The sequence below is a fragment of the Camelus dromedarius genome, chromosome 4, assembly GCF_036321535.1.
Source record: "Camelus dromedarius isolate mCamDro1 chromosome 4, mCamDro1.pat, whole genome shotgun sequence".
Lineage (NCBI taxonomy): Eukaryota > Metazoa > Chordata > Mammalia > Artiodactyla > Camelidae > Camelus > Camelus dromedarius.
Window position 1 is genome coordinate 49346651 of NC_087439.1, and position 144179 is coordinate 49490829.

The 144179-nt window shown below is 35.1% G+C and overlaps 1 protein-coding gene, 1 non-coding gene and 1 pseudogene across 7 annotated transcripts; 1 reads left to right on the top strand and 2 right to left on the bottom strand.

The window, feature by feature from the left end:
* Window positions 1–18764: 18764 nt before the first annotated feature.
* On the bottom strand, window positions 18765–97663 carry LNPK (lunapark, ER junction formation factor). Of its 6 annotated transcripts, none has more exons than XR_004136731.2 (15): window positions 86891–87010; window positions 81440–81528; window positions 79839–79880; window positions 78653–78840; window positions 67007–67065; window positions 62353–62393; window positions 56193–56276; window positions 56058–56109; window positions 39644–39856; window positions 31819–31924; window positions 30502–30572; window positions 29545–29715; window positions 27925–28007; window positions 27583–27750; window positions 22475–22615 (listed from the first exon to the last, which is right to left on the bottom strand). XR_004136731.2 is itself a non-coding variant. In XM_064484923.1 (14 exons), the coding sequence occupies exons 3-14, from the start codon at window positions 81464–81466 to the stop codon at window positions 22380–22382; spliced, it is 1302 nt and encodes a 433-aa protein (XP_064340993.1). In that variant the 5' UTR covers window positions 81467–81528; window positions 97155–97232; window positions 97469–97663; the 3' UTR covers window positions 18765–22379. The 6 variants fall into 6 exon arrangements, 4 of the variants coding, with proteins under 4 accessions (XP_064340993.1, XP_031307555.1, XP_031307554.1 ...); XR_004136730.2 differs by having other exon boundaries at window positions 56193–56288; XM_064484923.1 differs by lacking the exons at window positions 27583–27750; window positions 27925–28007; window positions 86891–87010 and adding exons at window positions 97155–97232; window positions 97469–97663 and having other exon boundaries at window positions 18765–22615; window positions 56193–56288.
* Window positions 57686–57764, bottom strand: TRNAG-UCC (transfer RNA glycine (anticodon UCC)). The gene has a single exon. It is a non-coding gene; the product is annotated as a tRNA-Gly (tRNA).
* A 31258-nt stretch (window positions 97664–128921) lies between the features above and the next one.
* Window positions 128922–129704, top strand: LOC105097575 (small ribosomal subunit protein eS4, X isoform-like; annotated as a pseudogene).
* Window positions 129705–144179: the final 14475 nt, after the last annotated feature.

Consider the following 144179-nt stretch of genomic DNA (forward strand, 5'->3'; position numbering starts at 1 on the left):
CATATTTCTCCTTTCTGCTTACAAATTTTCTTTTGGCTTCTTCAGATTATTTGGTTTCTCTGTGCTTAACAATTTAAGTTAAATTAAAATCTAATAGAGTCAGAACTCAGAATTCCCAATTTATCTTATAGTAGGATAAATGCTTTAATAAGCTCAATTTTTTATCCAGAGTGTGATAACAAGTTTTGAAATTAAGTATAAGAATTTAGGAAATAAAAAAGGACTCATTCCTGGCTGTAAGGCACTGAGCTATATTTAAAAATACATTAGCTGATATTTTTAAAGCCAGGGTTAGTTACATATAGTCTAACTATAAACAAAGAGGGACATTTGACTACATAGTTACTTTATGCAACTATAAGAACAAAACTTCTATGTCCCATTTAGTTTTAGGTAAACCAGTACGTACATACATGACAGTGCTATGTGACTAAGGAGGAAAGTGTGTTGAGATTGCAGAGACCTGGCTGGCTGGTCAGGGAACCCTTGATCGAAAATATAGCATTTGAACTGGGCTTTGAAGGGTTGGTAGGATTGTAATAAGACAAGGACTGAAGGAAGAAATGCCAGGTAGAATGGCAACACCAGCAAGAGAAAATTGAAATGTACAGGTTTTTAGTCATCCCACCAAAAACTGACCTTGTCTCGTCTGCTAAATTCTAGAATATGGGATTGAAACAAACACAGTCCATACTCTCAAAGTTCTCACAGGACACGAGGAAAGCAGCAGCAGCAACCCGACAATACATGTCTGTGTTTTCTGCCTTTAGGATGCTTTGAGCAACCAGAGAAGAGAAGCTGGAGCTTTGGCTCAGCTGGAGATCAGCACATTGGTAGAGTAGAAGAAGGGCCATCCCAGCAGAAGGAGCAGCATGTGCAAAGACACATAGACCTTTTCCCTCTAGTTTCTAATTATGTAACTATGAAAATAATAATAACATTCATTAAATTCTTAACCAGGTACAGGTTTTGAAATGTCAAAGGGTCCTCAGACATCCCTCTGAAGTAGGTACTATCTTCATTTAACAGGTGAGGCTACATAACTTGCCCAACATCACACAGCCAAAGGGAGGATTTCAACTCAGCGTGTCTGGCTTCAGAGCCCACATCCTTAACTACAGTTAGCCTATGTGGTGAGGTCAAGGAAATGTGGGAGATGTGCTCTTACCAGTTCTATAGTTTGGAGAACAGCTATATTTTTCAAGCCCTAAAAGTTGTCTGGAAGGCAGTCTATTCTCAAAAATACATTGAGCACTCGGAATACTATAATCAAGACACTAGCACCTCTGTCTCTGGTGCTTTTATATTTCTGGTCAGATGCTGAGTGGACTGCTATCATGCTGTCTGGCCCAAACCTCCCTTGTCTTGAGAACCCCTCTTTCTTTTCAACTATGTGATCCCAGTGGGGACTGCCATGTTCTTGCATGGCCTCCTCAGCCACAGTTGATGGATCTAGAAGTGTGTCTGTCTGGGCTTGATTGAACTACAACTGAGAAGGCACAACTGGTGAATCTAATGGCAGGAGCTGTGAGATACAAGACTTAGCAGCATCATCTATGTGTTCTCTACCACATGAGGACATTAATCCACATTGGTTGAGGGCAAAACCAACAGGCAGAAAACAAGCACATGAAAAAATGCTAATTATCAGAGAAATGCAAATCAAAACTACAATGAGGTATCACTTCACACCAGTCAGAATGACCATCATTAAAAAATCCACAAAAAAATGATAGAGAGGGTGTGAAGAAAGGGAAACCCTTATACACCATTGGTGGGAATGTAGTTTGGTGCAGCCATTGTGGAAAACAGCATGGAGATTCCTCAAAAAACTAAAAATAGACTTATCATATAATCCAGCAATCCCACTCCTGGGCATATATCTGGAGGGAACTCTAATTCAAAAAGATACACGCACCCCATTGTTCATAGCAGCACCATCTACTATAGCCAAGACATAGAAACAACTAAAATGTCCACCAACAGATGACTGGATAAAGAAGTTGTGATATATTTATACAATGGAATACTATTCAGCCATTAAAAAGAATAAAATAATGCCATTTGCAGCAACATGGATGGATCTGTAAATCATCATTCTAAGTGAAGCCAGAAAGAGAAAGAAAAATATCACATGATATCACTTGTATGTGAAAACTGGAAAAAAAAAAACCACAAATGAACTTATTTACAAAACAGAAACAGACTCACAGACATAAACACAAACTTATGGTTACCAGGGGGAAAGGTGGGTATTAAGGGATAAATTGGGAGTTTGAGATTTGCAGATACTAACTACTATATATAAAATAGATAAACAACAAGGTCCTACTGTATAGCACAGGGAACTATATTCAGTATCTTGTAGTAACCTATAATGAAAAAGAATATAAAAACACTTATATATACATGCACATGTATGACTGAAACATTATCCTGTACAACAGAAATTAACACAACATTGTAAACTGACCATACTTAAAAAACAAAAGTCAGGCAGAAAGAAACACAGCTGGGAGTTGGAGAGAGCAGGAGTTCTGAGGGCACTTGAATGTCTAGATCCTGTTGTCCCCAAGGATTAGTCACATACCTCCCCTACCTGAATTTAGGCCACATACAATAAACCTATAGGCTTCCAAAACATTCCCCTCTTTCTTAATCTAGCTGAAGTTCTGCCACTTGCAGTCAAAAAGGTCCTGACTAACACAAGCATAAAGAATTAATGTACATAACAATACTCAAGAAAAAAAAACACCTTTACAAACAACCTGCAAGCAGGGGCTGCTGTACACATCTTAAAATACCATGTACATATACATGTGGAAAGAGTTTGATCAGGGGACCCTTTCCTGAAAGTAGTAATTCGCAACAGATAACTCAGTTCATGTTGCCAATTGATTCAGCTTCATCCATCCCTCTTCTCAAACCCCAGAAATTTTAGGGCTAGGCAATCCTATATGCTTTAAACCATGGCAGTTCCCAATAGTTTCCCGAGTTCTTAAAAAATCTGGAAGAGGTCCATTTCTAAGTCAAATTGAACACAAGTTGTGACTCCACAGTGAAGCAACTTATTTTTAAATAAATATGCCAGAGGCTAAAGTCCAAATGTGTGCTTTTTCATTCAAAGCCATCCCCTGAGGTCTGTACTTGGTCTGTGAGGCTGCCGTGTCTCAAAGCAGCATAGGAACTCCATTTGGGGCATGGCCTTCACAACTTACCACCTATGCTCTGAATATTCTTAATGGTACCAAACCTTTATCACTGGAGACAAGTCTGCACTTTTGGAATGAGCCAAAATATTTGGAGCCAAGGCTGTTGATTAAGGTGAGTAACACAGCTTAGAAAACCACTTGGCATCAGAAATAAAATTTGAATATAAATATGGAGATAGACTTTTCTTTCGTTACTGACAAATTGCCTCTGACAAGTGATTTTGCTCAGTTATAAACTGTTATAATTTTATTATATAGTTTAACTGCGAAGTAAAATTTAAAGATCTTATTTGTATGATTTATCTAATCAAATTCATAAATGAGGAGAAGGAAAACCTCTTCTCCTGTCCAAGATCTGACAACAAGAGAAATGCCACTAAAAGTGTGTGGAAGAACCATGTCAACTTGTTTAAAAAAAAATTACTTTGGATTTTACAGAAATGTCCATTCAAACTTCAACAATACTGAATCATCTGGACTACCATCTAGCCCAAGGGAGACATTATTACCTTGAGGGATGAGAAGGGACAATCCTTCACTCTAAATTCTTCCCTCTAAACGTGATCATTTTCTCTTTGAAAAACATAAAAGTTAAAAAATAATATATTTTTTGCCTTTTAGAAAGTTTTCTTCCTCTGTAAGTTATTCTTTTGCCTACCCCATGAGGCCAGTGAGTCTACTGAGGACTCTCTAAGGGTCCAGGAGACAGAGATGTTCGAGGATTCTCGTCATATTTTCAGAATGATACACTATACAGAACTTTCCAAATCCTCTTTTTCACATATTCTCTGTGAAGTTGCAACCCTCTGTGAAGAGCGTTTCAAAGCAATCTCTCATGTTTCCCAGAAAATAAATACATCTGATTTGGAAATTCTTACATCAGCAAGATTGTGCGAATATTATTTGTACCAGTTATTTCTTAAATAAATAAATAAAACCCAAGAAAATCTTTTTAAAACATCATTTCAAACAATACAAATAGAAATGTGACATGCATGGCATGGCTGTCTGCTTTACTTGCACTGTTTTACTGTTTCATATTCTGAGCAAACAGAGAGGCTATTTTCCCCCAAGGGTTCAAGAGGGCATACGATTTCATTTCTTCAGAAAATTGTTTCTCAAGATTTCAATCTTCTTCGCTGGAGATGACAAAACATAATATCAGAAACACTTATGCTTTTTATGTACTATATTTTCAAAGCATAAATAAAAGCTCAGTATATATTTAAGACAGGTAGATTCAAACTTACGTATAAATCACAAACATATTGCAAAATAGTTTTATAATGTAAGAATATTTTTATTTTAAAATGTTTAAGAGAAGGTCAATAGAAAAACTAAGCCCTTTAAAAATATTTTGCATTGTCACTCTTATTTTACTCAGGTAGCATTCAATTTTCTAAATCTTGGGGTTAATGAGACAAGTAATACAAAATTAAATTGGATTTTTAGAAAGAGGGATTCAAATGAAGAGCATTCAGCTAAAGCTTCTTTTTCTTTTTCTTTGTACAGTGGTGAGCACTATTTTGGTTTTCAACCCCATTACACTTCTATTCGTAAAGCATCGTATAAAAACTTTAAACCTCAAATGTTTTAAGAATAAAACAAATCATGCATCTATGAAAAGATGAGCATAACGGCTTTTTTTGTAGCATGCCTAGTGCACTTCTTAACTGGTCTTGCACAGCATTAGCTGAAGAATTTCCATTAGCGTTAATATCCTCTTAAGTTTCTACTGTCCTATCATTTAAAGCAATAATTTGAGGATCAGTTCGATTTCATGGGAATTTCACGATTCCAGGTCAGCTTTGTGGCTCCGTGACACAGAGAAATTCAGTTGTTGAGACACTGAAGTTTTCACGGTCTTTTGTACAGTAATTGACACCTACACACCCACCATACACATTATTTAACTAACGCCATGGATGAAACCAGTTACAAAACAACGCCCATCAGCCTCCCACTTTTCTTTTCTTGGCTCCTAGCTTGTTTGCAGACACCACAGCGAATAGGTTATCCAGGAAAACATCAGGGTTGGTCCCTTAAGAGATTTAAGAGACACTTGAATACTTGTGTCCCTGTTCCATGAGGTTGCTGTCTTGGGTTAAGGCCTTGCCTCTAAAAGGTCTCTGATAAGATATCAATTTCTGATCTGGGAAAACTTAGCAGGAACTCGTTAGCAGAGTTCCCTACATGTAGCTGATGTTCAATATATGCTTATTGAATTGAAACAGCACCCATGAGATCATGTCTGTGGGATTTGTCCAATTAGTAATGAGCTGAAGCATCAGAGGACAGAGTGAGAGTTCTGAGTGCAGGGTTGGGGGGCAGAGGAGAGAGCAGAAAATACAAATCTCACCTGAAGATACAAAATTCTTATGTAACTGGAAAAGGTTTACGAAGGGGCTTCATTGTGTGCTGAGTAAACTATATTCTTTTTTTTAAAACATCATTTTATTGAGTAATAGTCATTTTACAATGTTGTGTCAAATTCCAGTGTAGAGTACAATTTTTCAGTTATACATGAACATACATATATACACTGTCACATTTTTTTTCACTGTGAGCCACCACAAGATCTTGTATATATTTCCCTGTGCTATACAGTATAGTCTTTTTTATCTATTCTATATATGCCTGTCAGTATCTACAAATTTTGAAATCCCAGTCTGTCCCTTCCCACCCCCTGCCCTACTGGCAACCACAAGTTTGTATTCTATGTCTATGAGTCTGTTTCTGTTTAGTATTTATGTTCTTTTTTTTCTTTAATTCCACATATGAGTGATCTCATATGGTATTTTTCTTTCTCTATTTCACTTAGAATGACATTCTCCAGGGATATCCATGTTGCTGCATAAGGCGTTATGTTGTTGGTTTTTATGGCTAAATAGTATTTCATTGTATAAATATACCACATCTTGTGCAGCCACTGTGGAAAACTGTATGGAGATTCCTCAAAAGACTAGGAATAGACTTACCATATGACCCAGGAATCCTGCTCCTGGGCATATATCCAGAAGGAACCCTACTTCAGAAAGACACGTGCACCCCAATGTTCATAGCAGCACATTTACAATAGCCAAGACATGGAAACAGCCTAAATGTCTATCAACAGATGACTGAGCAAACTATATTCTTGACACCAAAAATTATTTTTACTGGTTGCAAGAAAGTTCAGAGAAGTCACCGCTATAAGCTTAGGCAGCATTTTATATTTTCTCATTCATTCAAAATAGAAGAGGCCCGAGGAATAGGAACATTGCACCATGACTGAGAGGTTGTGAGACCTGAATTTGACCTGACTAATGAACCTACAAAAACTTCAGCAAGTCTCCTGGCTGACCTTGGAACTTTATCCTGTTACACTCTTGATAGAAAATCCTGCTCCAACCTTAGTGTAGCATCCTAGGACAAACCCTAAAAATGAGCAGTTACAACAGCCATATAACATGCATTAAGAAGTTGAAATACAGGCTTTTCACACACACAAAATAGAAGACAGCTGATGGAAGGGATAAAATGGAAGAAAGAGGCTGCTAATATTTGACAAAAGCAAAATACCCAAAGATCAGAGAGAACCACATATTAAGAACTTCTAAGACAAACCATGTGGCTAAACTGTTCACAGGTTGGTCTTCTTCTCAACTTAGTGTGGCTGAAGATTCTATATTCCATGTTCTTCCTGCATTCAGCTGCTATTGTTGGGTGATGTAAAGCATTAATGATCTCAAGGAAGATCATGTATGGCCGACATGACTTCTGAGTCATATTGCCCTCATTCTCCTATTTTCCAGTTGCATAAGAGTTAATTCCTGGAAAACACGCTACAGACTCTCCTGGAAAAGCTGTCGCCCAAGTGTTGACATGGTACTTTTTGAGAAAATAGAAAATGTCTAAGTTTCCTATATGCATTAGTCCTTTAGTAATCTGAAGGCAGAAGCCTGAACCAAATAACCTCCAAGCCTCATCTAGCTCTTCCATTTTAGGAATATTCAATGCTGGAGTAACAAGAGCAATTTTATTTTTTAAACAATAGGTAAATTACAATAACTGTAGATGATATAGATGTAGATGACAATAAATATAGATACTAACTGGCGGGAGAACATTGCCTAGTACCTCACGTAGAAGAGGAACTTTTCATTGAGAGGTAATGATTTTGAAATTCCAACGTAACAAGGGCGCTTAGGCAAACAGAGATTAAGCAAGTCATCTATCAGGGGATACCCCAGCTTTTGGGAAACAAGTGCCCAAGGTCTACCAGGGTTTTAGATCCAGGAAGGATCTCTCAAGGTCATCAATATTTCCAGCCTTCGGGATTGTTCAACTAATGCATGGCCAACAGGCTATGTTCTATTCTGTTGCGTTTCACCAAAAGAATTTATCCAGGCCCCTTTCTTTTAGGCTCTTCTTGATGCTAAACAGCTCACGCTTTTAATCTGCTTTATTCAGCACAAAATATGAAATACAAAATAAAAGCAGTGGTTGACTTCCATAACCACCTTTTGTTTTACCTTGTTGGCTCCCTTGTGCCCTATTTGAATAGTACTGTATCTCCTTCACATTCCATTCTTAATGAGGTTATTTACCTTGCATACCCAATGAGATTGTGCCTTATATAATAAATTCTCTTCTCTGAGATATGTCTAAGAGGGCAGCCTATTTAACTATTAAAAGGATTAACCTTTTAACTGAGAGTGTTCTTAAGGCTGGACACAACTTTCATGCTGAGCTTTCAATTACTTAAAGATGTCACCATAGCATACAGAGGTATTTACATTTACATATACTAGTAGATCAACCTTAGAAATAGGCACTCACTAACTCTGCAAAATAGTTGGTAAAGAAAGCTCATTTGTTGCTACACGCATATTGCTCTTGCCTTTGTGTGTTAGTGAAATACATGTGTGCTAATAATGCAAACTGGAAAGTAAAGAATATCATTTTTAATGCATTAGTATTGCCATCAATTATGTGTGCTAATGAAATACATGGAGGGACAATCCACACAGACCCTTAAAATTTCCTTTTAGCCAATAATTTTTCTTTTCTTCCCCACTCAACTTTTTACCATAAGTGGTAACATGGACTACCTTAATTCTTCTCATATTGTCATTCCAGGTAGGAATGAAAACAAACAGAGAAATGGCCAAAATTCTAGAAACAGAGAGGCACAAGTAAAAGCAAATGGCTTGAATAATCTACCATTTGGACAATAAGATCGCTTGACTTCATCGATGGGGTGGTGGAGGTGAGGGGGGAGGTGGTTGGAGGTTAGGGAAAATAGAGAAAAGTCTTACAATTATGTATTTAGGCTTATATAGATTCTTGCGTTTGAGGAAATATTAAAAATAATTTTCATAAATCATTTTTCCTCCAAAATCCAGTTGACTTTTGCATTATGGCACATCTCACTCTCAGATTCTCATGAAGATTATCACTTAGTCTGCTTGATTAAATGTTGTTACTGACCTAAAAAACATCTGTTTATAGTGGCATTCAAGGAACTGGGAGAGCAGCTGTCTGAGGTTAAAACATTTTGATCTCTTTTCTCAGGAAAGGACTAATTGAAAGGAGAATCTCTCCTTGGACAAAACCCATTTTGTCCTGCAGTAGTCCCTGGAAAATCTAGTCTGTTTACTAATGTTTTAGGGCTTATGTGTTATTTCTAGAGAATTCAACTATTTATTGATAACCTATCAGGTACTGAGAATACAACAGGGAATAAAACATTTAGAAATTTCTGGCAATTTTCTACCGGGGGGAGGGGTACAATAAAGATGCAAAATATACAGTACTTTAGATGGTGATAACATTGCTATTGGATGTTAGTGATGATAGAGAAGTTTTAAACAATTTTAATGTAGGAAAAAAGCAGGAAATGAAAATGAAAGGATATTTTAAGGAGATTGCTGTCAGGTTAGGGAAGGCAAGTTGATATCCGAGTAGAAACCTGGGGATGGGAGGGTCCAGTTAAGCAAATACGTTTAAGGCAGAGAAACCATTAAGAGAAAAGGCTCTGAGGCAAAAGTATGGCTGGCGGGTTGGAGGAATGCCAAGGAGGCCAGTGAGGCCAAAGAGAGACGGGACAATAAGAGCAGGAGCATGAAGCAGGGGGTGAGAGTGGATAGTATAGGACTTTATGAGCCATTGCAATGTCTTGGGCTTTTACTCAAAATAATAGGGGGAACTATGGGCCTAAATGTCCATCAACAGATGAATGAATAAAGAGGATGTGGTATGTACACAATGGAATATTATTCAGCCATAGAAAAGAAAGAGATCCTGCCCTTTGTAACAACATGAATGGACCCTGAGGGCATTGTGTTAAGTGAAATAAGTCAGAGAAAGACGAATGCTGTATATCACTTATATGTGGAATCTCAAAAAGACAAACTCAGATAAACAGAGAATAGAATGTTAGTTACCAGGGTTTGGGGGATGGTGGGAGAAATGGAGAGCTATTGGTCAAAAGGTACAAACTTCCAGTTATAAGATGAACAATTTGGGGATCTAATATACAGTGTGATGATTCTAGCTAATAATACTGTGTCATACACCAGAATATTGCTGAGAGTAGATCTTAACTTACTACAAAAAGAAATGGTAACTATGTGACAGGACAGAGGAGCAGCTAATACTACAGTGGTAATCAGTTTATAATTTATAGATGTATCAAATCAACATGTTGTACTTCTTAAATTTACACAATGTTATGTGTCAATTATATCTCAATTAATCTAGAAAAAATGAAAAAAAAAAAAAAAAACGAGAACAAAAAAAGATGGGGAACTGTGGAATGGTTTTTGAGTAGAGGAGTGATCAGACCCTATGAGCAGGCTCACTTTGGCTGCTGCTGAGAATGGATTGTGAGGAAAGTGGATGAGTGCCTGTTACAGTAACCCAGAGGAGAGATGAGAGGGGCTGGGATCTGAAAGAATCGAACCTTTGTTAAGACAGCATGGAGTGAAAATAGAATTTGTCTATACAGACAGCCAAATATCTAGGTTACAAATGATTTTATTTTACAAATTCTAATTCATATCATTTATGTATTGTGAAATCAATCCATCGGTAAGAGCACAATTAGTGGCCTCCCATGTTAAAATACATTATAAAGCACATTGCATTCTTTAAAGTTACTGCACATTCACATTAAAACTTGAGTCAAATGTTTGAGGAATGACAGAAGGACCCTGTGGAGTCCAGGGGTTCTGTGGAGCAGAACATGAAAACTAGAGCTCCCTAGGCTGCTGGGAAAGATGCCATATCCTGTGAAAACAGATGAAGGTGGCCTCAGACCACTCTTGGGAGGCATCAGGAGAGGTGGGGACTGTTGAAGTGAGTGGAAGCAACAGGACAGCCCACTTCCTCATTACTCTCCTGGGAGGGACTGAGTCTCACAGCCCTGAACTACTTCTTTGCCTTCCTTACCAAACATCTGCCAATAATGTCTGATAGCAAAATATGTTAGCAGAAGTTTGTAGAATGCATGCTCTTCATGACCAGAACCATCACAATGCATGAATTACATATAGTTAACAGGAGTCATGAGAATTACATGGAGAAGCCACAAAAGACTAGGGGAAATGTTGATATCCATCCTGAATTCAATAGAAGGACATGCCAAACACTGGGGACACAGGTGCTGGGTGAGAACAGGATGATTGCAGAAGAGGATACAAGAGAAAGGAAGGGGAAAGGGGCCAGACAAGGCAGCTAACTAGTATGGGGTCCTCCATGGGGCCAGTGCCTCTAACCAAAGGTTAAGTGGAGAGAGGCAGCTGATCATTGAAGGTAGACCTCTAGGTAAACCCAAGGGAATGGGACAGCAGCATTCCATACCCCTCCCTCCCTGGCTTCAGTAGAAGACTTAGAGGCACAAGGAAATCCAAAACTGAGTTTTCTTCATTTCATTCAAAAATCTTAAGTTTCAGAGAAGGTAAGCATCTATATCAGGGGCATAGCATCCTACTAAGAAATGATTCCAATTCAACAACATGCATGGAGAACATACTGTTTGCAAGCATTGTTCTAAGTGGAGAGGTGAAGGTAACCATGAGACAATTAGTCCCTCAGTGAATGTGCAGTCCAGAAGGAAATATGCATCCTTTGTACAAGCCAAACCAGTATTTGACGTGTTCTCAGAAAAATGTATTTTTTTAACTGAAGTATAGTCAGTTTACAATTTTGATAGACAAGAAATAGGAGATATTTTTCAGGACTTTCAGTGAAAATCTCATTGGAAAGACTGTTTTTTAAATGTCACAGACTCAGAGAATTTAGATGTTGGTTTTAGAAATTTACTTAGTACAAAGAATAGAAAGGTAATTTTATACAGAACAACTTATGATCATCTTTTCTGCTGGTTTTCACAAATCAACTCAATCTGCACGGTAGCACAGAAGTTTATAAAGCCAGCGGTGAAACGGAAAAGAACGCACACTGTTCCTTATTAAGTGGAGGAGAAGCCAGCAAGCAGTACCATATTCTTTTTCAGCTTCTAAATTAACAGCAACATCTCCATTAGTGTTTCACAAAATCAGGGCAATCCAAGGCGTGACTATCTTGCTAAAGGGATTCTTCAAGATATCCTTCAGAATATTGACCAAAAATATTACTATGGAACATTTTTACATGATATTTTAATCACTTTAAAGCATATAAGGTAGAGAGTATTGCTGGCAAAAAGCCATCTTGAACAAATGAACAAGACCAAAGCTGGTATGATATAGTAAAATATTTATGAATCAACCTAGGTTCAAATCCTGCCTTTGCCACTTACTAGCTGTGTGACCTTAGATGCATTACTGAATTTCCTTGAACTTCAGTTTCCTTATCTAGAGAATGGAGATAAATAATTTTCTGTTTCAAAGAATCCTTCTAATGATCAAGACATTATGTACACAAGATGTCTTACAGCAGGTTGGATCTATATTAAACATTCAATCAAGTGTGGTTCCCAGGTAGGAAAATGGCACATCAGAAAGCGGCCTCTGTGTACACTGCTGTACATACGTAGACATTTAACATAACTGCCCATAAAATGAATATTTCTACAAAATCTTACATGTGTTATAAATTTACCTATCTAGTCTAAATCATGAAATTTATTCTCATCTCTATCACAAATTATCACAAATTCTCAATTTGGGACACTTGAGTCAGATTTTGCTGTAATTGCTATCACAATTCCAGAGTAATCTGCACCAAGATGCATTACTGCGTACTGTGTTGTGATTATTTCCAAATGTTTATCAGAACCCAGATTTAGGAAATTATTTGTCCATCCATAAGAAGCAGTCTTGACAACTTGTGAGATTTCCAAAGAAATATATTAAGGGAAGATCAAGGATTATGGTGCCATATTATGTATAAGAAGCAACTGCTTATTAAGACAAAACCTTTGATTCATTCCTCTTAATTAAAGGAATTAATGAGCTGTGCATGCCTATATATGTGCGTATAAGGGAAGGAGGAGAAACTATGTAAATGTATGCGAGCTTTCCTACCATTCTACTGGCTGAAAGAACTTTATTTAAGCTGCTGGAAGAAAAAAATTATCTGAGCTTCTCAGATTCCTTCCTAACTTTTAAGTCCACATTTTTCATAAAGCATTCATTTCTTGTCTTTATTACAAAGTAACAGAGGTCTTTATGCTTTTACTGCCCTGATAAACTTCTTTTCCCTCTGCCTTTTGAAGTTGAACTCTTTCCTAAGACTTTGCACATATGAAAATGTTCTGACTTTGGGAATAACTGAACTATTTACTTGAATTTAGAAATCTTTCTGTAACACAGTGATTTGTTGTAGATCACCATTCTAAAGTTTTAATTTTTCACTTTAAAAAACACTTGCTAAAAGTAATACACATTCTTGATATTCAGTTTGCAAAGTACGGGGGTGGGGGGAAGTGAAAAAAAAAAAAAGTAACATATACTACAACCCAAAAATGATTTGTTAAAATTTGTTATTTTATAACATGTCATGTTGTTACATTTTTATAAATCCCCCTTAGATCCTTGTACATGAGACCAGACTATGTATAATGTGTAACCTCATATTCACTTTTCTCTTAATATTAAATATTGAGCATTTTCTCACATTAAAAATACTTCAAAAATATTTAAATGCATTATTTAAACCCTCACCCAACCTACAAAGCAAATGTACAAACTCAAAGTATATCCTGAAGGAGAAATGGAAGAAGTGGAAGGAATGAGACCAGGCATTGAAGCCCTCAGCCAGCATTTGCCAGAGTATGAGGACAAAAACTCTTTATCACTTGATAGCTGTTTTGTAGTCCGTAAAAAGTTAAGAGTTTGAAACTCTTCCCAGTAACCAGGTGCCCATGACTTCAGGTGCTATGGAATGGTCAGTTACTGGCTTGTGCTTTTGGCAACAGCAGTTCACGTGAGAGAAGCTACAGGAGGCAAGTGGGACCCCACAGAGCACAGACACAGTTTGGTTGTGTACATATCAATTTATAAAGCACATAAGCTGAAAGGACTAAAGACTGAAAAAGAACCTAAGGAAGAGAAAGCAGGTAGTGTGTTGCCATGACAGAAAGCAGTGAAATAACTGTAAAACTTTTTCTTAGCATTATGCTTTAGATTTCTTATATTAAAAACCAAGAGAGAGAGAAATAGGCAAGTGTAGGTGATAAAAACTAATTTTATGGTTGCCTGAGCAGAAAGTTCCAGGATGGGGGTGGAGGGAGGAAACAAAAGGGGGGTTGGTGGAACTTTAATCATCAAATCCAGTAAGATACCTTGTGATTCCTTACAATACCCCTATCTTATTTTCAAAATGCAATCTCACTAAGCTGACAAGTTTTAAGCAATTTTCACATCTAAGTGATCACAGATAAAGCTATCAGCAATCTAAAAAACACACAAGACCAACACAAGTAACTATAGTTTCATTTTTATACTAATTTTGCCACTGCTGTAGTATTGCTGCTTTGTACCTGCCATATAGCTTCTGGCCATGGGGATGATTTGATGTATTCTTTAATGCCCAAAGACAAGGTGCTTGAGATTCAATTGATTTTTTACATCATTAAATATTTCAGTAATGTTAAGTAATATCCTTGATAGTTCTTCTCCTAGAAGAGAGCTACAGCATTCCTGCTCTAGTGATTCATGGTTTCCTTTGAAAATTAGATGAGAGCTATGTATTCTCTTCCTAGAAAAATGTGCATGCACACTTAAAAAAGTCGGCAGAAAAGTTCCAGAGGCCCTGGGACTCCCTGAATCCCTGCTGACAACCTCTGTACCAGAAAAGGAGGAATTCATAAGGAAATAGTAAACTGGCTGAGCACTGTAAAGGGAGATCAAGGAAGGACAGGACGTAGAAAAGGAAGTTTCCCATTCTAGTCCAGAACTGGCCTGGACTTGCCCTATTTGCTTCTTACAGCAGCTCTGTGTATTCCTCATCATTTTTCTATAGTCAAGGAAATCAAGGTTCAGAGAGATTACATAACTTCCCCACAAGGTCATACTACGAAAGTGGCAGAGTCAAAATGCAGGCTCGGTCTCCTGACTTTCTAAGTCCAATGTACATTTCACTTAGCACTTTCTAAGTCAACTTACTGGGTTTTCATCTTGGGACTTCTTAAAACAGAACTGACCTATTAGACTAAACTTCTACTAGCCTGTGAACTCCCTGAGGGTAAGGTCCATGTCTCATTCATTTCATATCTCCAGTGCCTGGCACATAGAAGGCACTCATAGAAGGAGAAATGAATGTATAAAGTAACACACTGGGGCAACAATCCCATACACAGTGGTAGAAGCTACATGCAGCTGTGTGTGGGCATAACATAAAAATCCCTGTCACCATTAAATATTCCTTTAGATAACCACTGGGCAGAGACTTCAACATATTTTAAACTGCAAATGGTAAAACTCTTGTACAGAAACAAGATTCAATCCTTTTGGGAAAAAACACATTTATAAGACACAAAGTAGCTTTACAACAACCTGCCTAACATTATCATGTCAACAATTAACATCTTTTGATAGTGAACTACTGCATCTTATTAAAAAAAAACCAAACCCATATTGAAAACAAGGGCATAAATTAGGACTGTTTCTAAAGATATCTAATTTTACAAATTTTATAAGAACACAAATGCATTTTTTGTTTTTGCAGTAATTGCTCTGAAGATTAAAACTAAAGCACCATTTCAATGTAGTAAAGGTAATTGCTGCATTTACTGCTCATGTCATGTTGATGTATGACCATGTATCAAAGGTCATCCTTCTGTACTCATACATTATCAAATTTGAAAGCACAATATTTGATTCTGACCAACCTTTAAACTGCCCACAATGTGTGTGAAAAATAGATGAAGTTCTACTTTGGGTTTAAAAAAAAAAAATGAACCCATGTTTCGGAAGCAGAAGGGTCAAGAAGCCAGTGGCGAGGTTAGATGTCAGCACCATGAATCTCGCACTGTCTTAGCTTATCAATGAGGACTCGTACAATGATCACAAGCTAAAATTGCTGTACTAATGAAGACAAAGGTCTAAAAAATTAGATAGCACAGGCTCTCTGACAGAGGGCAGTACCTTGCAGACAATAATGAAGAAATAAGGGCATAAATCACTCTTTAGAGACAATAAAACCTATAATGCACAAATGGAACTGTTTACATGTCTATTGGAGGCACTGTTAAAAACAAGTGTCAGCCACCATACCTCTTGTTATGAACACAGCAACCCCAAATTCAGCTTCTTCATTAGAAGGCAAGTCATCTGCTGCCCACCTCCTCTTCCTACTCCAAATACACAGCACTACCATCCTAACTCACAATTTAGTAGTCTTGTACCATCCTGACCTAAAAGAAATACTGAACATTCTCGCTTGCTTCAAACTACTGCTGACAATTGTTTGCTGGGGGGATAAATTGGTCTTATCAGAATCTACTAAAACCTGAACAGCTGCTGCTCTCTCCTTTGCTGGTTGAGGGGAGGGGAGGGGAGGTGGTGTGGCAGGGTGGGCCGGGGGGAGGGCAGCAGGAAAGAAAAAACATCCCCACTCTTAAGTAATGATTGTGACTGTCTTCAAATAAATAAAATACTATTTAATTTCACCAAGCCCAATTACAGGAGATTGCCTTATTAAAAAGATCATACAAACATGCAAAACGAATCCAGGTCTTCAAAAATACGAGAAACCCAAGAGCCTGAGTCTATTTTTTTCAGGTGCCAAAAAAGGAAAGGGCTTATAGGCAGTAGAGAAAAGGACAGGACTTCAAGATCCCAGATTCCAATTCCATTTACAATATCCATAAACTAAGTGATCTTGGGGAATTAATTTAATCCCTACTTGACAGGATTCCATCCCCTCACATGTCTGTGTGAGACTGTTAAGAGAATGGATATGAAAGTAACCAGAGCACAGTGCCTGACCAGAAGTACATATTCAAAAAAAATGTGCATGTAATGCCCCACTTTCTTCATTCCTTCAAAATCAGACTAAGATAGAAATATTTATTTTCACAAAAATAAATGATTTTCCCCAGTTTTCCTAAATCGAGTGCCAGGGATCTGGTAAAAGTCTTTGGCAGTTGAAAATTTGGCCTATTCTCATATAATCCTGGAATAAGAACTTAAACTAATTTATGAGGGAGATTTTTGAGAACTCTTTTTAATCTTCTCAGAGTGCTTCCAAATTCTATCAATTTTGCTGCCAAAGGAAAAAGGAAGGTACAAATATTAAAAAGAAAAATGCATAAAGCAGAAAATCTAGGTTTAAAAAAAATCAAATAATATAGAAGTAAGTAGACAGTGTTCTCCTAAAACCCATGAGTAGTATAAATGAAACTACATATAACAGGGCCTGTAGAAGAGAAAGGATAGGAAATTAAATGGAACCTAAGTTTCATACAAAGGCAAGCTGATAAAGGTAACCAGGGGACATCCACTATCCAATAAATTCAACATTTTTAAAAGGCATTTTAAAATAGTATTAAAATAGTGTAGATTTGTTTCTGAGAAAAGAAATTAGGCTGAGACAAATAGTTTATGGATTGATACACTTTAATAAGGTTTTAATTCTGTACTCATTTTAATTTTTAATGTTGATTATATTCTAATAAATGTACTTTTCTATATTTTCTATTTATCTGTCTAAACTCAGATCCTCAATCTGTGGACATAAATCAAACACTTACTCATCCTTTAAAGGAGTTCACCAGCATACTTGTTAACCAGTCTCATTTGCTTCTGTCTTTTTTTGTGCATAGTAAAGTCAACTGACCGAGTGACCATGAAAAGGGACTGACTGGGGTTCCTGTTTTTTAGCAGCTGTTCCTCTTCAGCAATGACCATGTTATTGTGTGATTATCTCAACTGGTTTTAATTGAGGCAGAAACTAAAGCTCTACCAATGAACTGTTCAAAAACAAGACACTAGTTTCTTACATTAAAATTGTTTACAGTAACAACAGAAATTTTATATATTCACATTTTACTTATTAACTTGGTAGATTTAATACATTTAGGTCTCTAATAATTTTGAAACAAGTCAAATTACAAACTAAGATTTAGCAGATCATCAATTCACAACTGTATCTTAGTCCATCTTTATGTAAGTACTTTTATTATTTTTAATAGCTCTTTGGGAGTTCATAAATTATATTTAAATTTCTTCTATAATTTTTACAATGAACTGAAGTTATACTAGATAATAACTTACTAATTATTTTCTTTCAATTTTCTAAAGCAGCTCTGTTCTCCATAATTGTTTCAAAATAACTACCATAATGCCATAAATTATCTTCATTCTTTGACCCTTCCACTAACTTACTTGCACACAATCCAACAGGTAATATTGTAGAGTAATACTGTAAAGTATTATTATAAGGAAAAGAATTAGAAAAAAGTTTTAAGATAGTTAAGTAGTTACTGTCAGCTGGAAATAGAAGTAAACATGTTACGTATTTTAAATAAACTCTAACACCAATACTGATTGACAGTGTAAAATTGGTGGTTTAATATAAAGCATCCTACATTAAGAGCTGAGATCTGAGTGATGGCTTGGCTCAGGTGCTAGATATCCCTATGACTTCATATAAGTCATTTATATTTTCCAACACTCACCATACAATATTTAATGAAAATCATTATACAGTTAGTATCTCTTCCCCAACCTCACGAAGCTATAGCTCTCCTGATTCACTTATGTTCACCAAATAATAGTGACTGTATCTAATGCATACAATGAGAAAGACCAATTTCAGGAATAAAAGGTATAACTTAATAACAATATTAGCAAAATTTCTAAACTTGGGTTCTAAATGGAACTATTTTAATTAAATTCAACAACTATTACTGAGTGTCCCTATGTCTATGTGAGGAAGAGCACTAGGAGGCTGGGGGATTAGTAAAAACTTTGTACATGCAAACCACAGAAAACAGTAGCACAGCTGTATTAAAAGTGGGGGGTGGGGGGGACAAGGCAAGAGGAACGGTGGCAGCAGCTGTGGTGAGAAATGCCAGAGATAACTAGGAGTAAAATGACTTAGGCTTTGCAGGCCGTAAGGGTAAGTTTGGATTTTATTCCAAGAACAGTGAGTAATGATCAAAGGGTTTAAGTAACAGCATGACATGATTTGTTTTCCAATTGTGAAAACTCTTTCAGGCTACAGTGCACAGAATAAACAGCCATGGGCAAGACTGGAGACAAAGAAATCAGTTAAGAGACAAATTTGAGATGATACAGGCCTGAATTAGAAGGCAGTACAAAAGTAATTAAGAGCAAGATTTCTGAAGACATTTGCCTGCATTCAAATCCCAGCTTTTTCATTTACCAAGTTGCTTACTCACTACACCTGTTTTCTCATCTATACTTCAGAGAAAAAAAATTCCTCACAGGGCTGTTGCCAAAGAACAAATAAAATAATACTCATACAACAGTTAGCATATTGCCTGGCACAGAGAAAGAATGCAAATGTTTATTACCATTAACATTAGTGGGATGGAGAAATGAGAGTATAACTGGAAGATGTTTAGGAGATGGAAACTGCCAGTTAAGACAGAAAAAGGGGAAAGGGATGAGTGGATAGACTCTACTCTAGTTTCTGGCTTGAATAGTACCACTATTTGATGAGATTAGAAACACAGAAAGTTTGAAAGTTCTGAAGGTTTGAAGCAGAAAATAGTGTTCATTTTAAAATAAACTGATTGGGACAGACATTCCAGCAGGCAGGTGAAATACCACTCTGAAGTGAAGGAAAGAGATCAGTAGCGATCCGACAATCAGAGAGATAGATGGTAATTAAATCCAGGAGGGTTGATGAGAGCCCTAGAGAGAATACATGGAGGGAAGAAATGCTGACATAGTAGAAGCTATGGAACACCAACATTTAAAGGATGGGCAGGGGAAAAGAAGTCTGAAAATGACAGAGACTAGCCAGAGGAGCAAGAGAACAGTAGTGTGAGAACTCAAAAGCTAAAAGAAAAAAAACTGTTTCAAACTAAAGGGAGTACTCAATACTGTCGGACAGTGGAATAAGTTAAGACTGACAGTTTTCACTGCATTTAGCAACAAAGTTATTCATTCACATAATAAATATGTGTGGAGCACTGTGCTAGGCCCTGGAGATACAGGGGTAAATAAGACAGGAGTCTTGCACACATAGACTCTATGTCATGAAGGGATACAGTAAACTAGTAAGCAGATAAAATACTTACACATTGTGATAATAAAGTGACATGACCCAGTAAAAGGCAGAGGTCAGCTTTAGATAAGGAGCTTGGGTGGGCATCTTTCTGAGAAAAAATTTAAGCTGAGACCTAAGGTGGGAAAGGGGTTAGCATGATCAGAGAATTCAGAGGCCCTAAGGCTATGTGGAAGAGGGATGGAGAGAGAAGCCAGACCTTGTCTGTAGATTATGCTAAGGGTATAGTGAGAAAATTTAGATAATGACCTGTTGAACATTAGTAAGTAGGGAAATTAAGATCTCTCTAGCTAATAGCCCTTAGCATTAAGTTTGCTTTTTCTCACTTATACTAGTCTTAATCAGAAATAGGACATTTTACCATTCTTTCAACCATCAGCTGTTTATTACACTATCAGAATAAAGCTTTCTATTTTAAAGGGTACTTTATGATTACAGCATGTTACCCGTTGTATTAATTTTACTAATCCTCCTTTTAACCATCTTCTGTATTTCTTTCAAAGATATTTCTCATAATATATGCTTGATTTTATCAACAAATTATATTTCTCTGAGGTATTCCTAATTTTCCACTGATGTACATCTGACTTTGAATGTTTTTTAATAAGAAAACTCAGTAAGGTGTTCCTAAAATAGTATGGTCCAATAATGCACAAAAAACCTGATTATCAGGCTTCACTAAAAAATACTATATTCAGTAGGACTATATTCCATAGTTTCAGCTTCCTATTTCCTTAATTTATGCATTTATATACATGTATATGATAAAGAAAAGTTGATGAAGAAAACTTTGGCTTGATTCTGAACAGCTGAATTATATGTTCATATTGTTTTTTCATTTCCTTACCTGCAAGAGGAAGGATATACAGCCCTTTCATATTCATAGTATAAAATGCTACCATTTACCATTTATCTATTAATTATCAGGCAATGAGCTAATCACACTACATAAATTATTTCTAATTGTACCCATACCCCCCAAAGTAGGTGTGATTCTTCCAATTTTACAGATGAAGAAAACAGTCTCAGAGAGGTCAGGTGACTTGCTCAAGACTGCAGAGCTGGAATTAGCCCAGTTCGGTAATCTTGAAAACTCTGGTCACTATACCATTACACCTAAGACCATTAACAGACTGGGCTCCTTAAAAATACCTATCAGATATAAGATATTAAAGCATAAAGATGAATTTTTAAATGATAACAAATGGTATTGTCCCTCTGGCATAATAACTTGATTACAATTTTCTTTTTAATAATAGAGAAGAGAGATAAAAGGAAGATAGAAAAGATAACAGTGTACTTAAAAAAAACGTCCAAGAATTACCATTCTGGGTCAAAAAAATTTCCCAGTTAATCCTTAATACAAATTAAATTCAATGAACAACCAGTAACTAACTGCTTATTCTCACAAAACTATGTCTCTCGAAATAAAAAACTACAAATGGCCTAAGTTTTTCCTGAATCAGAAAAATCTAATCTCTAATTAGATTTTAATTGTCACTATTTCTAAATGTCACTATTTCTCTGAATTGGAAAGGCAACAAGTCTAAATAAAAAGATCATAATTTGATCTCAGTTGAGTGTATAGGCTTATTGAATGGTGAGCTCTTCCTACTAAGACTTTTCAGGTAGCCAAGCATCCACCCAAGATGTTGTCTGAAGGAGGCTTGATATTTAACAAAAAGAAACTGCTGCCAGATATCTTTATTTTCCTTAACAAAATACACACAAGAGCACAAATTCACTTATAATATCATCATTATTTTACAAATATAAATAAGGTTCAAAATGCAAGTACAGTCAAGTGCAGAGATATTTCCTATATGTTAATATGTAAACATAAGCTAATTATATACATCAGGTACCTCTGGCCCAGCTGCAAAATAAGAGACATCCAAAAGTAACTCTGCACTTGACTGTTCAACTTTATTCTTAATGAGGATTCATGTCCATGCCTATATTGTTACTGCAGTAACTTTCATACCTCTTAATGTAAATGCCTAAATAGACATTTCACCCCCTGGCAAATATCTCAAGAGTTAAAATTCTATCCATTTTAATTATGAAGTATTAAAAAATCTTAATTGAGTTTCATTCCTTAAAACAAACACTTTTAGAACTTATTCCTAACTAAAGTTCTTCCTATGTCAAAATGGATAGTATTTACAGGTCACAACTAGAAAATAAAACTCCTATCATATTTGTTTAATTTTAGAATGAAAAAAAAAATACCTAAAAGCTGTCTAAACAGTGTCAGTTTTTGTACATTCAGAAGGATCTTACTTTACTGACACCACTTGCTTTTAATTTTAGTACCCAGTAGACATAACTTCAACATACTGAAATAACTAGGCAATCTAAATTCAAATGATATCAAGCATGTCTTTTGAGTGGGAAAAAAAAAGCACCACCTAAAAAAGCAATAACTGGCATCAACAAGACTACAGATACCCAGTTGAAGGCACGTGGAAGCGTTTACTACACTGTCAAAGGTTCTCCACATAGTTCAGGATTAGGAATAGCATCAGCTCTGGGAACTGCTGATTTGGCTTCACTCATTGAGGTTTCCTCGTTCTCAGTCTCTTCTTGCTTCTCCTCTGGTTCCTCTGTGCCAGGTGCTTGTTCAATCACTTCTTTGGTCTGCTCTGTATCTGGTGTTTTATCATCTGTCTGCTCTGTACTGTTATCAAGAACATCGTGTTCTTCTAAAGATTCTGAAAAGATAAAAGGGTCAAGATTTTAGGAATATCCAAATGTTGAAACTACTGAGTAAGATAAGCACACGCATATGTGGACTAAGAAACAGTCTAAGAACAGTCTAACATTATCCTTAAAGTCTTTGAAAATATGTCCTTAACCCCCTATAGCATACCATATATGAACTGGTGTGAATGAAGGGGGAAAAAATTAGGAGGGAAACAAAGCCATAAACATACTTTTACCTAAAACCCCATATATCATGAAATATAAGAACTTTCATAATATTTAGCAACTTTCCTAAAGATGGATTTGAAAGTTCAATGTTCAACTATATCAAAGTCCCAAGAGAATCATGTGCTGTAAGACAACAGCCTAGCAAACAAAGCAAGTATACTGATCCCAGATTAGGTTTCCTGAAGGAACTGGTCTCCCTTGTGCCCAGGCAACCCTATGACCAATGTGTAAATGTAAACTTTCGTGTTTGTGTACGTGTAGGTGGTGTGATTTCCCACACTGATGTACTTCTCTATTATCCAAGGACTGGGGAGGTCTGGATCCACCTTTTCCCCTCATCCCTCTGCAAGACAAGTCCTCAGGATCTAAACCGCTGGGTCAGAAGGGACTGCCAGGGAGAGAAAGGGATGAGTCTTTTGCTCCTGTCTCCATAGCAAAAGCCAAGGAAGGGTCTTAGTCCCTACCTGGAAATTTACTCCCTTTAAACTCTTTTGAGTTTCATTAAATTCAAATCTCTTAATAATAATTTAATAATAACAACAACAATAATAACAAGTTTAATTCTTTAAAGTTTAAAGAATGGGATAGGGAAGGGAATGACAGAAACAGAAAGCTTTGGGCCACCCAATTTCCAAATCAAAGTAAAAACCTAACGCTGAGGTGTTTCTTTGTTTTGTCTTTGTAATAAATAGCAACTAATATTCTTGTTAGGAGAAATATGTTTAAACCACATCAGCTACACAAATAGGATTTTTGTACCCTCACAGATGATCCCTTAGAATATATTACAAATGTTACTGATTCAAAAAATCTGGAGGGAAGGCCAGTCTACATTAGTAAAAAGTTCCAGTTTAGTTCCTTGTATAGTACAGGCCAGAATTTTCTAGATAAATAAAATAAATAGTTTTGCAAAGAAATTATGTACTATATATACACATGTTGACATGGAGGTCTTACAAATTTATGGTTTCATCATATCAGTTTTAATAAATTCAAATTATCTGTATCTTACACACTCTATGCCAAGACTCAAAAAATATTTTAACTATTTCTTCAAACAGATACCTTAGACGCTAGTTTACAGAATTAATTACAATCTCTTTCTCTCTTTTTATATATAGAATGAAAGGCCAAAACTGCACAGTTAGGGACATCCAAGTTAATGAGGTTTTACTGTATGAAAATTTCACATGATCACAAAAAGCAGTGAGGAATGTTCACGTCACAAAAATGCTATTTTTATCTTAAAAGGAACTTAAAATGGCACCACTGTACCACTTGGAATCTTACAAAAATCCAAAGTGGAAAAGCAGTAGGTCATTTGAGTTTTGTTATTTGAATGCCTCAGTGCTCAAAGGAAAAGCAGAAAGTGAAATCAAACTCTACAGACATGTACATGTCATTTCTGCTACAAGGGCAAACAAGTCCTTCAGCGAAAAACTTCAGGAGTCACTAACCATTTGCATTTCTACCTTCACAGAATTTATCCAGGGCAGAGTTTTAAGAGCCATGATTTTCCACAACTCTCTGGCCATAGAGCAATACTTACTTGCCAAGAACTTTACAATTGATTATAATTTAGTAAGCTTTCCAATAAAGTCACACAAAATGAAAAAACATAAAGCTCAGAATCCAAGACTCTGTTCATCAATAAACGTATTTAAGTGAACACAGGCCCACATAATTTTTCATATTCTGTCTGACAGACTGCCTCAGTACTGAACTTAAACAGGGGAGGTATCAAAGTTCATGATTTATCATATTACCAAAGCTTTGTGATACAACTATTTTCAGAAACAGACACATCCCTAGTCAAATCCAATTTAATTAAAAAATTCTGGGGTCTTAAAGAAGTAGTTAATACAAAGAGAAGAACTATAGTACTTAATTTCGTAACACTACAGAGGTGAATTTTAAGAAATACCATGTGCTGTCACAATCAGAAAACAGCATTATACACATATACAAGTACACCAAAACTTGCTCATCAATACTGTATTGTATTTCAGAGACTATATAGAAGACTAAAAACTAGTGAAATGATGAGTGGGGTTTGAAAACAAACAAAAAGCCTATTAATGACTACTTTTCTCTCCCCAGGTTAATTTGCAGAAGAGAAATTTTAATAGCAGTAACATTACAAAAAACCTGTATGTGCACATGTGTCATGATGCCTATAATGCAGACATCAGCTAGTAAAAACAATGTAGATATTCAATGTTTGGAAGCCAACGCCATTTTGTGAGACGTCATCCCAACAAGATTTAACTGAACCAGGTGTGCAAGATCAACAGAGAATTGTATTATCAGTTTAATAACTAAACCACAGAGCTTTATAATAAGATTAGTAAATGTATTCCAAAAGTACACTTTATTTCTATGGGAGAGTATCATTTGCCTATTCTAAAAACAGTTTTTCTATGAAGCTGTGGTTTAAAATAGCTTGGTGGTTTAAAATGCATTACAGTAGATGTCAATATTTAGGCATAAAATGCTGAAAGAGAAACCAGCCTTTGTGTTCACACAAATTAAATACTTCTCCCTTATGTACCACCAGTTTAAGACTAAACCTGACACAAAGTTACCTGAATGACCTAATTTCATCTGTAAGAAAATTTTAAAAATCACCTTTGACATTTGTTATGCCCAGAAAACAAAATATCACAATGCAATGAAACAAAAATGACCCAAGGAATTTGTTCTTTTCCCCACTCCTGCCCCTACCCCACTCCCACCCCAATATTCTTGAAAGAGAAGCTTTTTCCACCAAATTTTAACAGCTGTTGTTTGGGCAAAGCTTCCAGATGTTTGGGCAAAGCTTCAATTCAGCTACACAACTCACTCATAACACTGAGCGTAACTGTGTAACAAATACTGCTATCTCACTCATACACCACACACATGCAAAAACAGGTAAAAAGATCACCTTACCTTTAGGTTTTTATTCTAGCTCTTGAAAGAATAATTTTCTAAGAAAATTAAAGAATAGTCTAGCAAAACAATTTCATATATCTCCAAAAGAAATACATAATTTCCACAGCAAAACACATGATTCTACTTAGATTATGCCTTCAAAAACCCCTCATATTGTAGTGAATCCATTTAGATTCTTTTTATTCCTTTTTGCAATAACTTAAAAAAAAATTTTTGCCTTGCTAACATATCAGTATCCACTCTATGTGTAGACTATAAAACTTACCCAAAGGAAATCTGTTAAATTAATGGACAATTTGTCTTTGAACTCAGATTTTAAACAAAACAAGTTTTTGCAAGATCACTCTGCCTTAAGGGAAATGGCTAACTTATATTTAAGGAATAGACATGAATTTCACTCCGAAAACTCAACTCAATGACTCAATGAATAAAATTCAAATAAATGAAAACCACCTATGAAAAAACAGTTCATATTAAACACACAGACTATTGTTTAATTATTTACCATTGGTGAACAAACCCATTAGGTGAGTATAAATGTTAAAACTAGTAGGTGAAGATGTTTTAGAAAAGGGAATCAAAAGGCCAAAAGATCTCTATGCCTAAAACAAATATGCAAAAACATACTACAGGTAAGTTTACATCTTCAGTAAGCTATATATAATTAAATATAAATAAAGGTATAAGCTTTTTGGACCTGATAAATACACAGAATTCAACAAAATTTACATTATCAAATAGTTCAGTTTCTTACAGCATCATAATAAATAATACTAAAAATAGAATTTTCCCTAGTTCAACATAACCTAATTGTAACAGTACATTGCTTAAAAGAAAGGAAGAGCAGAAATCAAATTATCAAGATAAATTACACTTTAAATAAATTTTACTTGCTATTTTTGATAGTACTGATTAGATGCCATGGGTTTTATAATTAGCAAGTTACTTCCACTCCCATAAGTGCTATATTCTACTAAAAGAATTAAATAAGATCCACTCAAATATAACTGAACAATGAAAACAATATTAGTATTTTTCAAACATGCTAACTACAAATCATTATACTGGAATACTAACTGCAGAAACCTCATATGCTGATTAAGAATGCTATGTATCAGTTATTTTGGAAAGCACATTAAAAAAAACACCTGATAAACCCACTTTAACATGGCTTAGCAGAGACTCAAATATTACTATATTATTCATTTCACAATAAAAGAAACCGAGGAACCAAAAAGCAGTTCATCACTTTGGCATACCATATCTAGTATGTTCTTAAATAAAATGACAATCCTAATTTCTTGCTTTCTCTAACGCTCTATTACCAAAGCATCTGGACACACAGTTCTAGAAAAAATTCTAGGAATTCAAATGAGCAATTAATGGGAGGAATTTCTTCTAGGTCTCATTCTTTGACGAAAACTTTCCAAGATTTCATATGTTGTTCTAAAGAGTGATTCGAAAATTTCAAAAGCCTTGTGCTTCATCCTAAATGCAAAATCTTCCAGTAGCACAATCAAGACAAAATTTAATTTCAAAGTCTTGCATCATAAATTGAAAAACAAGGTTTCTTCTATTAATCCTACATTTAAATGGTTATGGAATATTTGTTGAAAAAAATTCAGATGGAAGAAAGTTACCTTTTAGTTCCAATCAAAGAGCTATTTCAGTATTTTTTAAAATTTAAAAAATTAAAGCAAGAGAGTTTTTCTTTCAGACCTCAAGTTTCCACATTAAAAATGCAGAAATCAGCAAATATAAGCCCTTAATAACACTGGCTGTCAGCAGAGAGACTGAGATGATATGCTCTTACTTCATAGTTCAATCTAATCATCAGGGTAAGCCACCAGCATTCAAATAAATGCAGCTTCATCTGTTCATCAGAAATGCTTCCAGTTGTTTACTAGTGGAATCCAGCTTGGAAATGACAACTGTGTATCACAGTCTTGAGGCAGGAGTCTTGGAAAAAATTTTCAGTCTTCTGGAAAACCAAAAAAGTAAAAGGTGCTCATAATAGCCATTTTGATAAATCCAAAGAGATGAAGAAGTTACTATTCTAGAGACTACCTTAACCAAATGGAATTGGTGCTTCAGTTTCTAGCACTGTGGAGTTATCAGACCCTGCTTCAAGCTTGTCTTCACCTATTAACATTACCTTATTAGGGTTGAGTTTGAGCCAGTTAGACTTCATTCCAGAGATTTCTGACAGAAAATGAGACATCTGGGATATTGCTCCTCCTAGATTAGATGAGAAGGAAAGGTACAGAGCTGGGTGTTGTTTGCTAACTACGCATCTTGACCTTAGTAGAAGATAGAAAGCATGGGGCTCATTATCAAGATTTCTATTTTGTTGGTTGTTTTCTCTTTTTTTTTTTTTTTTGTCCCAACTACTGGTTTTCAAATATTCACTTTAGCTTTCATAAGCAAGGTTACTCATGGAAAGGACTTCAATTTTTCCTCTAGGCATCTTCAGTATGAAATTCTTTAATTTTCAGTTCCAAGAGGCTGCAATGGCAAGGCAGATGATTTGCATGTGACAGCATGCAGCTCAGAGCATGACTTAAGCAAAGAAAAAATCTGATATTCTGTTTGGAGTGGACGTTTCAGACTTGGAGAAGACGAATGCATTGATTCAGTGTTGGAAGTACACAGGCCTCTTGTAATGGCTATTTGTATTCAAATTCATTTTGATATTTGTTAGTAAGCCAAAAGCCAAGCCCAAGTCAATGCATGATATTTTAAGTTCATTTTCAAAGTTTAAACAAACAAACAAAGACACTCAAATTTTCATACTAACCTTCCAATATGTGAAAATTCACTACCTCATATATTATTCTCAGTAAAAGCAATCTTTCCACTATTCAGTGATTTTGTAAAGAAATCAAATACATGTAATTGATAATTTCTAGAAGTTAAAAGGATGAATACTGACTGTTAAACTATGTGAACAAAACTTCCTATATGGATTTTTTTTTCTATACCAGGCGAAGCACCAAAATATCAGGGCCTGTGTCATAATTTTAGCAATCTTCATAATTCAGAGCTGCTTAACAAACAGCTCCTCATCCAATATTAATAGCAAGAAATAGTTGGCAATTAATAGTCAGATCTTCCACCTTATCTTTTTCATTTTTCATGAAACTTCCTCAAGAATTCCTAAAACAGAATTGAAAGACAAGTTCTAAAACCCAATGAATCCTAATAAAAATCTGTTTCTCTAAAATAAGGTTGTTTTACAACAAAGACATTCATCAGCAGCGTTAATCTCCTGGACCTCGATAGATTGTTTCAAAGTCCTATCAACACAGTCATCTGAAGAACATAAGGATGACTTTCCAATTCCAAAGTTTCCTGCTTTTGAGTAACTCCTATTCATTCAAATCATAAGCACAAATCTATTTTTATCAATGTTAATTATAAATCTTATAAGAAATTTACCCGTAGGAGTAGTAGTTTCATGATGCTAATAATCTGCTTCATTTAAATAAATTGAAAAATTCCATGAAAACATTACTAGTTAAATCTCCCAAGAGCTATTATAAGAGATAATGCCATAAACAGTATTTACCTAGTTGTTTCTAGATGTTGATTAACACAGCTTTAAAACTGAAACACATCATACAAATCACACAGGAGGCCATAGTATCAGAGCAATAGCTGATATATACATGCTGCAAAATCTGATCCATTGCAAGAAGCCTAAAAGCATTGTGCTGTTACTGTTAAACAGCAAACATTATTAAGAGATAAAACTTTTTAATTAACATGTTCATACCTTCACTGATCTGGTTCTCTGATGAAATCACACTTTCTGAGGGCAAGGAACCAACTGAACTTGAACCTTCCACTGCCTGCCTCTTCTCAAAACTAAACTCTGGAAGTCTTGGAGCCTGGGGCCTGGTCTTTCTTGCAGGATTCAAGAAAAAACAGTAGGCACAACGAAAAGCTGCAGAGAATTAAAAAATAAATAAATAAAACCATGAACCAAATAAATTTTAAGGACTAATCAGGTAACACTCAAGATTACTTTTACAAATAGTCAAAGAACCCTTCAAAAGTTATTTATCCCTTGTGAAATTCCATGTGGTTTTAATAATATTATGGCAGGTGTTCTAACAAAGTTTATTTTAAAGCGTACTTTCTAATTATTATTAGAATTATAATATCAACTTTAAAGCAGAAAAGATAGTAAGTTACATAGCAGGTTAACTAATAGTAAAGCAATATTAATAATTACCTAAATGCATTACAGAAATTACATTTCTAGTCACCAGGATCATTAGGTATCTTCAAATCCAAAACCTTGTTCATTTGCCCCCCAAAATGTAGTATGTCATATTTGAGAAGCATAATTAATTTAGTACAATATTTTTAAATAGTAGCTGCACATGAAAATACTCTGAGAATCTTTAAAAAAGATATACCTGATACCTGGACCCCACCCTAGATCAATTAAAGCAGATTATCTGTAGGTGGGACCTTGGCATCATAATTTTAAAAGCTCTCCAAATGATTCTGAGGCACAGTGAAGTTTGAGGACAACTGGCCGAGAGACTGTACATTGTATGAAGATAAAAGCAGAGTTGTCTTTCCTGCTTTGCTGTGTGTTCTACAATATACCTGAACAACATGACAGAGACAGTACCTAAAATATAATGACATTACATGGGAATTGGTATAGAATGAAATATTTGAGTAAAATATTTCAATCTAACTGCCCAATAATTCTTACCAATGTATTCAAATTCTTCTTTCAAAGCCATGCCATTGTGAGAAAAACATTGCTGACATATAAGGGCATACCTACACCAAAAGGAAAAGTGAACAGACCAATTACAAATCAGACAAAAAGCCCATGAGAGAGGCTACTTCAGCCATCACAGTGAATTTATATTTTAACATAGCTAAATGTGTCACAACAGATTAGATGTTACTTAGTAAACAATAAACAGTACACTTTAAGCATGACAACAGCCAAAATATCAACTACTTTAAAACATAATTTATACATCTACTTAAAAATAAACTAAGCAACAGTCAAAAGAAAATAGTCTTACTAAGTAAGCAGAACTATATTTGATAACAGAACACTTCAGTTTCAATGTTTCCTAACATATATTCCTGGAGATGACAGACCCCAAGTCTGTGGTCAGATAAGACTGGAAAAGATGAAACCTCTCAAAGATTCACAATGATTATTATTAAAACCTCTGAGAAGACTTGCAGTAAAGAAATGAATTTAATTTTGTTTAGCTGAGTACAAAGGCTAATTCCTATACATCGTGATTACTGTATCTATCCCAGTTACACTTAAACATCTTCCTCATTTTCTATTTATATACCCTCTGTGTTCTCTGTGTATGTACATAACAAATACTTGGCCCTGTCAAACAATATTCTACCTGTTTTGAATAGCATACAATTTATTTCATTAACATTAAATTCTAGTCCCTTTATTAAAACAACAATATTAACTGATAACACTGTCAAATATTTACTCTAGTATCCTAAGAATTATTTAAAATCTATACTGTAACAATTACTCTCCTCATATCATACCTATCTTCCTAGAGTTACTATAAGGATTAAATAAGATAATAAATGGAAAAGCACTTTAGAACTATAAGTGCCAAATATATGAAATTGTCCTCACTGTTAGTGAAATTATCACCATCATTAAGTCTAGTACTCATATCTATAAAACTCCAACTCTGCACTATTTATGTGCTCTTCAAGTTTAAAGGATTCAATGAAATGATTCAATTTTACCAAAAATAATCTTATAGTACAATTATAACAAGGCAGAGTTACAATATTTTTTCCATTATATATAATACATTTTAAAATATTTTATCTAAATACTTTATCCAAACTGCTACTGAAAAATAATTGAATAAACTCTTTTGCAGGGCTATAAAATACCCCACTACGTTCTAAAATCAGGAAACAAGAGCCACAAAATGGTAGAAAATCTAATACATGTGCACACACACCCTAACCAATAAGATTTTCTTTATTTTCATTTATCTACCACCCTAGTAAACATTACCTGTTTTGTGGACCATCACCAACTAAATATTCAACAATTCTATCCAGAGCACCTCGTTCTCGGGGCAGAATGGGTCTTGCTAAAGGTGGGCCAGGAGGATGAAGACCTAGTAAATAAATAAATAAGTATATATAAAATTTATATATATATTTAAAATTTAATTCAGTTGCCAAGAACTACCTATGCTTGTTAGAACTTTTAAATAACTTTTTAAAAATAAAAATAGCTATTAATCTGTTTTCAAATTTGCATTAAAAATACTGCATTATAAAAAATTTATTTACATATGTGTTATATTATAGAACCAGCAACAAAATCTATTAAGGAATAAAACTATGTTGAGTTCTGTACAAATTAATTTTTGTAAGTGCCCAGACTCTTAAAAGCTTATGTAATAATAAACTAGAGGACTTCCACTTTGGACCGTAATAGAGTAATCAGTGTTGGATTTAACCTTTCCACCCAAAACAACCAAAATACTGTGCAAAATATATGATGCAATGGTTTTAAAGACATTGGGTATCAGGCAATGTAGGATAAAGATCTCTGACAGACAAAAAGCAAATTAAGATGAGCCCTACAATTGCCCCAGCTCATTGCCTGGAGAGTGTTTCCAGGTAGCAGCTCAGGCAGGCTAAATCCAGGTGAACTGCATCAGTCTCCCTGAGTTGAGGAGATAAAGCTGGAACTCAAGGGAGGCCAAGGGAGGTTGAGTTCACTGGAAAGAGTACCAGGGAGGAGAGAATGCATAGAGCAAGAACATCAAAGATCTCCAAAGGAGTCATGTGAGAAAACTACCTGAGGACAGAGAAAGAAATTCCCTAAAATATTAAAGGTACCAGTGTTCACATGGGGCAAAAAAAGATCACATGTTCCCAGCAGCCAGAGTAGAAAACTTCGTAACTCATAGGTCATTGGGTAAGTATTCAGAGGAGCTTTGTATAGGAATGTAAAAATACCCAACATCCTATAAGGTAAAATTTACATGTCTGGCATCAGATCAAAAAATTATTAGATACGCAGATTAGCAAGAAAATACAAACCATAATGAGAAAAATCAATCAAAAAAGTAACCCAGAAATGACAGAGATGATAGCATTAATGGACAAACATATTAAAACTCTTATTATGATTATATTCTATATGCTTGAGAATCCAGAGGAAAGACTCAATATATTAAGCACAGACATAGAAAAAATTTAAAAGATTCAAACTGAACCCGTACAGATGAAAGCTACAATGTCTTAGATTAAAAAAATCCATAGATGTAATGAAAAGCAGTTTGGACATTACAGAAAAAAAAAATTAGTAAACTTGAAGACAGAGCAATAGAAACTATACAAAATGAAACACAAAAGACTGAAAAGATTTTTAAATGAACAATCATCAGTGAGCTGTGGAACAACTTCAAGTAGCCTAGTATACATATAACTGGAGTTCAGAAGAGGAGACAGAGGGAAAGAAAAATAATTTGAAGAAATAATGCACAAAAAATTTCCGTATTTGATGAAAACTGTAAACCCACAGGCCCAAGGATATCAACAAACACTAAGCACAAGAAACATAATTTTGCATGAAGGCAAGCATAATCAAATTGCTTAAAAACAGTGATAACAAGAAAGCCTTAAAAGCAGTCAGAAAAAGACACATTATGTACAGAGAAACAGAGGCAAGAATGACAGATTTCTCATCAGAAAATAGGCAAGACAGAAGACAGTGAAACACTATCTTTAAAGTTCTGAGAGGAAAACTATCAAATTAGAATTCTGCATTAGTGAAAATATCTTTTAAAAATGAAGACTTTCTGAATACAAAACTGAAAGAATTTATCACTAGCAGAATTGTGCTATAAGAAATGGTAAAGAAAGTCCTTCAGACAGGAGAAAAATGACACCAGACAGAAAGTTGGATCTACACAAAAGAAAGAGGAGTACCTGAAATGGTTACCAACTGGGTAAATATATAAAACTTATTTAAATCTCTTTAAAAAACAATTGATGGCTTACAGAAAAACTAATGCAGGCTTCCCTTGCTATCCAAAAGTTCCTATGAAAGCTTTCGTAAGCCAAATGGCATAAAGTGAAGAAGTAATTACCTTAGGACACATCTTGCTAATGGATGCACAAAATAAATTGAGATAAAGCACAGAGGCTCACAGACATAGTTCAAAGCTATGGTGGCTTGATGCTGAGATGCTGAGTGTAGTTCCCAGGGAAGGAGCTTGGCGGTGCCACTCTTGCTGCTTGGGATGTGCGCTGCCTCTATAATGGCTCGCTGCAAAACAAATGCTAAACGCTATTTTCGCTTATCACCTTTTTTTGTAAAAGCGAAAACCCTCTTCCAATTTCTTTCAGGTAGTGAAAACAGGTACTAACGTAGGTCTTTCACAAAAGCAAGGTGGTGTAAAGTGAACTTTCAAAAAGCAAGGGATATCTGTAATTCCTTGAGGGGTTTACAACACATGAAAAAGTAAAATGTATGACAACAGCAGCACAAAGGCCAGGAGGAGAGAAATGTAAGTATACTGTAGTTTGATTCTTAAACTACATGTGAACTAGTATCATACCACTTGAGATGAACTCTGATAAATTAAAGATATATACTGCAAACCCCAAAGTATAGCTAAATAAGCAATGAAAAAAAAGATAAAATGGAATCATAAAAGATACTCAACCCACAAGAAGGCAGAAAACAAGGAGAAAGGTAACAGAACAGATGGGACAAATAGAAAAAAACCAGCACGATAAAGAGATTTAAACTCAAACATAAACAAATCAATCATTACATTAAATGTATGTGGCCTGAACATCCTCACTATCAGGCAGGTTGTCATAATGGGGAAAAAAAACACCTAACAGATGCTGCTTACAAAAAAACTCATTTTAAATATAAAGACAAAAATAGATTAAAAGTAAATGATAGGAACCTAATTACCTCCCTCTTCCCTAAAAAAAGAAAACCTTAAAAAAAAAGTAAAATAAATCTGTTCAAAAAAAAAGTAAATGATAGAAAAATATATATAAATACACTAACACTAAAATATAAATACACCACCACTAATCAAAAGAAATCTGGAGCAGCTGTATTAACTGCAATCAGAGTAGATTCTGGAGGAAATATAATCAGGGATAAGAAGGGTAATTTCATAATGACAAGGAGTCAATTCATCAAGAGGACATAACAATCCTAAACAAATATGAACATCATAACAGAGCTTCAAAACACATGAAGCAAAAACTAATAGAAATATGAAAAGAAATAGACAAATACGCAATTATACATGGAGATTTCAACAGCAGCCTTTCAGTAATTGACAGAACAAACAGAAAATCTTTAATAATATACAACACTATCTACTACCAACTTGACCTAATTGACATTTATAGCCATTCTATCCAACAGGAACAGAATAGATATTCTTTCCAAGTGAACATAAAACATATACTAAGACAAATGATAGTTTGAGACATAGAACGAGTCTAAATACATTTAAGAAGATTAATATAATACAAAGTATGTTTTCTGGCCACAACAGAATTAAATTAGAAATCAACAACAAAAAGACATGGAGAAAATATCTGAATATTTGGGGACTAAATAACATACATCTAAATAATCCACGTTTAAAGAAAAATCAAAAAAGAAATTACTAAGTATTTTTAACTGAGTGAAAATGAAAAAACAACATATCAAATTTACGACATGCAGCTAAAGCAACACTTAGACGAAAATTTATACCACTGAACACCTATAACACTAAACACCTACAAAAGAAGATGGGTCTAAAAATCCATTAATTCAGCTTCCACCTTAAGACAAAAGGTAAGAGCAAATAAAATCCAAGGAGAACAGAATAAAAGAAATAATAAAAATCAGAGAGGGAATTAATAAAAGAGAAAATGCAAAAATAGAGAAAAGCTGCTTCTTCGAGATCAATAAAACTGATAAATCTCTAGCCAGACTAATCAGGGGAAAAAAAGGAAAGATACAAAATAAAATATTAAGAATGAGAGAACTGTCATAAATCTAGATAGTAAAGATATTAAAAGAATAATTAGAGTATGTTATGAATAACTTTATGCCAATAAATTCTGTAAGTTAGATTAAACAGACAAATTCCCTGAAAGACTAACAAACTACCAAAACTCACAAGAGACCAGGCCCAGATACTTCAACCTGTAAATTCAATCTGAAACATTTGAGGAAGAAATAATATCAATTCTACCAAAACTTGTCCATAAAACTGAAGACAAGAAAATACTTTCTCATATTGAGGTGAGTATTACTCTGATACCAAAACCAGACAAAAATATTACAAGAAAAAAAACAAAAACAAAAACAAAACTATTGGCCAATATCCCTAAAGAAAACTGATATAAACATTCTTAGCAAAATTTTAGCAAACTGAACCCAACAACACATATACAAAATAAAACATCATGACCAAGTAAAATTTACCTCAGGAAAGCAAGGTGGTTTAACATCTAAAAATCAATGTTAAAAAATCAATCCATGTATTTCATTATACGAATAGAAGTCCAAACAAACAAACAAACAAAACCTAAAACCCTATAAGAGCATCTCAATAGATGCAGAAAAAGCATTTGACAAAATCCATCATCTATTACTGATAAAAACTTGCAGCAAACTAGGAATAAAAGGGTACTTCTTCAGTCTGAAAAAGGCTATTTAAAAACAAAAAACAAAAAACAAAAAACAAAAAACAAAAAACAAACCCTTACATCAGGCTGAATGGTGAAAAACTAACTGCTTCCCTCCTAAGATCAGCAATAAGGCAAGGATGTCTGTGCTCACCACTTCTATTTAACACTGCATTAAAGGTTCTAGCTAGTGTAATAAGGCAAGAAATAGAAATGAAAGGCATCCAGATTTAAAAGGAAGAAGTAGAATTGTCTTTATTCACAGACAATGTGATAGCTTGTGCAGAAAATACTATGGAATCCACAAAAAAGCTATCAGAACTAATAAATGAGTTAAGCAATATTACAGGATACAAGATCAATATACAAAAATCAACTCTATTTCTCTATATATTAGCAATGAATTGTAAATAGTTAATAATATCATTTACACTAGGATCAAAAATGAATTAGATGTACATTTAACCCAAAAAAGATGCACAATCTACAAACTGAACACTCAACTGAACACTCCAAAACAATCCTGAGAGAAACTAGAGGAGAAAACTAAATAAATGCATAGGTATATTGTGTTCAAATAATAAATTAAGCAATATCAGAGGAGATGAATGGAGAGCAGAGAGAGGAGGAAAAACCTAAGATTTAGTTAATGATTACATCATATCATATAAAAGCAGTAACAACAAAAATAGTTACACTTTCAAACTCTATGAATTGTAACTCCAGTCTCTGAAAACTGAAAGAGAACTGTTTGCAGGAAATACTCTGAACTGAGAGACTACAAAGAAGAAGGCACTTAGAAGAAAATGAGAGAATAAAATAAGTAAGATGGGATGTTTGCCTTTGTAAAGCAAGGCTAGGTAAGAGTAAGATAGGCAGCAATGGAGGTTTACATGGAGACCTTGTAGAAGACTTTGAAACAAAATGAGGTCTTGTTGGAACAAGCCCTGCAATACAAATGGTTTTCAAAATGACTGTGACAAAAACTTAAAAGCATCCAAAAACAGGTTTAGGGCAGCAATACGATATTAATATATTAAAGAGATTTTTCAGAAAGAGATTTGCTTTCACAAATCTAAAGGCTGCTACCATCTTAAAAAGGGCAAACGATGTAAAATTATACCTAGTAAGTGAGATTAAGGTTTTAGAATAAGTTCTTAGTATTACAAATCAAGTACATTTTTCAGATTTCATCAGTTATTGGCATACTTGTACCAAAACATTCAATCATTACCATCAAAAAATAAACTTGTACGCAGACACTGTCATCCTTCGTTATCAAATTTTCAACTTGAATAAACATGCCAAATTAGATTTTGAAAGCATCTAAGCCAACTTAACTTTTGCTGGAATATTTTACTTCTATACATTTAAAATGAAAATGTCCATAAAGGAATCTGGATACATGAAACAACAGATTTCATAAAAATATATTAAATCCTTTGCATACTAATACCTTTTAAAGTAACACATTTTCGTATTCATGCTGTTATAGATAACGGCAATTAATACAAACATCAAGAGCAATCATTGTAGAAATACTGGTCATTTTTACACAGTTGGCAAATTATCAAGTACCTGCTGCTTATTAATTTTCAAACATATGGGAGCCCTGTGGTAATACACATTAAATTGATTCTCTTCCACAAATATGGCATAATGAAAAAATGAATTATTAATCTTCCCTATAAGAAATCACTTAACTCATTCATATTTCTGGCAATGTACAACTTAGATACATTCTTTTACATAGAAACTAATTAAAAACTTCAGTAAAATATGTTATATTTACATGATCACAAAATGGTAGGCCATCATTCCTGCTATAATCCTATTATTACATGTACTATAATACAGTTTTTATTACTTTATATGTTGCTAAACTTAAATTTCTTTAAAACTAGTCACACAAATGTATATAATTCACGCATTCTCACAAAAATTCTTTCATTAAACAACTAAGAACTTTACAAACCACGGCTGTCTTAAATCAACCAGATAACTGAAAAATGAATAATTTTCAAAAAATTTAATTTACTCAGTTTCACAAAATATATGGCTTCCTTGAGTGATATCATTATATGTCAAGTTTCGAAGCATTTTTTCAATTAACTAATAACTAAAAGTTATGATTTGTATTTATTTCATTTGTAGCTAGCTTTCTTAATTTATTTATAAATTAATAGTTTTCTAGTTTTCTAAAATCTTACATGAAGAAAATGCAGGAAAAAATCTACTGTATTAATAACATTAGATTGCTTATTGACTTTATTACATAAGTGCCCTGAGTACCTGATACCAACTACTGACTGGCCTCAAAATCATTATAAAGTACATGTTAGCAATTAGTCATGAAATATCAGAGTAATCTAAATTAAAATTAAATATCCCAAAATAAGATAAATAATTTACTATCATATTCAAGAACATGACATGGAAATCTACATAAAATAATGTGATCTGCTGAAGTAGTGAGCTTCTATACCCCAATCACACTCCAAAAGAAAGTTGCAGGGTAATGTAAACTATTACACTACAAGAGTCTTCCCCTAGAGGTCTACCACATTGAAAAAAGAGAATCCAAAGAAATAAAATAGTTGTAAAGGCAGTATGTTACTTCAGTAGAACTTTATGTTAAAGTATCTGTCAGAAAATACTAAGGTTCTACGGCTTAAAAAAAAAAAGAAATCTACCAAGCGCATATTAACATTAGTAGTATTATACACTACAGTGCATGAATATTCTTCCTGAAATACGTTAAGTAACTGTCATATTAAAAAAATAAATGAAGGGTTTAGCAAAAAGCATGAATATATTCCAAAAGTGTTCTCTTCTATTCTCATTTTATATAAATCTGGAGCCATTCTAAAGCTGAATATAAAAAGATACGCTATACTGTTGACTACAGAATACTACAAAGTTTTATTGCCATTTAAACAAAGAAGCCGTAACAGTTAAATGAGCTCAAGAAATAGGTTTCAGTATCACAAGGTGCCAGCTGTAAAGAGTTATGGCTAATTGAATATGGAACTCCTGCTTAATCAGATAACTGCTCTGCTATTTCCAAATGAAATGCCATTTCCATACTGTCTGAAAATGGCCCGTTTTATTGGTAACCAGAGAAAACAATATAAACTGTAAATAACATTAAGTGCTCTGTTTACCCATTCCAGGCACTGAAGTAGCAGGAGATCCAAGACGTCTTGGTAACACATTTGACGATAGGGCTGGAGTAACAGTTCTTTCTGGGGGTCCACCAGGGGCTGAAGTGTCCTTTGGTGGTCCAGGAGATACTGGAACTTGTGGAGGAGGGCCCTGGCTAGAGCTTGCTGGTGCTGGAGAAAGGTTTCTTTGAGCTGCAGTTCGCTGACGAATCTCTGAGAGTAAGAATAAAAAGTACGGATTAGTTCAATACCCAATATACCACCATTAGCCAATGTGACAAATGACCTACATTTAATAGTTCTGTGGCACTAGAAAGCATCTGTAGGTCAAACTGCTTGGAATAAGCAATCTATAAAATGTAACACTGAAAATTGACTATAAACAGAGTACTCTATTTCTGAACCTACAATTCAACCGCATATATAAATTTACACAACAAGCCTTGATCTAAGTCTATCTGCTGATATTATTTTCAAAATGAATTCAAATAAAATAAAATCATCACCCAATTATGCATTGTATCCTTTTACAATAATCCTTCCCAAGTTATGATAAAAGAAAGAAAACTTATCAGAATTACTGAAAATTACATAACTGTTTTTTCAAGTTCAAAAAATGATAATGCTAAGAAATGAGTGAACAAGTATATTCTGGAATTATCAAATAATTTATTAAGTAATTAATCTAAGTAGTCATAGAAATGCTGAAAAAGTATTCTTTACTATTAGGTACTATTCCCATCTCCTTTATACTACTGCTATCTTTTTGGGTAATTTTTTTTCCCAATACATTTAACAAAGGAAAATTTCCACTCTGCATTCACAATGTACTATCATAAATAAATCTTATCTTTTAGTTGCAGAAATTACAAGATTTTCCTTAACAGGGGTTGGTAAACATGCCAAATTCAGGCTGCCACCTCTTTTTGTAGTTTTATTGGAACACAATAATGCCTTTGTTTACATATTGTCTATGGCTGCTTTAGAAGAGTTGAGTAGTTACAACAGAGACCATATGGCTCTCAAAGCCATTTACTATATTTACTATCTGGTTCTTTACAGGAAGATTCATGATCCCCTCCCTACTTGATAATGTATAATTCAATTCTATCATTCCCTCTTCCCACCAATACTTATTTGAATGTTGATGGTAAGATCTCAAATTTTAAAGAAGCACTTAACAGCTTTTTAATTCTATATTATCACCTTAAATTATTATAAATCCTGAAACTACAGGCTAAAACAAAAGAAGTTAAATTTTAACTTTAATTGGCATGATTGGTTTTAAAAAATGCATAGTTTCAGAAGCAAAATACTTTAGGGTTCTATTTGACAGTTAAAGATTTTTATGAAAAGTTCATTGCAATTAAAACCACAGCTTAATCTGTACTGCCCCTGGGGCCCCTAAATTAGGCAATCAGAGATTTTTACTACCTTAGGCAGGGTCAATGCCCCTACCCAGTCCTGAAGCAGCTACAGAAGATGGACCACTGTCCCTCTGCACCCCCATAAGATTATGGGAGTAAAATCTCTGAGGGAGGAATGAGACAGAAGGGAAGAGGGCAGGACACAGCCATTAAAGGAATGCCACAGCAATTAGTACCAAGATGGCAGGAAAGTCAACTCCCAACAGATCTGGAGGCCCAAGATGGTGGGAGATTCAACCTCCAGTGGACCTTGAGCTATAAACATTGTAATGTATGCATTATACACATTGTAATGTACTAGCATGGTGAATGGTACACCCACAAGTGCCATGACAGTTCCAAAGCTAACCATGAAGGGTCAAAGAGAGGGTGGTGGCCCAATTCCTGGGAATCCATGCCTCTTCCCCAAAGTAGCTGGAATAATCCTCTCACTTATTGGCATATAAAAACTAGCAACACCACACATCTCTTGCCTTCCAAGCCTGCACTCTGTCTATGGAGTGTGCATCTACCTTTACTTTAACCAAACAACCCTCCCTTCCCTGTATACATCTCTCTAAATAAATATACTTTTACTAAAAAAAAAAAAAAAAAAAAAAAAAGTACAGCTTAATCATTAGATTTTAGTTTGCTATAATTTAATCTAATACTTAAAAACCTGGGCCCTGTGGTCAAAAAGGTTTGATTAGACTCCTACATAACCTCAGATGGGTTAACTTCACTAAGCCTCTCATTATCTGTAAAATAAGGATAGTAATATCCTAACTCAAAATTGTTATGACAATTAAATAAGATAATGCCTATAAATTGATAGCTCACATTTATTGAATACATATTATTTCAGATGGCAGTGTTTTCACACAACAATATATTTTCAAATAAGCATTTAGCTATAATTACTGGGACCAATCAGTTTTCCATTAGGTCGCAACTTAATCTCTAATCCAGCCATGGCAATGGTAAATTACAAGCATGTCCTCATTATATAAATGGAATTGCCTTTATATTTGGCAATTTTCCTTACAGTTCATAGAAAATTTCAGATTTTACGTAGACTAACTGTATCCTAATATCTTCTGCAAATTAGCTGGTTACTTAATTATCTTTTACTCACAAGGAACACCTTAAAAGATGGTTACACATTATAAAGGCCATTAAATGCTGCAAAAGGTACTGAGATCAATGAAATTATATAAAGGTTCAGTCATTTAAATTAATTTTTTAAAAATTAAACATCAAATTTTGTAAATCACTCTTAAGCAGATTTCCAGATAAAATATGACTGAAAAAATGACATTTTTCTTCCAGATAAATAAATGCTTAACATCTATTAGACTATATTAAAAGTCACTATTATCCTTTCACTTCTAGAACAAACACTTGAGACTGCTTCTTCTGAGTGTATTTACCCTGTGAAAATTAACTAAAGCCTTCTTTTTTTTTTTTTTAACATCACTCATATGCTACTATAAGGTAAGGTCTATAACTAGTTAACAAAGGACACCATGTCTAGCATTCCATAAAAGAGATTTGACTTAATAATTTCTAAATCTAAAATTAGGCAGACAAAAGCGAAAAATGGTATGTAAGAGTCAGGAAAGGGAGAAAACAGAGTTTCAATGTTCCTAAAGGAAAAAGCAGGTAACAACAAGTTATAATGACAAAGGTTGAAAACAGTTAGCAATATAATACCAAATCTATATTTGGTAAAGTGTTATGAAAATTCTGGTAGTCTCAATTTAAAATATCTAAGATTCATCTACTTTTAGCCACATGCTGTTTACAAATCCATTGTATTATAATTCTCTTAAAGAGTTTCTAGTACTCAATGAAGTAGTCACATTGGTTATATTTCCTGCATTTAAATGCAAAATACCATCCCTCAACAACATTTACCAAGCATTCCACATCCATCTGTAAAGCATAATGACAGTTGTATAAAGTCAATTCTTGACCAGAGGATGTTTCAATATCCTTATCAATGATCAATCAACAATTCAATAAAAATCACACCAAATATGAGGACATTTCTATAATTTTAAATTCAAAATAAGGCAAATAGAAGCAAAATGAGATTAAAAACTACTATATTATGGTAAACAAAAGGAAGAAAATAAAGTGTAAAATACTGATAAAACAGATACTTGTTAACAACATAGACTCTAGAAACAAACTATCTTGACTTAAATTTTAGCTCCACCCCATTTATTAGATAGATGTGCATTCAGCCTTTTCCAGGTTGACGACATTTCTCAGTTCAGCTTTCTAATAATGAGAAGACTTAACCCTTATGGTTGTTGTAAAGAATAAAAGAGATAATCAACACAAAGAGCTTAGCCAGAGAACAAGGACTTAATAAGCAATAATATTAGAAGTAGTATACATCTAAAGGTTCCAGAGATTACAATGAATCTAAAGCTGAGCAATCTAGAATTTCTAAAGCAATTATTAAAATAAAATATAGACATTAATTTACAAGTTAAATGCTCTCCTAAAGTTACTTGTGAACTTGTTTAAATATATAAATTCACGATTTATGTAAAAACTTAAATTACTCTAGCTTGCTATTAAATAACTCTTGAGATGAATGTTCATAATAATAACCTCTTAATTTATCAGATTTTAAAATACTGATTATTCACATACTGGTAGAAGGTTTTGTCTTTGTTTTGGTATTAAGCTGTCATAGGAAGAATGCAACACTTAGGAGGCCTGGATTTTCATCCTAGCTGACATCACCAGTTCCTCATATGAACTAAAAGGTCTTCTACCCACTCAGGTTTCAAATTTCTTTAGAGTTGGCAGAACTAAAAAGAGAGTCTTTGTATTTTCCCTGGCACTGGTTAAAGACCTTCTGAACTACTGTGTTCAGTTCTAAGCCTCATAAGAAAAAATTTCAATAACTAGGACTTTAGTAATGAGCAGCATAAAAATCTTTAAACCTGTGAATGATTCACAAATGCAGGTGAGGACACTCCTAAACTTAGGGTGATTTGGTTCTTTATGCGATTATGAGATACAGTTAGATCAGAGTGGAAATATATTTTCATGAGAGTTTCTATTTTTGAATTTATTTATATATATATTTATTTATATATTTGAATTATATTTGAATTCAGATCTCTATTGGTTAAATTTAAATGATTCCTTTAAGTAATAAAAACAATAAAGATCATGCATCTGATATCTCTTCCTTTTACTTTCAAAATTTTCTAATGTTTACATTCACTGTACCATCTTCTTCACATCCTACTCAAACTATGCTCCTTCAATTCAGCTTCTGCCCTACTTCTCTACCAAAATTGTTTTCTCAATAGGTCAATAGCTTTTAATTAATAAAAATGACTCCATAATCTCTTTCTTTCCATAGAGGCAAAGCTTTCGGGGGGCGGGAGGAGAAAAACTTCCCTAACATTTCACTCCTCAACCCAACACAATCTGGTTTTTGTCCTCCTTCTTAACTATCAAAGTATCAACCTAGCACTGAAAGTACCATTGTTTTGGTTACCAACTTAAAACATTACCATTACTGTTGTTGTTGTTACAGCAACTTTTTATTAAATTCCTATTATTTTCTAGGAACTATACTAGGCACTTTACATGAGTTTACTAACTTCATCTAATATTTAGACTAACTTTTTGAGATAACTCCTATCCTCAGTTTTCAAAAGAAGAAACCAAAGCTGGGAAGACAAGTAACTTGCTCTCACAGAAACCAGGATACAAATCCAAGTTTTTATAACAATGATGCCCTCACTCTGTTATACAACTTGTCAGATTCAGTGGCCTCATTTGTCTTCTACTTACTTGATCCTTTGCAGAGTTTGACAGAGGATATCATCCCCACTGACACTTCAACTTTCTACATGCCAGTTCAAGTCTGCTTTTAACTCTGCTCATTTCTTCTTTTTCCTGGGATCCTTTATTTTCTATCTACTCTTAAATGTTAATATTCCCTGGGGTTCTGCCATAGGTCCTCTTACACTATTTTCTCTCTCTGGACAATTTCACTCAATCTCATGGTTTCAATAAATATCACCTATACTTCCCAATGACTCCTGATCTGTATTTATAACCTCATTCTTTTTTCTAAGTGCCACATGAAATAATTACCTATAAACTGTACCACTTGGATTTAATTCCCATGTAACAGATTCAAAAGCAAATTCATTATCTTCTACACAAACCTACTATTCCAATTCTCATGTCCTTTATCTTGTTCAAAACATTAATCTGGGGGGAGAATATAGCTCAGTGGTAGAATGCATGCCTAGCATGCACAAGGTCCTGGGTTCAATCCCCAGTTCCTCCATCAAAAATAAACAGATAAATTAAAAACCTAATTATCTCCCCCCCTAAAAAACATCTAACATCTACCAGTTCCCAAGACAAAAACCTTCACTCCTCCTCCCACTCCCCACCTTCCAAATCCAATCACCACCAAGTCCTGTCAATCAACTCTGTTCTTAAAGGGTGCATGCAAAAACTCACTTAATCCAAATTCAAGTACAGAGGCCAGGGTCAGACCTATTTGCCAATCTCAGAAAGCTTCCTGGAAAGAGAGGAAGAAGGCAGCTGGAACTGTCCTGGGGAATGAGAGGTTGGAGGCACACACTTTTGGGATTTCACTTTACCCTGATGACACCAGAATTAGCAGGCACCATTGCGGAATCCTCTAGCCTATTAGGACAGGGAACTGCCTCACCCACCGGGTTGCTCACAGCAGTCTCATGTCACCAGGTCTCATAGCCAGAAGTGCTGGGGGGTCTGCACTGCCCAGCAATGTACCCCCAGTAACAGCACAAGGCAAGTCCTCTCAGCCAGCTGGGCCTGGGGCCAGCCCCAGCAAACACGCAGTAACTGGCCCCACAACAACAGAAAGGGGCACACAGCCCACAAAGGGTACACTCCTGAAGCATCTGAATCTGGTAGACAGAAGGGAGCATGAGCGTTGGCCCCACAAGACATCTCTTACATAAAGCCACTTCTCCAAGATCAGGAAATGTAATGGATCTATCAAATACAAATAAATAAACACAGAGAATTAGGCAAAATGAGAAGACAGAAGACTGTTTCAAATGAAGGAACAAGACAAACCTGAGAAAAATAACTAAATGAAACGGAGATAAGCAATCTATCTGATAGGAAGAGTTCAAGGTAATTATCATAAAGATGCTCCCCAAACTCAGAAGAATGGATGACCATAGTGAGAACTTCAACAGAGTTAGAATATACTAAATTAAAAAAAAATAGAGCTTAAGAATATAATAACCAGAACAAAAAACACACCAGAGGGAATCACTGGAAGATTAATTTAAACTATATAGAAAAACAGACCAGCAATCTGAAAGACACAGTAGTGGGAACTGACTAAGCTGAACAGAAAAAAGAAAAAGAATTCAGAAAAATAAGAACAGTTTAAAGATCCTCTGGGACAACATCAACATTATAAGAATTAACATTCACATGATAAGAATTCCAGAAGGAAAAGAGAGAAATAAGGGGGCAGCTAATGTATGAAGAAATAATAGCTAAAAACTTCCCTAACCTGAGGAAGGAAAACAGACATCCAGGTCCAGGAAGCACAGACAGTCCCAAACAAGATGAACACAAAGAAGCCCACACCAAGACACATTATACTTAAAATATCAAAAGATAAAGAGAGAATCTTAAAAGCAGCAAGAGAAAAAACAATTAGTTACACATAAGGGAACTCCCATAAGACTATCAGCTAACTTTTCAGCAGAAAATTTGTAGGTCAGAAGGGAGTGGCATGATATATTCAAAGTAACAAGGGTGGGGGGGGTGGGGGAGTGGGGAGGGAGACTACAACCAAGAATACTCTACCAGCAAGGTTATTATTCAGAACTGAAGGAGACACAAAGAGTTTTACAGACAGCAAAAACTAAAGGTGTTCATCACCACCAAACCAGCCTTACAGGAAACATTAAAGGGACTTCTCTATGTGGAAAAGAAAAATCCACAACTAGAAATAAGAAAATTATAAAGGAAAAATCTCATTGGTAAAGACAAACATATAGTGAAGGTAGTGGATCAATCACTTGTAAGGCTAGTAAAAAGTTAAAAGGCAAAAGTAGTAAAATCATCTATATCTATGGTAAGTAGTTAAGAAATACACAAAACAAAAAGATGTAAAGTATGACATCAAAAACAAAACGTGGTGGGAGCTAAAAATACAGAGCTTTCAGAATGTGTCTGAATTTAAACAAGATCATCAACTTAAAATAGATGATTATATACATAGGCCATTATATATGAACTTCATGGTAACCACAAACCAAAAACCTATAACAGATACACACAAAAAAGGGAAGGAATACAAACATAATGTTAAAGATAATCATCAAATCACAAGGGAAGAAAGCAACAGAAGAAAACAGAAACAGAGAAGAATGACAAAACAACCAGAAAACAATAAAATGGCAGTAAGTACATACTTATCAATAATTACTTTAAATGCAAATGAACAAAATGCTCCAATCAAAAGACAATGGATGGCTGAATGAACAAAAAACCAAAACCCATTTATATGCTGTCTACAAGAAATTCACTTCAGATCTAAAGACACTTATAGACTGAAAGTGAAAGGATGGAAAAATATATTCTAAGCAAATGGAAATAAAAAGAAAGCTGGGGTAGCAATACTTATATCAGAACAAAATTGACTTTAAAACAGGCTGTAACAAGAAACAAAGAAGAGTATTACATAATGATAAATAGATCAATCCAACAAGAGTTATAACATTTGTAAATATCTATGTGCCAAATATAACAGAAGCTAAAAATATAAAGCAAATATTAACAAACATAAACAGAGAAAGAGACAGTAACACAGTAATAGCAGGGAACTTTAATGCCTCACTTACATCAATAGATAGATCAACCAGACAGAAAATCAATAAAAAACTGTCCTCAAATGACATATTAGACCAGACAGACAATATATACCAAACATTCCATCCAAAAACAGCAGAATACACATTCTTTACAATTGTATGTAGAACATTTTCCAAGATAGATCACATGCTAGGTCACAAACCACTCAGTAAATTTAAGACAAATCATATCAAACATCTTTTCTGACTACAATAGCATGAAACTAGAAATCAATCACAAGAAGAAAATGGAAAAAACACAAACACATGGAATCTAAACAACATGCTACTAAACAACAAAAGATTCAACAACAACAACAACAAAAAAAATCAAAGAGGAAATTTAAAAATACCTTGAGACAAATAAAAACAGAGATGCAACATACCAAAACCTATGGGACATAGCAAAAGCAGTTCTAAGAGGTAAGTTTATAGTGATATAGTCTAACTCAAGAAAGCAGAAAAGTCTCAAATAAACAATCTAACATTATATCTAAAGAAACTAGAAAAAAAAGAAGAATAAACAAAAACCAAAGTTAGTAGAAGGAAATAATAAAGATCAGACTGGAAATTAATGAAACAGACTAAAAAAAGAAGAAAAAGAAAAAATCAGTAAAACTAAAAGCTGATTCTTTGAAAAGATGAACTTGACAAATCTTTAGTCAGACTCATAAAGAAAAAAAGAGAGGGCCCAAATAAATAAAACCAGAAATGAAGGAAGTTACAACTGACACAACAGAAATACAAAGGATAATAAAAAATTACTACAAACAATTATAAGCCAATAAAATGTACAACCTAGATGAAATGGATAAGTTCCTAGAAAAATACAATCTCCCAAAACTGAATCATAAAGAAATAGCAAGTATGAACAAACCAATTACCAATAGTAAAATTGAATCAGTAATCAAAAAACCCATGACATTTTTCACAGAACTGGAACAAATAATCCTAAAATTTACACGGAATCACAAATGACCGAGAACTGCCAAAGCAATACGGAGGGAAAAGAACAATGCTGGAGGCATAACCCTCCCAGACTTCAGACAATACTACAAAGCTACAGTACTTAAAACAGTGTGGTACTGGCCCAAAAACAGATACAGGGATCAATGAACAGAATAGAGAGCTCAGAAATAAACTCACACACCTACAGTCAATTAATCTTTGACAATGGAGGCAACAATATACAATGGAGAAAAGATAGTCTCTTCAACAAATGGTGATGGAAAAGCTGGAAAACTACATGTAAATCAACTAAATTAGAATACACCCTCACATCATACAAAAAATAAATTCAAAATGGCTTAAAGGCTTAAATGTAACACAGGACACCATAAATCTCCTAGAAGAGAACACAGGCAAAAACATTCTCCGACATAAATCGTAGCAATGTTTTCCTAGGTCAGTCTCCCAAGGCAAAAGAAATAAAAGCAAAAATAAACAAATGGGACCTAATCAAACTTATATACTTTTACACAGCAAAGGAAACCATAAACAAAATAAAAAGACAACCTATGGACTGGGAGAAAATATCTGCCAATGATGCAACTGATGGGCTTAATTTCCAGAAAATACAAACAGCTCATACAACTCAATAACAACAACAAAAAACCCCCCAAACTCAATCAAAAAATGGGCAGAAGACCTAAAAAGACATTTCTTCAAAGAAGACATAAAGATGAAGATCAACAGGCACATGAAAAGCTGCTCAACATCACTAGTTATTAGAGAAATGCAAACCAAAACTACAAAAGTATCACCTCACATCTGTCAGAATGGCTATCATTAAAAAGTCCACCAATGATAAATGCTGGAGAGGACATGGATAAAAGGGAGCCCTCCTACACTGCTGGAATGGAATTTGGTGCAGTCACTATAGAAAACAGTACAGAGATTCCTTAAAAAACTAAAATAGAGTTGCCAGATGATCCAGTATTCCCACTCCTGGCCATGTATCTGAAGAAAACTCGACTATGAAAAGATATATGCACCTTCAGTGTTCACAGTAGCACTATTTACAATAGCCAAGATATGGAAGCAACCTAAATGTCCATTGACAGATGACTAGATAAAGAAGTTGTGGTATATATACTACTCTGTCATAAAAAAAGAATGAAATAATGCCATTTCTAGCAACCTGGATAGACCTAGAGATTATCATGCTAAGTGAAATAAGTCAGAAAAAGACAAATATCATATGCTATCACTTATATGTGGAATCTAAAACATGAGACAAATGAACAAAACAGGAAGAGACTCTCAGACACAGAAAATAAACTTACGGTTTATTTACAAAACAGAAACTCACAGACATAGAAAACAAACTTATGGTTACCAAAGGGGAAAGTGTGTGTGTGGGGCGGGGGGTATAAACTAGGTATTCTGGATTAGCAGGTATAAACTACTATATATGAAATAAATATTAAGGCCCTACTGTATAGCACAGGGAACTTATTCAATACCTTATAATAACCTATAATGAAAAATAATATGAAAATGAATATATATAAAAAACTAAATCACTATGCTGTATACCAGAGACTAATGCAACATTGTAAATCAACTATACTTCAATTAAAAAAAAAATTAAAGAAATAAAACAACAAAAGTTCAGGACCAGATGGCTTCACAGATGAATTCTATCAAACATTTAAAAGAGAGTTAATACCTATCCTTCTCAAACTATTCCAAAAATTGAAGAGGAAGGGTCACTACCAAATTCATTTCACAAGGTCACCATTACTCTGATACCAAAATCAGACAAAGACACCACAAAAAAGAAAATGACAAGCCAATATCCCTGATAAACAAAAGATGCAAAAATCCTCAACAGAATACTAGCAAACCAAACTTAATGATACATTAAAAGGATCAAACACAATGATCAAGTGGCATTCATCCCAGGAATTCAAGGATAGTTCGATATTCACACTCAATCACTACAATACACCACATTAACAAGACAAAGATAAAAATTATGATCATCTCAATAGATGCAGAAAAAGCATGACAAATTTAACATCCATTTATGATAAAAACTCTCAACAAACTGGGTGTAGTGGGAACATATGTCAACACAATAAAGTCCATATATGACAAACCCACAACTAACAGCAGATTCAATGGAGAAAAGCTCAAAGTTTCTCCTCTAAGAATCAGGAATAAGACAAAAGTGCCCACTCTCACCATGTTTATTCAACACAGTACTGGAAGTCCTAGCCACAGAGAGACTAAATAAATAAATAAATAAATGAATAAATAAATGAATAAATAAATAAATAAATAAACAAATTTTAAAAAGGCATCCAAATTGGAAAGAACATAAAACTGTAACTATTTACAGATAACATCATATTATATACAGAAAACCCTAAAGACATTACCAAAAAAAAAAAAAACTTGTAGAACCAACTAATGAATTCAGAAAAGTTGAAGGATACAAAATTAATATACAGAAATCTGTTTTGTCTCTATATAATTAACTATCAGAAAGAGAGATTAAGAAAACAATTCATTTATAATTGCATCAAAAAGAATAAAATAGCTAGGAACAAATTTAACAAAGAAGGTGAAAGACCTGTACTCTGAAAACTGTAAGACACTGATGAAAGAAACTGATAATGACACAAATAAATGGAAAAATATGCCATGCTCATGGATTGGAAGAATTAATGCTGTTAAAATACCCATACTACCCAAAGCAATCTACAAATTCAATGTAATCTCTATCAAAATACCAATGGCATTTTTTCACAGAACTGGAACAAATAATCCTAAAATTTGTATGGGACCACAAAAAACTCCAAATAGCCAAAGCAATCCTGAGAAAGAGGAACAAAGCCAGCGACATCATGCCCCCTGATTTCAAACTATACTACAAACCTATAGTAATCAAAAAAGTATGGTACTAGCACAAAAACAGTCACATAGATCAATGGAACAGAACAGACAGCCCAGAAGTAAGCTCATGCTTATAGTGAATTAATCTATGGCAAAGGATACAAGAATATAAAGCGAGGAAATGGCAGTCTTTTCAATAAATAGTGTTGGGAAAATTGGACAGCTGTGCACAAAAGGATCCTACTACTTTCTTACACCATATACAAAAATAAAGTCAAAATGGATTAAAGACTTATATGTAAAACCTAAAAATTTAAAATCCCTAGAAGAAAACATAGACAATAAACTCTTTACATCAGTCTTAGCAAAATCTTTTTGGATCTGTCTTCTCAGGCAAGGGAAACAAAAGCAAGAATAAACAAATGGAACTAATCAAAGAAAAAAGTTTTTGCACAGTGAAGGAAACCAACAACAAAACAAAAAGGCAACCTACTGAATGGGGAAAGATGGCAAATGACATATCCAATAAGGGGTTAATATTAAAACTATACAAATAACTTAAACAACTCAATACCAAAAAACAACAACAACAACAACAACAACAACAACAAAAACAAGCAATCTGATTAAAAAATGAGCAGAGGACTTGAGACAACATTCATCCAAGGAAGACATATGGATTACCAACAGATACATGAAAAAATGCTCAATATCCCTAATTATCAGGGAAATGCAAATCAAAACCACAATGAGATATCAACTCACACCTGTCAGAAAGGCTATAACCAAAAAGACAACAAATAACAAGTGCTGGCAAGGAGAAAAGGGAACCCTCGTACATTGTTAGTGGGAAATGTAAACCAGTGAAGCCACTGTAGAAACAGTATGGAGGTTCCTCAAAAAATAAAAACAGAACTACCAGAAAATCCAGCAATTCCACCTCCTGGGTTTCTGTCTGAAGGAAACAAAAACACTAATTCAAAAAGATACATGCACCCCTATGTTCATTATTTATTTATAATAACCAAAGTATGAAAGCAAGCTAAGTGTCCATCCATAAATAAATGAATAAAGAAGATAAGGTATATATATATACACATATACACGCATACAATGGAGTATTAGTCAGCCAAAAAACAGAATGAAATCTTGCCATTTGCAACATGGATGGGCCTAAAGGGTAAGTGAAATAAGTCAGACAAAGAAAGACAAAACCATATTATTTCATTTATTGGGAAATTTAAAAACCAAAACAAAGGAACAAACAAAACAAAATAGAAAGAGACACACAGATACAAACTGGTAGTTGCCAGAGGGGAGGGAGTTGAGGGATAGACAAAATAGAAGGGGATTAAAAGGTACAAACTTCTACTCATACAATAAATATATTATGGAGATATAATGTACAGCATAGGGAATATAGTCAATAATATAATAATTTGTTATGGTGACACATGGGTATTATATTTATTGTGGACATCACTTTGTAATGTATATAAATGTCAAATCACTATGTTGCACGCCTGAAATTAATATTGTATGTCAATTATACATCAATACCTTTTCTTAATAAATAAAAAGAAACATAAGGGATAAAAAAGGGGAGAGAGGCAGCCAGCAGCCAGATTAGCATTATGTTCAGTAAATATTATACTGCTTTTAGTGCTAAACCTAAGCAAATCAAAGAATACTATTCTTAAATTTTATAATCAGTTTCAGTATAATATGTATCATTAACACCTAAATAATAAAAACAAAAGAAAGCAATCTACTACACATGAATCAAAGTTCTGGTTCAGCAATCATGTAAGAGAGCTAGTAAAATAAGGACACCTTAATTAGATTCAATTTGGAGAGCAGATCTATTCAAGTGCCACACATGTACATACATACACCTTTAGTACTTTTTCCCCTTGTCTATTACTTAAGTTCAGAAATAAGTGAAAGAAAAAAAAGGAAAAGAAACAGGGAGGGAGAGAAGAAGGTGATGGGGAGAAAGAGTGAGAGAGGAAGGAAGGGAAGAAGGAACGAGCAAACAAGCAAACTAACAATGGTTTAAAGCAAAGAAAGACTTGACTTTTAACTCACAGAAACACAAAACTTAAACATAAATAAAATATGACTAAGTCACCTATAAAAATGACAGTAACAAGATCAAATTAAACAAGAAAACTGAATTATAGTTCTCAAAAAGTAGACTAAATTTGAGATACAGTTTAGAATTTTTTTTAAATAGGGAAAAAATTCCAAACAGAATTACTATGGACCTAGAAAAGCTCCGAATACTAGAATAGTATACTCCAGAAGAAAGTCTTTTAAAAAATAGGTTATAAGCTTCTTAAGGTCAAAAACCATATTATATTCATCTGTTTATTCCCCATGGTGTTTACACATAAGAGTTATTTAATACATTCTTTTAAGTGAACAATTCACTTATATTACAGCTAAATGTTAACTCTCCCTAAAAGAATATCCAAAAGCAGTGCTGCAAGAATCCAAAGTAGGGAGACCACCAATGGTTTTTCTATCATTACAGTACGACATTAGAAGGAAAAATTTGGGTTTCAGAAGTTTCTAAGCAAAGATAAGTTTAGATTCTTAAACGAACTTAATTGCCTAAATATTAATAAACGCTTAATAGCAATATAGGGGATCATACATCTGTTCTTTCTTTAATAAGAGAGAACAGTGTTTTTCTTTAAGTAACAGCAAGAGCTTTCTGCAAAATATTGCATTTTAAAAATATATTCACCAAGGTTATTTAAAAAGCAGTTTTGAAAAGTTAGTACCAATTATACAAAATACTGTAAAAAGTATAGAAACTTGCCCTGCAGGCTAATAAAATTTTTATAATTACTAGAAAGAAGTGTAAATTATAGAAAATTTTAAACTGATTATGAAAGTAGGTGTTTCATTGCAAGTATCTATGTCTGATTTATTTTAATCATATTTAAACTTTTGATAAACTTTCACATTTATCAAAAGAGCAAGCTAATATCTCTATAAACCAAAATCTTACTGATAAAGAGTGGAAGAGGGTAGAATTCTTCCCACATAGCTCCACCAATTAGAAAACCTAAAACTGTTATGACTTATTTAGTACTCAAGGTCTTTGCGGATATTTATAAAAGAATTGGCTTCTCAAAGTTCTGAACGTAACCCTAACTTTATAAACCAGGCTCTAATTCTGATGATTTATAAAAACAGAAGTTAAATTTTTAATGGTATATTCTATTACAAAAGCCTTACGAACTATAGACATACCTCGTTGTATTATGCTTCACTTTATTATGCTTTGGAAATACTGAGCTTTTTTTTTTTTACAAATCGAAGGTTTATGGCAACCCTGCATTGTCAGATGATGGTTAGCATTTTTCAGCAATAAAGTATTTTTTTAATTAAGGTATGTACATTGCTTTTTTTTAAGACATAATGCTTTTGCACTTAACAGACAACAGTGTAAACATAACTTTTATACACACTGGGAAACCAAAAATTCATGTGACTCATTCTATTATAATATTGAGTTTACTGGGGTGGTCTGGAACCAAACCTGCATTATCTCCAAGGTATGCCTGTATATTATTATATTCTAGAGAAGAGAACAAAGAGGGAAGCCAATGCAAACTCGAAAATATCTTTTCATATGCCAGTCTTTGGAATACTTCACGTAACCACTTAAAATAACATTTTAAAAATTACATAATATTTAATGATATAATAGTAATTGTTTCACTAGTAATTTGGAAATATAATCTCAGAAAGAGTTAATGTTATCATGTAGAAGTAATTCAATTTTTTCCTCACTTCTAAACTATTTTATTTTCTTCCTAACTAAAAGTGTTATTTCAGAAACTCAAGTTTGACAAAAATTTTCATTAAATGCCTCTAAAATAAGTCATAAAAATGTAAAAATTTTCATAATAGCAGCTATCCCAGGAGATTCTTATTTAAAGAGGGTAAAAATCTTATAAAATATTGGTGAAATAACTTAAATTTCAAAAGACTAAAACCAGTTATATATTTAGTCTCAACAGGTAACATCTTTACTTACCAACATATTCTTTTAAAATCAAAATGAAATAAAATCATTGCCATCTGCTTTAAGTCATATCCTAAATTACCAAATACAAATTAACATAAAAGCACTCTACATAAGTTTTTATACACCTCTACCACACTTTTGAACTCACTTGGGTAAATATGGATCTTTCCAACAGCAGCAGCAGTTTCTACAAAGTTATTTACCTTGTCCAGGTCTTGCAGTTACAGCTGCTCCAGCAGACGGCGGCTCAAACTCCTATCAAATATAATACTGTTATTACAGTGACCTACTACTTTTATGCAATTTATAATAAAACAGTAGCGATATCACAGCCTCACCTTTGCTTTCTTTGAGTCTGGATCAAACCTTTCAAGAATTAATTTAGCCGTTTTGTAAGTTTCTTTTTCCATGACCTCTTCAAGCTGCAAACAAAACTTTCCATAAATTGTCACATATTAAAACACACATACACTACTTATTTTTATAAGTCTTATTCAAAAAGTATTTAAATACAAAGCTTAAAATAAACAGCACATAACATACCCAGATAGCATGAAAGACTTCCTACATTCAAATAATTAAAATCCGGATTTTTTAAATGGCTTCTAACCTCTAATATGTTACTTTTATTTAACAGCTTTACTGCAAGGAAATACCAAATATTGCTAATTGTTTACGTATAATGAGGAGAATAATTACATGCACCAACTTCAATAATGGAATGTGCAAAAATCTATCAGCTATCATTATTGGAAGTTATTAGACATGACAAGCAAATGACAGGCAATTCCTCAGATTTATTTCCTCATAGCACTTAATGCTATTAATTTAAAGAAGGTCGTTAGCCAAGAGCTTTACAAAATAAAATCTCTGTGCCAATTAACTGCTGTCAGCATCGATTTTAGATTATTTATTAGCAGAAGCAATTAGCTTGCTGCAAATGCAGTGAAAACTCACTAACTGGGAGAACAGCCATGCTCTCTCATGGAATTTGCTCAAATGACTTTAAAAGCTGAAGCTCCCTCTTTTTTATTTAGATTCATACAACTTTAGAAGGGAAAAACTGAACACAATAAGAATTTAAGTAAAAATTTTACTGAGCTCTATGCTCACACTAGGGATTGTAATTAAAGCATTCCATTATTATAGCATTTTATTTACAATGTACTTCAGTCACTTTATGGTTGAATATATGGGTTTAATTTAAAAAGTAATCACTAGTAAAATATCATTTTAGCAGTTACAGCCCAATATCAGAAAAAGCTTAACTTTAGAACAAGACAATCATAGTTGTGGCAAATAGCTAATGTATAGAATAAAAGACTTATGTAAAACTTGGAACAGGACCTTTTCCTTCTCATTGACCACTGATAGCCACTTAGATTCATTAAATATGCTTATTTCAAAGGACATTTATTTTAAAATGCAAAGAAGAGCACATTTACCAAGTTAAAATACAGCTTAAAATATACTGCCACAATAGTAGTTAATAGATTCCTCATTAAAACTCAATTTCACATTTAAGAAGTGCTTAGATGATTTATTAACCTTGGTTTAGTGAAATTAAAACATTTTTCTAATTATTTCAAAATTATGATAAATTCTCAAAACAAGCAAGTTTAATTTTCTTATGTAAAGAAACTGTAACATCACCTTAGAATTGGGGGGAAATTGGGGGTGGGGATAGAGATAAGGCATGATAGAATATATCCCCAAATCAACATAATCTACATGAAATATCAAAGAACTGAATCAATCCCTGATCTCTACAAATTAACTTAAAAAAATTTTTTTGGTGGGGGGAAGTAATTAGGTTTATTCATTTATTTTCAGAGGAGGTACTGGGGATTGAACCCAGGACCTCATGCATGGAAAGCATGCGCTCTACCACTTGAACTAAAACCCTCCCCCTTACAAATTAACTTTTGATGGTTTAGACCAGTTTTGTAACAAGACAACTTTATGTAATGATGGAAGTGGTTTATATCTGCACGATACAGCAGCTACTACTATATATGTGATAAGTGATCACTTAAAACATTGCTCGTGAAACTAAGGAACTGAACTGCAGCTACTTTTATTCCATTTTAAATAATGTAAATTTAAAAAGCTACATGAGGTTAGTGGCTACAGATTTGGACAGCATAATTCTACAGTAAGGCTATTGCTAGGTTTAAAAGGAAGATTAGATACAACTGTGATCTTTAAAACAACACACAAAACTCAAAACCAAAATGCCACTTTTACCAAACAACTGCAATTCCTAGTACATCATTCAGCAAGTATTCATGCTTATGTATATGTACATGTAAAGTAACTTAAAATCATTTTAAAAAGCAAAAGATAAATATCCATTCTCTCTTTCTTTTGCATTTACTTCTAAAATTTTTTCCCATAATAGCTTAACACATTTCTCCTACAACATTTTAAGTAAATAATATGTTTTATAGACATCTGATCAGTGGGAAGAACATGAACATGAAACTCTGAAGTCAGAAAAGATCTGGGTTCAAAGGACATCTCCATTCTTAATTAGCTGTAGAAAGACTTTGAGCAAGTCTGTTAGCCTTAGTTTCTCCTTTTGTAGAGCAGAAACATTAACACTGTCTCATAACACTGTTGTGCAATTTAAATAATGCAGGAGAGTCTACAATAGTACCTAACACAAAGACACAAAATCGTCAATGATACTTAAATTATTCAGAATGAGTCTGAAACAGTCTTTTCAAATATCCAACATATTAATCCATCCCAGGATTCAGGAATGAAAAAGTGAATTCTCAGAATTCCCTAAATTGTAAGTTATTCTGTATACTTCATAATATTTTATATATTTTAAACAAGAAGGAATGATATAACAAAGAGTGAGTTGTTTTCTTGTGATATTGTTATACTAAAAGTTTCAGAGATTTTTATTTAAAAAAGAGAATCATAAACACATGGTTGCTTATTTATTATGAATCAACATTATTTTGACAAGATTATATATTTTGAGAACATACAAAAATTACTTCTACCTGATACAGAATTTCATTATAGAGAAATGAAAAGGACACTAACATAAATGTCAATTTTTTTTAATTTTGAAAGATAATTCTATAATATTTAAATTATAATTCTTGAAATAAAATTTTAAAACACACAAAGCATTAATTGCCCTATCCAATATTCATGATCCTTGTTTCATAACAAGTATTCCAGATATAGAAAAACTTCTTTCATTTTGCATTGACTTGGATCAAATTATTAAGGGTGTGCCCCAAAACATCCTCAACTCAGAGTTAGGTACATGCTGTGCCATTTAAATTCATATTTTTATAATGATAAATACATAAAAATATTGTCTCATTTCCCTGATTTTGGTTTTGCTTATGAAAGCAATATTGTTTTGACTAATTCAGATTTTAAATCATTTTCTGATTTCATATGAGTATTCCACAGTAATAGTAATCTCTCTCTCTGCATTTCTTCTGTTAAAGTGGTTACAAAGATCTGTAGCCTACAGTGAATATTCAAACACTGGAAAATGCCCGCAAACATTATTGGGTAATATAAAAATGTAACATTTGAAACTTCTAGTGAGGCTAACAGCCCTACATAGAATCACTTGATGCAACTGCCAATTGTAGGACTTCTTTTGCTTCCAAAATTTATTTCATGGACTATCACTCACAGGATTTTGTATACAGAATACTCTGTATATAAACTCATTAATATTTATCTGTAAGAATAACTCACCATCATTAAGAGAAAGGGCCTATAAAACATATTTATAACATGGCCACAAAAGGAAGACTGCCTGATTAGATTGTACCACTTCTCTTCTCTATGTCCTATCCTGTTCCCTGAAATGTCCACATTAACCTACAGCTCAGCATGTCAAGATATCTTGCTCTTGCTTTCAATGACATTAGTGGATTCTTTTGAACCAGTAACATTTGTAGTGATTGTTAAGCTTAAATTCTCAGAGAATTATAATACTTCCTTCCATGTTCCCAATTTCTCAACTGATCGAGAGAATTTCCTGAGAAATGCCAGAAAAGAATCACCATATAGAAATACCTGTATTATTCTGGAAAAAGCACAGCACTTTCATGAAGCCACTTCGAGAGGTCATTTTGACTCATGTTTTGATGGATTTTGACTTAAGATCACAAAATATGTGACTGGCAGAAAGTACACATCCAAACTTGGGAAGGTTTTTTAGGTAACTAAAGATTAATTCCTGGCTTTATTTTAATAAGTAAATTACATTACTTACACTAAGTTCTTAGATTTAAAACGTCGTTACTCATTTTCCCTTTCTAAGTAATTTAACTTTTTAATCAGTTGATGATTCATATTTATTGTTACAAATTACTTCCACACGTTACAAATTACATTACAAATCTATCCAGATTAAAGAGATGCAACCTTGAGGAAACCACCTTTAATAAAACGTCAAGTAGTAAATACAATTTATATTAATTTTTTTAGTGAAAGAGAAGGGTTAGGAGTTGGCTAATTTTAAACCAATAGTTATTTTTTTTTCTGCCAGCATTTTTAATATAAATGTGGAGTTAAACACCAATGAACATCAGTTTTGATTACATTTTGCTTTTGCTCCAAAGTAATGTCCCTTCTTTTTCCTCTCATTACCAGAACAATCATTAGCAAGCATTGCTCCTTATAAATTCACTCTTAATACTTATTGTTCTAAACAAAGTGTAAAACTACTCAAACAAAGCAGGTCTGTTAAGGACTTGAGCAATAAAGGCCAGGGAACAGCTCCCAACAGCAACAGTTCTTTAACTAACAATCAAGTCAAAGCAAACTGTGTTCCCTAATTAATGAAATGAGTTAGGGCTGCCAACTTATTTTTCTTTAATCATAGTGCAAGAGAAATGTCATGCTGAACTAGTCTGTAATATTTTTGCCTCACGAACCATTTAGATACACAAAACTATTGAACCCTGAACTGAATTTTCCAACTGTCAGACCTAGACGGAGCATCTTTTATGCTGTGATTCCATCAAGGGCTATTAAAGAATAGCGTGGTTTGCCCTTTCACAGAATTTTCCAAGTCTGCTCTGTTACTCTACTGAGAGTTTTTCCCCAATCATGTGTTCTCCAAGATTCTGTCTTCTGGTCATATGATGCCACTAACATTGATTCAGCTTCTCATCACTTAGAATTTTTTCTCCTTATTTTTTTCCTTTTTTTTTTTTTTTTTTTTTCCTTTTTCTTTTTCCTTTTGTCTCCCCTCTTTGTATTTTCTACTTTAATCAACATTTCTCCCTTTTGGTACAAGTAGGGCTTGGCTCTGATCAACACTACCAGCTCTTCTTTTTATTGCATTGGCAAACTAATCATATCACAACTTTCATATCATTGAGAACCATCAGTATTTCCTCATTTTGAATTTCTGGCTGTTCCACAATTTACAGAATGCCAGAAATATAATAAGATACAATGGGAATATTTCTATGTTTCAATTTAGAACCATCAAAAATGGCAATGCAATTTGGTAAATACCTCACAGAACACTGAAGAGGGATCAAACAAAATGGATAATTTCAAAATTAAAGTTCCTTTATTTATTCAGGTACTTAACTCCCTCAAGACTAGTGTCTTGTCTTACCAATTCATGTAATTTTTAACATTAATCTTAACATTCATAACTTTTATTAGTTTCATACTTGTTACTTATTACATGTTAGATTAAAATACACTGAATTAATTTTGCATCTGATTAAATTTAATTAAATAAGTTTCCATGTAACATACTGCTATCAATTATCATTTTTATATCTCAAAAATATATGAAAAAAGTATCAGTAAATTCAAGCCAAACACCAAGTTCAATTCACTTATTAAAACTATTATATACCAACCTCTAAATATCTAGAGTCCTTCCTCTCTTACTCTTGGCCCTCCTCTTTCCAGCACATCTGAAGGACGCATTTAATGGCTCCACAATACATGCCCATGTGATCAGAATTACTGATAGAAAATGGGAAAAAACAAAGAAAAACTATTCTCTCTTCCTCTCTCTCCACCCCCTCTTCTTCAGCCAGGGCTGTTTTTGTTTTTGTTTTTCATGTTAAATTTGTCTTTTACAACCTGTCTTCCTGATTCCCTCTCTCATAGCCTTATCGTGTCAAGAGAATCTGAGAACTGACATATGTTTGGCCCTTTTGGGGCTCTATTAATCAATCTAGATATCTACCTTTTTACCCCTCTACCTCATTTATTAGTCCCCCAATATGATTCATTTACTTACTTCTCAGCTTCCAACTGACATGGACTCTCAGAATCTCAAAAGTCCATCTAACTACTTTTTCCTGTCAATCATTATTACCTAGCAAAAATATTCATAATTTAGCTTCACCATTAAATTGCTATCTAAAAGCACACTTGTTCCTTGGAAAGTCATTACTTACAACATATAAGTATTAATTATTCAGTTCTTAATTTATTAGTTTTATATAAATTAACTTTAAATAAAAGTTAACTTACTATTTTTTTCTTCTGTGATTTTAAATCATCCAATGCTTCATCTAGAAAACAAGATTTAAATGAAAACTAAATCAGATATTAAGATACTTAGATACAAGAAAAAAAAATCATGCCAAATGATATACATTAAGCAACTGCAAGAAAACTTTCTCATTTAAGGATTTCTCACTGACTTGTACAGACAAAAATTATCTCAATCTTTATCCATATAAATTTCATATATTTCCCTATATTATATTTTATAAGCTCAGTAGGGGGAAAATGGCTTTACATAGAATAAAACACCTTTCCAAATTAAAAAAAAATATATATATATACATACACTTAAAATGTTTTCATAAACATTACTTTTTATTATTTCTCCTCCCTTTCAACATCCCACCCACATTAATTTACAGAATTAAAACCAAGTATCTTTTTATACATTGGTAATAAAAATGTTCTCTCTTTGTTTATAAGGAAAGAAGTACATATTTTATTAAGTTATTCAACCTTCAAGATATTGAGCACTAATAAAAAAATCTTTGAAAATCTGTAGTATTATACCTAAGGAGGGACTTGGAAAGGAAAGTAATACTACTTCCTTTTCAAAATTAAAATTTCCAAGATTTGACTGCTTAGTTAGGTTGCATTGGTGGAACATGAAGAATCACTTCAAAGGATATCATTTATGAATGTCAATATCTGCTTTACAAATTTATTTTAGGTTTCTAGTTATCTCTAGAAATAATTAACTGGTATAAATAGGAATACTATTCTGGCTGGAAAGAAGAAAGACTTATAACTTAATTTAAACCTTTTACCAAATAGAATTTAAATAACTGTTCTTAATGTTTAATTAAATTTACAAATAAAACTGTTATCTCGTCACTGAAGTTCTGGAGTAGCAAACATCTGAACATCCAATTCAAAACATATTATTTACGTAAAAATCCAAAGAAATACAAGCTTATAAAAAGATGATTTTACTATACTTTTTTCCAAAAGGTATCAAGTAGTCTTTAATGTACTAGCAGACTTATTAAAGGGAGAAAAAAATCTGCTGACATCTTTAAAGAGAATAGTCATCTTGAGTTGGATAAGATCAAGCTAAATATCTATGGCAAACTATTTTAATGCAGAGATCAGCAAACTTTTTCTGTAAAGAGCCAGACAGTGAATATTTTAAGCTTTATGGGCCAAAAGGCAAAACTGAGTCAGTACTTTCAAAGCAAAAGAGTAAACAAATTTCCACAAAACTTTTATTGACCAAATTCAAATATAGTAATAATTGAGTTCAATTTTTGTAACATAGGTCTGGCAATGAAAAGAATGGAATTATTTTTTTTTGGGTGGGGGATAACACTTCACTTGATTGAGATTCACAGTTAGTGTTTCCTATCAACAAAACTGACTGCAAATGTTAATCTGTTTATCTGTAATGAGATTTCATAATTTTATTTTTGAAAATTTTTTTCACACAGATAAGTGCTGCTAAATATTGAAATCAATCCACAAGCACATATTTTAATTAAGCTTATTCACTTTGCGAAAAGCATTTAGAAAATTCTTTAGACTCTTCTCTTGATATCTGCCTTTTATCATGTCACTGCAAATTAATCATTTCCAGTTAAATGGATTTTGAAACCTGGAAATTTCCTGCGTACTTACATGGGGTCTGAAAAACACTGATGGAAATGTAGTTTGAGCACAGATAATGCACTTGCTACAAATGTGTGTCGAATGGAGATCTTGCTTCTTAATTTTTCATAGCACTTCTTGAAAAATTACTTTTTGTCATTACAATATTATTTGTTTTCTAAATCACTTTACAACAGTATAGATTTCACATATAAGGACTGTTTTGTCTTGTAATCTTAGATTAAATTCATTAAGAACTATTATCAAGTCTGCAGCAAAAGCTGATTTCCAAAACCAGTTCAACTCATAGTGACTGAAGGTGGTTCTTGTCACTCAGAAACATTTCAATCTGGGCTCTGAACTCAAAATATCACAATAAAACTTTACTACTACTAATCCATCCAACTGCCATGCAGGTCAAGATTTTAAGCTTCTATTTCTGATAAAAGTTGGCATAACTGATGATGATTAAGTCCATAAAAGCAAATGAACTTCCCCACTGAAACTGCTAGTTCAATAACACATGATAGGTTCAAGTATGCTCTGCAAGTATCTCTTGTTGAATAACATAGTGGATAATAACACTTACAGTTTCGTGGGCTTTGAATTAATCCAAGTAAGCCTTTTTCTGTTTCACACATACTCTTACCACATAGTTGTAAATACATCTTAGCAGATTCCACTTCAGGTTGTACTGAATTAGTGTTTTCTCAACTTCTTTGAAAATATTCTCTCCCAGAATGTTCTACACAGACTGTTTCTAAAAGCTAATTCTTCAGTCACATCAAGTTCAATATTGACATATCAAGTTCAGTATTGACACCTCAAAAAACTACAATTGAGTGATATCAATAACATCTGTCAACTCAACAAAAGCCAGTGACAATCACTTGAAATCATTTGTCTTGTTTTTAAATTAACTATATTGCTTCCGATGTTCTTAACTCTTCAAGCAGTTGTTCTTGCCAAAAAGGCTAATGGCCAAGCAATGTTTTCTCTAAACACATTTCTTCAGTTGCTGTCATTACACAATTAACTCACCATTGATAAATGTATTTCTTTGCTTCACAAATAAGCCACTCAGATAGTTAACTTTGCTTGAAACTCCATTTTCACTTTTTATTTTTATGGAGAAATTCTGCTATGATGAGATATTCCATTTTAAATGTTCTAATTTTTCTGACCATACCTTTTCTGTGTGTTGGGGATATCATGATGAGAACTTAGCATAGTAATGCCAATGTATATTTGAATTCTTCTAGTACATTTATAATGTCATTGCACAATAAGCACAATGCTTCATGATTTGGTAATAAAATAGTCCACACTCCATTGTGCTCTAAAAGTACAACATTTGAAGTCCAATTTTCCCTTGTTTTCACATGATAAGCATGTACTGGTAATAGTAAATAAAACTGTCACAATATAGCAATATACAAGGCACCTGAAATGCTGTCAATTTATAACTGTGTCACTATGATTTGTTGTGCATCCTGCAAAAGTCTGAAGTGTTGAGAATACCATACAGCCTGTCACAACTACTCAATTGTACCATTATAGAATGAAAACAGCTATAGACAACATATAAATGAATGGGCATGTCTGTGTTTCAATAAAACAGAAATTTGAACTTCATAAAATTTAACATGTCACAAAATATTATTCTTTTGAAATTTTTCAATGTTAAAAGTGTAAAAACCATTATTAGATCATAAGCTATATAAGGTGGTGGGCAGGACTTGGCTCACAGACTGGAATTTGCCAACCCTTACTTTACTCTATATTAGGTCCAACTTGTAAGACAAAGTAAATACAACTAACAGAGAACAAAAAGCAAGGACACAACCAATAGCTTCAGGCTTAAAAAAAAAAAAAAAATATATATACACACACACACACACACATACATATATGGTACCTAACTTTATATGCTAAAAAAAAAGTTTAAGACTGCAAGACAATGTCTAATGAAGTCTATTTTATGTACATGCAATAGCTATTCAAATGAATTCATAAAAATTTTTTTAAAATGAAAGGATCCATGAAATAAATTTTTAAAGCAAAAAGCTCCTTTATAAATAACAAAATCCCACTGTATAGCACATGGAACTATATTCAATATATTGTAATAGCCTATAATGAAAATTGAATATATATATATATGTATAAGTGAATCCTATGCTGTACACCAGAAATTAACATATTGTAAACCAACTATACTCCAATTTAAAAAAACCCTTTATATAATAAGTAAGTCCTGATGTGCCTACTTGTAAGTTAAACTATTCACACATTTTCCTTAGAGAAGTGTTTCCAAGGGCTCTTTTAAAATAGTTTCTTATATTTTTTACTATTTTGTTAGTTCCATGAGGTCAGAGGGCATATTTGTTTTAAACTGTCTTCCCAGCATCTACTATATTACTAAATATCACTGGAAACAATACAATAAGTTCAATTTCCCTAATCTGATTAAAAGTATCAATAGTTTCTAGAACCACAGCAAACACACTTAAAGGTAAAAATTAGAAGCTTTTCCAACAAAATCTCCTGATTCCACTTCAATTCAATATTATACTAAGTCCTAACCCATTAAATAAGGCAAGAAAAATGTAAAAGGCAAGAAAAATAAAAAAAGAATAGGAATTGGAAAAAAAAAGTCAGTAGTATCAGCCCACATGTGTTTAACACTTTGCAACTTTCATACACTTTCACATATAATTTCATTTAATATTCGTAACGGTCCTGCCAAAACAAATATTTCTGTATTCATTCTATAAACTAGGAAACTGAGGTTCAGAGAACTTAAACTTATTTGCAGGACAAAACAGGCATGATAGAAATAACACAAATGAAAAATAGAACCAATTCGATCATTCATAATCCTTCTTATGCTTTACAGTAAACAACTCTTCAATATTTACCATATTGTCATTTCAATATACCATTTCACAACCTTTCATTTCAACTACAAACCAATGTATCGTAAGACGGGTTTTTTTAAATGTATCTATAAAAATTTAGAAATTAAACTTACTATTTCTTTCTGTTCTCTTGGAAAAGAAGAAAATAAGCACTGTTCTTATGCTCCAGATACTACAGAGGAAGCAAAATTCAGAAACAAAAACCGTAATTAGGATGCATGAATTAGAAGCCATATAAATGAAAACAAATACACATTTCCAATTAGAGTTAGGTACACTGTTTCCCTTTACTTTTTGAAAATTAAAAGCACTCCTTTCTTTCAGAAGCCACCAGAAGTACACTTGTGCTTTCAAAGGAGTTCTCAATCTAAACTCCACAGATCTCCTGAGAGTCCCCCTAAATTGCAAAATTGCTTTTGTGTACGAAAGTGCATTTCTCTGGAGAGACCACTGCCTTTATCATTCTCAAAGGGGGTCTATGAATCCCTCAAAAGATTAAGAACAGATTATAAAATTCCTTCTTACTAGGTAAGCATCAACTCCAAAAATTTATCTATTCTTATGTGTTAGGGAAAAACATGTTTTACAAATCAAGAGCATTATACAAATGTAAGCTGCTACTCCTTCCCAGTTATTTAACATTAGAGGGATCTTTTCTACTAAACAGAATAAGCTATCTGGAAAAAAATAAAACCTTACTCTTAAAGAAATAAAAGAATGATCCTAAACAAAAACTTATCCAGATCATCTCTTAAATTCAATGTAAATAAACCAAAATTCCTTTCTCCATAGAACATGGCAGAATAAGTATACAAACATTATCATTTTATAAAAGAAATACATTGTATCTAAATATAAATTCAGATAATAAGTATGAAATTAGTTTTTCACTCTGAAATATATCATTGCTATTCCTAGGAGTCAGCCTGCAAGGTCATCACCAGTGAACCCTGTCTCCTGGTATTCACAGATTTGTATAGTCCTGTCTCACCAGTGTTGGTCAGTGTGACCAACAGCATATGGCAGAAGTGACAGTATATCACTTCAAAATTAGGTTATAAAAGACTGCAGCTTCCATCTCAGGCTTCCTCTTCCTCTTGTTATCTTTCTCTCTCTTGGATTACTTGCTGTGAGAGAAGCCAACTGGTATGGCATGAGGACATTCAGAAAACTCTACAGAAAAGCCCATTTGGAGAGAAACAGAGGTCTCCGGCAAACAGCCAGTGAGGAGCTGAGGCTTGCAAACGACTACATGTGTGAGCTTATTAGAAGTAAATTCTCCAGCATTAGTTAAGACTTGAGATGATGGTAGCCAGCCAATAGCTTAACTACAATTTATATATGAAAAAAGACCCTGAGCCAGAACCATCCTACTAAGCTGCTTCCACATTCCTGCCCCTTAAGAATTGTGAGAGATAATAAACATTTGTTGTTTTTAAGCTACAAAGTTCTGGGGCAATTTGTTACACAGCAATAGATAACTCATACATTGTTTTTTATATTGTGATGATTTACTTTTATAATATGAAAACATGAAATAACCAGCACCAGATTCCTACATGGTACATGGACAACCACCTAAGGACTAGAAGAGAAAAAAAAAAAAAAAAGATACTGAGCATTGTCCTTATCAAGGGAAAGGAGGTAAGAAAAAGGTTAAGGACACTGCTCATAACCCTCAAAGACCCTGCAGCAGTAGAAAAGTCCCATAATATTTCCCCACTGCAAACTCCCTGAAACAGTGGCAAGCAGAGAGAGATGATTTAGGAAAAAAGTATAGGGAAAGAGAACTGAGGACACGAGAGAAGGAACTGCAGAGATGATGACTAAAATTCTGAAGGAAATCAGTAAATTTTCTTAAATGGTAGACACTGTTTTTAAAGCACATATAATTGTCAAAGCATAAAAACTACAAGAATGGAAATATACTTCCTTGCTTTAAAATAAAACTCATTAGTCCCCCTTTGTGGACAACAAATTCTTATTCTGGTTTTTATCAGAACTACTGGTGGAGAAAATGAACTATCAAATAATACACATTTCCAAGTGTCAAGTCTTCAAGACTTTAAAAGGTAGAACAACAGAATTAGTTATTCTTTAAGGCTAAATTAAATGAAATTCTTTTAAATAAAGAATTCCTTAAAATAAAATTTAGGGAAGAATTAAAGTATTTCAGAAACATATTTTAGTTATCCCAACAAAGGTTTTGCTACCATCAAAATTTAGCAACATATTTGTGACAATATTAAAGATATTATTATTGACTCTTGCTTTAACAATGGTGGCATAATCTCCATTACCCCTTTCTCTTCTTAGAAATCATTCAAACAGCAAGAAGACAAAGACAAAAAGAGAAATTCTTTTTCTGATAAAATTAAGATAAGCTAAAACCCAACCCTCAAAATATGTGGAAGGGCTCCCAAAATCAATGGAGATGATGCAGGCACTCAAAAGAGTAAAAGCAGGGAAGGAAAACTGCTTATCTCACTAAAAGGCAGGAAGATAAAATTTCCCAAAATGTAAAATCTAAAACCCATGTTTATTATAATGAGAATAAGATACATATGCTACTGGCAGAAACTCCTCAGTTTGATTCCAACAATGAAACAGAAAAGGCAAGAATTAAAAAGAAATCACTCAGAAATGCCCTATTTACAAAGAATATTCTGTTTCTGTGGCAGCAGTGAAGAAAAGAAGTTTCATATTATGAAAAAATATAGAGTTCCCTAACCCTACTACCTGGAAAAAGATAAAAGCTGAACAAACTAACACACTAAATCCTGGGTCATAAGGAAAATTCTAGATAGTCTGAAATCTAGGAAGGCATGCTTCTACACTCTCACATAAACCTCTTACAAATAACTGGGCCAAAGTAAACATACCACATAACTAAAGATTTTCTTTTTAAGTTATAAAAACCAAAAGCAAAATACAGAATTATGTTCCAAAACTTAGACCAACATCTTTTATCTCAAAAATGTAAATGAGCTAAACTCACCAGAGCAAAAGAAATAGACTTTCAGACAGGATCATAAAAAAACCCCAACCCTACAAAATAAACTGACATCTAAAACTGTTTTTGAAGGTTGAAAATACAACAATGGGGAAAAAAATACTAGGCAAATATAAATAAAATAAGAGTTGTGATCTTAATATGCCACAAGATTGAATGCAAAACCCCCTCCCCTCTGCAAAAAACTTTAAACTAGAAAAACAAGGTCATTTTATAGCATTTAAAATGATGCAGTTTCTTTCAGGTAAACAAAAATACATTCTAAGAACTCTGCATCAGCCTGTTCAGGTTGGAAAAAAAAGGACACAGTTTCTTTCCAATAAATGATAAAATGGTGCCGAAGCAACTGGGCATCCACAGGCAGGGAGGCAAGGAGGAAGGGAGGAAGGGAGGAAGGGAGGAAGAAGGAAGGAAGGAAAGAAGGAAGGAAGGAAGGAAGGAAGGAAGGAAGAAGGAAGGAAGGAAGGAAGGAAGGAAGAATCTCAATGTGAACCTCATACTTACATTAAAAATTAGCTCAAAATGGATTATGAACTTGAATGTTAGAAGAAAAAAGCATAGACAAAAACAAAGGAGAAAATCTTCAGGACCTATATCTACAGAGGGGTTCTTGACAACAAAAGCACAATACACAAAAGGAAATTTTTAAAATAATAAATTTGGCTCTGCAAAAATACCCTATTAAGAGGATACAAGGACAAACTACAGACTGGGAAAAAAATCTTTGCAAAACATATATCCACCAAAAAACTTGTCTCTATGTATATAAGGAACTCTCAAAACTCAACAGCAAAAAGACTAATAATCCAATTAGAAAATTAGACAGCAGACATGAACAGACATTTCACTCAAAAGAAGATACACATGGCAAATAAACACATAAAAAGATGTCCAACATTATTAGCCATCAGGGAAATATAAATTAAAACCACAATGAGCTATCACTAGACACCTATCAGAATGGTCAAATTAGAAAATAGTGGTAATACCAAATGCTGGTAAGGATGCAGAGAAACTAGATCACTCAAACATAACTAGTGGAAATGTAAAATGGTACCCCTACTCTGAAAAACAGTTTAGCAGTTTCCTGTTAAAATAAATATGTATTTAAATGTGCCTCAGAAATTACACTCTTGGGCATATACCCTAGAGAAACGAAAACTTATGTTCAGGCAAAAACTGTTCACAAATGTTCATGGCAGCCTCATTTGTTAAAGCCAAAAACTGAAAATCATCCAAATGACCTTCAACAGGGGTATTGCTAAGCAAACTGTGCTACATTAATGCCATGCAATACTACCCAGCAATAAAAAGGAACTACCGATACACTTAAGAACTTAGATGGATCTCAAGAATATGCTCAGTTAAAAAAGCCAATTTCAAAAGACTGCATACTATGTGATCCCATTTTACAACATTTTTGAAATAAAATTATAGAGATGGAAAATAGATTAGTGGGTGGTAGGAGTTAGGAATGAGGCAGGCAGAAGACAGCTGGTATGATTACAAAGGGGTGGCAAAAAGGAACTCTGTGAACAGTTCTGGATCTGAATTGCGGGGAAGTTACATGAAGCTATACATATGATAAAAATGCATAGAAATACAAAATACATACACACAAATGAGTGTATGTTAAACTAGGAAAATCTGAATAGGCTCTGTGAATTAAACCAATGTCAATTTCCTGCTGTGATATTTAACTACAGTCATGTAAGATGTTACCACTGGGGAAGGCTAGGTGAAGGGTACACAGGACCTGCCTGTACACATTTGTTTTTTCCAATTTCTTGTGAATCTATAATTTTTTCAAAATAAAAAGTATTTTTTAAAGGATGTGCTTACAATGAGGATATAACAGCTAGGAATATCTATTCATCAAATAGAAAAGTATCAACACTCATAAAGCAAAACTAAATGAAATACAAGGAGAAATATAAATACATTGTCATTAGGATACAGAAGATCTATATAGCATAGTAAGGTAGTTTTCATATTAAACTCTGTGGACCGGGGAGGGGGGGAATCTTCAAGTGTTCATGAAATGCTGCAATTGACCAAATAGTATGTCACCCCCAAAAAAAGTCTCAATAAATTCAAAGTGGATATATTATTAAACAATATTTTCTGAAAGCAATACAATGAAAGTAGAAATAGTAATTAAGCCAAAAAACCAAATATAACAAATACACATTTGCCACCTGGAAATAACTCTGAAATTACAAAAACTAAAAAAAGAAAAAAACATTGAATGATACAACCAAAGTAAATCAACTACATATCAAGACCTGTGGGAAGAAACTAAAGTGGTCAGAAAATACCATGGCCTCAAATACATGTGCAGTGTATTGTGTCAAGAAATAAGAATGAAAATAAATATGTTAAAGCATCCATTTTGAGTTATAAGAATAAAATAAGCCTAAGGAAAAGAAAAAGAATTAATAAAAAAGAAGTAATTTTTAAGCTGGATTTTTTGGGAGAAACAGCTAATAAAAATAACCAAAAAAGAGAATATGTACAAATATACAAAATAAGAAATAAGGAAGCAATACCATAGTTACAAAGAAAACTTTAAAAATCAGTAAGAGACAATGATGACTACTACTATTACAACACTAAGCAAACACATTTTAAAACTGTAGAATGGAGATATACATATATCTCAAATTTTTAACAAAACTAACCTTGGAAGAGATAAAAAAGCCTAAAAAATTAACTACTATTAAATTTTAAAAGTTGTTAAGAGCTACCCTTTATTAAAAAAAACACGAAGCCAAAAAAATTTTAAATGGAATACTACTAAACCTGTAAAGGACAGATAATGCCAGTACTATTTAAACTGTTATAGAGCATTAAAAAGGAAAGAAAAGCTTTCTGATATTTCTATAAAATGAATACAACTATGAAAGGAAATATTCCTAGAATTCAAGATTTCAGTATTTGATTTCAATATTTAACATAATCTATCATATCAAGAAATGTAAGATGAAACAGCATTTAACAAAATTCAACAATCTTTCTTGATTTAAAAGAAAACTAAATAAAATACAAGTAGCTAGAAAAATTCTTAACATAAAATATATCTTCTCAATTCAAAAGTCAGGATAATGCCCAATGGCGAAACGTCAGAATCATTCTCAAGGAGCAAGTCAAGGATGTCCGCTATTTTCTCTGCAACTTAACAATGTCTTGAAAGTATTAGCCAATACAATTAGCCCAGATGAAAAAAAAAAATCTGAAAGGAGGTGAAATTTTTTGCTATTTACAAATAATATGACTGTATACTTGAAGTGAAACTCTCAAAGACTCAACTAAACAACTTGCTAGAAACAACAAGACAACTATACTTGGATACAAAATTAGTATAGAAAGTCAGTAAGTTCATAGATATAATCAATTCTAAGATATACTAAACCCTTTCTTAACTCACATTCATGAAATCATTCCAGTTGTTCTTTTCTGAATGAAACTGAACATAAATACAGCATGAATTTTTGTTAAATACTATAAAATTATAAAGGTGTTCTAAAAGGAATACTTGGAACTTCAATATAACAGAATCACTCTTTATATTCAGTAAACATTTTAAATCCTTAATATTCAGTATTTTATTGTACTAAAATTAAAATTGCTAAAAGTTAAAATATAGCAGAAAATAGTTAAAACTCTATTAATATAATCAAACCTTTCTCACTTTTACTAAAGGATTAACAGTCCATAAACCTGATTACTTCTCACCAATCTTCATATACAAAGGAGTTTTTACCTATCTTATCCTTCCTGCCAAATTTAAGTGCTTTCTTCCCAACAATCACACAAGCCCTATACAATTTATTGAGATGTTTTTAAGATGAGATTTAACAATATAGAAAGCTAAAAATGAAAAAGTACAGGTCTCAATATTTATAACTATGTTGACTATTTTGTCAGTTTATTTAACCATCAAAGGCTTTAGCGAGAATTACTTTCACATTCAGACAATGATTTATTTTGGCATAAGGATAAAGCCTTTTAAAAATTATCTTATTATTGGGGGGTTGGGGAAGAGATATGACTTAACACCATTTTCAAACCCAATGATTTGAAATGCTATCTTTATCATATATAAAAACCATATATAATTTTTTAAATCCTATGGGGATTTATGAATTCTCACGTCTCTTTCTTTGGTCTGTGTCTCTATTTAGACACTGTACCAAACCTTTAATTAATGAAGTTTTATAATGCATTTGGTATCTGGTAGACCTCTGATTCTCATACTGCTCCTTTTTTAGAATTTTCAAGACTATTATTATGAGCTTATTTTTCTGTTAAAAATTATGGAACAAATGTGTCAAGATTTTTAAAGCACTGCTGGTTATCTGTATTGTGATCACAAACTTTTAGATTAATTTAGGGAAAACCAATCACATTACAATACTGAGTCTTCCTATCCAAGAATAGGATTTGTCTCTTATATGTCTCAGTACGTAATTCTTTAAGTATAAAATTATATCAAGTGAATATCAATATTGTAAAAGAGATGCTTGCAAATTATTTTCATACCTATAAAAACTAAGAGTAAATATTCTTCTTGAGTAAATATCAAGAGATGTCTGGATACCTTCTCCTGTAAGAGCCAACTATAGTTGATAAGAAACACTTTGTATTATTATTAGAGTACCATGAAACAAATATTTAACTTTCCTCAAAAGGCTACAAATTACTTTTATTAGTTGTCTAGCTAGATTGAGGAAATATCTCTTACAAAATGGTTGGGAGGAGGAGAACTGGGAAGGAGGCATAAAAATTGTATAAGATCAAAGTTCTATCCTCAAATGGCTTTCAATTTAAGTAGAAAAATAAGAAAACATAAGGAACAGGGGACAAGACTACCTTCCTCGGTTCCTTGAATTTTACCTCCATAATTTCATTTTAAAAGAAACACACGAACGCACACACACACACACACACACACACAACACATGCGGAAAGAAAATATGGCTTAATCCTCTGCAAAGGTCAACATTTTAGGCTAGCTGAAATGATATTTTAGAGAATGGAATTTCTACAAAGTTATAATTTTTAAGAATAAGGTATCCAGGAATAAAAGCTGGTAAGATTCCTTGTAGAGATAGTTAAGTGTAGAGACAGTTTATGGTTGTTCACTCTTAAAAAATCAACTAACTTCCAAGGTAATGCATATCTGCCAGCATAATGTAGAAATAAAAAAATTTAACTGTAACCCAAACCTTCCCTCACTATGGAGCATAGTCTTAGTAATTCCTATGAAATCAGTTCACTATAATTTGTTTCAGTAACAGTTAAAAAGATCAGAGAAATGTTATTGAATCTGACAGAAAGAAAAATAGGTTGGAATTTCACCAAGTTCCTCCATATTACATCCTAAAAAGACAACATAATAAAATCTAAAAGTATCTTATATAGAGTATTGATATTCTACTATAAAAGATGATTTTGAAATAGTCATGATTAGGCAATATATGCTCAGTTCTGAATCCATGACCTCTCTGCCAGTAAAAGCATTTCATAAACTTGGAATACAGAGAGAGTAGTCACTTTTTGCAGTTATCAGGTAGATTTCTAAACTTTATAATCAATGTAGACAGTGATGATAAAGCAATATATTTTATTGCTCCTTCTGCCTCCATTTTCTTAAGCAAACCCTGGTGCAGACCTCAAAACTTTGGTTTTCAAAGAAAAAGGTCCAGGGATAAGCTTGGGCAACAGCTCACATTACACACAAAAGAAAATGTCCTGTGATAAACCTTCTTTCTATTTACCACAACATCTACTCTCACGTTGTTGTATTTTATTTCATGCTTTTTTGATTGTCATCAATCAGAAGGACAATTCTATTCTTTGTTGGGTAACTGGTCTATGCTTCCAAAAGTGAAGAGCTCACTGAAACAGAAACTGTAGCAGTTGAGAACCAGGTCACAGATGTGAATGAGGCAAAGTGAGAAATGGCTCTGAAGTTTAATAAGCCAAGAAATACTAGACGTAGGTGATGCAGAACAGGTAAAAGGACACAGTAAGGATAACAAAGCTTCATACTTAAAACAGTGAAAAAATCAAACTGAAGAAATAACAAACATTTTTAAAGAAATGAAGTTTTTCTACTTTTAAAAACAACAAGTATATGACTTATTTACAAAAAAAAAAAGTCACAATAGCTGATCACAATTTGTGGACAGAAATTAGAATTAGTGTAATAGAGTCCCTTATCAAACATTCTTTTGCAACTAGATACAATATTTCTATAATCAGAAAATCAATTTTTATATGGAAATGGATGTCAAATTGAGTTGTTTTAAGTTTTTAAAGACACTTAAATTAACTAGACTCAATAACCTCATACTTATTCCCTTTCTAAATCTTTTTTCTCTCTCTTCATTAAAAAAAAAAAATAGAAGGGAAGCAAGGGAAAGGGGCTCAGCATTATGAAATCCATGATTACACCTGGGATAAAAAGCATTCCAAAAGACTTCAAAAGAGAAGGAAAATTGTTTAAATGGCAGAGACAATTATTTTGTAATATGCATGCACTCAACTTTTGACTCTTTTATCTACATACAAAGTTAAAATTGTTATCAGCTCCAGGATTTTCCATTTGAAAAATATGCCCTGCATTAAAGACTAAACAAAAGATGTTTACTATAGAAGTCCCAAAGAAAAAGATTCTACCCTACCAAAGTCAAACCAAAAAACTTAAGTATCACCCTGATTCCTCCCTTCCTTTTCTCTTACCTTTCATTTCCTCCTATCAAGTTGTCTCAGTTTTACTTCCAAAATATTTCCAAATCATCTGTTCATCTCCACTGCCCACTGGGCAATCCAGTCTATTTTCATTGTTCAACTTCTATAACAGCCTCCTAGATGATCTGTTTCTACCCTTGTCCTCCTTACTCCATCTCCATAAGGCAGCACACATGATCTTCTTAATTTAGATTTCATCATGCCAGTCTTCTAAAACCTTTACAAGCCTCCCATTTCACCCAAAATGAGATTCAGACTGCTTCCCCTCCCCTGACCCTGAAATTTAAAATTCTTCCCCTCACCCCGCATCCAACCAATCATTAAGAGCCTCTCTGTATTACTTCAGTTCTACCTCCTAAATCTCTTCAACCCAGTCACTTCACACAGCCCATCTGCTTCTCTTCAACGCTGCTACCAACACTCAAGTGCAAATCACCCCTAGACAAATACGGTAACCTTCTGCCTTGCTGCTCTGGATTCATTCTTACTCTCTTTTAATTTATTCTCCATGCTATAGCCTCAGTGGTTTTTTCAACATAACAATATGATAATGTCATACTCCTTTTTAAAAATCTTCAATGGCTTCCCACTACTGTTAGATTAAGACCTAAAATCTTTATCATGGACTATAAGGCCCACAAGAAATGTCCTTCTAACTATCCAGACTTTTCTCTATTATCCAGTCTTAGGCCTACTTTCAATTCTTTAAACCCATCATGCTCTGTACTCCCTCAGGGCCTGCAAATATGCTGTTCCTTCTGCCTAAACCACTACCTACCCTGTCACACTACCCTTGCTACAAATACTTATCCTTCAGGTCTCAAACTCAAACATCACTTCCTCAGGGAGGCAAGATTTTCACTCTCTACTTGTACAATCAAACAGTAATCTAGGTACTGCTGTGATGGGACTCTGCAGATATAATAAAGTATGACTCAGTTGATTTTAAGATAGGGAGATTAACCTGGACTATCAGTTGAGGCCTTAAAAGCAGAGGTTTCTTCCAGCCAAAGGCAGAATAGGAATTCAGAGAGGTGCAGCAGAAATCAGCCAACACCCTGTTTGAGCTTGGAAGCATACTCCCCCCAAGACTCCAGGCCAGCTGATAACTTTGATTTAAGCCTGCAAGACCCTAAGCAGAGAAGTCAGTCAAACCACCTGGACTTCTGACCTATGCAACTGTGATATAATAAATGGGTGTTGCTTTAAGTCACTAATTCTGTGGCAGGAATAGTAAAGAATACAAAGGCCCTTCCCTGACCCTCACCCTCCACTCCAGACTGTGTTAGGGACCCTGTAAAATGCTCCCAGAGCATTTGGCATTTCTCTCCCATAATATTCATCATACATATTACCTAATTTAATGTATACAGTCTAAGATCTATAGTCAAAGGTTTTGTATTTTTGTGTACCATACACCATTATAATCCAACATCTACACAATTGGTACCTATAAATGTTTGTTGATTGAATGAAGATTTTTTTATTCAACTGCCTCCCAAAACTCTCAATCATAACCTTCTGTAAAGTGCTATACTATAAAATATTTCTATAATAAAGGTGAATTGCTTTATAGTAGTTACTAAAAAGAGAAGTGAGGTAGGATGCATGGAATACATTCAGAATCATTGGGGCAGTTGTTCCTTTTGTTTTACAAGTCCTCCCTCACTTGCCACTACCCACATTTGAAATGCCCATTCCAAGCCCAATACCCCCAGGGAAGCACAACCATCTATCAGAGAATCACAAAAGATTACCATATAGAGCCATTATTACTAATGTCACTGCATCATATTCTTCAAGTTTGTTGGACTGTACATAAAGATTTAAAACAATTATTCTACTTTTTAAAAGACACAGTTTTCAAACTACAAAAAAAAAAGCAAGTTTATTCAATCTATATTACTATTTCATAATAAAAAAAGAAACTGACTATATTAAAACTATCTGGTCAGACAAAGGAAAAGTCAATAAAAAATATTTTACTTACATCAATGGGAAAGCAAAAAATGGGAGTGTCATGGCAAGTCTTGCTGTAAATTCATCGGGAAGATACCATAAGTATACAATTAAACATGTAAACAGATAGAGAATTGAAGAATAGAGAATTAATCTTCCGACCCATAATTTTTGTAATCTCTGATTTTTTTCCCTAAATTCTTCCAATGCTTGAATTTCCTGTTAAGAGAAAGTTATTCTATATTATTAAATCTCAAATTCATAAATAAATTAAAATGTTAAAAAAATTTTAACATGATAGGTTACAGAGAAAGAACTCTTAAATATCAATCAAATGTAATACCTTAATATTTTAAAACAGAACATAATGTGAAAAAGAAAATTAAAAATGAAGTTAAAAAATATGAAAAATGCCTATTATGATTTGACAAAATTTTAATGCAAAATTAAGATATTTTTAAGCTATCAAATTAGCAAAGAACAGAGGTATGAAATTGGTATCAATAAATAGTATTTGTTAATTCAAACAAGTAATAGTTCTCCCTGTCTAAGGTCTAAAAAATATCTGGCTATCAAAAAAGGAATTAATAAAAATTGAAACAGTGACCCCCTACTAGATTCTTTCAATCTATTCATCACTCTCAATGAGCATATCATTTTTTTTTATTTTTGACATTAAATAGGAAGAGGGTCTCACTGTTAAATTAGGTTTAGTTCTTTTCTTTCTTTTTTTTTGGGGGGGTAATGATGTTTGTTTGTTTGTTTGTTTGCCTATTATTTTTTCATTTAACAGAATTACTGGGGATCAAACTCAGAACCTTGTGCATGCTAAGCATGCACTCTACCACTGAGCAATACCCTCTCCCAAGTATACATTTTGTATAATGATAGAAACTATAAAAAGCTGTGACATTTGCAAACTGATACAAATAGTTGCAGACTATTCTATAATCTACCTTATCCTATCTGTAACATTGATTTATACCATGCTGTAGATCTAATTTCATTCTAACAGTAACTATTACTTGACACAGAGTTCTTAAGTCACTGACAGACTTTGGATCTTTTTTGAAATCATGTAACATTAAAGTTCTCAGACTTACTCTATATCACCTCTAAATTCCCATACAGATCTGGTCTACAAAATAATATACACTAAAACAATATTTATATAACACCTAAAATCAATTAATACACCGTAGAGCCAAAGAACATACCTTATCTATATTTTCCAGAACTTCTACAGTCGAAGGTTTTGTCTGTTATAGAAACATAAATAAGAGACAATATTAACACTTGCTATTGCAAATTTGGGAACACTCTGACTTATGAAATCATAAAAGAACATTTTAACCCAAAATTAAGTTTTTCAGTGTTGTCAAGCAATATGTATTCCTGTTTATTTACAAATGAGATTTAGATTTAATTAAAAATTATAATTATAAACAGAATCACATGAGATTAAAGAAATAAGATGTTCCTACTTTACTTATTTTTAGTCCTAGAAGTACTTCAACTCTGATAGCTCTATATTTACCATCCTTAACCCCAACATAATATACTTTTATTGAGAGAAACAATTTTTTCTCCAAGAAAAATTTTCTCAGATATGATTATTCAAAAGAATTCACATATTTAAAAATCCAAGACTAAAGATGGTCTGATTCAGTATTCATAAAAGTTCACTTAGGACTCTGGAGGTCAAAAATCAATAGGCTGCCTTCATTCTGAATTCCTAATGTACTTTTCTGAAGACCAGATTTTTAAAGGGTATCAAAGAATACTTCATTATAGCAGAGTTTGTTTGTCAGAGGTATTTTTTATATCACCTAGAATAAAAACCGGCCAAAATGGCTCACACAAAGCTTAAAAAAATAATTACCAATTATATATACTCAACAATCTAAGAGAGTAATGATTATTAAATCATTGTAGCTCCCACAGGTATTGTTACTATTAGGTTGAACCATATGAGATTGCTGTTTACATAGTCAAAACTGTTGAAGACTGGCAATTTCACAGGGTTCAACCTAAAAAGAAAGACAAAGGAAGAACAGATATATCTGATTCTCCGGCAGAATTGTAATAAGGTTTTAGAGGGAAGTAAGGGGGCGAGTGTCAATATAAAACCAGTCCAAAACAAAGCAGTTCCAGCAATAATCCAAAAACTAAATTGTGTACCAAGTATTGCTAGAATCTATTATTACAGTAAAAATGAGTCAAAAAATAAGCATAGTTTGTCCTAGACTACATTATCTCCTTTTATATTAGAAAAGAGAATTTATCAATATATTTTATATATTATTGCTCTAAATTTGAGATATCTCCTCTAAAGACTTAGCCAGTAAAATCAAACTGTATTTTTAATTTCATTTAACCTATTAATTCCTAAAAGTATATCCAGTGTGACTTCAGTAAATATCTGTGACAAACTTTAAGCAAAAAGATATAGCCCATAAAAATGTAAGTATTGTATGGAATACTTAATTACAAGTATCTTTCAAATAAGATTGAAATTTAGGCAGTATGAAGAGAAAACAAGATAATCACTTGTACACAAATGCATAGAGAAATAAAAATTCCTAAGTCAAAGTGAAGTAATTCTGTCAAACAGTGACATCAGACAACTATATAGTAAGTAGAACCATTAAAGTCCAAATAAAAAACTAATTCATAAGAGGAGTAAAAAACTTAAACAGAGTTAGGGATAATATCAAACTGCTACTCCAATCTACTCCACAAAGGAGACCTTTACAAATAGCTTTATGTGACACTTTTATATTAGACTACGAACTGGCTGTAAAGAAAAGTAACTTACCCTCCATCGAGAAAATAATCCACCCATTTTTTATTTGTAGAAACTGGGCACAACGATAAATACCATCAACTGTCCAAAGGAATTCACAGCTAGAAATAAAGCAAGTATTTTTAAAATTTAAGTTAAACATACAGCATACCCACTATAAAATTAAGATGCTGCAATATTGTCCAAAAATACCATAAAATATTCATTTCTTTGGACACCATTTATATAGAATTTTAATTCAGACAGTCGTAGGATACATTCCACCTTTTAAAAAAAATCCTTCTTCTAAGCCAGGACATATTTAAAAGTGAAAATAAAGCTGGAAAGGCTTTTTTAAGTGGCAAGGCATTTTAAAAGTGTATATTCATACCACTTTGCAGTTTTCTTTTTCCTAAAGTAGGTCCCCTATGTTGTTCTTGTAAGAAAAGTTCTACTATACTACTTTCATTCTTCATTGTTAAATACAGTCATTTCTATCATTCCGCTGTCTCCTAATTCGAGTTATCTCAAATTAGGGGTGTTCTAAAATGTTTAGAATAACGTCATCTTACAAATGATAATAAAAAAGTGAACTGGATTTTGAGTAAGAAAACAAGGGTAATAAGACTACCTGGGACATTAAGCATATCATTTAATGTTTCTGAGCCATAATTATCTTTTCTATAAATTACAGTTAATAAAACTACCACTTTTCACAGGATAGCCGTCATTATTACCATTTTACAGATAAGAAAATTAAGTGGGAAGAGGTTTAGTGATTTGAACAATAGCTCAGAAGAAACATTATCCAAAGCCACTCTTATCTTCAGACTTCTGTTCACTACCATTCAACACCCAAATAAACATTTCTCCCTGAAACTGTATCTAAGTCCCTCAAGTTAGTTGACTATGTCAGCTAGCTATATATCATATCCCCTTCTTTAGCTGTTTTTCTATGGCTCTCAAATGTATTAAATCTTACAGTACATATAAGTGTATCAGCAATATTATATCCTAAGTCAATTCACCAGTCAATAATTATATTTTATTTTTTTTAATTGAAACAGTGGAAGTATATTTTCAAACTTACATATTTTTACCAGGTTACAGTTATATACTACCAGTGTATAAAACTGCTTCGTTTCCACCCCAAAAAAGTTAGGCCATAATTCTTACATCTTTTAAGCCCATAAATGTAATGACAAAAATAATGCCAGTACCAAGTAAGTACTCTGCAATACTATTTATAGGTTGGAATTAACATAAGGCCTGCCTATCTTGGGCTTTCTTGGTTAGAGAAGTAACAAAAAGCCTAATTATGAAATATTTACACAGTGGCTTTTAGGAACAGAAATACCTATTATCTGTCCTGAAATTTTTGAAGTTTATAAATATAAATGTTATCAGGTACATTTAAGTTGCAATCTAAGTATTATTAATCGTTCAATAGTAACTGAGTATTCAAATGTCTAAAATGTGGTTATTGGAAATCCAAGAACTTTAATGAATAAAAGTATAAATCGCTGAGTCAAGACATTAAATAGATCTTGAAACCTTAAGATGCTAAAAATCACCAAGAAAGGTGACTGGGGAGGGGAGATTCAGATGAACCATTTAATTTCTGAATTTTCAAAGTATGTATCCCATGTACGTATGGTGTCTAGCACAGTGTTTCTGTACACAACTGACCTACACATTTTTGTTTCAAACAGTAATATGCCTTCAAGATAAATCTGTAGACATCACAAATTAGAATTTTTAATATTTGAAAGCAATGACAATGATAATATCATTTAAATACTTCGTAAGCACTTAATCTTCTAGCAGGCCCTAAAACAAATGCTTTACATGAATTTTATCATTTAGATACTACTATCACTCCATTTTACAAATGAGGAGACTGAGGCTATGGAAGTGAAGATATTTGCTAAGTTCCCAAAGATGTTAAGTAGTAGAGACAGACATAGTATTTAAGTTTTGACTTTCTAAAAAAGCAACAAGTTAGGAGTAGGGGATTAAGATGTACAAACTACAATGTATAAAACAGATAAGTTACAAGGATATATCAAATAGCACAGGGAATATAGCCAATATTTTATAACTATCAATGGAGTATAATCTTTAAAAATTGTGAATCACTACACTGTATACCTGAAATTTACATACTGTAAATCAACTATGGCTCGATTTAAAGAGGAAAAAAAAAAAGCTCAAAATCAGAAATAAAATCTACTTCTATAGATTAGATTGGAATATTTATATATAAAATACATGAAAGCACCTTGGACATTATAAAATAGCTGGAAAACAGAGCTACTAAAGTGGGAAGTGAGTTACAAACACAAGAGACAGGGTTAGTACAGTGTATCATGCAGCCCAATTCCTTCATTTGATTAAATCTGAATGCTTAAATCTGCATGGAAAAGCAGCAAAATGATGTGCCAAAACCATGTAGCTCCAGCGAGGGGCAGAACTGGTACTAGAAGTCTGTTACCACTGCCTTTACTTGTTTACTACAAGCCACTTTTAAAATAAGTGCAATTATGAAATGTATGCATAATATTGCAATTAATGCCAACTTTCACATCAATTATTTGCTTGGAGAATTGTTTTGGTGTTAATGAAACAAACCATATTTTACTCTTTAAGATCCCTGAAGCAGAGGATTGTGCTTCTAAATTTGTTCTCTAAAACAACATTATGGTAATAGTCATTAAATGCCATATTCATCCTTTCAGGTTCATAATCAAAGAGCCAATCAATCCTCATTGTTCCATCAATTTTCCTAACTTATTTGTTAAAGAAGCTTGATTTACCAAAATGCACATGTAAAGGTAGTACTTACCAACAGATACAAAAGCATAACAAAATTAAGTAAATCAACTATTTCTCTATAGCTTTTATTTCATACCTCTTCTATTTTCAAACACCTTTTCCCGCTTTGACACCCAAACATCTTAACTCCAATTCCTGTAGCCCATTACTATGAAACCTTGGGCAAGTCAGTTACTTCACCTCTCAGTTACTCATTATCTTCATCTGCAGAAGAGTGATAGTTAAGAACCCTCTTAAATGTTGAAAAACTTAAATGACATAATGCATTCTAAAGTATTTACAACAGTGCCTGACACATGCTAATTTCTCAATATAAACTGTTTTTACTGCTGTGGTTGTTGCCATTTTCTAGCCCATCTCTGCTTCCTTTCAACACATAGAAAATACACGGGAATAAAATAACTAGCATTTCTTTCTGAAGCATAAATCAATTTGCTTGCCCTTGAGTGGACAGATGGTTCAATCTCAAGTGGCCTGCTCCAAGAGACTCCATACACAAAGAGTCTCTCCACTCTGATATCAAAATGGGACCTGACATGACCTTAAGAACTGGGTGCATCTAATGTGTTTTTCAACAAATAATAAAGCTTGTCACATTATTTTAATGTCTTCTACTAACTGGTATTCACACTTAGGTGTAGGTGTCAGAATTTAAAGTCTTAGGATGTGTTATTCTTAAATTTTTAGCTTACTTGAAGAGATACTGAAATAATGGAATAAAAAAGGTCTGGATTCAAAATATGACTCAACCACATACTAGCTATGTGATTAAACCAAGCTATGTGGGGTAAACTAAACTCTCTAAGCCTCAGTTTCAGCATTTATAAAGTGGTGAAAACATCTACACTTCACAGAATTGTATGAATTAAATGAAATTCCATCTGTTGAGACAGTGTCCAACAAATGATAAATGCATAATGAATTGTACCTATTACTACTATCACTGGAAAACACATGAGCAAACTTCTCATATGGAACACACTTCTTTCTAACTTGTTTCGTAATTTTAAAATTGAAAGTAAAATTAGTTTGTATTTTAACTGAAACTGTATGGTTCTCATTTTCTCCAGCAAAATACTCTGAAGACTCTTCCATTAAAATAATCCTGTAGGCCTTTAACAACAAGTTTAGTTTTATGTTTATCAAATTGCAAACTTAAGTAGGAACTATTCAGTCACCATGCACAGTACCTCTATAACACATTCTATTATTCAAGTTAAGATTAAAGGTGTTCCTTCTAGAACTCAAACTTTCAAAGGTCCTAACTGAAAAGATAACTCTGAAATATCCCAAACCAACACATTTATTGCTCAAAAATAAAATTACTGAAAAGAAGTATACCTCCAAAAGCACTTATACAGTGACTGAGTTCTGGTCTTCATGGTAAATCAGTTCATTCTGAACTAAATACTACCAAAAAATGACTATCTGATTAGAAAGATTTCTACAATAAATCATACCTGTTGTAAGCCATACAATTTCTTTCTTTTCTTATATTCTTTCAATCTAATAATATATAAACACTAAGTTTATTAACAGCATTGGGCTGATCCCAATATATGACAGAGAAACTCGAAATTCTAATTTTAAATGCCTCACCCATTTAAAAAAAAATGTGTTCAAAATCAACTTGGTCCTCCTAAAATGAAACTACAGGGGCTGCTGAGGACAAGATATTAACATTCCCTGACAGTTTGAACATATGCCTGAAACCAAGCTTACTCACATCCACACAAACCGCTGTTGAATTTTGTGTGGTGACAATTTTGTCAATGGTGACACCCAGGCCAAAGAGAAAGGAGAAAACAGTCGACACTAGGCACCACAAACCAGAAGCCTACTGGGAAAAGCGGAACATGGAAAATTCAGTGAGTCACAGATTTTACTTAGTACAGTAAGGACACCATGAACAAAACTGAGTTCACCAATCCCAAATCTCTCAATCTCCACACACAGCATTAAAGAATTAAAACTATGGATGTAGTGTAGGTTTGCTCTTCTTCTACTATACCTATGACACCCACGCAACCTCGCCCTTCCCTCTGCCCCCTACAGCGCCTACTGTCGCTCAAATAAGGACAACGGTCGTAGAGAGGCCTCTCTAAGTGACACGCAATCCACGCCCACACGCCTGGGCCGAGCAGCATGACACTGACAGTTTTCAGTCGCTTCCGATCTTTCCAACTCCTGGAGCCTCCGCACAACTCAGAAAAAGACGCCATGGGTAGTAAAACACACTCAAAGCGAAGGCTTAGCGTAGGACCTTCTGACCCATCGCTCGAACACGGAGGTGGGCCAAAGCCCCGATACTCAGCTCAACCCAATCACCCCCCGCCCTGAATCTCCCAGAAAAGGCTGGGGAGCCAGCTCCCCTTGGGGACAGAAAGTGGTCTCCAGCATTCCAGAGCCACCCCTTCCACTGAGCTGAGAAACCAAGAGGACCGGGCGGCGAGACTGGGTCAGTGCGCAGCCAGGCAGGAGTTCGACTAGCCGCCGCAGCCGCCGCCACCGCCGCCGCCGCCGAGCTCGTAGGCCACTCGGCAAGGGGCGGAGGCGCCTGAGAGAGGAAAGCATATTTCCCAGGCAAAAGCTCGGCGCGCCAACCCCTCTGCCGAACCCTCCTAACGGCCCTCATTTTGAGCCATCTACCTTCAAGAAGCGGGCAAAGCCCGGCGCTGGCGTCCACCGCTGCCAGCTTCGGCCGCCACCGCGCAGACCGCCTCCGGTCCGGGCAGCAGCCGCCACTGACAGAGCGATGGGCCCGGCCAACTCCTTCCCATCAAACCCCGCGCTCCCGCCGCCGGCCAATCGGCGCCGCAGCCAGCGCGCGCCGCTCCCCGTCACGTGACCGTGACCCGGGGGCGGGCAGTGGAGGGGCGAGGCTGGCTTTTGGCCCCAGGGCGCCCGACCGTGCGGCTTCTGCAGCCAAATAAGGTGCTGGACGTCGCGTCTCAAAGGTGGACTGCCCTTTACTATGACTCTTAAGATACAGTTACTTCTTAACTCTTCCTCTGCCTCCTTCCCTTCTTTTAAAGCCTGTTCTGCCAAGGCTCACTGGCGAAAGGAAAACCCGAAATTGGCCCTGATGGTTCTAGACCGCCGCGAGAGAAGGGTGGAGTTGGGTCCTAAAAAGGAGTCCGCCTTGAAAAGTGCTGGATCAGCTGTAATCTAGCCGGCAGCAGAGCGAGTTAATACTACACAGCTCAGAAGAGCCCGGTTCCCAAACAAGCCAGTGGAGAAATTCAGCCTAGATTCCAGGAGGGCTTGAGGCTTTTGTGACTCTTAAACGTCAAAAAGGGTCATTTGATGACTGCATGCTTACCTCATCAATGTGTGATAAGCTTCAAATGCCCAGTGGTGTTGATTTAAAACCTCTGAATAACAACATAACATTATTTTTCTATGTTAAAACTCTGACCTCAAGAACATTCCCTTCACAAGTGCCAGTAGTGGGCCCACAAATAAACCACCCAGATTTGAAACATTGGCTAAAGAGAGTTAAATTTTCCCGATCAACTGGGAGTGACAAGTCTAAATAATAAATGGTACTTGAGCCACACAAGGTAACAAGGAGGTAGGTAGAGAAACTTCAGCAAAAGCTTTGTCATGTTTTACCTGAGTGCAAACATTTTTCTTAGGATTTTTCTATTTTATTCAGTTACGTACACATTTTAAAATAAAGTGCTTCCATCATCTTTAGAGAATAATCATTTTCATATGCTACACTTAAACTTTGACAACCGAACAGGTAAAATAAGAAGAAAGTGAGCATAGTATCTCGTTGGTAAGAATTTATTATACGGAAAGCTGTCAGATAATTCACGGAAGTTATGTGTCTTAACTGCTAAAATCTTTATTTACAGCTTTGTAAACTTGAAGAAGGGAAGGGAACCAGTTTTCCTGTGTACTCTGGGTCAGACACTTTACAAATCTAAGAGAAAATGAAAAGAAATATTTTGCCTGTTTTGGTATGGAAATTTAACCATTTTTATTTTTCATTCTTTGCTATTTCAAAGTTTTTTGTTTGTTTTGTTTTTTAAAAAGCCTGTGCAGTTATACAAATACATCTTCTCGTAAGAACAAGGATGAAATATTTTCTACTTGCTAATGATTTGTTCTTTAGTTTTATTTGCGCTGTCAAGATCTACTGTAAAGGAGACAAAAACAGGTGGTGAGAAACAGAAAAGAGCTAGCTGGGTGCAAGAGATTCCAAAAATCTAATCCTGAGACAAAATCCCCTAGGTAATTGATCTTAAAGAGAAGAGATTTGACCTGGCAAGGGAAGAGAGAGAAGTATTGAATCATTAATTAACTCTTTTAATCCTTCCAAGAGCTTTTTAAGGTAAGTATCAGTTTTCAAATGAAGAAACTGAAAAGTAGAAAAATTACACATATACTGTTAAAGGTAATACTATACCACTGCCTTGTATATATCAAGTGGTAAGAGATTGTCAGGCATAGTGAGAGGAGACATTATTACAAGCAGAGAAATCAGCATGTATACTATGTAACTGGACTACAGGCTACAAGGGTCATTCCAGATACTTACTGAGAACAAGACTCTGTGTAAATAACTGTTGTTGTAGAGGCAAATGTTCAAAAGATTGAAAAATGATAAGGCAACAGCAGCCAGAGGGGATGGGAAAGCCAATGAAGGTGGTGCTTTAGCTGAATCCAAATATTAAAGAGTTACCCCTACTAATCCTAAAATTGTTCTGGGATAGATTCTAAGGAAGTAAAATCAAAAGAACAGAGAAGAGCAAGGAAACATTGTTCTAGGCAAAGGAATTCTAAAAGGTCTAATTCAATACATAATAAGCCACATTTATTTACAGAAATAAATGAAAGTTGCAAGAGATTGGTGCTATGAGAGCTTATATTAGGGACATTCACTGATCTGGTCAGAGAAGTTAGGTAAGGCATCCTTGAGGAAATTGCACTAGAATAGATCTGAAGGGTGAGGAAAAAAGAAGAAAAGAAAACAGAGGGAACATCATGTATAAAGGCCTTTTGTCAAGAGGGAACAGTGCAGGCCTGAGGGACTAAAAGGAGGCCATTGTGGCTAGAGCATAGTTTGCAGGGAGAGAGTGCTACAGTGTGAAGCCAGAGACCAGACTAAGCAGGGCCGTACTGAGAACCTTCACGTTTTTCTTGGGAGCAAAGTGGGGAAGGGATTTGACCTGATCAGATCTGTTTTGAAAAGATCATTCCAGCTACAGTGTGGGAACATGAACAGGGCCAGCCTTGGACCAATTAGGATTTATGGGTTGTGGTTAGTGTTGATAGTAGTTCAGATGGATTGGGATGAGAACAAGGAGATGGAGACAAGTCGGGTAAACGGAACACTTTAGGAAGTAAAATGGGAGGTCTCGGGAATGGAGTTAGGTACTGTGGAGTGGAATGAATGGGGATTGAAGGGAGAGGAAGGAGTCAGAAAGACAGAATTTCTGGCATGCCCAGTGAGTGGATAGCAATGCTCACTGAGGTGTGAGGAACACTGAAAGAGAGTCAGGTCTGGGGGAAGGTGATTTCAATTTGAACACGTTGAGTCTCAGATATTTTTGTGACTTCAAGGAGAGATGTCATGTAAACAGATCTACAGGTCTGCAGCACTGAGAGGTCTAGGCTGCAGAAAAAATATTTTACAATTTGTAGTATGTTCTTTTCCACAGGTACTTATTTTTATCAAAACGCAAATATTTTATTATAAATATATATATTGTTTTTAAGTACATTGCAGAAAAATGAAAGAAAAAGTGGAAATCTCTAGAGCAGTTTCCCAGAGTTACTTTTGAATCACCTGGGGCTTTCATTAAAAAAACAAATTTTCAGGCCTCTCCCCTAAAGATTCTGATTATACATGTCTGGTATGGGGCCCAGAAGTTTTGATTTTTAACCAGTGCCACTGTGATTCTTATCAGGGAGTTTCTCTGAGCAGTGGTACTCCAGTGTCGCAGGCCACTTGCATGAGAATTAGCTGAAGTGCTTATTAAATATAGACTGTTGGGCCCTACAGACTAAGATCTCTAGGAGTAGAAGGGATTGGAGGAATGGCGAAAGAGACAGTATGGTACCAGGTGGTCCAAGATTTCACTCTCCATCTTTGACAGAAGTGTCCTAGGCTCTCCACTGCGCAGTTCAGGGGACGCTGGTGTCCTTTTTTGGATGATGCAAATGTAGGCAGCAGGAAGCCCCTGCAGGCTGCTGTGATAACAGCTTTCCTGGCTCCTAGCCCTGGCCTCCTGCCCTGTCCAGTGAAATGGTGCTCAGCCCACTCTGATGCTGCCTTTTCCCACCATTCCTGTTAAACCTCATCCTTCCCTTCCTGGCCCCCTAATCTTCTTCAGTGTTGTACTCCATATACTCCTCCCAGTTCAGGGGTTTCTTTTAGCTAATCTGGCCAGGGTTGGGAGGGAAATAGATTCAAATGCTGTGTTTCCCTCTCTGCAAAGCTTTTTCTAATTTTCGAGAACCTACTTTGTAAGCGTTTTTATTATTAAAGACTGAATATTTGCTCTCTTTATAGTCTTGCTGTAACTGTTTCTCTGTGAGGCACTGTAGATATAGAGGAAGAGTCAGGAAATAATGGGGAAAAAAGAGAAGATTAGAATTATTTTTTATCATGGAAAATAATCACAAGCACACAGAAAAGTTCATTAAACAGAAGTGTACTGCTTAAAGACTATAACCCAAACACTGATGTAACTCCTGCTGGGTCAAACATTACCAACACCCGAAAAGGCCCCAAAGCACCCCTTCCTTTATAACCCTCAAGTACCTAGAGAAAACCACTATCACGATTATTAACATATTCACTTCCTTACTTTTCCTTACAGTTTTATTGCCTAATTACTCTTAAATAATAGCTTATGCTTGTTTTTAATTCTATGTAAATGGAATCATAGAGTAAGTTTTTTTCACATCTTGAATCTTTGAAATCAAAGTTATCTTTAAGATTCATCCATGTGAATGTGCCTGTAATTTATTCATTGTCAGTGTTGTAGGTTACGATATTGCATGGATATACCATAAATTATCTATTCTACTATTGATGGACATACAGGCTTTTCCAGCTTTGGGCTAATTATAAACAGTGCTGTTGTGAATGTGTGTGTGTGTGTGTGTGTGCGCGCGCGCACATCCTGGAGCACATAAATACAAATTTCTTTAGAGTCTTTACCTTAGTATAGAATTCCTGGTTCATCAGGCATGTTTATCTGCAGCTTTACAAGACCATGCCAGAATTTTTCAAAATGGTTGTACCAACTTATATGACCAACAATAACATATAAAAGTGCCTGTTGTTCCAAATCCTAACCAACACTTGAATTGTCTAACATTTTAATTTTTGCCAATCCAATGGTTGCCAGCTTATTGTGGCACTATTTTGCATTTCCCTGATTATTAATGAAGAATAGCATCTTTTCATATGAGCATTACTCATTGTTCAGGTGTTTCCCCATTTTTAAATTGGGTTGTCTTTTTTATTGATTTGTATTAATCAATTTTATAATGTGGAAACAAGACTTTGGTTGATTATATGTTCTTCAAGTATTTTTTCACTCTTTGGTTTGCCTTTTTACATTCTTAATAGTATCTTTGACAAAAAAGAAATTCTTAATTGAATTAAATTTATCACTTTTCCTTTTTTTTTACCCATTTATTCTCCCTGTCTTTGGAATCAAATTGTCAGGAATCCTCTAAAAGCCCATTTAGACTTTTATTAAAATACCTTTAATCTAACCACCTTGCAAAGAGAAATTTCTCTAGCTGGAGCCAGTCAAAAAGATGAGGTAGAAGAGGGAAGCTGAGGAGAGATGAGGCAGAAGAGAAGGTCAGAGAGATTCAAAGCGTTAGAAGGACTCGATCCATTGTTGCTGACGTTAACAATGGAGGAAAAGGACCATGAGCCAAGAAATGGAGGCAGACTCTAAAGCTGTGAATGCCTCCTGACTGACAGCTAGCAAGCAAATGGAGAATTCAGTCCTACAAGCCGCATGGAACTAAATTCTGTCAACAACCTGAATGAACCTAGAATCACATTTTCCCTCGGAGTCTCTATAAAGGTGCAAAGCCTGCTGATACCTTGATTTCAGGCTTGTGAAACCCAGAGCAGAGAACCAACTGAGCCACAACGTGCCTGGATTTCTGATCTACAGAACTGTAAGATAATAAATGAGTGTTGTTTTAAGATGCTAAAGTTGTAGTAATGTGCTATGGCAGCAAAAGAAAATTAACATACATTTATTATTAAGCAGCAATCTTTTTTTTGACTCCTAAAGTAAGCCTTCACTCTAAGTAGGATGACACTACTTTACTCAAGTTCTGTAGCTGAGATTGCTTCACCTTTCAGAATCCAAACTTTAAAATGCATATATATCTAAGGGAGGTGGCACCTAAAGCTACTTTCAACTACCCCTGAAGGTGGATTTGGTAGATAGCTAGATAGTACTTGAGAGGAGAGGGACAACAAATTGGGAAAAGCACAGCACTGAAAGCCAAGAGCTTAGAGTGCAGCAGAAGGAACAATGCAGCTCCTCAACCTGTTTGCTCACTTCACGTTTAGACTTGTCCATCCCACACCACAGAAGAAATGCATGCTAAATGTGGTTCCCATATTTCAATAAAAAAGCAAGGAAATAAGGTCTAAATGGCTGTAAAATAACAGAAAATATCAGTGTATTTTGATAATTGGCATTTATCAAGCCTAACATTAAAGATTCCTAGTATCCTAATGCATAATTCCAGAACCATTTGAGTCTGAAAGGTATGATTTAAAATTAGAGCACCAAGTATCCTGGCATGTAGATAATTTCATGTGAGCTCGATCTATTTATTGAGAAAGAAAGGAACATTTCCTTCTTAAAATGAAAAAAAAAAAGTTGCTTAATCTGAAAAAAATGCATATATATAAACTAAGCAGGTTAAAATAAATTATTGGCTTGGTGCCCAGTAATTCCAAAAGATAACATCCTAATGCTACCTAAAAAATAATGATACACATGACAAATCAGGGAGCTGGTCTTCTTGAGTCTTCCCATATATGCATGTAAAGCTTACACATGAAAGAAGGAAGATGTAGCTTTAGCTAATTCATACTGAGATTCATTGTTAATAGGAATCATAAGAGTATATGGCATTTTACAAAGCATAAAATATGGGAGACAAATTTTCTATCCTGAAAAGCTTAGTAAAACGTGTAGGCATTAGCTAGCAGGAAAAACATTGTCATGGTGATTTACAAGTGATCACCAGTGGAAGACTGGGTACCAAAAAAAGATGTCTTATAAAAACAGAAAATTGGAAAATGCCAGGGATTTGAAAAAAAAGAGATTGCAAAAATTTGAAGGAAGAGTGAAAAAGAGATATGAGAAATGAAAGACAAAGTTCTAAGAAATGAAGACGAAAAATGGAGATAAAAATTAAGGAAAAGACTTATCACTGTGAGGCATGAACCAGTGCATGAGAAAAAAATGTAGGACTGATTTGCTTAACAAAACTCTGAAATTAGACAACTGGAAAGCCTAACTAAATAACTCATTTCTTATGAAACTTAAGAGCTAGTTTGCCCAAGCAATAAATATTAAACCAAACTTCCTGTTCAAGCCATATTATTCCATCTGTAACATATATATAGTAATAAAAGTTCATACAGCTCTGTATGCAGCTAAATTGTGAACAACTTAAAAAGCTTAAGAATATTTTTGAGCTATAGTGTAAAAAGTTTACCTTACAAGATACATTCAAAAGCACTAGTTTTCTTTATATATGTATATGTTCTAGAAAAGTCCCAATGCTATGGCAGTACTGAAATCAGACCCAAATTTCTCTACAAGATAAAGGCCAACTTCTGGTGCAGTGTACTCAGGGCCCAGACCATCTCCAGGTGCTACCTTTGTGGACACAGCAGCTGTATGGTTTTCTTTTTATTCCCCAAATAGATCATACTCAGGAAATTATCTGTTAAAATTTTTTTGCCCACTTTTAAATGGCATTATTTGTCTTTTTATTAATGAGCTTTGAGCATTCTTTATAAATTATGGGTATTAATTGCTTTTCAGATATGTGAATTTCAAATGTTTCTACCAGTCTGTGGCCTGTCTATTCATTTTCAAAGAGCAAAAGTTCTTAATTTTAATGAAGGGAATTAATCTTTTTTTTCTTTTATGGGTTGTGCCTTGGGTGTCATATCTAAGAAATCTTTATCTAACTCAAGATCACAGGAATTTCCTCCTAAGTTTTCATCTACAAGTTTTATGTTTTGAGGTTTTGCTTTTAGGTCTGTGATCCATTGTAAGTTAATTTTATATAAGGTGTGAAGTATGAGTTGAAGTTCATTTTCATAATTGTCTTTGCATATAGATGTCAAACTGCTACGGTACCAGCTGTTAAAAATATTATCTTTTTTCCATTGAATTGCCTTTGTTCTTTTGTCAAGAATCAGTTCACTATATATTTGTGGATCTATTTCTGGACTCCCTGTTCTTTTCCATTGAACCATGTTCTATATTTTTGCCACTTGCCACACCGTCTTGACTACTGTACCTTTACAGTAAGTAAATGAGGTGGTGTGAGTCCTCCAACTTTGTTCTTTTCAAAAATTGTTTTGGCTATCCTAGTTATAGATAAAATTTTAAGCAAATGTATCAATTTATAGAAAAAATTTTGCTGTCATTTTTATTGAGATTGCATTGAATGTATAGATTAATTTGAGGAAAATGCCATAATAACAATATTGAGTCTTCCAATCCAAAGACAGAGTATTTCTCTCCACCGATTTAGATCTTCTTTGATTTATTTTATCATTATTTTATAGTTTTCAGCATACAGAGCCTGCGTATTTTTGTTAGATATTTATCTAAGTACTTCGTGATTTTGGTACTATTTTAAGTGATACTGTGTTTTAAATTTTGATTTTCAAATATTTGTTGGTAATATGTAGAAATAAAACATTTTTATATTTTGACCTTTTGTACTGTGATTTTTCTAAAATGGTTATTAGTGCTAGGAGCTTTTTTTATAAATTCCTTGGGACGTTTCTATGTAGAAAAATCACAGTCTGAACAAAGAGAGTTTTATTTCTTCCTTTCCAATCTGTTTGTTTTTTTTTCATCTGTTTCTCTTGCCTTCTTGCACTATCTGGTGCTTCCAGTATAATATTGAATAGGAGTAGTGAAAGCAGACCTCCTTGCTTTGTTCCCAATCTCAGGGAAGACATTCAATCTTTCACTTTTAATGTTTAGATATAAGTATTTTGTAAATATCTTTATCAGATTAAGAAAATCCCTTGTTAGTTTGCAAAAAGTATTTATCATAAATGAATGTTGAATTTTATCAAATGCTTTTTCTCTATTTATTGAGATGATCTTATGGTTTTTCTTCTTTTGTGAATTGACATGATAAGTGATATTGATTTTCAAATCTTGAATCCTATAATAAACAGAACCATGAGTATAATAATCCTCAGTGAGTTCTGTGAGTGCTTCAAGTGAATTGTTGAACCTGAATGTAGTTTTGAGAACCCCCTAAACTTGCAGTTGGTGTCAGAAGTCTAGAGAATTGAACCCTTAAATTTCACAGTTTGACTAACTCTAGATGGCATCAGTCAACAAATTTAGGTTCAGAACAAACGTTTCATCTCTCTTTCTGTGAGTGATGGTTCCAATATTAGTCTAGGGTCTTTTTTGTTTTGTTTTGATTGATTGATTTTTTTAAAATTTATTTGCTAGGCTATTTTTTATTTTCTCATGTACTACTAAGAAGTTAGTTTGAGATTTGAGATTTATAGTTCCATTCTCAAGATCTTAGCTATGTAACTTATGTCTGTCCCCACTGCAGTAAAATTAAAATATGTATTTGGGCTTTGTTCCAGGTTCCTGGCATAGAACTCCTAAAATCTTAGAAATCTTGAAATCTCCTTTATGATAAGAATGTCTTTGGCATGCTAATGAGATGACTGTTGACTGAGGGGCTCCTAGATAGTTTCAAGATAGAAGCTAGTCACCTGAAATACCAAACCTTAATTAGAAGCTTAGAACTTTTAGCCCCATCTCCCAACCTCCAAGTAAGTAAGAGGGGCTGGAGATTGAGCTAATCACCAATGGTCAATAATTTAATCAATCATGCCTACATAGTGAAACCTTCATAAAAACCCCTAAACCATGGGGTTCAGAGATCTTGCAGACTGGTAAGCATATTGAGGTACTAGGAGGGTGGCATGCCTGGAAAGAGCATGGAAGCTCCGTGCCACCTCCCTCCCCCATATCTTGTCCTATATGCCTCTCTCATTTGGCTGTTCCTGAGTTGTATCCTTTATAATAAACCGGTAATAGTAAGCATGCTGTTTTCCTTAGTTCTATGAGCTGTCTGAGCAAATTACTGAACCTGAGGGAGAGGAGTTGGGGGAACCTCTGATTTGTAGCTGTCAGAGGTGTGGTAACCTGGGGACCCAATACTTGTAACTGGCATCTGAAGTAACAGCAGTCTTCCAGGACCTAGTCCTTAAACCTGTGGAGTCCGATACTAACTTTAGGTAATTAGTGTCAGAATTCAGTTGAATTGTAGGACACCCAGTTGATGTCCAGAGAGTTGGAAGATTGGTTGATGTAAGAAAAAAACCCCACACATTTCATATCTGAAGCATTGTAAGTAAAACAGCTCATCTACACATGTGCAACTCAGTGCTGAGGCTGGCATTGTGCTGCTTTATCACAGAATTGGGGGATCATCTCCTAGTCTCTCCCTTACAGGATTTCCCCCACACTCTCCAGCTCACAGGGGCCCTTTTTCCTGATTTTCTGGCCAGAAAGATGGGATTCCTCTTACTGCTGCATATTCCCACAACTGGGGCCACCAATGGGGCAAGGCAGAGGGAAAAAAGAGAAAGATCAAGAAAAACAGGAATTCTTCCTACCTTCTGTGGCCCTCAGAACTCTCCTCTGGACAGGAAGACAAGAAATCCATTGCTTCAACTCCACTCTAGGCCAGCCCACTGTATGCCACAAACCAAAAAAAGAAAAAAAAGAAAAAAAGAAAAAAAAGGAAGTAAGAAAAAAGAGTATTACCCCACACTCTCTGGCCCATAGGGACCCCCTTTCCTGGTCGTCTAGACAGAAAGATAGGATTTCTCTGAGTTTTAGCTATCTGGTATGGATGCCCCAGCTTTGCCAGGGGCCCACCCTTGGCTTAAGACCATAAGCAAAAAGAGGAAAACAATGGGAAACTCACCATTGTGCAACTCACTTCTCCAGGTTTTAACTCCTTTCCCCAATCCACCTGCTTCTCTTTACTTTGCAAAGTTCTGAGATAGTTGCTTTTTGTATTTTGTGTAACATCTTTAGTTGTAACCAGCAGAGAGATAGGCTTTAGTGGGCTGATGTCTTGGCTGCATCAGAAGTTCAACCTGCTACTTTTTAATTGCCTCTTCATGTGACAGTGATTTTGTAATATTTTCTATACAGAGTAGAAAAATAATTCAGACTTTTGGTTGATTAAATTTTTTGCAGGGAGCCCTCCTACGCTGTTGATTGGAAGGTAGTTTGGTGCAGCTATTATGGAAAACAGTATAGAGATTCCTTAAAAAGCTAAAAATAGACATACTATATGATCCAACAACCTGGGCATATACCGGGAGGAAAATCTAAATTGAAAAGGTAGCACCCCAATGTAGCAGCACTATTTACAATAGCCAAGGCATGGACATCAAGAGATAACTGGATAAAGAAAATGTGTGTGTGGTGGGGGGTGTTTGTGTGTGTGTGTGTGTGTGTGTGTGTGTGTGTGTGTGTGTGTGTGTAATGGAATACTATTCAGCCATAAAAAATAAAAAGAATGCCATTTGCAGCAACATGGATAGACCTGGAGAATGTCATTCTAAGTGAAGTAAGCCAGAAAGAGAAAGAAAAATACAGTATGATGTCACTTACATGTGGAATCTAAAAAAAAAGACACAAATGAGCTTATTGACAAAACAGAAACAGACTCTCAGACATAGAAAACAAACATGGTTACCAGGATGTGGGAAGGGATAAATTGGGAGTTCGAAATTTGCAGATACTAGCTACTATATATAAAATAAACAAGTTTATGCTGTATAGTACAGGGAACTATATTCAGTATCTTGCAGTAAACTGTAATGAAAGAGAATATGAAAACAAATATATGTATGTACATGACTAAAACATTATGCTGGGCACCAGAAATTGACAACAACATTATCAACTGACTATACTTTAATTTAAAAAATGTTTTTGCATTATTGACAGTTCGGGAAAATATCTCAGCTTTTTATTAATATCATGTGAATTTTAGGAATGGCTGTCAAATGTGGGAAGAGTACTATCAGGTTGTTAGTTTTTTCATATGGGCATTGTAAGACATCAGGGTTTTCAAGTTTCCTTATGCAGTGATTAACTGATAATTTTCTTTGAATCAGTAATAGTTAATTACTCATTCTTGATGTCCTTGCTATAATGGTATATTATAAGTTTAAATTACTTTTTTCAAAGTAACCATTTTGTGTTGAATACCTTTTCCAGTGTGTTCATGTGATTCCCTCCTCTCATTAATTGGATTATCAAACAATCCAAGAGCCTACTCATCACTTTTGTTTGAAATGTACCTCTTCTTTCTGGTTAATTCCTGCAGTTGGTGATAATTTGAAATCTTTTTTGTTACAAATACTTCTTGATGTCAGAATAGTTTCTATTGATTTAATTGCTTACCTTTTCCACTTTTGTTTCATATTCCATTAATTTTACATGAATTTTTCTCAGTTCTTTATAAATAGCTTTAAATATGACAAAAGATGGTCCCCTTTATGTAATTCAAATAAGGTGACTCAAGTTTTTAAAATATCTAATAGAAACACTTCAAAGTGTCTTTCTGTAGTACAGTTATAATGATGTCTATCTATTTTTTGAATAAGCTTTTTGGTTTTTCTTTTGTGTTGGGGTTTTTCTTCTAAATCTTTGAAAAATATATTTTACAGCCCATAAAATGTCCTTGACCCATGTTGTAAAGCTGGAACAGCTATATAATGGATAACCCATTATATTACACTTAGACTTTTTTTTAATCCAAGTTGATATGTGTATGTAAAATATTCCATTTATGAGAGGAACCTGAAATGAAAATAACTGTCGTAAAATGCCAACATGGTTAACAACCGTGGAGGCAGCTTTTTCTCTTACCAGATTAAAGGAATAAGTTGCACATGGTGTACATCCTGCACTCTTATTAATATCTTTAAAGAGTGCTAGGAGCCCTTTTCCTCACCTTTCATAGCAGCCCCATTGTTGGACAACACTCCATGAATGTTTTCAACCACAGGTTACTATTTCCAAAAGTTATTTCACATTGTTGAATAAAGCCACAGGCTGGTTTTCAATTGGTGAAAAAGTTTAAAATTATACATAGAGTTTTCAGTCACAGCAGTAGAGCACAGCAATGGCCTAATCAGTGTCGGACACATCCAGCCTAGATTCTACAAAAATGGGTTCAGTTTCTGGTTAGTTTATCTCTTAATTCTTTCATTATACAAATATTTTCCTATTATTTCTATTCTTCATAAACTATTACTTTTTTCTCATTTGGGGCATTTTTCCAAGTTCTCATGCAAAAATGAGTTTAATTTAAAATTATTTCTAGAATTCCCATTAAATGTCCATTATTTGAATCATGGTCATTATTTCATCATGATCTCTGAAGGTTCCCCTAAAAATACAATAACCTCAACTACTCTTTTCAGCTCTTCAAAATTATATGGAATGTTCTTATTTAGCTGTTTTTTGATTTATGGGGTAATCTAAGAAAATATAGTTGTCTTGTGCTCCATAGAATAGTCACCACTTTTGAGAGCTTTTAATACATTCGTTTAGTGTGAAAACCCATCCAGTGTAAGTAACGTCTGTCTTCTTGTAAAAAAGAAAAAATTGTAAAAAAAAAAAAATTACAAACAAAATATTTATGACCTTTCTTGGCCTTGGCATAAACTAGCTAGAGTCTCCTAAGAGTATGACTATTTAAAACTTTTTTTTCCAAAGTATCTTTCTGAGAAACATCCCTTTTGCCCATTATATGTTCTGTTTGATTCTATATAAATGTTATGAGAATCACAATTTTGAAGGTAAACGTATCTTTAATTAAAGTATTGAATGACATTATTACTTTTTGCAATAGGCCATAGTAAAAGACCATGGTCCTCATTAAAGTCAATGAAGTCATCAACATGAAGCTGCTGCCAACCTTTGTTGACTATACACATTGTATTTTGCTTGACTATTTTCTGTTTCTCCCGCTTTCTCATTTCCTCTTTAGGAGTGCTCTGATTCTCATAATCTGTATCTCTTCTGTTGTCATTTTAATCATCTACATTTTCTTGGCTCTAATGAATGCTTTCTTTACGATTTTGGCAATTTTAGTGTATATTTCAAAATAATAAGTTTCTGATATTTTGAACCTTTGTAAATCTTCACTTAAAATTTTTGGCTTCCAAAAGGATACTTTTTAGTCAGAATTCAATTCTCCACTTATAATTTTACTCATCTGATGATGGAAAGAATTTTCCACAGACTAGCTTCTAGCTCCATACGTTGCAAACCTTGTTTCTGCTCCTATTCCCACTATCCAGGTACCATTCATTTCATGGTAGCCTCTGGCCTTGCACCTTCATAACACCATGCCAAGTGAGTCGGCAGAAAGAGTAACTGAAGTATGCTTAGAGGTTATTCTTACCCTGAGAAGTCTAGCAATAACCACAGGAGTAGCTGTAAACTACATAACTATATCCCACCAAACCCAAAATAGCATATCTCAACCATCCCTAAGCTAGAACCCAAAAATGCCTAAGCAATTGCCAAGCCACCTAAGACAAGGGGAAGTACGATGGATGGAAAGCCAGAAGGAAAGATACAGCAATCTTCACTGATTACTGTTAAAATATCTTAACTGGGGAAAAAATTGCAAAATATTTAATCTTAGGAATACATCATTAGAGTTCCTGTCAAGAAGCATTGTTAACAGTTTCTTCTGAGGGGTCGTGACACAGCAACCTCCTTAGCTTCAGGGTAAATCTACCTCTGGATATTGCTTCCAAGCTTTATCCACCATTTCTCCCATTGTCTTATCCCTTTCTCTACTACTGGCAAATCCCTGCTCTTCTTACAGGGCTTCAAATGTCAGTAGTTTCCTGAGAAAGAACCCAGTGTGTCAGAAAGAATTTGGGCTTTGGTAAAAGACAGACAGAGGGTTTCAATCTCGGCTGGGCCACATACTGTTTGTGTGTCACAAGCAAAGTATTGATTGCTTTGAGCCTCATTTTCTTCATGTATAAAATATGGGTAAAAATATATATACCTTGCTGACTTGTTAAAAATTTTTTTTTATTTAGCATTTCATCAATTCTGTTTTTTTCTCATTTTAATATCTCTCCACAGAATATTGGGAACACAGAAAATGGTGCTTAAAAGAGGCTTTACGTTATTTCTCTTCTTCTGACATTATTTTATTATTTGGTTGATCAGAAGAACTGGAACTGGGATGAAGTGAGTGAGGTATTTGCCTCAGGTCCAGAATATAGAGAGGTGTCAAAAACACAGTAATCCAAAACAAAACAAACAAACAAACAAAACCCCCCAAAACAAAAAACAAACTCAGTAATCAATACAAATAATATTTTAATTCAGTATTTTTAAAAAATCAATGCAAAAAAAATCCATGGTGAACAAAATATATCAAAAATTTTTTTAAAGATGAGATCAGTATTACTGATTTTCCCTTTGCCTTAGGCTCCAACATGGCTCACATTGGTACTGGTAATCCAAACTTGATGAAAGAATTTGGAAAATTATTTCTTTTTATAACTATTCATAGCAAATTTAAATTATTTTTCTTTATATTCAGGTGTTTTTACAGATGTCATCTTTCAACATCTCCAATATTAATTTTTCTAGCATTAAACTTAATGCTCCACAATAGATGATTATGAGCAAATTATCTTTGACCTTAGAAATATTGTTTGTGCTACTGAAAGTAGCTTACTGTTTTGGAAATCAATTTCTATTAAAGATAACTTCACTCTAGAATTATCTACTTCACTTTTTCCTACACTGAAGCTACTTAAATTTCACTCTCAACCTTCTGCAAAATGACTCATTTCAGAGTACTTCAAAGACCTGATGCTTCCTTTTAGGGACTCTAGCTATATCTCAGTAAGTTCTTATTTTTCATCTAATTATTTAGCCGAATTTATTTATGACTATTCTCTGAAATGACAGAGTAGAACACTTCAAGTATTCTACTTGAGATATGCTCTGTAATGTGTACTCTCATATACTGTTGGTGAAAGTATAAATTGGTACTTAAAAGCCAATTTAAAAATAACCACCAGAACCGAATTCAATTTCTTGTAATAACATATAATGGAAAATAATCTGAAAAGAAAAAATATATATGTATGTATATGTATAACTGAATCACTTTGCTGTACACCTGAAACTAACCTTGTAAATTAACTACACTTCAACAAAAAAATTTAAAATTTTTTAAAAAAGAAAATAGCTTATAGCTGTTTAGAAAAAATAATAATAAAAATCTGATCTGAAGAAAATGAAAAAACCCACCAAATTTGAAATATACATGACACATGTTATTTTTATAATTAAAATAATAATTTTTTAAAAGAAGTAATTTTTTTCTCATTCTATCTTTCTGAGTGAAAGAGTAGAGGGTCCCTGGCTTCAAGGACCTCATACTTTAAGAGTGAAGGAGAAAAAAATGATAACTGTGGTCTTTACATAGGGTGATATTTTTAAATTGTTTTGAGGTATATTTTCATATTATAACCCACCTAGAAAGTATAAGCAGAGTCTAAAAGTTTTTGGAATTGCCTTAATTCTACACTTTGAAATTAAAGATTATTTTGTGTTAAATTTAAATAAATCCTCAAACTCAAAATAAATGAATTATTATACTCTTCACAATATTTGTCTTTTTAAATTATTTTTGTTTAATTTTTGAATGGGTAATACACACATATGATACAAAATTCAAAAGTTGCAAAAGGGCTAACAGTGAAAATCAAGTCTCTCTCCCACCCTGTTCCCAGGACTCATAGTTCCTCTCCCTTGAGGCAACCACTGTTTTGCCAGCTCTTGGTTAGCTCCTCAGATGTGTTTTATGAATATAGGGATGTATTTCTCTCTAGCTTTCTCTCTTTTCCTTTTCCTTTTTTTTTTTTTTTTTTTTTTGCACAAAGAGTAGTTCATTATCTACACTATGCTGCATGTATCTTAAGAATTAATTCTTAGTCTTTTTAGAGGCTGTGTTATATTCAATTGAAGGATGTAGCATTTTTCATCACCAACAACATTTAGGTTATTTCAGATCTTTTACAATTACAAACAATACAAAAAAAGTCTATAACCATTTGCATGTGCCATTTCTTTCTATGTGAATATACATCTGTAAGAGAGAATTTCTAGAAGTGGAATTGCTGGGTTAAATGATATATACAACTATGATTTCAATAGATATTGCCAAATTATCCTCCATAGAGGATAATTTGTACTAAATTACATTCCCGCGAGGAATGTGCCTTTTTCCTTACCCTGGAAAACACAGTGTATGATCACAGTTTTTTTCTATTTTTGACAATATAGGTTTTTTAGAAAAGGGTATCTCATTGTAGTTTTGTATTTTTCTAATAATGAGGGAGGTGGAACATCACTTACGTGTTTAAGAGCAACATTTACTTTCAAGACTCATTACATAAAAAATAGTCAATATTTCCTTCTAAATTTGACTAGAATTCTTCCCTTCAACAACAGTAACAAAAAACTCCTACTGAGTTGTAACTTTACAACAGTTACCATTAAAATAAATAAATAAATAAACACTACAACATCTTAGAAGCAGAGTTTTCCCACCTTTTCTGGAAGAATTAAAAAATTTATCTATGGATTGTAACAAACATGTAAAGTTTCATTAAGTTTATCTATTAGTAAAGCTGGAAGTCCCCATAATATATAAATACTCAACTTGAATTGATTTTCACCATTCTATGCCAAATGCAAATATTTATATATCATTAAAAAATGTTTTTCTTGCAAACAATAGCTGCGATATTGTAAGGTAATTAATAAAGCAGACTTCTAAGACTTAGGAAATCCCTCTTCTAATGAAAGCTTGTCTAGGGACTTTTTAACATGATTATTGATGACTAATATAAGTACAGTATAAATTTGAATGCAATATCCATAAATAGCATTCTTACATTGTTACTTGTGTTGCAACACCAATGTAAGTGTTATAAATGAGTATCAACAAATGTTTTTCTCTGTCTTATGTCATTTCACTGGTGACATCAAATCATTATCTTTTGATCATTGTTACAGAAGTTAATCTTACTAAATAAAATCTAGCACTTGAAATGTATCAAAAAATCTTAGAACATTTCTAGTTAGTTTGTATTGATAGCATAGCAATTACTTAGTATCTTAGAGTTCTGGTATAAACTATACTTTTTAATATCATTTTTTTCAGGAAATTAGTCTTCCTACTCCCTCCTCTCCACCCACCCCATCATCCTCACCCTGAGAAACAGCTCCCTCAAGATACAGATAAGAGATGCCAATTAATCAGTCTGGCTGGTCACTGGAGTGAAAGATGTCACCGCCAGATCCCCTAATACCCTGTATAGTGGCACAGACTCCTGGAATTGAAAGGGAGCCAGTTCAAGGAGTCATTTAATCCAGACCTCTCTCTTCCTGCAAGGCTCTGCCTGAAATGTCTAAGACAGATGGTTTGTCCTTAAAATTCACCAGGGACAGAGATTCTACAATATTACTCTGGAGCCTTTTCTAATGTTTAATCACTATTACTGTCAGGTCAGTTTAAGCTCTTTCCTGATAGTTTTTCCTCTGCAGACATAGAAAACAGTTGGTCAACAACCTCTATGTAATCACCTTTCCAATATGCAAAGACAGTTACCAAGGTGCCATTCAGCCTTGTTTTTTCAAGATTACATAACTTATCTTCTATCTATTTTTAACATATCAATATTTTATTTCTATGTCAGTATTTTATCTCATTAATCATTTGGATTACTTTTCATTAAGCTCTTTCCATTTGTTCTATATCACTCTTTATTTAGTATTATAGTAAGTTCTTTCATTGTAATGTGGTTTTTAAAATTTTAATTACCATAGGACAAGGTAACTACACTTTTGTTTATTCACTAAATAAGTACTTATTATGAGTATTTTGTGCCAGCAAGAAAAAGGCAAATCTCCTGCTCTCATATAATATACATTCTAATAGAATAAATCAAGGATAAGCAGTCAAAAATGAATCTGTAATAAATATAATGTTATCATAAGAGTAAAGCATCTTGTATTATTTAGAAAAAAGCTAGGCTGCTGTGATAGAGACCCAACAATAATTCAGTGGTTTGAAGAAAAGATTTGTTTCTTACCTAACAGTCCACCCTGACTGCTCTGGATCATCAAGAAGTTCTGCTCCACGAAGCCGTTAAGGGTCCTCAGTTCTTCCATCATGTTGCATCATCATCCCTCAGGTCATTGGCATTATCTTTATAACATAAGCTAGATCACCCTGAGTTCCAGCCAGCAGGGAGGAGAAAGACAGTGTGGACGAACCTATCCTAGGTCCAGAAGTGCCACACCTCACTTGCACTCTGTTCCATTGAAGAGAACACAGTTATAGGGCCACCACACTTGGCAAGGGAGATGGGAAAACACAGGCTAGCCATGTACCCAGGAAGAAGAGGAAAATGAATTTGAGGGGACGAGATAGGGTGTTGCAATCACTATCAATGTTTCTCCCCAGTATTCTCAGATCCCATCTTACCTCTGTGTGTGTTTCTGCTTCCAACACCAAATATGACTGTTTTCTCTGTGGCCAGGACGGTTCTAAAGCACAACTTCCATTCCAGAGTTCCCATGCAAGCACAGGCAGAAGCTCTTCTCTATGGGAGCTGGCCTGAGATTCATCCTTGCTTGGATGTCTTCTCTTTTCCATTCTGCTTTCCCCATCCCCTTCTTGGTTTCTCTGCAGAGTACTTTCTTAATAAATCACTTGCGCATGAATCCTCATCTCATGGTCTGCTTCTAGGAACTAATCTAAGACACAAGGTAAAGGGTTAAGGGTGCTAGATCATTTTCAGTGGCTTCACACGTAAGACCAAAGGGAGTATTTGGACAAATATGAATGACAGCTCACAGTTATCAGCACTGCTTTGGGGGAAAAAATGTATTTCTTTTGCTGGGGTCACATTCATATATATAAATTTAGCTTTTGTGATGTGGATATCCGCAACCTTTTGAAAAAGTGAATGGATCTGTATCTTGTATATTATCAAATTAAGCTTCAGAAAAGCAATCTTCTAATTGGGTCTTTGAAGATAAAGGGAATACAGTTAAGTGAATAGAGAATGGGCAACAGAAGTGCTCAGTGACACCTCAGCACAGGGTAACCCACAGGGACATAAAGTGTTTCCAAATACAGGATGTCATGGATTCTAAAGCACTAAAGCGTGACATCTTTCTAGGGGACAAATATATTGCATATAATTGTTTTGAACAAGGGTACTGGCTGCTGAACCACAGGGAAAACAGTGTGAGGGTTGGGGTTTGGGGAAGAGGACTGCAGAAGGAGAAACTGGCGAAAGATCAGCTGATTTCGTTTTGACTTTACTAATTGTAATCATCTATGATTCTTTTCTATGATCTTAATTAATAAATCAACACAGAAGCTTATATTACACAGCATTTTTTACAATAATATTAAAGTATATAAATATTAGACTTATTTGTGTGTTGCAGAATTTTAAGTTTTATATGAATAATTGACCCAGCAAGATAGAAATTTTTAAAAATAGGTTTCTAAGTTTAATTATCACCTTTGATAAATACAAAAATCAGGAAATATAGATGCTACTTAAAGTAAAATTAGTTTACATTGAGATTAACATTCTACAAATTTTACCCTCTTGGAACCCTGCAGACTTCTCCGAGACCTGTGGTTTTGCAATTGCACATTTATTTTTGTGCTCATTTGATTAATGCCTGTCTCCCATACTAAACTATAGATCTTTGAGGGCTGTTTTTGATCACCATTGTATCTTTAGCATCAGATACAATGCCTGACACATAATAGGTACTCAAAAAAATGTGTTAGCCAGAAAAAAAATTAATTAATATATACATAATAATTTATATTAAATTTCAAATAATAGACTCTTACCATCTAAAATACATGTACAAATAATTTATATATTACTTTATAAATTATAGAATATGGATAATACAAATGATTCTTGTCCATAGAAATGCAAACAAATTATATCCAATAGAATGCAGATGATTTTGCTCTATGCATAGATCAGCTTTGCATCATTTGTAAATGTGTTTTAGCTTTCCATATTGCCCACATGTATGTGGTTCTTTGAGTTCTCCTTTGAATTGCCTATAACTTCTGGTTCCCTCATTAAGTAATACATTAAATAAAATACATGATATGGGTTTATTTTATATTTGTATGAGTCATGATTTTACCTTCTTTTACAAAATATGCTGTAATACCTTAAAAACATCTTAAATAATGCTAATAGTTCATCCTTGTACACACAAGTGCATTGAAGATGAACTGCATGAGCACTGTGCTATGCCTGAGCATAATAAACAAGAGTGGGAACTGAATCTCTTCATAACACTTCTTTAAAGAATTTTACCAATCTGCAAAAATATTAGTAAAAGAATTATTCATACACATTTTGCTTTTTATTATTATTATTAGTTCATGTAACCACAAAGTACTAGCACTGCAGTGTCTCATTGGGACGCTTCCCCAGCTTCCTGGGATTCTCCTACTAGGGAAATATTTCACACAGACCATCCATACAAATATTTCAGAATGTCCTGGTGTGTGGTTAAATTTGTTCTTTTGTTATGTTTTCTTTTGTTGTTGTTATTTTGTTTCATTTTATGTACTTTAAAACTGAAGAATTACTCAAAATTAGACAAAGAGACAGCACAAGCATTGAAATTTCCACTCCATACATGTTTCAAAGAGTGCAAAAGGTTGTATTACAGGGGGAGGGGTACTAAAATTACATATGATTTTTCTCAAACAAATGCCGAGAACTATATCTGCTAATAAGTTTTGCCCAGCTTAGAAACCAAACTCAGCCCCATAGTATGAGAATGCCAGATATACGACAATAAATATTTTTGGCATAGTTTCAAAGCTACATAATGCCAGACATAGACATGTAAAAGTAATGGCAAGAACTACAAAGATTATAAAAGAAATAAAGTCACAGTTCGTAATTCATATGATTATGTTCAATAGCAGCCTTAGACAGCTTTTCACATAATCAGATCCACATGTAAAAGCATCAGCTTATTTTACTCAGAAAAAGATAACAAATATTAAAATGGCTTTTAAAAGTAAAATTTTGTTGAGAGCTTGTAAATGTATTTTTGCAAGCTGAAGGAGAAGAACTTACATTTTTTGTTTGTTTGTTTGTTTCTATTTAGATATCCAACTTCTGCTTCCCTTTTTGTCACACAGAAAAATAAGAAAAGAAAATGCAACCTCAAAGACTGGGCCATCTCTGAAATATTGTCCCTACAATCTGACTAGTAAAAGTGGAGTTTAGGGAAAACACCATTCTTCTAAAATTAAATAAATCGTGCATTGCATTTAAAGAACAGATGAAGGAAATACAGCTGTCAGATGTTCAATCCTTGATTTGACTACTGGATACAGATTATGGGGCTCAAAGCCAAAGTAAATAAAATAGTCCAAAGCAATCCCATTGCATCCTCCTGGAAGGTGAGTATCTCGGACTGGTTTTTAAGTGCAGGTATTCTAGCAACATTTTGTGGTACTTGGAATATTTTATTTTTGACCTAAAGAACTCAAACTAAATTGAGTTTGTAATGGATTTGATTTACAGAGATAAAAGAAGCACACTTTTGTGTTTTCCTTCAGTTTAATTGATAGATTAGAAGTAGTCGGCCATCAGGGTGGGCTAATGAAAAGCAAGACTAAGGGGAAATGCTAGTGAAAAAAGGATGGAAGAAACTGTAGAATCTGAGATAAACTGTCAGTCCCTTAGGCAAGATAAGCCAGAACACCACAGTGCCAAGAACAACTAGCTCGGATTTCAGTTCCCAGTCACAAGCAACACTGCAAAATGAGGTTCAGTTTTTAAAAAGGAATTTTACCGGGATAGAAAATAATGATTTAATAGGTGAACTGAAAATAGTCACATTTTAAGATTTTATATTAAGTGCAATAAAATGTTTGTTAGTATATAGGTCTATATTTTGTTGAATTTTTATTTTGTTGTGTAAAATATAAAGAAAAAGGCTTTTGTTTCTTTTTAACCCAGTGAAAACTTACAATGTAGGATAATACATTATGTGGCCTCTCTTATCTATCAACTATTATTATAAAAGAAAAAGAATGTTTTGCAAACACACATTTTCCTTAGTTCCAAGTTTTGCATAAAATTTTTAAACACTCCTCTAGCGGTGCACTATTTGTGTTGAATACATGTGTAATGCATTGGTGGTGATATGCACTCTTACTTAGATGTGTGTGAAAATGTTTTTTACAAAAAGACGCTTTCAGATTGAGTTCTATCCCCATTTACACATGGATCCCTTTAATGGATGTTGAGAGTCTTGATTTAGAACTTTTAATAGGCTCGTTTACATTTTGCAAATCTCTACCTTTGAAATAAAAATGCAGTGATCCACCCATCTGCAGACAATTAAGACCAGCAGCCAAGTATAAAAGGGTGGAGAACTTTTAATAGGTGTTTATAGATTGGAAGCACCGACCCCTTTTTAAATGAAAGAGGCCTAAGAAGAAATAGTAAGTGTTAAGGATAACCATGAAATTCATTTAACCCCCCAAGCAGAAGATCTGTTATCAAAGAATTGGCAGGACCCTACACCTTCTAACTTAAGGTTCTCAGCTTAAGTACTTAGCAAAAGTACTTAGAAAAGAAATATCTTATTTAGAAGTGTTTTGATTATAAATTCTTAGCTGCTTTAAGGTCAAAACACAAGCCCACAGGAAGACCAACAGTAAGGTATGTGATATAAAAACAAATATTTCCATAAAATCTTTGCCCTAGCAAAAAGGGAAATTCTTAGTAGGTTCAAGGTGGGAATTTAGGGAATAGTATTTTTTTACAGGAAATACTGGTTAGGCGTTTTATATAGGGGGTTCTGCATTTGTGAAGGGATAATTTGCTCTAAAATATGTGGGCAACCAGCCTGAATTCTCTAATTGAGTAGTTTGCTCATAACCCCAGGCCATTAGGTGAATGTAAACTGTTACAGGCTTAGTAAGAAAATAGTCCCATTAGGATTTTTGTATTTGTATGTGGTTGTGGGTTAGAGTAACTGTTTCCAAAATCATGGATTAATGAAAAGCTCGTTTTTCTGAGTTTGCAAATACCAGCTTTGAAATGCTCAAACTCAAATTAAGCCAAGGATTCTTTTTTTCGTTGTTGTTGTTGTCGTTTTTTACAGTTAAAAAAAAATTTACAAGAGCAAATCTCAGCTATAAGTTCCACTGTAAGTCATCTAAGGAAAATCAGAGGTATTTAATTGACTGCTTGTTAATAAAGGAAAAGGGCCAAATTTTCTTTGATACTGTCATTCAATTACTTTGCTCATGTCCTAAAATTCCCGTCATTGGCCACTGCCAAGAAACTTGATACACAGAAAATGGGTATGACTTTTAGAAACTAAAGTCTAGGGCAGAAATTCAAGAAATGTTGTATACATGTGTTTCATTTAATACACTTGCGGCGGGTAAGCTCGTATTTCTGTGAAGGAGAAGACAACTTTATGTGCTGCTTCTTGCATCCAATCTTGGGCTCCTCTCTCATAATGAATCCCTTCAGTTAAACAGTCTAATTCCTTTCCTGTTCCACGATTCCTGTTAACTCATCACATTGTTTCTTACGAGGCATAGTATACTTGTACAGCAGAGCAAGGAAGGAACCCAAAATAGACTATGTAATATTCCTTTAAATCAATAACAGTCCAATGCAGAAGAAATTCAAAGGAAGAAAATATCTGACCAAATATATCAGATAAATTTAACAGGCATTCAGAATTGAGATAATTCGTGTCTTTTTCATGTCTCCATTTTCCCATTGAAATTGGCTATAGTACTAATGAGGTTGTGGATGCTAGCATTACATCAAACCTTCTTTAAAAAACTGAATTATACAAGAACTTGTCTTTGCAATTAAATAAATAAATAAATAACAAAATCACAGTTAGAGCCCAACACCAAACTTTCGGGCCCCCAGGGCCAGTGCTGGGTGTTTTCATAGGGTGTTTAACTTTTACTCTGTCAGGTTTCCTTTATTCTAGCATTTCCTATTTCAAAACATTATAACAGTACAGCAAAATGATAAATATGTATTTCCCTAAACCATTTAGTTGAAAAAATCAGAATGATGTGATATGAGAGGAAATACATTTAAAAAAAAAAGAAATTCTAGAAGATTCTAAAGCAGAATTATTCTGAAATAACTTGTTGTAAGAAGTGAAAAATGAAACTCATATACCCAAGAGTATGTAAAGAAAAAAGGGATTTTTAAGGGGGCCCTGCTCTTCTATGAAAGTACGTATAAACTCCATACGTTCACAGGATGTCCTAAAGATTTTCAAAATAGTTTGATAGTTTTGAATAGCTCTCTTAAAAATTTTCTGAAACATATTACAAGGAGATTGTATTTATTATCTTCTTTGGATTGAGACTGAAGCTAGAATACTTGAGGAATAAATTTTGGATTAGTTGAGAGATGAGATTTGCAGAAAGGTCTGACAATAAAGGAAACACAATGACTCTAGTAACAACCAAATGGAGAGAAAAAAACTTATCTTCAAAATTCTTCCCTTAATCTATCATTCTCAAAAGTATAAAAAATAATCCTATAGAGAAGAAAGGCAGTGACTCCCCTGATTCTTTCACATACCAGTTTACCAATATTTTTAATATCAGCTTAACTAGGAATTGTGTTATGAGCAAAATGAAAATACGTAGATGTTCCCATGGACAGCAACCCCACTTGGAGTAACCAAAAGAGACAGTTCCATCTTTTGTTAATAAAAGCTGAGACCTAACAGAGGAAAAAAGATCCATCAATAGAAATATAAAATTAGAAACTATCTGCATATAAAGATGCTTCAAGAGGATCCAAGGTGATTTTTAGAAGAGATGTAGGTGGAATTTTTAAAGAATAAATATCCCATCTCCCTTAGTTTCATCTTGCATGTACAATACCTTTAGTAAATATTTTTAGGTGAATGAGAAAGGAAAACAAGCCTGTTATGACACAATATCTATTTCATGAGAAAGGAAATACAATAAGTATTTGTTCTTTCAAGTTTACTAAAATAGGGTTTGCAGTAGGTTCCCAGTAGATAACTGTGGAAGTCAGGTGAGGAGGTTTCATTTTAGCATTCTCTCGCATATGTTTGAAATTTTCCATAATAAATATTTAAAAAATGAAAAAGTGTATTCTCTGGGGTTTGCAGAGTCGATAAAGTGGCATTTGCAAAATTCACGTTTTGCAATCAAAACATGGAGATTGTTGTGGTATTTCTTCTCGAGGAAAAGACTTGCTGGGAGAAGGGATAGCACCATGGGGTCTGCTCTGTCTAGTGACAAACACGGAGGTGGCATGAGGCAGAAAAGGAGTCAGAGGGAGGGGCAGGCAGCCGTTTTAAGCATGGTGGCTATTTTAATACTACAAGACTTTGTTCTTCGGATGCTTCGCCACCTCATTAACCTATGTGTCATTCTGAAGTATTTTGCTATGCTCTGATGATTAGAGACTTGCTCGCTAACAACACAACATTTTAAATGCAAGCTCTTCCCTGGAGTAGTGGTGAATTAATTTTCAATTAGTTTTCATTAATGAACTTCATTTTTATGGGTCTAATTGCTGTCCCAGCTTCAGGAAATTCAGCGAGTACTTTGGTGGGGTAGGAGGGGGCAGCTATACGAGTCAGGAAACCCTGGGCCCTTTTCTGGAGACCTTACTTCAATCATCATCCAAAACAAAAACTTAAGTCTAATGATATATCAAACACGTACCAATAGAACCCATGCATCTTTCCTGGTGTCTATTGAGGTAAGTTTCATTGCTGGCTGCACACAGTGTTTATTTTGTACCCCAAACCAGGCTCAAGAAGGGAAAGGATGGGCATTTAAGTAGAAAAATGCTCTGGGCATGGCACTCACTCTTTCTGTACCTTTACTTCCTCTCACAGATAAAGGTTGAGTCCAGATTGTCTAGCCCCAGATAATATGTGTCTGTAATTGTTGGCAAATAATAAGTATGACTAATACAGAAAGATAAACTACATAGTAAAACCAATGTTCTTGGGTTGCTAACAAAGGACTAGTACCTGGGTAACCCACCCACAAGCCAAAATTCTAGCAGCTTCTCAGGAAGAGTGTGATGCTCTTGTGCCCAAAGACTATAAGTTTTCTATGCTCTTTCCATTTTAAAAACCTGCAACGGAGAGCTGTGATATACTCACCACCCATAGCCCAAGTCTTCACCTTTATAAAATTTAATAAACATTTTCCTTCCTCATGATTTTTCCATGAAAACGCTAAGCTTATCTATAACTTAATCCTTTGGTGTTTGCTCTTAAGGAGGCACACATTTTTTTTTAAAGCACACTGTGATTTTAGAATCATAAAAAGGTATTTAATTGCATCTTGTTTCTTTGACTCAGAAATAAAGTTTATTTCCTAGTTAACGGAGTTAATTCTTCCCTTCACACAGAAATGATTAAATATTCTTTTAGTAGGCATTTCTTGAGTGCTGATTTATTCCTAATACCAAGATCTTCAGGATCATAATCTAAAAAACAAAGACAAAAAGCTAGAAGATGGAGTCCTGTGCCAGTGAAATGATAAAGTAGTTGAGATGACAATAGAGGAGTACATGAAACTGTAGAACATGACAAAGCAACAGATGAATAAATGCAAGGTGATGCAGTCGAAATTGTAAGGGGAAGTACCCAGGAAATGTAAAATAGAGCAAATCACGATGCCATAAACCTTAGTTGGTGTTTTATTATCTTTTTTCCTTTCTTCATCACGAGCAGCTTCTCTGCATTACTGATCACTCTATTGTGAAAACAAACCCAGATTTAAATTCTTTTTAAATGAGTAGTATCTTATAGACAGAAGCATTTCCTAGCATTTGGTTCCTTACCACAAAAAGGTAGAAGAATAAAACTGGGGAGGGGGCAGGTATAACTCAGTGGTAGAGTGAGTGCTTAACATGCATGAGGTCCTGGGTTCAATCCCTAGTACTCTCCATTAAAAAAAAATAATAAACCTAATTACTTACCCCCCCCAAAAAAAAACACACAAACACACACACACACACACACACACACACACACACACACACAAAATAACATTGGGGATCCTGTATAATGATGTAAAGATAATGACTTCCCCCCAAATCAGCAAGAAACTAGAAATATGAAATAACTTATTATGTAAGTCACGTTTAAAGATCTGGAATATCACAGTACAGATTAGAATCCAATCTGTAAGAATAAAGAAAGAATGAAAGATCATAAAACTGAATTAATAACGTACAGGAACAAAACTGACCCTCAGAAGAAATAGGTGGCCCATTAGTTAATGCAATGAGTTAAAGACAATTTGTCAGAGCATTCAGAGGTGTTTAATCTTTAATAAATTTATATGTTTCTAATAAATATTGTCTACCTATGTAATTGGTTACAAACTTAAGGTCTGCAGTCTGACGGCGTAAAAGAAAGCGCTCAGGTTTCAGAGTCAGACAGACTTGAATTAATCCCACTTCTGACGTTTATGAACAGGTTCTTGGGCAAGTTTCTTAGTTTCTCTGAGTCTCAGTTTCATTATTAACAAAGGACAAACAATAATAATGCCTACATTCAAGGATTTTTGTGAGGACTCAATGGGATAACTCACGTAAAATGTTCGCACATGGGAAGCACTCAATCAAAATAAACTATTGCTATGACATATATTCAGCTGAACAAGAGACAAGCCAGACTCTCATTAGTGAAGTCTATAAAATATTTTTATTAAAAACTTCTAATACATTTGGAGACATAACCAAAATGAGAATTACGTGACTGCCATTACTTGGGCTGACTGGTGGTCAATTAAAAAAATTGATGAGATATCATCAGTTTCCAAATCTCAACTTCTGGCACAAAAGTCAAGTATTTAATATTATTTTGCCTTCATAATTCCACAGAAATATCAAACTATTGGGTTCTATCTTTTGCCTAAACTCTCCTAAGTTAAATCAACAATAATATATATGTCCTGTGTCTTCCCATGAATAAAACATAAGTGAACATATGTGTGAAAATAAACTCTCCTGCAGCCATCCACCTGTTTTCTACATATTCTAACATGGAAACATCAATTCTTGTAAAAGAACCACTGTGAAACTAGCATTTTAGTACATTTTTCTAAACTCAGCATAATAATGCTTTTTTAACATGACACATGTTTGTTTAAGACATTAAATGACTTTTTCGGGATTCTCTAATCTTGGTCACAGTGTTCTCATAAGAAGAATGATTTTTTTTATTACTTTAATCTTTTTAAAGAAACAGCTATACTTAGTAGCTGAAAGTCAAATAGTAATGCCAGAAAAAGGCAATGAGAGAGAACTGAGTTAAGTTATAATTCTAACTCTGCAAGATACTTTTTAAAGTAAATCATTTTACCTGTTAAAAAAATAAAATAAAATAAAATAAAATAGACTGTTATTGCCCTCATTCTAACCTAATAAAATGTTAATTATTTTGTCTTCTATTTTTGAAACAGTAATACATGTACATAGTTCCAAACATTGAAAATTTCAAAAGGATATCCTCCCTCCCTGAACTCACAACTAAACTTAGTTCTTAAGTTGGAAGCACTATAAAGTCATGCACATCATAAATGATTTACATTGATTTTTCCAGATAGATAGGTAGATAGATAAAAACTTTTACTTCTGACTTAATATATATAATATATATTGTATTATATTATATTATTTTATACTATAATATTAGCTCATAATGTATATTAAATCAGAAGTAAAGTAACAAATAGGACATAAGTTGCTGCAAGTCTTTGGTGATTTTTAGTTTTGAAGAAAATATTTAGCATAAGATGTAGTCTATTGTAGTGTAAAAAGTTCTGAAAACCATTTCACTTAAGGTTCTACTTACATGAAGTCAAAAGGAGAACTGAAGCAAATACTATAAGCCCCTATCTAGTCAGACTCAAATAACCAGAATTCCTTGTAGTCATAGGCAGTAATTTATGTTCCTATAGATAGCCCTACGACTCTGCAAGATGAAAGTACCTTCTGAAGCACAAAGCACTACTAGCCTAGTCCTAGTCTTCATAGTAAAGTCATTTTATTATGTCCTTGAAATGTAAGATTCAGAAGTAAAAGTTACATATGTGTGGCAGTATTTTTGTTACTTAGAATATTAAATGAATCATAGTATTTCATTATCCTTAAGTTCTTTTTAAAAAGAGTTTTCTTGGGAGGGTATCGCTCAGTGGTAGAGCGCATGCTTAGCATGCACAAGGTCCTGGGTTCAATCTCCAGTATCTCCATTAAAAATAAACAAACAAATAAATAGATAAATAAATAAATAAAAAGAGTTTCTTTTAAGTTTACTGTGGAAAGAAAGAGGACCTGTGGAGAAAAGGGAAGAAAATCCTTGCCTACACCACATTATGAGGAAGACTTCTGTTTGTCCTTATTCTTGAGAGCATTAGTATTAATGTTGCCTTAAAATATGCTAAGCAATTTCATCTTTTTTTCAGTTTTTCCTAATAAATAAATTGCATACAGTCAAACATTCAGATGTCTTCTTAATAGATTTTGATTCCATAAACACAACATTTTAAATGCATATAAATAAGTGTATTTTTAATGATTAAAGTACAGCTCTTCAGATTATTTTCTACAAGGAAAAATACTTTTGGTAAACACAGGTTGTTATGCTGAGATATCATAAATGTACGTTGAACATTTACGGTACTCAGTTTTATAAGTTAACAATTTAATGCCATTTACTACTTTTTTACATAATTAAATTTCTTCAGAACTAGTTATTTCTGTTTTTTACAACCATTTTAATAATTATGCATTGTACATAGTTTGAATAACCATGTTCAAACCTCTCTCCCTGAATCTAATTTGGAAGATATATTTTCAGCAGAGAAAATTGTGTTTAGAAGTTCCTATTGAAAAATTTAAAAATATTTTATGTATGCTTTGCTTTGAGTTTTAAAAATGTTTTGAGCATTTTTAAATTGTTCCATTATGAACTATTACTTTTTAAATATTTGTATGCATTGCATTAGAATACTTCTATTTTGACAGATAGAGACAAAAAGAAGCAAGGAAATGCACAATTACACCAGAAAGATTCTGTGTCATCCAATACTCAGTACTCACCCGAGGGTATGCTCAGAGAGCCACTACCACAGCGTCCTGTTGTGTTATGATGACATATGATAGGCTTCCAAAATTAAGAGTATTTGGCTGCCTACTGGCACGTACCAGTCTTAAGAGATTTGGGGGGTTTTGGTTTTTGCTTTTGTAGAGGGGTACATTTAAAATGTCTTCTGTGTTTTGATAAGTACTTTTGAGAGTTTACAAAGCATTCATCTCTTCAGATTTGTGATTCTGGTTAAGAAAACACGCTGAAATCACATTTCTTCTGTTTCTGCTTTCTTTACAGTTCTCTCCTCCACCCCATGCCTCTCTCTCCTCCTTGTACATTGGGGTCACTTCCATGTTCCCTTTTTCTCAACCAAACTGCACTTTCTAAAATATATTTTATAACTAGATTAGGGAAGGTATAAATTTGTTTGGTTCTGATATCTGTCTCTCTTGCCTGACCTGGGTTATGAGTGGCCCCCAGACCTTCCATATGTGCACCAGCATCTCCAATTTTGTTCAAGACCTACAGGGTTAGCTCTGCCTCTGCACACCCTTGACACCCACGGCGTAACCGGAGTCACTCTCACTTAACTTCAGCTCTATAAAATATGCAGTTTATGCCCTAGAATGTGTCCACTATATAAATCAGATTTCAGTAAGATTCCAAAACATGGAATGTATTTCTAAACCATAAGGAAGAGCATAGAACCTCATCTCAAACTGCACATAGCCAGGTCACTCTGTGGCACTGATTGTTTTCAAAATGAAATGAAGGTTTTCAGAGTCATATAAACTCAACCTCAACATCCGTGTATACACCTTCTAAATATTAATTAGGATGTTCTGTGGCTTCAATAAACTCTAGTGGGGCCTCCTCCTCCAAATCTCCAACGACTGCCATCTGGGTCTGAAGCATCCATTGGCCATTTGTTTTTCCAGGTGTCAAATTTCTTTTTGAGAGTGTTATATGTAGATTTCTGAAAGAGATGGCAGTAATACTTAGCTCTATTTTCCTCACTTAACCCCACAGGGATCAAAGGGCAGCACATATTTTGAGGTCAATTACTCTGTCTCTTTGGTTTAGAAGGACCTTAGTTATGTCCTCTTCAAGATACAGAAGGTAAAGGAGTCTTCCTGTACCCAAAATTACCAACACCGCATGGTGAGAGATTACAGCCCTGCCAAATTCCTCTTGGCTTGGTGTAATACAACACAGCACAGACTTGAGGCAGAGGATAGCTGGAGTGCTGTGAATTGCCTTTAGCTGACTTTCTCCTCCTGGGGCCAGGGGAAGACTCAGACGTAGCAAAGCCAGAAAGAGAGGGAAAACTATCATATCACTTACACGTGGAATCTTAAAAAAAAGACATAAATGAACTTATTTACAAAACAGAAATAGACTCACAGACATAGAAAACAAACACGGTTACTGGGGGGAAAGGGGTGGGAAGGGATAAATTGGGAGTTTGAGATTTGCAGATACTAACTACTATTATAAAATAGATAAGCAACAAGTTTATACTGTATGGCACAGGGAACTATATTCAATATCTGTAGTAACCTATAATGACAAAGAATAGAAAAAGGAATATATGTATATATGTGTATGACTGAAACATTATGCTGTACGCCAGAAATTGACACAACATTGTAAAATGACCATACTTCAACTAAAAAAAAAATTTTTTTTAGATAAAATTTTTTTTTAAAAAGAACACAGGCACTGGGTTGTTCAAATTCCACACATTGCTAGCTGTATGGCTTTGGACAAGTTAATTAAGCTCAACATTCTCCTGTATTGGTAGATAATAACAGCATATACTTCACAGGGCTTCAATGTGATCATGCGTGTAAAGTGCCTGGCACATGGTGAACATTCAGGAAGTGTTGGCTATTATTTCATTCATTCATTCAACAAACGCTGAGCACGTATTACAAAGCATTTTATGGATGAGACACAGAAGTCTTGTGCAGTCATACCAAGTTCCTGTTGAAATAGAACTGGGACATAGATGTCCTAATGTTTACTTTCATCTCACCAGGGTGAGCTGGTTTTCTTAATGGGATAGTAAAAACCCAACTTAGATTTGGGAAACAGCCAGGAGCTTCTCAAAAAATTAAATATTTCACAGAAAAGCCAATTTCCTGTTTCAATTTTGTGAATGGTATAATGATTTCAAACACGTCTAAAATGTTTTCATGAGTGGAACCAAACAAGACTGAGATGTAAATGTGCCCCACAAAAGAAAATGCCAACAGATCCTTAAGTCACACAAAAATCCATTTTATCTATATCTTGCATGATCTAAAAATCATGCCTTGTTGTCAAGTAAGGGCCTCGAATTTTTAGTTCTTTAATTGTACATATTGTCTTTATCTCTTCATATAATGATATTCTTATCAATTTTAATCAATACTATATATAGGAAATAATAATCAATAAGGACAATGGGTGAGGGGAAGGAGGAGATGAATTGATGATTTATTTTCCCAAATGAATGCTGAATCCCAGAGATTGCCTAACAAAGTAAAGTTATTACATTACACATTAGGCCACACCCTCCTTACCAAATGCTGATGTTAGATTCCCTAGGGAACAAAAACTACTTAAATCTTTAATTTCCATATTACTACTACTGAATTGAAAATTCCAGGCCCTGTAAAACCAGAATATCTTATGAATGGTTAAAAGACTATAATGAAATCAAATTAAATATAAATTTCTTCACATATTCTAATAGGAATCTAAACATACAATATTTTGATTATTTCTGCATAACAATGCAAAAATACGTTTATGTTAAAAAGTGATAAAATCAGTAACTAGTTAGCGTGGTCACTAAAACACTTCAGTGTTTATTCAGGACCAAAACAACAACGAGACTTCCCACTGAAAGCAGAAAAAGTAGTTCCATTAAGTCTGTCCAAATAATTTGACCAAATTTAATTAATGCTCTGCAGGTGGATTTTCCAAACATCTTTAACCAAAATGCTGAGGTTTGACAGAGAAGACCTACATTTCATGACATGAATATTTCGGTGTTGAAACTGGATTTTTCCTAAATCCTGCTAATTGAAAACTGTACCAAGATTAATAAAAAGTAAATAAATTTTGAAACAGCCAAGAGTCAAAATGAATATTTTGAGTGACAGCAGTTCTAGGCTTATAATCATTTCTTTGGCCCATATAAAAACCTCCTTACAGCCCCAGTTTCACAGTTGCGCATTTCAGATGAGGATTATTTATTATAAGAAAAGCAAGATAGTTCTGGTCTGTGTAAATGCATTTAAAATTTGCTCTGCTGTGAGGTATCATCTTGATTATGAAAGAAACTAAGAGCGAATATTATTACAAATGATAAGACTTTTTATGCAAAACCAGCACTTGACAGTGTCATTTACAATAACAGTGAGTCTTTTAATCCATGTAATTCCTGGAGTACGTTATCTGTTGTACATGGTCCTTTTCAGTTTGGGGTCACATTGTAGCATAGCTCCAAACTTAACATTCACTTTTATGTTCCCCCTTCCCGGCACAATAGCAATTTTGAAGCTGATCAAAGTAAGATTACTCCTTATCTAATAGGAATTGATATGAATCCATTCATTCATTTCACACATTTTTATAGAGTGCCTATTATGTACCAGCTAGAGACCTATGCTGAGGAAAAGTCATGATCCCTGTTCTCATAAAGCTTAGAGTCTACTGGAGGAACCAGACTTTTAACAAATAAACACACAAATAAGTGTATCAATTAAAGGTGATAAGTTTTATAAAGGAAAATTATAGGGAACCATTTAGCTAGAATAGGAAGATTCTAATTTAGTTTGGGAGCTGTAAGGAAAATCCTCTAATTTAGTTTGGGAGATTAGGAAAATCTCTCAGCAAACCTGACATTTAAGATGAGAATTAAAGAAAGATTATGATTTGGCTAGGCAATCTAGTGGAGGAATGGAGTGGACTTTGCCATTCCCTCTCCCCACCCCTAACACGAAGTACACTGCCGCAGGTTTGGGCTGGTATAGAACCCACCCTCATCTCAAAGATTGGGCCCAGATTGGTCCAATCAAATCTCCTTGCCATAGTGATTGGTTCAAAGTCGGACTGGCTTAAGCCAATCAGTATATGACAAAATGCAGGTTGAAGTAACTGGTTCATCATGGGCATGTGACCCAAGCTGGATTAATCAGAATGAAGGTCAGGACTTCTGTCTGAAGGTGAAAGAGAAAGAGCTGTTTTCTCTTCCTGGATGTAAATGAGAACATGTAGCCTGTGAGCTAGTGGCAGTCATTTCTCTACCATGAGAAAAGCCAGCTTGAAAATAAAGCCAACAAAAGAAAGAAAGAAAGACAATAAAGCCAACATACAGGAGAGAGAAGAATCAGGAATATCACAGTGAAACAGTGCCCTAACGGTATTATGAATTTAAAACCAACTTCTGGTGCATTCATCTTGGGTTTTTTGTTAATGGCTACCAAAAGCACTCTGTTATAGGCAAAGAGGATTCTTGACAGAGAAAATAGCCTACATGAAAACTCTGAAGCAGGAAAGAATGTGAAACAATGTTAGATACTTCCAGTTTCCAACATATATCTACTCATTTTACCCCTAAGAACACTAGGCTCCCGGTCAACTCCAAAGCTATGCTCATGCTGTTCCCTCTGCCTCTGGTATTTTTTTCTACCTGAAGTCTACCTGGGAAATTACTTCCCCCTTCTCCATGAATTCTTCTCTAACCATTGTTACCCAGAATGATACTCTTTCTCCTAACTAATTCTAGCCAACTTTTTTCCAATTTCAATATCAGTATCTGCTGTGTCACTCCACCTCCCCTTTCAACCTGTTCTCCAGTGCACTTCTGCACCTGCATGCTTTGCCCAACATATCTCATATTTCCTCTGCCTGGAAATCCGACATACCCTTCAAACATCTATAATTCCACCTGGCTTGGAAAGCCTTCTCAATCCCCTAGTAAGACATGAACATGTCTATTTCTTCACTAGCTTGTCCTTCCTTAAGGACAGGGATCATCTTTTATTCAACTTTGAGTTCCCATTGCATCATTACAACAGAATATACACTAGAGACACATGTTTATTAAATGAGTGAGTGAGTAGATGAATGGATGAATAGATGGATACTTTCCTCTAAGTATATGTATTTATATGCATAAAAGCTCTTAGAAAAAGGAATCATATCTAATTTTTAATCTTCTCAATACACAGCAGAATACATGTGCATATTGTAGGAGCTAAATATAAATATTTACTGAATGAAAAAACTTATATGAGATGCTAGAATTTAAAATAATTAGAATTATAAGAATTTAAGCAAATCTTTGTTTTATATTATTCTCTTTTTTATACTAGAAGCTACAGAATGTTATTTAGCCACTTTTCCTTTAGCACCAAGAGTGAAGCACACTCTTTACTTATGACATAAACCATCACCCTTACTAAAGTCACTGATATACAAGAATAGGGATCTAACAGAAACCAGAATTGTTGTTCATGTAAATTTTGGTGAATTGCATTTAAATAGCAAATAGCTTCATCTCTAAATACTGGACTAAAAGAATAAAAACTAAAGTTTACTTTCTTCTACGAAGTTCTCTTTTGAAATGGCAAATAGACTTGTGGTGAGAATGTCTTTCAATATATCAAACTGGAAACTTAATTGCTTTATCATTTTCTTTAGAATATGTAGCTTCAGAATTTTAAATTAGGTTAAGATTTTTGGTGCTGCTCATACAATGTTTGGTGGGAATATATGTGGGACAAGTTTTTTGGAATGATAATTGGACATTATCTATCAAAATGTAAACTATACATAACCTTTGACCCATTGAATCCACTTTTACGAATCCATCTGAAATAAGAAACTAGAACACAAAGAAATATGTACCAAAAAATTTTGAAGCAATGTTATTAGTTAGAGATGATTTAACTAGCCATCAGTGTGGAAATGGTTATATAAACTGAAGTATTCTGATACTATACTGCTGCTAAAAAGAATGAAGTGGGTCTGTATGTATTGATATGGAAGAATGTCAATGATAAAGTCTTGCAGAAGCTGGGTAGTGAGCACTTACTCTTCTCTCTATTTTTTTAAATGTTTGAGAAATTTCCATAAAACAAAAGTTTTTTTTTTAATATCATCTAGAGTACTACTTCTGCTTCAGGTCTAGAAAGCTTCAAGAGAACATAACTTTCATCCCAAGAACAAGAAGAACCCAGCTAATCTACAAAAACATAATTTTTTTTAATCCACTAGAGACCACAAGGCAACTAAATGAACTAAATTCTAAAGAGTGACAAGTGCCTCGAAAGAAAAAGGGGAACATATAAAATTTTACCTTGGGAATGGGGAGGATATAGGTCAAGTGCTAGAGCACATGCTTAGCATGCACATAGTCCTGGGTTCAATTCCCAGTACCTCCTCTAAAAATAAATAAACCTAATTTCCCCTCCCCCAAAACAAACCAAAAAAAGTTAAAATTTTACCTTGGGCACAGCATGGAAGGATGGAGAGCCACCATTAAGGTAGGTAAGAAGAAAACAGCTAAACTTTTAACAAATTCTTAAAGGCCAGATGTGGCCTGGTGTATCAGTTTTGAATAAGTAGGAACCCTAGAATTCCACAAGGAACACTGTGCTTGTTTCCAAGCTCTTATCCACCAGGTGATCACAAGAAAGATTAGGGGAAGAGCAAGAGGTAGGAGAGAGTCTCCTTTAGGCAATGATCATCTCGCACTGGGGGAACGGTGTGAAACACAGCCCACTTCCCCACAACCTTCTGATATAAAGCAAAAGTTTTGAGCACGTAAGGGGCAGGAGGAGAGTAGAAAGTCCCCCATACAGGGACCCAGGCAAAGATCCACGGCTTCTGGGGAAAAGGTAGAAACAAAGGCCCCTTGCCCTAGGGGAGAGCCATGGAAACCTAGGGGCCCGAGATCCTGCAGTAGTACAAAGCAGGGGCCCTGTTGGCACAGGAGAAGAACAGGAAACTCATCTGCTCTAGAGTCTGTGCAGATGTCGAGATCCACCCATACCTGCATGCTTTTTAAAGAACTACCTTACTCAAATCACTAAAATCATCAGTTCTATTAAGGATCATTCTTCTCTACATGAAGTAATCAGATAGTAGTGGAGAATTTTGCAAGGAATCAGAAACAGCTAGTGAGTTATCCTCCAAACCAAGCTGGAGAGGATATATTCTCTTCATTTTCAAATGGAGCCTATAAAATCGATGGTGATTACCTTCTAACGCTGAGAGGACTAAGTCTACTAATGAGAATTTTTTTTCCAAACAGTTTTCTCCTGTAATTATGGTATCTGGGCTTACTGCAGGCAGCTTACTGTAGGAAAAACAACAAGCTTTGGTATTTCCCAGGCCTATGGGATCATGTGCAGAATGCTAAGCATCAGTTTCCTCATTTGTAAAACAGGAAGTAGTGGAAAGTGCTTACCCATGTGGTTGCCTATGAAATATATAAAACATCTTCAGAATAAAACAAATGGCTTTGTCCTTGGCATATGAAAAACATATACTGTAAATGCTTGGGGCCTTTTCTCCTCACCCCACCACTACGCTATTTCTGAGTATTTTGTGTTATGGATTTAGCCATTGTTTGCCGATCTTACTGCTATATACCACTCTTAGACAAAGGCTTTGATGCAGAAAGCCATATTTCTTGTTCTTTTGCACCTGGCTGAACTGCGAACCGTTCTATTTTTTTCTTTGTTTCACTTTCTTTTTTATTGACGTATAGTCAGTTTTCAAAGTTGCATCAATTTCTGGTGTACAACATAATGCTTCAGTTGCTCTCTTTCTTATCTGCTTGCCCTTTGCCTCAAGGTTGCAAGACATTTCTGCAGCCCTCCTTCAGCTCCTATCATAACTGTGTATGTGTTTTTACTGATGCTGTTTTTTAATCTTATTATAATAATTGCCATTAAGCTGAAGTTATTTCTCTGTCCCAGTGAATAAATGACACATGGGAATATTTCTAGGCAACAAATTGCCCTGTACTTAGACATTTTCTACATCCTGATTCTTGATCAGTTCATCTTCTGTCTTAAAAATAATACTGTTTTTGAGCTAGAAGACAATTTAGAGGACATCCAGCTCATCCCCCAGGAGAGGGCAGTCAGCCAGTTAATGACAGAACCAAAATTGAAACCCAGGTCTTCTGCCTCATCTCATCATTATCAAGCAAATCGGCTAAGTGATTTTAAAAATCAAGTAACTGTGCTCATCTCTGTATCACAATTAAAGGTCTCTAAAATATGTAAAAATGCCAGGGTGAAAGCTTCTATGAGTGAAAGCACTCCAGGACTTCAGAAGAAAAGGAGCTGTATTAATCCAAAGTTGTAGCAGCATTCATTATTATTACTATTGTTATTCAAACAATTGAATTATTTCAGCTAATTTTACCCTCGTACTCTGTTAGATTAAAGATGACCACAGAATTTTTGCTAGCTTCCCCCCACCCCCTAGAATCTGGGCTGAACTTGATGACCTCATGACCTATGAAATACAGCAGAAGTGAGGCCCTAGGACTTCTGAAGCTAAGTCATAAGAAGTCTTGCAGCATCCACCTGGGTCTCTTGGAATCTTCTTCCTGAACACCATAAACTGGCATGTAAGAGATCCAAATATACAGCTTAAAACAACAACAAATAACTCCATTTTAAAGTGGGCAAAAGACTTTAATAAACATTTCTCCAAAGAAGATACACAGATCACCAATAAGCACATCAACAGATGCTCAACATCACTAGTTATTAGGAAAATGTGTATCGAAACCACAATGAGATAGCACTTCACACCCATTAGAATAATTACTATTTAAAAAAAAACAGAAAATAAAATATATTGGTGAAGATGTATAGAAACTGGAACACTCATGTATTGATTATAAGAACGTAAAATTGGTGCAGCCACTCTGGAGGACAGTTTGATGACTCCTGAAAAAGCTAAACACAGAAATACCATATGGTCCAGTCATTCCACTCTAGGTATATACCCAAAAGAATTGAAAGCAGGGGCCTGAACAGATATTTGTACATTCATATTTATAGCAGCATTATTCATGATAGTCGAAAGGTGGAAACAACCCAAGTGTCTATCAACAGATGAATGGATAAACAAAAGGTGGTATGTATACAATGGACTAGGATTCAGCCATAAGAAGAAATGCGGTTCTGACACTTGCTGCAATGTTGATGAACTTTAAAGATATTATGCTAAGTGAAGTAAGTCAAAAACAAAAGGATAGATATTGTATGATTCCACTTATACAATGTACCTAGAATAGGCAAATTCATAGAGACAGAAAGTAGATTAGAGGATACCAGAGGCTGGGGAGGGGGAAGGCATGAGGAATGGGGAGTTATTGCCTAATGGGTGCAGGGTTTCTGTGTGGGGCAATGAAAAAAATTTTGGAAGTAGATGATTGTACTACATTGTGAGTGTACGTAATGCCACTGAACTGAAACTTTAAAATGGTTAAAAAGGTAAATTTTATGTTATGTATATTTTACCACAATAAAAAAAAACAAGAAAAATTGGCAAGTGATATCACATATTTTAAAAGAAAAGAAGAAGAGGAAACAGAAGAGGAATAAGAAGGAGGAGGAGAAAGCTGTTCTAGTCCTAATACCTTGAGACCCTCACAGGGGAGGCCATTGTAGGTGCACTGGTTGACAGACCCGGCTGATCCTGACCTCCCAAGAATCCCTGCAGGAGCCAAACAAGCAACTACAAGGTCCTACTGTATAGAGCACAGGTAACTATATTCAATGGCTTGTAGCAACCTATAGTGAAAAAGAACATGAAAAAGAATATGTATGTATATATATATAACTGAATCACTATGCTGTATACCAGAAACTAATACAACATTGCAAATCAACTGTACTTCATTACAAAAAAGTAAATGGGAAAGGAGCCAGACAGGCAAGTGAAGCTGCCTTCCTTTCTCCAGAGTAGCCTGACTTCCAGCTGATTACCTCTGAGTGACCTCAAGCAATGTCTCTTGGAACTGAGGAATTACCTAGCTGAGCCCTGCCCCACTCCTCAAAATCACAGACCTAATAAAATAGTCGCTGTTTGAAGTTGCCGGGTTTCAGGGTAATCTGTTGCACCAGGCATAGATAACCAGAACGTACTCCCCTACTTTCTGTAAGTGGGTTGGCCTGATGGTTAACGGTGGATCTAGAAGAGTGATATCAGCAAAAAATACCACTCAGGCAAGTTTTAGGATGTTTGGAGAAGCATTTGGAGGGTGTCCAATGCTGGTCCCCCTCATCTAAGGTGGAGGTCAAAACAATCTGCCTTAAGCATTGTATCCTAGGTTGCTGGTAAACATCCTTTACAGACAAAGGCCAATTCAGCCATAAATTTAAAAGTTTACAGCCTGTATTTTGCTTTCATTCAAAATGAAGTTACTTTTATGAAGTCTGGGGATGGGGGGTGGGTAGTACACATCATAAAAAGTACTACTATTCCCTTTACTGAAACGTCAATGAGGAAAGTGATACTATTTTTCCACACAAAAATATTACTATTTGGTGATATTTGAGAAACAGAATTATGAAAGCTGCTTTCTAATTTTTGTCCTAAAATTGGAAGGTGAACAGGCTTTGCTGTGCCTATGAACTTGGGGCTGCTCCTCAAGGCCTCAGTGGAGAGGAGTATCTGTTTGAGGCAAAAATAAATAGTTACTACCTGTACGCTATAGTGTGTTATGACAGATGCCAGGAGACCTGAGTCCTTTGCTCACTTTCACCCACCATGGAACGTGAGCAAGATACATGACTTCTCTGGAAGTGTGTTTCTTCATCCACAGAAATCAGCACACTGGAATAAGCAACCTAAGATATGACACTTAGAATCTTGATGCCCAAGCTGCACCCCAGGCCAATTACATGGGAAGCTCTGTGGGTAGGACTCAGTACTCAGGAGTTTTTTTAATTCCCCAGTGCCTTTCAATAAAGGCAAGGTTGAAAACCACTGAAATGGAGGAATGAGGCATGGATATATCTTTAAAATTTCCATCCAGCTCTAAAAATGTTGTAACTTAGCTATTTCATCAATGCACTGGAAGAGGGTGGTCCTCTTTTCATGCCATGGCTCTTGGTCCCAAGAAGCATCTGAAGCATGTAGTGCTCCAAAGCATTGGATACTGGATAAACTGATCAGTGTGTCTGCTCTTTGTCCATCTACAAGTCCCCACAAGCTGAGAAAATGTCTCCTTCTCATCATTTTCCTAAGGAACAGATTTCAGTATGCCTTAGCAGGAGATGAAGTAAAGAAGATCTGTATGCCGTGGTTCATTAAGATTGATATAGCCTTACTTGAAATGATGTAACCTACCTTTATGGATGTCATCAGCCTTAATAAGCCTGTAGAGAATTTCCATCTGATCTATGACAACAAGGGTGGCTTTGCTGTCCATCGTATTACACCTAAGGAGGCCAAGCACAAGTTGTGCAAAATGAGAAAGATCTTTGAGGGCACAAAAGGAATCGCTCATCTGGTGACCTATGATATTCACAACAATCCACTACCTGTACTCCCTCATCAAAGTGAACAACATCATTCAGATTGATTTGAAAAGTGGCAACTACTAACTTCATCCAGTTTGACTGGTAACCTGTGTCTGGTGATCAAAGGTACTAGCCTGGGAAGAATTGGTGTGCTCACCAACAGAGAGAGACACTCTGGTGTTTTTGATGTGATTCATGTGAAAGATGCCAATGGCAACAGCTTTGCAACCTGGTTCTCCAACATTTTTGTTATTGGCAAAGGCAACAAAATATGGATTTTTTTCTTTCCCAAAGAGAAGATATCTGCCACACCATTCTGAAGACAGAGACAAGAGAAGGGTGGCCAAACAGACCAGTGGGTAAAATGATGTCTAGGTGACATGATTGGAGAAGTTTTTGTACTTAAGTAAAGATAATATGGCATGAATAAATAAATGAATGAATATTATGTAAACTGATACCTCAAAATGCTATAATTCCTTTAATAAATATTTATCACATGCTATGTTCTTGGTATTTTGCTTAACACCACAGATACCAAGAGTAGTTCAGCATTCTAGATAGTGGGGGGAGCAATCAAAAAGAAATAGAGACGTATTCAGTCTTAATTCAAGGGAAGAAATTGAGTGGTCACTTCTCCTTGGAGGAGGGGAAAGAGATTCAAAGAGGAGATAACGTGACCCAACTCTTCAAGGATGATCTGGCACTCAATAAAAATAAGGTGCAGTAGTGGAGCGTAGAGGAAGGACAACTCCAGTTGTCCAGCTCCCTAATGTCTAACATTTACACTAAAACTATTGATATGATTAAGTGGAGACCTCTGTTTTGGTTAGTTCCGTGACAACAGCAAACTTTCCTAAAAGGGCTTGTCTTATGAAAAAAGGGCTCAAAGGCAATGTGATAGTTCAACTACTAATAACAGCTACCAGTTATGAGATGCTACCATGAGCCAGCACTGTGCTAAGCACACGATATTCATGAGTTCAGTGACTTCTGATCACACATGCTAACTGCCTCAGAATATTCAAGGGCCATAAGATCATTTGGATTTGTTCTATGTGGTCCTGGGTTAGAACCAGGCTCAATAAGTGGAAGCCACAGAAAGACAGATTTCAACTCAACAAAAGGAATATTTACCAAAGAGGCCATACTAGGCCAGACCAAATAACCTCTGGACAAAGTAAGTTTTCCACTGTTTAACACTTTATTATTTGCTTTTGTAATAGACTGTTTTTACCCCAAAACTACTTAGAGATTAAGAACAAAGAGGCAAAGACAGAATGTAAAGAATTCTGAGTTTTTAAGAGTTTGTCATTCATCTCATGCACAGATACATCTCTATTTCCTACAAGACCAGCAGGAGGGGAAAAAAAGATAGGGAGAGAGAAGCTCTTGTCTCAAGTAAAATGCAAGCTTAAGCAGCTGGAGCACATGGAGTTCCATTGGGATGTGTGCAGCAAGTTAGTAAGGTGCACATCACGAAACTCTGAAACAAAGTGGTCCTTGAAGCTTACAGTCCCCTCTTCTAGTTATAGAGGTAAACTGGTGCCCAGAGTGCCAGTGTCAGCTGCCAGTCCCTTGCCTGGGTGGGTTCTTGTCCCCTGACATCCATCCATCTATGGAGTCTACCTACCCATGTGCTTTTTACTCTGAACCTCTTGTTTTGACAGATGGCTTTAACTTCAAATTACAAATAATTTTCTCTCTGGGTACGATCTCAGTCCCTAACTTCTGTTTAACATTTTAGGTAATAGCCTGCCGTTCATCATCTTAAGCAATTTACAGATTTAATCTTACACTGTGTGTGCATACATATGTATGTAAATACATACGTGTTCTGATACAAATAATTTCCTGCTTCATTATTTTCTCACACAACATCCTGAACCACAGGAGGGTAAAGAAGAGGAAGCCTCCCGTGAACTGGGTACTCCCCACATCTCTATCACCACTACACCATACTTGAAGGACTCCACAACCCTCCAACTGGTAGAACTGTTGAAAAAGGCCTCCAAGGATCAGGTGGGTAGTGGAATGAGATTACCTGGAATTGCTCTCCCACATCTAAGAATCTGTAACTTTCTGATAATTAACTTGAGTTGAAATCAGCCTTGAGATGGGCCTATTTCCCATATCTGTCTTTCAGTCACAAGTTATAAATAATCATGGTTGCCTTTCCGAGATCAGTGAGGGGAAGGGAATGGGAGGATCAGAACACAAATGACATCACTGACTGACTGGTTGCAGCCAAAATTATAAAAATGAATAACACATGTTCTTATGCTTAGGAAGTTCATAGTCTGCTAGGGGAAACAGAGCCATTCCAGATCATTTTAGAACAATGTGGCAAATAAAGTGATTTTTAAAAAGATACAAGATGTCATGGGACCACAATGGAGGCACACACAGTAAGGTGCAGAATTTGGAAATCATCTGGAGAAAGTAATTATTAAAATTAATCTTAAAATAAAAGTAGGATTTACACTGGCATGTCAAGGGAGATATCAGTATTCTGATGTGGTGTTGTGTTGTGTTGTGTTGTGTATGGAGGTGAAAATTCTACTCTAGACCAGAGACATCAAGGCCAGCATGGATGAGAGATGGGGCTGGAGAAGACAGGAGGGGCCAGACCACCAAAGACTTCAGTGCCTCATTAGGGCATCTGGGCTTTACCTTGGTGGCAGGAGGAAGCCATTGTTGGGTCTTAAGCAAGAGAATGACATGGTCAGATATGCTTTTCAGATAACTGTGGCATGGCTTTGTAAAAAATTGATTTGAGGAGGCAAGACAGGAGGCAGGGAATAGTTAGGAGACTGCTGCAGTAATCCAGAGAGGAGATGATAAGGGCTTGAACCTGGGTGTTAGTAGTTAGGAAAACAAATAAAGTTGAGAAATATTACATGGTGAAATAGGGAAGCTCATGAGATGATTGGGCATGGGGGTGTCAAATAGGGGTGGATGAGGGACAATTTCCAGGTTATTCCAGGTATATCTTTACAGATATATGTTTTCTTTTCTTTGTGGTAAATACCTAGAAGTCAGATGGCTGGATCATACAGATGTTTTACTTTATACAGAACTGCCAAATTGCCAAATAGTTTTATTTTATACAGAACTGCCAAATAGTTTTCCAAAATGGTTATATGATTTTATGTTCCCACCAGTACCATATAAGATTTCACTTCCAATTGCTTCATATCTTCACCAATGTAGGTATTGTCAAGGCTTATCATTTTGGCCACAGGAGAAGTCAAACACAATACATTTTTCAGTATCTGCTAACACTTTGGAACATTCTATTATAATGGAGAATTTCATACATTCACTCAAGCATTAGATGTATCCATCAGTCAGCTTCAGTGATTATCAACTCATGGCCAGTCTGGTTTCATCTTCATACCCATCCATCCCCTCCTCTCATATTATTTTGAAGCAAATCCCAGACATTATATCACTTCTTCCATAAGTATTTCAGTATTTCCTCTAAAACACAAGAACTCTTCTTAAATTAAAATGCAATTACATTTATGCGATGCAAAAATCCTTACCAAAATATTAGCAAATAGACTCCAACAGCACGTAAAAAAGATCATACACCATGATCAAGTGGGGTTCATCCCAGGGACACAAGGATGGTTCAACATACTCAAATCAATCAATGTAATACATCACATCAACAAGAGAAAGGACAAAAACCGCATGATCATCTCACTAGATGCAGAAAAAGCATTTGATAAAATTCAACACTCATTTATAATAAAAACTCTCACCAAAGTGGGTATAGAGGAAACATATCTCAACATAATAAAAGCTATATATGACAAACCTACAGCCAGCATAGTACTCAATGGTGAAAAACTCAAAACCTTCCCACTAAAATCTGGGACAAGACAAGGCTGTCCACTCTCACCACTCCTATTCGACATAGTCTTGGAAGTACTAGCCACAGCATTCAGGCAAGAGAAAGAAATATAAGGGATCCAAATTGGAAAAGAAGAGGTAAAATTGTCACTATATGCAGATGACATACTATATATTACATTTCTTTAAAAAACAGTACTAGCTTAATATCATTAAATATTCAGGTAATGTGCAAATTCTAATTGTCCCAACAATGTCATAAATTTTTTGTACAGTTTGTCTGCTCAAATCAGGATCCAAATAACTACACATGGTACAATCAGTAAATTTGTCTTTAGAGGATCTTTTAATTCAAAGGCTCCCTTTTCTTTACTTTTATTCTCTGCAATGTTTTTGTCAAATAAATTGCATTGTTTGTCCTCTAAAGTTTCCCTCAGATTGGGTTTTGCTGGTGCATTATGTAAAATATTCCTCTGTCTTCTGCATTTTCTGTATATTGTACTTTGGATCTAGGAGTTTAATCATATTCCAGTTCAATTTTTTTAAGCAACATTACTTCATATTTGTATTGTGTTCTTCCATCAGGAGGCACATGATGTCTGCTGTCTTTCTTTTTTATGTTAGCACTGCTGATGCTCAATGCCTAGATCCTTCACTCATTTGGGGTTGCAAAATGGTGATATTCCAATTTTATTCTATCTTCATTTGTGTATTGAGATACTTCTATAAGAAGAATCTTTTTCCATCTACTGATTGGTTACCCTAAGGTACAATTCATATAAAAAAGACAATAAATTCTTATTTCCCTTGATTTACCAATGTTTTAAACAATGAATTCTCTACAATTCTTCAATGGACCAATTTGTTTAGGGCTTTTTTTGTATTATTAGGATAAACATATTTGGTGTGCTTTAATTCATTGCAGTTAATATCATTTTTGATGATCATTTTTGATGATCATTTTTTCTGCCAATCAAAAAGTACTTAGTCCACTGACAAATAGCTTTTAAAAACATTATTATGCTTCAAATGGTTTTTACTTTCAGTTTGATGCATGGCTGTCTTTCTAATTCAAGTAATTACACAGTATAAGGCAGTGCTGAGAAGGGGGAAGATCTTTACAACAGCATCATTGTTGCCAGCATCTTCAGAGAGCACCCACTCTGCCCTGGCCTCTTGTGTAAGCCTGTCTTGAAGGAAAGTTCCCCTGTCATGGACTTAGCTTGTGCTCTCCTATAACATAGAAGGGCCACTCAGAAGGCTACTAGAACTTGGGCAGCAGAGCACAGTGATATTCACTAGAGCCCTGATCCTGACTACTTGGGTTAAAATCCTGGCCCAACTGTCAAACTCAGTGAAGTCATTTTATCTCTTTCTACCTCATTTTCTCTATCTGTAAAACAGAGAGTAGTAACAGTATCTCAAAGGGATGTTATGCTGATAAATGAGCTAATAGATGCAAAACACCATTTGCCTGGCATATGGTGAGTGCTCAATAAATGTACAAAATTATTACTGCTCTCATCATTCAAGCTGAACCCGGATTTCCTTTAGAACTCTCAGACCTACCCAGGAGTGGAGGTTTGAGACCTCAGATGCCTGCAGGACCACTAAAACGCCAGTCTCTGCTAAGAAGAAAAATACAGCAATTAGGTGCATGAGTAAGAGACAGTTGAACCATGCCATGCGCTAACTTTCACAAGACACAAGAAGGAAAAGAAAGCTGTGGCTCTTAGTGTACATTCCTAATTCTGTCAACTTAACTCATTTTTCCTGGGCCCTCTTATGTGCCAACTGGAATTATCTACTTTGGTAAAGACTTAAAACTTTGGAAAGCATTTTTACCTGCATCATCTCACTTGCTCCACTTAACAGTCCTGGATAGAGGTAGAGATGATCATCCCTTTTTTGACAAACAAGGGAGCTGGCAGTGACTTGCCCAAGGTCACAGAGTCACCTACAGGCACAGCAAGAACTAACAGCCAGATTTTCTGTTTTATAGCAGCTTGAGGCCATCATGGCCGCCTCCTTTTATCCACTGATTTATTAGTTCAATAACTATTTATTGAGCACCTATTCATTTGTCAGGCACTGTTCTAAGACTAGAATGTTGTTGATATAGCAGTGGAGAGGAAGAACCACACAGACAAAAATTCTTGCCTTCGTAGAGTTTACTTTCTAGTGGGAGGAAACCAAAACAAGCAAACAAATAAAAACGCATAGCATGTCAGATACTAATCAGTGCTAAAAAGTAAAGCAAAGAATGATAATAGGGAGTGTAACAGAGGGACAGGGATGGGTTACAGCTTTAACTGACTAGTCAGGGAAGGCCTTACTGAGAAGGACAATTGAGTCAAGTGAGGGAGGTAAGGGAGGGGCCTTGCAAATATTTGCAGGAGGAGCTACCAGGCAGAGAAGTGGCAAGGGCAAAGGCCCTAATTGGGAGGCAGGCCTAGCATGTTGTAGGAACAACATGGAGGTAACTGTAGCTGTGGTGGAGACAGCAAAAAAGAGATGGTATCAGGACCAAACTGTCTAGGGCTTTGTAAGTAATTGTAAGGCAGTTAACTTTTATTCTGAGGTAGATGAGATGCCACTGGAGGACAATCATATAATCCTTACGAGGAAGTGAAATCAATAATAATATATGATAACCCTAAGGTGACCCAGCAATTCCAATCCAAGGTATTATACGCACGAGAAGAGCACACATATGTGCACCAAAAAACATACATAAGAATGTTCATAGCAGCGTCATTCAAAATAGCCACAGATGAATACAACCTAAATGTCAGAAACAACAGAACAGATAAATACACTTTCTTTATGGATGTTATATTTCAATGATGTGTATTAAAGAAATAACATGAACAAATGAAAGGTCTATGATATCTACCCATGCTCAATGATTGAGCACCTACTATTACCAGGCACTGTTAATCACACTCAGCTTAATTGTTGGATTACTTATTATTATTGTATCACATACAACAGATCTTCAGGGAAGGGGTCTTAGTTCTCTTGATACAGTAGCAAGTTCTTTGTTTTGAGAGAAGAGGCCTAATGTTAAGCCCAGCCACCCACCTGTGGTACAATAATCAGGCAATGACAGAAGGTCCTCTTCTTAAGTGGTAAGATAAACACTTCTTAAGTGCTAAGATCTGCAAAACCTGCTCAAGCTCTTAACAAATACTTTCAATGAAGCACACCTGAATGTGATGTCTATCAGAAAATATAATCAAGAATAGATAAGTAGCCCAGAAATGAACCCACAAACTTTTGGTCAACTAATCTTCGACAAAGGAGGCAAGAACACACAGTGGAATAAAGACAGTCTCTTCAGCAAATGGTGTTGGGAAAACTGGAAGCAGCATGTAAAGCACTGAAGCTAGAACACTCCCTTACACCATACACAAAAATAAACTCAAAATGGATCAAAGACTTAAACATAAGACAAGATACAATAAAACTCCTTGAAGAAAATATAGGCAAAACATTATCTGACATACATCTCAAAAATGTTCTCCTAGAACAGTCTACTCAAACAATAGAAATAAAAGCAAGAATAAACAAATGGGACCTAATGAAACTTACAAGCTTCTGCACAGCAAAGGAAACCATAATTAAAACAAAAAGACAACCTACAGAATGGGAGAAAATTTTTGCAAAAGATGGAACTGACAAAGGCTTGATCTCCAGAATATATAAGCAGCTTATATGACTTAATAAGAATAAAACAAACAACCCAATCCAAAAATGGGCAGAAGACCTAAACAAGCAATTCTACAATGAAGACATACAAATGATCAATGGGCACATGAAAAAATGCTCAGTATCACTAATCATCAGAGAAATGCAAATCAAAACTACAATGAGGTATCACCTCACACCAGTCAGAATGACCATCAATCAAAAATTCACAAATGACAAATGCTAGAGAGGCTGTGGAGAAAAGGGAACCTTCCTACACTGCTGGTGGGAAAGCAGTTTGGTGCAGCCACTGTGGAAAACAGTATGGAGATTCCTCAAAAGATTAGGAATAGACATGCCTTATGATCCAGTAATCTCACTCCTGGGCATATAACTGGAAGGAACCCTACTTCAAAAAGATACCTGCACCCCAATGTTCATAGCAGCACTATTTACAATAGCCAAGACATGGAAACAGCCTAAATGTCCATCAACAGATGACTGGATAAAGAAGATGTAGTATATTTATACAATGGAATACTATTCAGCCATAAAAAATGACAACATAATGCAATTTGCAGCAACATGGATGTTCCTGGAGAATGTCATTCTAAGTGAAGTAAGGCAGAAAGAGAAAGAAAAATACCATATGAAATCGCTCATATGTGGAGTCTAAAAAAAAAGGAAAAAAAGAACATAAATACAAAACAGAAACAGACTCATAGACATAGAATACAAACTTGTGGTTGCCAGTGGGGAGGGGGGTGGGAAGAGACAGATTGGGAGTTCGAAATTTGTAGATACTGACAGGCATATGTAGAATACATACACAAGATTATACTGTATAGCACAGGGAAATATATACAAGATCTTGTGGTAGCTCACAGTGAAAAAGAATGTGATGATGAAAATATGTATGTTCATGCATAACTGAAAAATTGTGCTCTACACTGGAAATTGACACAACATTGTAAACTGACTATAACTCAATCTAAAAAAATGTAAAAAAGAAAAAGAAAAAAAAAGAATAGATAAGTAACTGTAAGGAAATATGTGACCTTAATTTTTTTTTAATTCTAGTTTAAGAAGAAATTTTTAAAATTCTAGTTAATTGAGAGTAGACTAGCTTACAAAAAGATTTCATGTTTCCTCAATTGTCTTATATTCAAATCTTTTTGCCTATTATTAGATGAGCTATCCATCTGGCATTTAAATCTTATCTTCTAGGAGACAGGCTGACATGGTGGGTTTCTTACATTTTAAACTAAGGGATATATAGAGCAGTCATTAGAATCAGACCCTCAATTAAAGTCAGGCTGTATTAAAGCCAAATTACCTTAAATATGACATGTTTTCGTGTTCTATATTTTTAATGTATTATTAAATACATTATGTGAGTATTTGTAGAGGCCCACAAGGTGTGTATTACAGTCTTATGGCAAGAGTATTCAATCTCTACCCCAAGAGTAAGATCACAATGGAACCAAAACTCAGATGGGTGGAGGAAAAAAACAGAAATGACTCTGGAAAATACTCAGGGAAATAAGAAACCCAGAGCCTAAAGCAAACCATAAACCACAGCTTTCTAATTCCAAGATGATAGTGGGGAACATCTGTTTACCAGTTAAATACGTTGCCATTTACATAAGGAAGTACATTTAATGGACAAAGCATTAAGATCACTGAAGGGTGACATGTTTTGTTTGCAGGAATATGTGATTGCACAGCCTTTGCAACCAGTAGTCACGTCCAGCATAACTGAGGAGCCCAGTGAGCCCCTCCCACTGCATCAAATTCTCGCTGTTGAAATCCTGTGTCTGGCAAAGAAAACAAAGCTGCCCTGGATACTCCATGTTGTGAGTTCCAGGACCACAGAGCAAGTGGAAGATTCTCCTTGGAGACATTTTATGCTAAGAAGCCACAGAATCTAAAACCATGAAAACTAATAGTGTAATGACTTTGAGTTTTTATACTTATTTCAATCATTTTAAAAAGATGGAACCAGCAAGAACTTTCCTAAACACCTTGACTAATAAATTGTCAGTGTTTAAACAACAATTACATTATGAAATGGAAATTAGCTGTTATGATCAAGCCATGTGGCTAATATAATTGATTGGTTCATATTTTAAAGAAGATAGAAAGCACAACCCAAAGAATAACTAAATAGATTTTACAAAATTATCTAGAAGTGATAAGTTCTATTTTGTTGGACAGGTTAGGGTTTTTTATGTGGAGAACAGAGAAAAACCTTTGTTATCTCTGATTTTTGAATAGAAACCATGATTAACAAAAAAACTCCTCACACAAAATGGAAATTTGCACATATGTATATACACACAAAAGATATATATTTATGTGGGGCAGAGACAGTAAAGTGAGAAGCTATACAAATAATTCATGACTATAGCTGATAGCACGAGAAAAAATGGTTCTGGGTTTTCCCCCTGTTTTAAAAGTACACTTCAGCATATGTGGAGTAACTCTGCAGTTATATCATGTTTGACTATGTTTATCTGCAGCCTTCCTCTAATACATGCCAATTTCCTTCATTGATACTGGAGACACTAAGATGTGTTTACAGAAGAAATATCTCCAGGCTTGTTGGGGACACATCTTGAGTTTTTAAAGTCACAAACTGGGCACAGTTGTCCCTTCTCATCTGAATGTCCTGAACACCTTCTCTGAAACTGGATCGAGTCTTTTCTTCTGTTGATCTCTCAATCTGTCTGAAAATAAGCCCTAGACATTCTATACTGGAAATGTTATGTCTTTGGGGGTTTTCTCCTCTTTGCTTAGGCTTTGTTGGGGGGTTATTGTTATTGTTATTATTTTTAGTGAATTGCTGGCTCTGTCCTGGGTTGCTAGTACAAAATGCTTCACATAGGTTATTTCCTCTTTCACAAAGACCCTTTAAGGAAGCATGATTATCATCATCCCCATTTTACAGATGAGGAAAATACGAATCAAAGAGTATAGTGGATTTGCCATTGTAGAGCAGCAGAGACCAGAAGACAGATTACTTCTAAGCCCACATTATTTTCCCTGGGCTATCTGCAAAGACAACTTTATCCACTGCTTTTCTTCACCCTTTGAAATGGGTTTCTGGAAAGTGGTGATGGCCAGTGTTGCCCTAACTTTTAAAAAAGGCAAGGGTGGGGGGGAGTGGGAAGGAGGTGTTTCACAATAAATAGGGACCCTGAGTTGAGGAAGTAAGGAATTTTTCTCAAATCGGTTCAGCCAAAGCAGGCCTGGCATTTTTAAGCCCACTGGCCTCTACCTTTGAGCACCCACTCCTCTTCAACACTTCATATCCACAGGTCCTGAGTCCACTGGGTCTTATCCTGCCTGTATGTTAGTGTAAGAGAGAGAGAGGATCTTGTGTTTGCCCTAATATCTGCATAAAGGGAAATGGCATATATGGAGTGCCTTCTAAAAACACATCACACGCTTTCTGTGTGACATGAAATGACTCGTGAAATCCTTTGAGGTAGAACTATTATTTATTCCCATTAGGCAGAGAAGGACACTGAGAAAGGTTAAGTAACTTGCTCACAATCTCAGAGTAGATGATCCAGATGGAGGCGGGGATTGTAGACTTGACCAAGGGGTCCCCTGGGACCACTCTGCGGGGCTGTGTCACTTGAGTTCTCCTTAGCGCTAGCCTAGATTTAGTACAAGGGTCCTAGCCCCGCAACTAATGGTAGGGCAGAAGGCAGCGGGAGGAAGATGGAGGGCGTGAGAGTGCCCAACCCAGGAACAGGCACTCGAGCTTCGAGCTTCGGTAGTCCAACTCTTCCTTTACGAATGAAGTTTAGAGAAGCAGCTAGACAGAAAACCCGGGCATCACCAGAGTCCCAATTTCTGCTGACCCTTTGCCATGCGGTGAGAGGCGCATGTGCACGCATCTGCCTGCCCACAGCAACAACGGAGGCCCTTGGGACAGTGTGAAGTTAGCAAGCGCCCTGCATTAACACTGGTGGCACGTTATAGAAAAGCCCCTGTAGTGTCCCGGCTCTTTGAAAACGGGAGGCCACGCTCTCCCTAGAACAACGTCTAGGGGTCCGACACTTTCCAGGAAATCTCCGGATGTTTCAGGGCAACCCCGCGATAGCTTTTCTAGCCGCCAGTCCCTGGTAGCGGATACCAGGCCTGCGGGGCCAGAGGTTGGCGCCTCTACTACCGGGAAAACGTTGCGGGCGGGGCCTGCCCTGCCCCAGCGCTCCTTCCCGGCCCTGCCCGGGCGGCTGCCGAGTCCATGTCCCCACTCGGCGCGACTGGCCAACACCCGGCTCCCTTGACCCTCGCTGCACAACTGACTCAGGTGCGATAGGTGTCAAGTCTTAGTCCAGGTCCAAAGTCTGGGTCCAGGGCCGCTCCCAACAAGCCCTCAGCTGCCTCTGTGTATGCGGCTGCGGACTCAACCTTGACATCCCCTGGTTACTACAGGATAGCGCATCTGTGACCTCTTTTTTTTAGCTTCTGTTTCTTCAAAGAAAAAGGGAGTTGGAACCGAAGGTGGCCGTGGGACCTGGAGTTACCATCGGGCCAAAAGCCAACGTTTATTTCCCTTCCCTTTCTCTTAAAAAAAAAAAAAAAAATCCCCGGCCCTACAAGGCCACTAATGCCCAAGGACAGAATTGTAAGAGGGACGGAAAGCCCTCGGTGATTTTCGCCGGCGCCGCGAGTCTGGATGCTGGTAGAAGCCGGCGGGAGCGGACCTGCTTCGCGTCAGGAGCACCAGGGTCGGGCCCCGCGGTGTTGGCCCCACTTCCGGGCCTGCGAGGACGCGGCGGGCCAGGCTTGGCCGGCTAGGGGAGCGGAGAGATAGCCAGGCAGGGCTCTGAGAGCGCCAGCGCCCGACCTGGTCGATGCCCCCTCGGTAACGCGAGCCCTTCTTAGCGGGATTCCGCTCCCGCATCCTGGTCGGCGCTCATTAGTTGGAGAAAGGACTCTTGGCAAGTCGTCTCGGCACTTTTAGAGCCAAGTTCCTGAGGGTCTAGGCCTGTATCTGTTCCCCGCCCGCCAGCCACCCCTGTCCCCTAGCCCCCAGAAACCGCGTAGGCCCCCACGAGCTGGGGAAAGTTCAGGTTTGCACAGCAAGAGGAGGATAGAGGTCAAGAGTTCTGTCGGTCACCCGCCAAAGAGGGGCCGGGACTCCAGGAACACAAGGGAGGTCTTCCACTTCTCAGTTTTCAAAGTGTGAAAGTTTCTAATGCACAGAGTTCATCTGGGTTCACTCTCCATAAGCCCCAACGACCTCCTATCCTAAGAAGACACTTGCCAGTAGGACTTAGTTAAGGCCAACCAGGAGCAAGTCTGATGGTAGTCTTTCAAAAGCCTCCTAAGGAGGGCAGATATAGAGGTCCCTTTTCCATGCGGGGAAACTAAGCTTTCAACAGAAGATTCCAGAAGCTTAAGCCTGCACTTACCTGGCACAGCCGGTCCCCCAGCCTCCTGGGTCAGCTGCTCTGCCTCATCTGGAACCTTCCCCGTTTCCCACCGGTCCCCTTGAATTACTTGCGTTGGACTCCTCAAGGGCAGAACTTCAGGGTCCGCTTCTGTCTCCCAGAATGCTTCCGGGGCGGGGTGAACAGCGCGGTTCCCAGCCGCGATCCGCCCCACCCCTGGGGGCCTCCGAACAAGGTGCTTCAAAAATACCGTCCCTCCACTTGATGAGACGACCGCCCATCAAGCTGTCGTCGCCAGTGCCGTCAGCCCTAAGTCCCTGTAGCCCGGTGGGTCCTGCGCACCCAAGACCCGCCCTGTGCAGTCACCCCAGTTCTGCCTATAAATTTCAAAAGCGGCCACCGAAGCTCAGACCGGAAACAGACGTGAAGGGCTTATACCCTTGAGCGCGCCCAATCCGGATCTCCCGCCCAGCAGGCCTTCTCTCTTGCCTGCCAGCGTGAAGGATGACAGGAACAGTAACTACAATGGCTATCATTTACTAACTACGTGCCCAGCAAACTTTAAAAGGTTTTATTGTCTAGAACAAGCCTTTCAACAACCCAAACGAAATAATTTCTATTATTATGCCCATTTTACAGATGAGAAAACTGAGGTGCAGGCAGGTTAATAGATCAATTACCTGAGCTCCATCCAGGAAGAATCTGCTTTCTCCCCACTTTAATTTTAGATAGGATGTGGAGCGTGTTGGTAAGGGAGGCAGCATGTGTTCTGCAGGGCTCTACTGGGCTCTCTGATCCTTTGGTTCTCCCATGTCACCCATCAACAAACCATAGGGAGCATCTCCAGGGACTCTGCTAGAGAAGAGGCAGGGCAAGGGGAGGCAGAACTCAGCTGAGAACCTCAACCTAGAGACAGACTCATCTCACCTGGCTCTGGATGTTTTAGTTGTACAACCCTGGGCAAGTTGCTTAACCACTTTCAGCTTCTGTTTTCTCAGCTATAAAATAGGAGTGCATAATGCAGGTGGGCAACTTTTAAGATCCTTGTGAGGATTAGATGAAGAGACTTCCTTTTTCCTCTTCTTTTCCCTTTGGTTTCCTCATGGTGCCCAGGATGTAGTTATGCTCATGATAAGGTATTTTTCTCCCTTTTTGCATTTCTGAAAGTAGCACATAGTGCCTCCCACCCTATCCTACTCACTGCCTGACTCTGCCCACGCACCAGTAGAAGTAAGTGATGCTCTTCCTTCAACCTCAGGCCTAAACCTAGCAAGCCTCTGGGGAGGAGCATTCCTCAGACTTACCTTGGCCTCAGTGAGTGAGTGGCCAAAGGAGGGTGCAAGTCCAGGTCCGCAGACTCCCCACTCCTTCCTATTAACCAGGCCAATTAACATGTAGAACTTACTCTAATGACATGCTCTACCTAGTGTGAGCTTTACACATATTAACTCAATCTCCCCAACAATCCATTAAAGAAGGACAACCGCTATTCCATGAATGAGGAAATTGAGGCACAAAAGGACTAGTAATTTGCCTGTGGTCACACAATCAATGAGTAACAGAGGGGGGATTCAAATTACTAGGATTTATTGTCTCTTACATTGGGGGAGGGTAAGCAGTGGGGGAGGGTAGAAACACCCATGCCAGGGTAGGAAGCCAGTTAGAACCTGAGTCCAAAAGATTTCCCTACAGAACCTTTAGGTCCAGAGACTTGCAGGTGACAAGGCCCAGAGTGTCTGCCCACCATCAAACCATATTCTCTCTTGGCCCCAGCCCCCCCCCCGAGGAGCCACTCCCTACAAGCCCTGGACCCCGCTGCCTGAGAGGCCCATCTTCAAACTGCAGCTCTGTCCAGCATTATCCCCAGGCCTGGACC

Excerpts from the sequence above, each read along its gene's own strand:
- LNPK (XM_064484923.1), bottom strand. The coding sequence starts at position 81,466 with ATGGGTGGATTATTTTCTCGATGGAGG. Across the intron at positions 56,289-62,352 it reads AATCACAGAAGAAAAAAATA|TTTTGTTTGCAGCTTGAAGA; the intron begins GTAAGTTAACTT and ends ATTTATGGAAAG. Across the intron at positions 31,925-39,643 it reads TACTTCAGTGCCTGGAATGG|GTCTTCATCCTCCTGGCCCA; the intron begins GTAAACAGAGCA and ends TTTATTTACTAG.